At 41.2% G+C, this 144,179-nt stretch overlaps 1 protein-coding gene and 1 non-coding gene across 2 annotated transcripts; both read left to right on the plus strand.

Annotated features, from left to right (window-relative positions):
- Positions 1-14,995: 14,995 nt before the first annotated feature.
- SLC35F2 (solute carrier family 35 member F2) lies at positions 14,996-98,276 on the plus strand. The gene is made up of 8 exons (XM_017668123.3): positions 14,996-15,310; positions 84,223-84,398; positions 86,407-86,534; positions 90,041-90,200; positions 91,469-91,625; positions 92,161-92,213; positions 93,379-93,533; positions 97,254-98,276. Exons 1-8 carry the CDS (start codon positions 15,240-15,242, stop codon positions 97,437-97,439), a joined length of 1,086 nt encoding a protein of 361 aa, XP_017523612.2. The 5' UTR covers positions 14,996-15,239; the 3' UTR covers positions 97,440-98,276.
- Positions 76,811-76,957, plus strand: LOC118972773 (U4 spliceosomal RNA). Its single transcript, XR_005061852.1, has one exon. It is a non-coding gene; the product is annotated as a U4 spliceosomal RNA (small nuclear RNA).
- Positions 98,277-144,179: the final 45,903 nt, after the last annotated feature.

Genomic DNA, 144,179 nt, shown 5'->3' on the forward strand with positions numbered 1-144,179 from the left:
CTCTTCAGAAGGCATTGAACTCTTCCTGGCCTGTTCCTGCTGACCCTTCTGACCTGCTCTCTTACCACATGTCTGTGGCCTCTGTGAGATAGCCACAGCTCGTGTGTTTGCAGTTCCTCTTCTTTTTGCCTGTAATGTCCTCTCCATCTCCTTGTTTGTCTACCAAACTACCTCTCTGAAGCTGCCCATGTCACCTTCTCAGTAAAACCATTCCTGATCTCATTTCACCCTCTCAATGCTGTCTCTTATCTCCCTGCATCAAGAGCCTCCTCCTTTCTACTTCCATGGCACCATCTCTTTAACTCTTTCTGGAGTTTAACTCATCTGTGATTAAGAACCAGATCCTGTAGTCAGCAAGTCTGGGTTTCAATGTATCACTTCTTAACTGTGTGGCATGGGCAATTTATGTAACTGAGTAACAAGCCTCAGTTTCTTGTTCCATAAAATGGAGACAGTAACAGGCAGATGGTAAGCACATCATCAGCGTCATCATTGTATAAATATTGTTATTAGTGTGTTATTTTACTTTATTTTAATTGGTGATTTATATGCCTGGTTTCCTCTGTTGCCTATGAGCATCAGAACTTCCTTAGCTAATTATCATACAACATAAACTAAGCACTTTTATGTGCATGTATAATCCTCCCGATGTTCTGTCTGGGTCTAAGCTTGACTCCCAAATACATACTATTTTACCAAATAGTCTCCGGTTTTAATATCAACCCCTTCAAATTCTTCCAATAATTTTGTGGTGCCATTAAAATTTAACAATATTCTCATCCTGTACAAGTCATTTATTTCCAAATACTACCTTATTGCTTGACATAATGTACAAATGGGATCAACTCAGATTATTAGATAATCCTCACTCAACACAGCTGAGTGGGTTTGAGGATTATCTAATAAAGTGTTATTAAATAATTAGGATTTAAGTATATATTTGAATATGTTCAGCTTTGTCCATGTGACCACATGATTCTAAAACAGTCAAATACATTAATTCTATTAACTTGGCCAATTTATTGGAAAAAAACTGTTAGCTAATGGACTCAGGTAGCTAGCAAGGGTGATTTATTTCTCATATACAAATATGTTTTTATTTTAGATAATTTCATCTTATCCTTCCTAGAAATTTTGTAGTTATCATTAACTTAGATGTTTGTATGCAAATCCTTTACTAGCCTTCATCTCACTTCAGAGAGCAATATACATTTACATTTGAAAACTGCAATATTTATCTCTCTTAATATATTATAATTTCTGTTGGCAGAACTCATGAAAAAGAGTTTTGGTGTCATTCTTGCCTTTTTATTATTCTTTAGTAAATTTTCAATATCCTATATTTGCTTGAATAATATTGAGAGATAAACTTCTAAAGTAGTAGTCATAATCATCATTCATGTTCATATTTCCATTTCCTGCACTGACACCTGTTAAATGTTTTGGCCTCTCTTCCTCTCTCCATCTTCTAGGTGAGGGCATTTATGGGTTAGTTCTGTTTTTCTCTATTTGCATTCTCATCCTTGGGGAATTTAGTTTAATTTCATTGTTCAATTACCACTTCCAGGTGAAAGTATCCTAGATCTCTTTTTCTAACATTGCTTTTTGCTTGGATTTTAAATGGGCCCAGACAAAACCCATTGAAAGGTTGACTGTTCCCTGAAGTAAATACAACATGCTTGAAAATCACTCATTCTCTTCCCAGACTGACTTCTGGTTTCTCTTTCTCTGTTAATAGTAGATTATTCTCTCTGTCAGTCTCAAAACCTTCAGGATAGCTTTCATCTCTTCGTCTTTCTTGCCAAGCATCACCAAGATCTCCAGCTTCTATAGACATTTCCTTGGTTCCTTCTATATTTCTATCACCACTATTCAAGAGGACCCAGTTGCTGAATGTGGTGCTGCAGTAGTTACCCTCTAAGGGCCCTTCCTACATTCAGAACCCTTTCTCTCTAATGTATTCTACACAAGCAACCGTCTTAGTACTCTACTTCCAAAAGTCTCTATAGAATGAAACCGAAAACTCCTTGACCTAAATTCAAGGCCCTTGACAGTTTGGCCCCAACCTACTTTTCTTTCCATATTTTCTGTTGCTTATGAAATCCCCTCTTTCAGCCAGACTTATTCTTTTACAGCTACACATAATGCTCCACTTTTTAAACTTGATTCCTTGCTTTCTTACGCATCACCCATCCAAAGTTCTAACCGTAATTTAAAGCTCAGAAAAAAGAGGCACTTGATTTTTTCAGAAAGTCTTCTCTGACTGAGGCTGTAGCTATCTTACCTAATTCTAAATCCCTGTAGAATTTATGGTACTTGACATTTAGTGTATCACTCTGTCAGTTAACTTTTAATGTAAAGCTTTATTTTTTCAATAAATTGCTAATTTCTTGATGTCAAGTACACATGTTATATTGACACATACATTAATGTCTCCAGCCCAAGTCCATACACATTAAACCAAAAATTGGGACATAGGGTATGTGAAAATGTGACAGTACCCATGGGGAGACACGACTGCTATTTGAATTTGGGGCACTCATGACCTGTGGAAAATCCACCCAAATTTCAAATTTTACAAGTCCTTTTTGTTGATATATTTAAGTTTGTTTTTCAACAAATGTGTTTTTCAGGACAGTAAAAGTGATGCTATTTGGCATATGTGAGTTGAAAGTTTAACCTTTAAAGTTTTTATTTTATTGGATTTAGTGAGAAAACAAGTAAATCAAATCATGAAAATCAAACATATTAACCTTAGAATATTTTTAGTTGATTTATTTTGACAAGTGTTTAAATTATTTAGTTGTTCTGAATTTATTTGATTTTAATTATTTATAGCAACACACTGTAGTACATTAGTAAATGTCTTGAAGAATGTTTTGTAAAAGTAGGCAGCATCTCAGTAATAATATCATTATATAACTTTGCCATTTAATTTTTGCTGACAAGTGGGTTGAGCCTGTGAGGATAATTACAAGAAACATTAGGGGACAGTGCATAGGCAGTTGATACAGGATGGCATGGTACTTGGCTTTTCAATTCTTTGTACTATTATAGTTTTTCAATACTTTTCAAAATTGTCAGCAGTTCAATAAGACTTTTAGCTCATTCTTGAGCTTAAAATATCATCTTTATATGCACTCAGTGCTATGTGCCCAAATTTCTCAAGTGCTTACCTACTTACTTTTTAACAGCAGCACTTTTAAGTGATGTTCCATTACATCCTAAATGTCCAAACTCTCCTTTTTATTTCTGCTTGGAATTTTTTCAAAAGCACTTTAGAATTTGAACAATAATGCAATAATCTACAATGAAGATTCTACATGGAACAAGTCTAGGTAATGAATCTAGCTTCCTTATGCATTTTTCCCCTTAATTTTTTCCCTTTGACATTTTCAGTAGAGGCTCCGTATTTATTCCTCAGTGAGAATGAGATATAAAGTAAGGAATTCACCAGTTTGTTGTCTTTGAGAGACAATCAAGAAGAATCAACACATAAATTGTTTAGCTCCTGCAGTGGGTATCACCTGCAGGAGTATCCATTTTAAGAGATGTACTGCTAATAAACATGCTGCTTAGATTTGTAATCCTAGGACTGGCAAATAACCCAGCAAGTTACAATCTAATTTATGTACTGATTCTTTTGTTTCCTGTATGTGGTAACATTATGGCTTTGCATTTGAGCTCCATTCTTCCTACCACTTGATTTCTTTCCAGTGCACCTTCCCAGTTTGCAAAGGCTGGACAGATAAAATTTAGATTTCTCAAACTCTTTGCGGCTGTGTATTTTAAACAAATTTTATTATGGACACTTTCAAGCATTTACAAAAGTAGAAAGACTAATATAATGGACCCCACATACTTATCCATCATTCAGTTCCAACAACAAGCAATATTTTGCCAATCTTGTTTCATTTATTTCCCTCTACTTTTGTTTTGTTGGAATCTTTAAAAACAAATTTAAGATATCATATCTTTCTATCTGTAAGTATTTCAGAAAACATCTTTAACTAATAAATACATTACAAAATATCAACAACAGCTAGGTTCTTGCAAGATATGGGTAGAGGTGAGGCAGAGGTTAGGCAGAGTCCACCTGTCTGTTACTTGTGCTGTCAAGCATGGGCAGTGAAGACTTTGGGCTTTTCTGCAGAGTAACCCAGTGTCCAGTTGCTCACTATTGGCAAAGAAAGTGTTAGTACACCTGCTGGGATGATTGATCTTGACCTACAAAGAGAAACAGGGTTGCTGGTACACAAAAGGACAAAAAAATAAGTTTTTAAGAATCCAGGGGACCCTTTGGTTTGCCTACTGTGTGCCAAGCCAGCGATAAAAGTTGATGGAAAACTAGCCAGCCATTGTAGGCAGGACTTCTCAGGAAATAAACAACAGCTTGTACTTATGTCACATCAACTATATGTCATATAGTGTCTAAAAATTTTACATATAGTAACTCATTTAATTTTCACAATAACTTTATGATGTAAACACTTTCATTATCTCTGTTTTACAGATAAGCATTTTGAAGAACAGAGAGGTTAACTAATTTGACTGAGGTCACCGTGTTAGTAGCAGACCTAGGCTTCAAACCCAGATAAGATAACTCCAGAGCCATGCTCTTATTAACTGCATTTTACTAGGTTTTTAGTTTGGTATCCTACCAGGTCTGTTTTCTTGCTCAGGCTTTCTCAGAAGTTTGCTTAGCCCATGCACAGGGTGCCCAGAAATGGAGAGGAGTTAATGCCCAGGGTCAGCTCTCTCCCATGAGGGACAGGAGTTGTTGGATAAATTCCCACCTCTGTCCTTTAGAGGGACACCTCTGAGTTGCATTTGATCTGTTCCTCAGAGGATTCTCAGTAGGATCAACTCCAATCGCCCACTGGTAATTAGGTCAGTCACTGACTCTCTACTGTCCTTCCTCCTTTTCTGTCTCACTCACCCCTCTTTTATTCCCCCTTTCTGAGATCACCTCTCAGAGAAATATGGGGCACTCAAGTCCTTGTCTTGGATATAATATTTATATACTTAAACCAATTTCCTTCATTTTTCCCTCTTTCTTTGTCCTTCTATTTGATAGGGTGTGTTATTGCTGGTTAACTTTCTAATTTATCCAGCTGGTTATGGAATATGAAGGCAGGACTGTGACTAACAAGAAGAGGAATAAACATTACCCAGAGATGGATGCAGTAACTTTTGAGAATTTGGATATACCCCTCTTGTGAGAGATTTGCATGCCTTCTTATTGGGAAGGATAATTGTATTATGTTAAGCAGGAGCAGGTTATTTTTGTTTTTGCCATTGTTTAGAAGTTTAAGTGTTGGCAGAAGTGTGCATGGATATTGAGTAGCCAAGGGCTGACTTATGAGGAGCATAATTCATAATTCAACCTCCATTCACAATGAGTCTGAAAAGTTACAAACTGCACCCTTGTATCGATGATTATTGTTGTGAAGTTTCCACAAATCAGATGTATTTGTTACAATGTAAAGGTGAAAGATAAAGGCCATTCTGTCTGCAACTTCTAGTATTTTCTGCCACCAAGTACAGTCTTGTGGGGGTTGGTTTTTTCCCACTGTCCAGTTTCCGGCTTTGCTGGTAGCAAGAACCAAGACATGGGGCATCTCACAGCACAGAGTGAGCTCATAGCCACTGTGGGTGGCAGCAGGAACTTCTTGAACTATTACATTGTCCACAGTATGTTCTAGAGGCAGCCTCGGATTCTCTACTTTTCTGACTGTAGCAGAGGCTGTGACTCCTCTGCTGGGCTAATTCTATGGTGCTGTTCTTTCTAGAAGTTATCCCTGGGAGCCACATTAGAGTGTTTTTCCACGTATTCCAAACAATTTTTTGTAAGCCTCAATTCCCCAATCTGTATACATGATGTTTAAAATAGTTTCTGGTTGCTGTTTTCTGCAACTGGACCCTGACTGAAAAAATTATAATGAAGTGTGCCTCTGTGCTATATCATCTCAAGGTATATTTCCAGGCTTAGCTTCTGGATCAGCAGAGCCGAGGGTCAAGACATGAATTATTCTTGCCTTACCAGGGCGATGTCACTCTGCGAGACCTGGCCTGAGAAGTTAGCTGGCTCCTTTTATGATTTTTGTTCTCTACTAAAGCAAAAGCTCTTATCAAAAATGTTAGATCTGGAGGCACATGACAGATCATCACTTTCAGCACCCTCGTTTTATTTTTTTTTGGATTGCTTTTTCTGTTCAGTTTCCTTTTTATTTTCTTTTAATAATTGGTCATAACTTGGAGTGCATATAAAAGTGTTGCTCCATTTGTTTTTACACATGTAACCACCACCCAGATCAAGATACAGCACATGTTTTAGTTTCTCAGAAGACTCCTTCAGCTCTCTCCCTGTTGACATCTCCCCACAATGTGTTAGCTTCCTAGGTCTGCCATAACAGAGCACCACCAAGTTGATAGCTTAAACTACAGACATTTATTCTTTGATAATTCTGGAGGCTAGAAGTCCAAGGTGAAGGTACTGGTAAGGTTGGGGCCTTGTGCAGGCTCTTGGGGAGAATCTGTCCTCTCTCTCCTGGCTTCTGGTAAAGTTCTTCACCCTGCAGCCTCATCCTTTCCTCGTCACATGGCATTCTCCCTCTATACCTCAATGTCTTAGCGTCCAAATTTCTCTCTTTAAGGACATTAGTCATTGGGTTCTAATCCAGTATGACCTCATCCTACTTATTACATCTTCAAAGACCCTATTTCCTAATGAGGTCACCTTCACAGGTACTGGAATTAGGACTTCAACATATCTTTTGAGGGGGATACAATTCAACCCACAATGCCGCAGTAACCACTCTTCTGATTCCTATCATAATAGATTAGTTTCACCTTCTTGAAATTCATATAAATGGAGACATATAGTAGTTCTGGCTTTTTTCACTTAGTATATGCTATGAGATTCATCTCATGTTGTTTCACATATCAATACTTTGAGGTTTTTTTTCTCCAATGCATTATAGTATTTCATTGTAGACATTTATCTATCCTACTGTTGATACACATTTAGGTGTTCTCCAGTTGGGGGTTAACTAGAATGTTTTTACCCACAGAACACTTCTGACACCAAATGTATGGATTTTCGACTCCAACAACTAATCCTCCCACTCTCTGTGCACCAACTGGGTGTCCTACAATTCAATTCAGTTCTGATACTACCTGGAGTTGGCACAGACCCCACAGGTTAACAGCAGTCTCACAAGACTGCCCTCACTGTGATGCCAATTGCAAGTCTGGGCCACCTGTACTTCTGACCAGCCAGCTTTGAAGTCAAGGAGTTTCCGTGGCCCCCTCTTCAGGTTTGATAATTTGCTAGAAGGGCTCACAGAATTCAGGAAAATAGTTTACTTACTATTGTCAGTTTATTATAAAGGATAAAATTCAGGAACAATCAAATGGAGGAGATGCATGGGACAAGGTGTGAGGGGTTGGTGGGCCCAGAGCTTTCCATGTCTTCTCTGGATGCATCAACCGTCCAGCACTTCCTCGTGTTCACCAACCTGGAAGCTCTCTGAGCATCATTGTTTAGTATTTTTATGGACATTCCACTACATAAGCATGATTAATTAAATCATTTGTTATTGGCAATTAATTAAATTCCCAGCTCCTCTTTCCTCCCTTGGAGGTCAAGGGCTGTAGCTAAAAGTTCCAACCCTCTAAACAGATGGTTTCTCTGGCAACCAGACCAATCATCCAAGAGTCATCACATTAGCATAAGCTCAGGTATGGTTAAAAGCATTTATTATGAATAACAAGATGTTCCTCTTAACCCTATCACTCAGGAAATTCCAAGGGTTTTAGCTCTGTGTTAGGAATTAGGACCAAATGTGTATTTATTGTATCACAATATCATGGGGGTACTATTCATAAAGATGCTGTGGACATCCTTGCATATGTCTTTGATGCAAATATGTATTCATTTTTTTCTTACGTATATACTTAGGAGTGGAGTTGCAGGGTTGTGAGGTATGCATATGTTCAGCTTTAGCTGGTTTACAGTTTTCTGAAGTGGTTGCACTTATTTATATTCCCACCAGCAGTGTATGATAATTCCAGTAGTTCTACATCCTCATTGATTTTTGGTATTGTCATTTAAAAAAGTTAGCAGTTCTATATGCTATTTAAGAAGTGCACAAACATCATTATTATTCAGACATATCAAAGGCAAAGAATGGAAAAAAAACCCTCAGGCTTACACTAACTCAAAGGAAGCTGGAGAAGCTTCCTAGCTGGGTGTTATTTTGTTTTTTAATCTGACAACTTTTCCTTTTCATTGGAGTTTAGTCTGTTTACATATAAAGTGATTACTGGGGTATTTGGATTTATTTATACCAAATTACTATGTGTTTTCAACTGCCTCACTTACTGGTACTTTTTTTCTCTTTCTTACCTTTTGGACTGGCTATGTTTTTCTCTTCTACTTATACTTTGGAAGTGATATACACTATGGCTATTATTTTATGGTTGCACCAGATATTATACCATGCAAACTGAACAAATATTAGTATCAGAAAACACTGACTTTAACACCAAAAGTATTATTATAGAGAAAGAATGTCATTTCAGAATAATAAAATATCCAATTCAGTAGAGGTATATAATAATTGGAACTACTACATACCTAAAAAGAAAAATTAAGAACATACAACTTATTGGCAAATTTACAAGGAGAAAGTGAAAAGGCTCTCATCCTAGTGGAATCATTTAATGCAAACTTTGTGTACATCAGAACCCATGGAAGGCTTGTTAAACTTCAGATTTCTGGGTGCATCTCCAGAGCTCCTGATTCAACTGTCTGAGGATAGAGTCTGAGAATTTCCACTTCTAACAAGTTCTCAAGTGCTGCTGCTGATTCTCGCTGAAGAACCACATTTTGAGAATCACTGGTTTAAAAATGTTTCAATGACTGATAGATGAAACAAACAAAAAAATCACTTGGAGATGGAATATTTGAAGAGTACCACTATTAAGCATGATCTAAGGGATGTATTAGAACACTAGAGAAAACATATTATTTTAAACACACATGAAACACTTATGAAAATTGACCACGTGCTAGGTCTTAAAGCTAGTTTTGGCAAATTTCAAGGTACTGGTATCTTATAGGCTATGTTATTATGCAATTAAGTTGGAAATCAGTTGCCAAAAAAATAACTAAAAAGTGTTGTGCTTGAAAATTAAGGGATTCTTAACAACTCATGGTCAAAGAAGAAATCATAATAGAAATTGGAAAATACTTAGAACTGAATGATAGTGAAACTATTATCAACTTGTGAGATGCAGCTCAAAATTAATGGGCTTAGCATACAACTTAAGATGTTAGGGAAAAAGGATAAACCCAAATAATGTAGCAAGAAGGAAGTGATATTGAATGGGACAAAGATAATGAAATAGAAAATAAGTATAAAAGGCGGTGAGATGGGCACTGAAATAAATACACTAAAGTTTGTAGAAGATGTGTGTGAAGAGATAAAAAGAATCTTTTTGGAGAGGGTTACCTAAATGCTTAATTGTGAGCCACTTTTGTTATGTCTACTATGAGAATCAAGGCCCTTACAGGGCTTTTCCTAGTACAAGGCAGAGAGTGGAACACTAAAGATGTGATGAGATAAACAAAAAGACAATTTCAGATAATTTCTGAATGAGTTTGCTAGGGTTGCTATGACAAGGTACCGAATTAGGTGGTTTAAATGGCAGAGACTGTTTGCTTGTGCTTCTGGAGGCTGTGGCAGGGGTGGCTCCTGCTGAGGCCCCTCTGCGTGGCTTGCAGATGACCATCTCCCTGTGTCCTCACGTGGGCTTCCCTCTGTAACTGGATATGTCCTATTTTCTTCTTATAAGGACACCAGTCATACTGGTAGGGCCCAACCTAATTATTAATTACCTTTGAAAGACCCTATATCCAATATAGTTATGTTCTGAGGTAGTAGGGGTTAGGACTTCAACATAAATTTTGGTGAGGCACAATTCAGCCCAAAACACTGCCTTCTGACCTTCTAAAGCTTGTGTACTTGTCCCATGCAAAAAAAAAATGTACCATATCCTAACAGCTCCAAAAGTCTTAACCCACTCAGATCAACTCTAAGTCTGAAAACGTATCACCTTAGTCAGGTATCGGTGAGACCCAGGGTATGACTCAGTCTGAAGCAAAATTCCTCTCCAGATGTGAACCTGTAAAAGCAGACAAGTTATCTGCTTTCAAAATACAATGTGGGACAGGCATAGGGCAGGTATTCTGCATTCTAAAAGGGAGAAATCAGGAAGAGGAAAGGGGTCACAGACCCCAAGCAAGTCAGAAAACTAGCAGAGCAATTTGTATTAGATTTTAAGCCTCATGAATAATCCTCTTTGGCCTGATGCCCTGTTCTTTGGGCCAACAGGGGTGTCCCTGTCTTCCTAGTTTACCTAGTGCCCCCTCAGCCCCTGGTCCATTTAAACATATGAAGTTTGGGAAGACACAGTTCAACCCATAGAATTTTCTATGATAAAGATTTATCAGTTTGATAAAGATTGGGAGACAATGGATTACTTTATGTTAAGCAAGGCTTTGAACAGGTGACACTGGACTGAGACTATGCAGAGATTATGCTCCAATAATCTGGAGGCAGATTACTGCAGGCATAGGAAATGAGACAGGCTTGGAGTTTGAGGAATAAAAAGAGGGGCACCATGTACAAGTTGAAGAGATAGGTAAGCCAGAATAAGAAGCCTACATTTTATTCCAAATATAACAGGCAGCATTGAGGGCTTGTAAGCAGTAGAATGACCTTATTTCATAGGCATTTTGGGTAATGAATTGTATACAGAGGCAAGAATAGAGTAAGAAGGTAGAGGAGTCTACTGCAGTGGTCTAGCAGAGGCTCTGGTGGTTTGGCCTGGAGCAGTGGTGGTAGAGAAAAGTGAGTTGTTTTAAGATAAATTCTGGAAAAAGAAATCGAAGATTGGCTATAGGACTGAATAGGGAGGATAAGAGAAAAGGAGGAATCAAGTATGATTCTTAGATTCTTAGCTAGAGAACTGATAGTTGGGGTGAGAGTGAATGGGAAACAAGCAGAAAATGGAGGAAACAAAGAGTTTTGTTTGGGTTGTGTTTGAGATACCTTTTGGATTTCTTCCTTGAAATGTCAAGTGAGCAGTTAGATATATGAATCTGGAGTTCAGGGGAAGCCTGACCTGGAGATGAAAATTTGGGAGTGGACATAAATAATCTCATAGAATACCATCGTCAGACAAGACTACTCTGGGACTGCGATAAAATAAGGCAAAGCAAGGCCAGTTCATAATTTTATCTTAGCAAGAACAAAGGTCGCTGTGCTACCCACAAAACACCAACACTCCTCTCTTAGTTAAAATGACTGCTACTTCGTCATCTGTTGCAGTTTTCCTCATCCTAGTCTATCCTCTGTATAGATAAGATTTACTGAGATACCAGTAAGAATTGCATCCAATCTGACAGCATTCAGTCCAGAGTGAATCCCTGCTTCCTTGCATCCTCCCTCAAATCATTCAACCAAAGCCCAAGTCCTACAATAAGTTCTTCCTAACATCCTCTTACTGAGGCAGCCAGTGATTCTCCCGTGGGGTTTGTTCTCCCTCACTACAAGGAGTAACAAATTCAGATTCTTAACTACCCATTATATATTCTTGGATGTCTTTGGCTGGAGGCCATCGACAATGTTTTGGCATTTTTCTCTCAGGACACTTGCTTGGTGGGTGTTTGGCGGAGTAAGGAGCAAGTTCCCACGTGAGCAGACCAACTACCCTGAAGTCACCAGGCTCTGAGGAAGCCCATAGTAACCCACAAAAGACCATGCAGAATTAAATGGAGAGAGACATGCTGGTCAGCCCCTAGATGTTCCAGCCCTTACACCTGCTCACCCCATTGCATGCCCCCACCTTCTAGTTTCAGACACCTCTGACTGCAACTGCATGGGAGGTCTAGAGCCAGAACTGCCTGGCCCAGATCTTCTAAACTTCTGACCCACAGAAACCACAAGAGATAATAAAATGATTGTTGTTTGAAACCACCAAGATTTGGGGTGATTCGATACATACAATAGATAACTGGAACAGGGTTGAAAATGTATATAAAGTATCTGGCACACAGTAGGTGCTCAATAAATGGTAGCTGTTTTTTGGTACTTGTAAGAAGTAAGGTTATTTATGTGCAAAATCTCTAAACCTAAATAATTTTTTTCAGGAAATTTCCTTTGACAAAACCTTCTGGACTGGTGCCTACAGATCCACTTGATATATTTTAATCCTGATGCCAAAATAATGTAGACAGATCAATAAACCTCAAGAGGGGATGAGCTCATTTTGGAGCAGTGCTAGAGCAATAGTACTACTGCTAATTTCTGAGGAGGATTTTCTGTTTGGAAAATACATAGACCTTTGTCCATGACTGTAGAATCCCTATCAGTGGTTGGCTATATTTCCTGGCCCCATTTTCCTGTGGGGGTGGTATGTCGAGCCTAACACAGTTTAAATGAGTATTAGCATGACTATTGCAGAAGTAGTATGTGTCCTTAGTAAGAGCACGAAATGAAAACATACAAGGCCACTTCTCTTTGCCACTTCTCAACACCCCCATGACTTTAATCAGTAAGTATCCTCTAGTGTTTTATTCCACATCCTTCTAGCTGATATAAATATGAGCAAGCAGAAATATATGCATATAGATGTATATGTACACAATGACAGTCAGTGGTTTTGCTAAAATGGTATACAAATATTCTGCAACTTGCTTTTTTCACTTGACACTATATTAAAGTCTCTACAAGTTAGTGTATGTACACCTGCGTTTATTTCCTCTGGCTGCTGTAACAGATTACCATCAACTTTTAGTGGCTTAAAACGAAACAAATGTTCTCTTACAGTCTTGGAAGTCAGAAGTCTGAAATCAGTTTTACTGGGCTGCAGTTAAGGCTACTGTCTTCTCGGGGCTTTAAGGTTTCTAACACTGCCCCTTTTCTTTGGCTGTGGCACCTCATCTGTCTTCAAGGCCCACCACTCCAAATTCTGCTTCCATCATGGTTCCACCTGCTCTGCTGTTGTCAGGCTCCCTGTTTCCCTCTTGTAAGGACACATGTGATTACATTACAGCCCACCAGGTAACTCAGGAAAATCTCCCATCTCAAGATACATGCTAAAGAAGGCAACATTCTTAGGTCCTAGGTATTAGGAACTGGGTATTTTTTAAAGTGGGGGAGATTGTTTAGCCTTCCACACATCTAAACCCGTCTTTTAATCTCATATCTTTATATAAAACACACACTTTTATGTAAAAGGGACTGTATCATACAAGCTAGAGTTTATTTTTTCTACGCAGTTTTCTTTTTCTTCTTTCTGCAACCCTTAACTTTAAGGTTACTTGTGTTGACATGTATCCTACACTTTTCTCCATGCTCAAAAACCACATGCATGTGGTCTAATAAAAAACAAATCTGATTTAGGTAAGGAGACACTTTATTTGCAAGGATTATTGACATGGGGGTGGTTTTTTTGCAATAGAAGGAGGGGGTAGTAAAAGAAAGGATGGCTTGATTGGATAGTGGATCAGAGAAGGTTTTACCCAGAGGCAGGCTATCCTCAGAGGGGCCTACTAAAGAGGAGTTACCTGCTGGCTGGGGCTGAGGTGAGTCAAACTTCCTAGCCTTGGAGGAAGAAGAGGAATTTAACTAGTTTGGTTATCTGGCAGTTTGTTCTGATTGGTTAGGGGAGACAACCAGTTCGGCCAATCATTTATGAGGCAAAGGATGCAAATTTGGAGGGTCTTTCTCTGGCCTTCTTCTGGTACATCTCTGTGCCCTATGAGGAAGGATATTTCTTTGTAGTATTCCACTTCTAAGAGCACAAAAGGGTGGCAGTTTTCTTAGCCATCATTATTGTCCAGGAGCACAGAGTTCAGGTAAATTTAACATTGTCAATGTGCAAAATTTAATGGTCTGTTTGTGTCACCAAAATGGGATTATACTTAACATTTGTCTCTGCATCTTTTGATTTCCAGAGATTGCTAGAGAAATCCTTCCAGGTGCTGGTGTAGGTCTTTCCCATTCTTTTTCATGTCCTCATAATGTTTCACGATGTGGCTTTAACCAAGATATCCAGTCATTTCTCTGTGGATGATCATGTTCTTAGTTTTCAGTTTTTTATCCATCTCCAACAATTAGAAATCAAAACCATTCCACTTAAACCTTGGGGTTCCCATAGTTGCTAAATCGGAGTTCCTAAAGCTACATTTCCTTTTTCAAAATCTGTTTCCTTTCTTAGATTCTTCCCACCCAACTGCAACTCGTTTGAGTTTGTTTATTTTGCTCTTCCTCACATCCTCCCTCTCCTCCCACCTGAACCAGGAAAGGAGGTGATCAGCAAAAAAAAGTTCTCAGCATCTTTTGATTTCTCTTCCCCATCTCCTTTCAGGAAGCAGGGGTCTACAAGACCCTCCGACATCCTTCTGTCAGTGGGAGTCAGGAGCTTTTCAACCCCAGTTCCTAGTCTCTCACAGGAAGGGCTAGCATGCCCAAGCATCGGAGGGCGTGGCCTTCCTGGGCATACTGGCTGGGTGCCAGGGCTTGGCACTGTCCCCTTCGTCAGCACCTCTGAAAACTGAAAGGCAAACCCAACACACCCATGAGGAATGAGACACAGTAGAAATACACGGTTCTAGGATCCTTTTAGGATTTTACATTTTGCCAGGAAAAGAAACAGAACTAAAGCACCTTCGGTTCATTCAGATGGGAAACATCTTTTATAATTTAGTCAGAGGGAGGAGACTGGGAGCTTACGGGAGGGGTCAGCTGGGCCCTTCCAGTTAGCAAAGTTCAGGTAATTGCTAAACCACTGCCTCTAAGGTTAGGGCGCGCTGGCATAACTTCTTATCACCTCACTTACTGATTTTAAATAAGGAATCATAAAAACCTGAAATGCATACTGGGTGTCGCCCGAGCTGAGGCCCGACTGCCAGGGCGTAAAACAGCAAAGTGCCCTTTCTCCTGCTCCCCCGAAGGTGCCAGGTTCTAATCTGCAAATGCATTGCCTGGCCCCAGGGGCTTGACAGTTAATGATTTGCCTCAGAAGGAGCGGGCGGAGGAGCGAGCGGGACGCGGGCGAGCGGGCTCAGGGCCGGGCCGAGCCCCCGCCGGCCGCACAGGCGCCGCCTCCCGTCTTCCGAGCCCGGCACTTCGCGGCATTCCGGGCGCCGGACCGCAGGGGCCCCCATGGAGGCAGCGGCGCCGGCGGGGGCCGTGGCCAGCCTGCTGCGCAGGGCCACCGGCAAACTCTGCACCTGGTGAGTGGGGCAGAGGCGCCCGCCGCCCGGGAGCTGCGGGGAGGTGGCGGCCGCGCGGACTCGGGGGCCGGTTCTGGTGGCGCAACCTGTGCGCCAGGCATGTTGGTCTTCACCTGGCTTTGTGCAGAGCTTCGTGCTCCTCCCTCGGCCCCCTCTTAGAGATCGTGGGACTGTGTTTATGGCGATTTGGGGGAAATTCACCCTGTTAGGAAATTCACTGTTACGTCCGTCCCCGGTGGTCTCCTAAGCCGGGAGGGAACGAAGTCCCCAGGGATGCTGGGAAAGAGGGGTGCCCACCCTCCGACTTGGCAGGTGGGGGAGCTCCTTTCTCCGGCGCCGGCGCCCGCATTCCTGATGCTGCCCGGCGGGGCAGACAGGGCTGGTGATCTTCCAGTAACCGATGAGTTCACCCAAGTGAGAAATCTGGGTTAGGATGTGTGGTGCTGCCCGGAGGTAGTCCGGAGCCTGCCTCGTTCCGGGGCCTGAGCGAGGCGACATAGCCATCTCCCAGTCCGGGGAAACCTGCTTATTGTATCACTGTGCTCTGTGGCAAATAGAAAAGTGCTCATGGGATTGGCAGCGACTCTGGGACGAGGAAAGCCTTTCTGTGTTGCTGGACAGATAATGAAGGACCTGAATAACGAAAGCCGACATTACTGAATATTCAGTGTCAAGTACTGTGTTTAGCAGTCTCTACCGATAATATCATCTAATCCTTACACTTTATGCAATGGTGCTGTTAGACCCCTTTGCAGATAGAGAAACAAAGAAGACTAAGCACGTTGCCCAAGGCTATGAGATGACCTCTAAGGGGTGGTGTTTGCAAGCCCCAGTCTAAATTACTCCTTCTGGCCACTGGCATGTCATGCATTAATTTTTTTTTTCAGAGTGAAAAAGTGAATTTCCCTTTAAAGATTGTGAAAACTATGTCCTGAGAAGTCATACTGTTTTCAAAACTAGATCAGTAATGGTGTATGCATTTGTCATGTAAATAATCATAGTTTTAAGTAGATGCCTGTGTTTAAAGGGCAAAGTTGGCCAAAAATTATCTTGTACCCTCCAGTTGTATGTGTCTTGATAAATTTAGTCAGAAGTTCTCAGCTGGGAGGCAGTGTAGTATAATGGCTAAGGGCACAGATTCTGGACTTAAATCCTTTTGGTGCCACTTACAAGCTGAGTGACTTTGAGCAAGTCACCAACTTCTCCCAGTTTTCTTATGTGTAAAATGGAGATAATAATAGTACCAACCTTGCAGGGATACTGTGAGGATTAAGTGGCTGTCTGCTCAGGACTGGGGAGACAGCCTGGACTGTGATACTATCCTTCACAGGCTAGTTGTCACCCACTACCAGCCCTCTATTCCTGGGTTCTGGGAAGACACGGCTTTGCTTCAGGAGATTCCAGCCACCCTGAGGATGGGGCAGATCAGTTTAGCAAGAGGTAACAAGGATTAGCAATGATTTTTTTTATCTCCTGATGTTCAAATGTTTTCAAAATCCTGGTATGTTTTACAATCAATGGTATCTAATAGCTTCCTAAATATGAGATTTCTTCTGTCTCAGAAGACACCTTTTTTGTACCTCCCTTATGGATTTTTATTTTCTTCCTTGTCTGATAGCTATTTATGGGTATTTTACATTCCTAATGGATGGAATCCTGAACAGCAGAAATCAAGTCTTTTTCAATTTGTATCTCCCAAAGCCCTTACTTAGCACACAAATGAATGGATGAATGAATGAATGAGGGATTCCAAAGTTCTTGAAGCTTCCTTTCCATTCTGCCACACTCCCTGAACACTTCCCTTTATTGATCTTTATTCTGAGGGTCTTGGGCTGGACACAGCTCTTTTGTTCATTAAGGTTTTCAGTCCTGTCTCTAGCAAACATCCAGACTTGGATTCTGGTTTGCAGTTTCTTGTCTGAGCCAGCTATCAGAAAATGCAGTTTACCAGATACCCAATATGCCTTCTACTCAATATTTTACACTCTCGGTGTTAAAATTCATCTCTGCATTTTGGGTTTAGCTCTGTGAATCCCCAGTTATGGCAGGGAGCCATGGGGGATGGAGAGAGGGTGATGAATGGATGTGTTATCACCATTGGATAGGTTACAGAGGGATAGTTTGCAACCACACAACTCTTTTCTGCTTCTTTTACTAAAAAGTGGCAAGAATTGCCCTTGGGCCTAAACTTGGTTCTGTTTTCATTGTGAGAGATGTATATTCTAGGTAACCCCAAGTCCTGATAAACCTGCCTGCCTAGTGGACAGATGCTTAAAAATATCAGATCAGGAGGATTCTCAAGGTGGCGCCGTGAGTAAGGTAGCAGAAATCTCCTCCCAAAATCATATATATTTTGAAAATACAGCAAATACAACTATTCCTAAGAGTGACTGGAAGATACAGTACATGAACCAGGCTATCTCCATATCATGGAAAAGTGTAGGATACAAAGCCATGACCCAGTGGGACCCGAGCACTTCCCCAACCCCAGCTCACTGGCTGAAGGAAGGGAATCAGAGTGGAAGCACAGGACTGCTAAATAACCAGCCCTGGTGGTCTGTCCTGGGGGCACAGACACACATTGCATGGTGCACTGGATATTGGAGGAGCAGAAAAGCAACGTCCAAGATTGAGACTGTGAACAGGTTCCCACAGCCAGCTGCCCTGGGACAAAAGAAAAGCAGGCACTTTACAAGTTTTAAAGGGACAAGGGTTTAACAGGTGGACAAAATTGTCCTGGCACACTCAGCTGAGCAGGCTGGGAACTTTAAAGAACTTCAGGTGCCCTAATGCCCTGGGTAGCAACGCAGCTCCAAAGCCCCTCAGGGTGATAAGCATACTGCTGTTCCTTCCCCCTCACCAGCGCTGCAACCAAACCGGCTGACCTGCCATTGCTGCAGAACAGCTGGAGAGCAGCCCTTCATACAGCAACCACACAGTTTAACACAGAGGCTTCTCCCTGCACGTGGCTAACTGGCCCAGACCCAGAGACTGCAATCCAAGTGTGGTTGACTGGCAAAGGCAGTGGAGACCAGTGCAGAGTTAGGGAGGCACAAAGGAGCTTTGTTCTCAGGGCAGAACATGTGCTCCTTGCCTACAACCCCCACCAGTGCCGTAGGCCATCCCAAGAGCCACCCGGCCCAAGGCAGCTCAGGGGATTAACCCAGAGGCTGCTCCCTGCATGAGGTTGACTGGCACAGACAGTGGAGATGGGCGTGGAGACTGGGAAGCACAAAGGGTCTTTGCTTTTGTGGCAGAACACATGCTGCTGGCCTGCAACCCCCGCCATTGCCCTAGGCCATCTCGAATGCCACCCCACCCATGGCAGTTTAAGGGATTAACCCAGAGCCTGCTCCCTGTGAGTGGTTATCCAGCACAGACAGCAGAGACAGGCAAGGCAACCAGCAAGCAGGAAGAGACTTTGTCTCCCAGCTAACACATGTGCCACTTATGGGCGATCACTCCCATCATCATGAAAAAGCAGAAAAACCTTGTTCAGTCCAAAATCCCTCAAACACCAGAGAGGGCTTGGTGAGGCTGAAATCACCAATCTTCCTGAAAAAGAATTCAAAATAAGTCATAAGCATGCTGATGGAGCTACAAATATTCAAGAGCTAAGGGATGAATTCAGGAGGGAGATAACAGAAATGAAACAATGGAAGGATTTGAGAGCAGATGGGATGAGACGGAAGAGACTGTTAATGGAATAGAAATTAGAGAACAGGAATACAGAGAAGCTGAGGCAGAGAGAGAGAAAGGATCTCTAGGAGTGAAAGAATATTAAGAGAACTGTGTGACCAATCCAAACAGAACAATATTCGCTTTATAGGGGTACAAGAAGAAGAGAGAAAAAGGGATAGAAAGTGTCTTTGAGGAAATAATTGCTGAAAACATCCCCAATCTGGGGAAGAAAATAATCTCTCAGACCATGGAAGTCCACAGATCTCCCAACACAAGGGACCAAAGGAGGACAACACCAAGACATATAAAAATTAAAATGGCAAAGATCAAAGACAAGATAGAGTATTAAAAGCAGCCAGAGAGAAAAAAAAGGTCATCTACAAAGGAAAACCCATCAGGCTATCATCAGACTTCTCAACAGAAATGTTACAGGCCAGAAGGGAATGGCATGATATATTCAATGCAATGAAACAGAAGGGCCTTGAACCAAGAATGCTGTATCCAGCAAGACTATCATTTAAATTTGAAGGAGGGATTAAACAATTCCCAGATAGGCAAAAGTTGAGGGAATTTACCTCCCACAAACCATCTCTACAATGTATCTTAAAGGGACTGCTCTAGATGGAAGTAGGCCTAAGGGTAAATAGCAGTCACCAGAGAAAATAAAACCACAGCAAAGAAAATAGACCAATCAAATACTAACCAAAGGCAAAATAAAATCAGCTATCCACAAAATCAGTCAAGGGAAACACAAAGAGAACAGAACAAAACACCAAACATATAAAGAGTAGAGGAGGAAAAAAAAGAAGGGAGAGAAATAAAGAATCATCAGACTATGTTTAAAATAGCATTAAAAGTGAGTTAAATTAGATGGTTAGATAGTAAAGAAGCCACCCTTGAACCTTTGGTAACCACGAATCCAAAGCCTGTGATGACAATAAGTACATATCAATAAATGTAAATGGACTGAATGCACCAATCAAAAGACACAGAGTAATAGAATGATAAAAAAGCAAGACCCATCTATATGCTGCCTACAAGAGACTCACTTCAAACCCAAAGACATACACAGACTAAAAGTGAAGGGATGGCAAAAGATATTTCATGCAAACAATAGGGAGAAGAAAGCAGGTATTGCAGTACTTGTACAGACAAAATAGACTTCAAAACAAAGAAAGTAACAAGAGATAAAGAAGGACATTGCATAATGATAAAGGGGTCAGTTCAACAAGAGGATATAAACATTATAAATATCTATGCACCCAACACAGGAGCACCTACATATGTGAAACAACTACTAACAATTAAAGGAGGAAATAGAATGCAATGCATTCATTTTAAGAGATTTTAACACACCATTCACTCCAAAGGACAGATACACCAGACAGAAAATTAGTAAGGACACAGAGGCACTGAACAACACACTAGAACAGATGGACCCAATGGACATCTACAGAACTCTCCATCCAAAAGCACCTGGATACACACGCTTCTCAAGAGCACAAGGAACATTTTCCAAAATAGACCACATACTAGGCCACAAAAAGAGCCTCAGTAAATTAAAAAAGATTGAAATTGTACCAACCAAGTTCTCATATCACAAAGGTATGAAACTAGAAATAAATTGTACAGAGAAAACAAAAAGGCTCACAAACACATGGAGGCTTAACAACATGCTCCTAAATAATCAGTGGGTCAAGGACCAAATTAAAACAGAGATCAAGCAATATATGGAGAGAAATGAAAACAACAGCACAACGCCCCAACTTCTGTGGAATGCCACGAAGGCAGTTCTAAGAGGAAAGTATATAGCAATCCAAGCCTGTTTAAAGAAGGAAGAAAAATCCCAAATGAATAGTTTAAATTAAGAATTACTGAAATTGGAAGAAGAACAAATGAGGCCCAAAGAGAGCAGAAGGAGGGACATAATAAATATCAGAGGAAATAAATAAAATTGGGAAGAATAAAGCAATAGAAAAAATCAATGAAACCAAGACCTGTTTTTTTTGAGACAATAAACAAAATAGATAAACCCCTAGCCAGACTTATTAAGAGAAAAAGAATCTACACACATCAACAGAATCAGAAATGAGAAAGGAAAAATCATGATGGACACCTCAGAAATACAAAGAATTATTAGACAATACTATGAGAATCTGTATGGAAATGAACTGGATAACATAGAAGAAACGGACAACTTTCTGGAAAAATAGAATCTTCCAAGACTGACCCATCAAGAAACAGAAAATCTGAACAGACCAATTACCAGCAAAGAAATTGAATTGGTAATCAAAAAACTACCCCAGAACAAAACCCTGGACCACATGGATTCACTGCTGAATTTTATCAGACATTTAGAGAAGACATAATACCCATTCTCCTTAAAGTTTTCCAAAAAATGAGAAGAGAAGAGGAGGGAATACTTCCAAACTCATTCTATGAAGCCGGGAATACTTCCAAACTCACTCTAATATAAAAACCAGGCAAAGATAACACAAAAAAAGAAAATTACAGACTAATATCCCTGAGGAAAATAGATGCAAAAATACTCAACAAAATATTAGCAAACTGAATTCAAAACTACATCAAGAGGATCATACATCACAACCAAGTGGGATTCATCCCAGGGATGCAAGGATGGTACAACATTAGAAAATTCATGAACATCATCCATGACATCAACAAAAAGGAGGACAAAACCACATGATCATCTCCAGAGATGCTGAAAAAGCATTCAACAAAATTCAACATACATTCATGATAAAAACTCTCAGCAAAATGGGTATAGAGGGCAAGTACCTCAACATAATAAAGACCATATATGATAAACCCATAGCCACATCATACTTAACAGTGAGAAGCTGAAAGCTTTTCCCCTAAGGTCGGGAACAAGACAAGGATGCTCACTTTCTCCACTTTTATTCAACATAGTACTGGAGGTCCTAGACATGGCAATCAGACAACACAAAGATATAAAAGGCATCCAGATTGGTAAGGAAGAAGTCAAACTGTCACTTTTTTCAGATAACATGGTATTGTACATTAAAAACCATAAAGAATCCAAAACTACTAGAACTAACATCTGAATTCAGCAAAGTTGCAGGATACAAAATTAATATAGAGAAATCTGTCGCATTCCCACACACTAGAGATGAACTAGCAGAAAGAGAAACCAGGAAAACAATTCCATTAACAATTGCATCAAAAGAATAAAATACCTAGGAATAAACCTAACCAAGGAAGTGAAAGACTTATACCCTATAAACTATAAGATACTCTTAAGAGAAACTAAAGAGACACTAATAAATGGAAATTCATCCCATGCTCTTGGTTAGGAAGAATTAATACTGTCAAAATGGCCATCCTGCCTAAAACAATCTACAGATTCAATGCAACCCCTTTCAAAATACTGACAGTATTCTTCAACAAACTGGAAGAAATAATTCTAAAATTCACATGGAATGACAAAAGACCCCTAATATCCAAAGCAATCTTGAGAAGGAAGAATAAAGCAGGGGAGAGATCTTGCTTCCCAACTTCAAGCTCTACTTTAAAGCCACAGTAATAAAGACAATTTGGTAGTGGTACAAGAACAGACCCATAGACCAGTGGAACAGAATAGAGTCCAGATATTAACCCAAACATATATGGCCAATTAATATACCATATAAGAGCCATGGATATACAATGGGAAAATGACAGCCTCTTCAACAACTGGTGTTGGCAAAACTGGACAGGTACAGGTAAGAGAATGAAACTGGATTAGTAACTCCATACATGAAAGTAAACTTGAAATGGATCAAAGACCTGAATGTAAGTCATGAAACCATAAAACTCTTAGAAGAAGATATATGCAAAACTCTCTTGAATGTAAACATGAACAACTTCTTCATGAATATATCTCCATGGGCAAGGGAAACAAAAGTAAAAATGAACAAGTGGGACTGTATCAAATTACAAAGCTTCTGTACAGCAAAAAGGCATCCTACAGTATGGGAGAATATATTCATAAATGACATACACGATAAGGGGTTGACATCCAAAATATACAAAGAGCTCAGGCACCTCAACAAACAGAAAGCAAATAATCTAATTAAAAAATGGGCAGAGGATCTGAACAGATATTTCTCCAAAGAAGAAATTCAGATGGCCAACAGGCACATGAAAAGATGCTCCACATTGCTTGTCATCAGAGAAATGCAAATTAAAATCACAATGAGATATCACTTCACACCAGTCAGGATAGCCACCATCGAAAAGACAAACAATAACAAGTGTTGGCAAGGATGTGGAGAAAGGAGAACCCTCCTACACTGCTGGTGGGAATGTAAACTAGTTCAACCACTGTGGAAAGCTCAATGGGTATGGAGATTCCTCAAAAAACTAAAAATAGAAATACCATTTGATCCAGGAATTCCACTTCTAGGAATATACCCTAAGAATGCAGCAGCCCAGTTTTAAAAAGACATATGCACCCCTATGTATATCACAGCACCATTTACAATAGCCAAGAAATGGAAGCAACCTAAGTGTCCATCAGTAGATGAATGGATAAAGAAGATGTTGTACATATACACAATGGAATATTATTCAGCCATAAGGAGAAAACAAATCCAAGCATTTGCAGCAACATGGATGAAGCTAGAGGGTATTATGCTCAGTGAAATCAGTCAGGCAGAGAAAGACAAGTATCAGATAATTTCACTAATCTGTGGAGTATAAGGACAAAGCAAAAACTGAAGGAGCAAAACAGCAGTCGACTCACAGAACTCAAAAATGGAGTAACAGTTACCAAAGGGAAAGGGACCAGGGAGGATGGGTGGGAAGGGGGAAAAAGGAGCATTATGATTAGCACACATAATTTAGGGGGGGCATGTGGGAAGACAAGTAGTGATTTTATAGCATCTTATTATGCCGATGGGCTGTGACTGTAATGGGGTATGTGGTTGGGAGTTGGTAATGGGGGGATTCTAGTAACCGTATTTTTGCTCATGTTAGTTTATATTAATGATACCAAAAAAATATCAAATCACTCATTCAATAAAAGTTTGTTGAGACCTACCCCCTGGCTGCAGCTTCCCTAGGATGATTGCTCTGACCTCCCTACCTGTTCAGCTACTGACTGCCTGTGGAATGGGCGAGCTATGGACTTAGTCTTCATAGGACTCTGAACCTAGCTGAATCCTTTGGCTTGGGGATTATCATGATTTTATTGCTGTTGCTATTGTATGTTAGTCTGGTTACAATGCTCCAGTTTTCTCACACACGAGCCATTGAGGAAGATGGGGAACAAGTAGTTTGTAAAGCGACATTTCAGGACAGCTGGGCTGTGGGTAAAATTGCAGCATTTCCAGAACATCTCTTCTGGCCTTAGTGCATCTCTATATTGACAGGTGTTTCCAAGGGGTGGAAAAAAATAGTCCATCTCCAAATCAGTAGGTAATTACAAGGTCAAGAAAGAACATATCTGGACCCGAGAGGTTGGGTGGGGCGTCTTCTGCAGCCCAGTCATGCGGGGGAGAGCAGAAGTGGATGACTGCTTGTAAGCAATAAATGGGTTTCTCCCAACTTTATTTCTCCCTTTGACTGATTTCGGTTATCTTTATATCTGTAGCAAAAATCTTCATTTTTCACATATTTATCCTTTTCCCATCAAATATATGGTAAGCTTTTTGAGGGAATAGATTTTATCACATTCTTTTTATAGCAAGTGCAGGGCATGTGTTCATTCATTCTTTTATTCACCAAACTGTGAGCATTTATGATGTTCTATTGTCTCTGGGCGAGAAAGATGAATAGGATTTAGCTTAGGTTCTCAGGAAAACTCTTTTTGAAAATTTGAAGTAACATTGATATACAATCTTATATAGTTTCAAGTATACAACACAGTGCTTCAATCATTACCCATATTAAATCCTCACCTCCACTAGTACAGGTACTGTCAACATAGGAACATGTTACAGAATCATTAACTGTATTTTCCATGCTTTACTATTATTCTCATGACCAACCTACATTATGACTGTGAATTTTTGTGCCCTTTTATCCCCATAATACTCCCAATCTATCACCCCAAACTGTCCTCCATGGTAACCACCAGTTACTTCTCAAGTGTCTGTGAGTCTACTGCTGTTCTGTTCAATCTGTTTTGCTTTGTATTAAGAGTCCACAAATAAGTGAAATCATATGGCATTTGTCTTTCTCTGCCTGGCTTATTTCACTGACCATAATACCCTTTGGATCAATCTGTGTTTTTGAAAATGGCAGGACTTTTTTCCTTGTTGAATTGTGCACATGTACCACATCATCTTTATCCATTCATCTGTCGATAGACACTTAGGTTGCTTCCACATCTTGGCTATGGTGAATAATGCAGCAATAAATGTAGGGGTGCATATATCTCTTTGAATCAGGATTTTTGTTTTCCTTGGGTAAATTCCTAGAAGTGGAATTACTGGGTTGAATGGTATTTCTATTTTTAGTTTTTTGAGGAACCTCTATATTGCTTTCCACAGTGGCTGCACCCATTGACATTCCCACCAACAGTGCAGGAGAGTTCCCATTTGCCCACATCCTTACCAAAACTTGCTATTCCTTGTCTTTTGGATAGTGGCCATTCTGACTGGTGTGAGGTGATATTTCATGGTTTTGGTTTACATTTCCCTGATGATTAGTAATGTGGAACATCTTTTCATGTGCCTTTTGGCCATCTGTATTTCTTCTTTGGAGAAATGTGTGTTCAGGTCCTCTGCCCATTTTCCCCCCAGATTTTTTTTTTAGTGAAATGTACAATCTTATGTTGGTATATACAATGCAGTAGTTTAACAGTTACCCACATTATCAAGTCCTCTCCTCCTCTAGTGTGGTTACTATCTATCAAAGTAGAAAGATGTTACAGAACATTGACTCTATTCTCCATGCTGTGCTACTGTCCCCATGACCAAACTATATTGTGATTGTTTCCACCAATTTTTTAATCAAGTTATTCATTTTTTGGTGTTGAGGCATATGAGCTCTTTATATATTTTGGATGTTAACCCCTTATTGTAGAAATCATTTACAAATATATTCTCCAACTGTAGGTTGCCTTTTTGTTCTGTTGATGGTGTCCTTTGCTGTACAGAAGCTTTTTAGTTTGGTGTAGTCTCACTTGTTCATTTTTTATTTTGTTTCCCTTGTCTGAGGAGATGTGTCCAAGAAACAATTGCTGATATGCCACATTCAAGTTTTTGCCTATGTTTTCTTCTAAGGGTTTTATGGTTTCATGAGTTACATTCAGTTCTTTGATCCATTTTGAGTTTACTTTTATGTATGGAGTTAACAGTAATTCAGTTTCATTCTCTTCACGTAGCTGTCCAGTTTTGCCAACACCAGTTATTGAAGAGGCTGTCTTTTCCCCATTGTATAGTAATAGCTCCTTTATCATATGATAATTGACCATATGTGCATGGGTTTATATCTGGGCTCTCTATTCTTTTTCATTGATCTATGAGCCTGTTCTTGCACCAGTACCATATTGTTTTGATTACTGTAGCTTTGTAGTACAGTTTGAAGTCTGGGACATTATTCTCCCAGCTTTGTTCTTCTTTCTCAGGATTGCTTTGGCTATTCAGGGTCTTTTGTGATTCCACATGAATTTTAGAACTATTTGTTCTAGTTCATTGAAAAATGCTGTTGAAATTTTGGTAGGGGTTGCATTGAATCTGTAATTTGTTTTGGGCAGGATGTTCATTTTGACAATATTAATTCTTTCTATCCATGAGCATGGGATAGATTTCCACTTTTTTATGTCTCCTTTAATTTCTCTCATAAGTGTTTTTTAAAGTTTTCAGATTATAGGTCTTTCACTTTGTTCATTAGGTTTATTCATAGGTATTTTATTCCTTTTGATGCAATCTTAAATGGAGCTGTTTCTCTTAATTTCTCTTTCTGCTAGTTCATCCTTAGTATATAGGAATGCAACAGGTTTCTGTGTATTAATTTCATATCCTTCAAGTTTGCAGAATCCAGTTATTCTTGCTTTATTTTGGTGGAGTCTTTAGAGTTTTCTGCAAATACTGACAGTTTTAACTTCTTTCTTAACAATTTAGGTGCCTTTTATCTCTGTGTTGTGTGATTGCTGTGACTATGACATCCAGTACTTTGTTGAATAAAAGTGTTGAGAATTGACATCCTTGTCTTGTTCCTGATCTTAGAGGAAAGGATTTCAGCTTTTTACCATTGAGTATGATGTTAGCTCTTGGTTTGTCATATATGGCCTGTATTATGTAGAGGTATGTACCCTCTATGGGCATTTTGTTGAGAGTTTTTGTCATTAATTGGTGTTGAATTTTGTAAAATGCTTCTTCAGCATCTATTGGGATGATCATGTAGATTTTTTTTTTGTAACACACTTTTTTTTGGTATCATTAATCTACAATTACATGCAGAACATTATTGTTCTGCTCCCCCCTTCACCAAGTCCCCCCCACATACCCCTTCACACTCACTATCCATCAGCATAGTAAGATGCTTTAAAACCACTACTTGTCTTCTCTGTGTTATAGAGCCTGCCCCGTACCCCACCCCCACATTATACATGCTAATTGTAATGCCCCCTTTCTTTTTCCCCACCCTTATCCCTCCCTTCCCACCCATCCTCCCCAGTCCCTTTCCCTTTGGTAACTGTTAGTCCATTCGTGGGTTCTGTGATTCTGCTGCTGTTTTGTTCCTTCAGTTTTTCTTTGCTCTTATACTCCACATATGAGTGAAATCATTTGGTACTTGTCTTTCTCTGCCTGGCTTATTTCACTGAGCATAATACCCTCTAACTCCATCCATGCTGTTGCAAATGGTAGGATTTGTTTTCTTCTTATGGCTGAATAATATTCCATTATGCATATGTACCACCTCTTTATCCATTCATCTACTGATGGACATTCAGGTTGCTTCCATTTCTCGGCTATTGTAAATAGTGCTGGGATAAACATGGGGGTGCATCTGTCATTTTGAAATTGGGCTCCTGTGTTTTTAGGATAAATTCCTAGGAGTGGAATTCCTGGGTCAAATGGTATTTCTATTTTAAGCATTTTGAGGAACCTCCATACTGCTTTCCACAATGGTTGAACTAATTTACATTCCCACCAACAGTGTAGGAGGGTTCCCCTTTCTCCACAACCTCGCCAACAGTTGTTGTTGTTTGTCTTTTGGATGGTGGCGATCCTTCCTGGTGTGAGATGATATCTCATTGTGGTTTTAATTTGCATTTCTCTGATGACAAGCTATGTGGAGCATCTTTTCATGTGTCTGTTGGCCATCTGAATTTCTTCTTTAGAGAACTGTCTTTTCAGCTCCTCTGCCCATTTTTTAATTGGATTATTTGCTTTTTGTTTGTTGAGGTGCGTGAGCTCTTTATATATTTTGGAAGTCAAGCCTTTATCGGATCTGTCATTTATGAATATATTCTCCCATACTGTAGGATGCCTTTTTGTTCTATTGATGGTGTCCTTTTCTGTACAGAAGCTTTTCAGCTTGATATAGTCCCACTTGTTCATTTTTGCAATCATGTAGTTTTTATCCTCCTTTTTGTTTATGTGATGTATGACAGTGATTGATTTACGAATATTGCACCATCCTTTTGTCCCTGGAATAAATCTCACTTGGTCTTGATGGATGATCCTGCTGATACATTTTTTAATTTGGTTTGCTAATATTTTATTGAGGATTTTTGCATATATGTTCATCAGGGATATTGGTCTATAATTTTCTTTTTTGTGGTTTCTCTGCCTGGTTTTTTGTATTAGAGTGATGCTGGCTTCATAGAATGAGTTTGGAACTATTCCCTCCTCTTCTATTTTTTGGAATGCTTTAAGAAGGATGTATATTAGTTTTTTAAATGTTTGGTAGAATTCTGCTCTCAAGCCATCTGGACCTGGATTTTTGTTTGGGGAATTTTTTGATTGCCAATTCAATTTCATTGCTGGTTATTGGTCTGTTCAAATTTTCTGTTTCTTCTTGGGTCAGTCTTGGATGTTGGTATTTCTCTAGGAACTCTAGTCCATTTCTTCTAAGTTTCTAACTAATTGGCATATAATTTCTCATAGTATTCTCTAATAATTTGTATTTCTGTGCTATCTGTTGGTACTATTCCTTCTTTGTTTCTGATTTTGTTTATTTTTTTACTGTCTCTTTTCTTCTTGCCAGGTCTTGCTAGGGGTTTATCTATTTTGTTTATTTTCTCAAAGAACTAGCTCTTGGTTTCATTAATTTTTTCTATTTCATTCTTCTCTATATTATTTATTATTTTTAACTCTGATCTTTATTACATCCCTCCTTTTAGTAACTTTGGGTTTCATTTGTTCTCCTTTTTCTAGTTTAATTGTGAATTTAGACTGGGACTGTTCTTGTTCTTTGAGGAAAGCCTATATTTCTATGTAATTTCCTCTTAGTACTGCTTTTGCAACATCCCACAAATTTTTAACTGTTGAATTTTTATTTTCATTTGTCTCCAGGTATTGCCTGACATCTGTTTTAATTTTTTCACTGATCCGTTGATTTTTTTATAAGCATTCTGTTTAACTTCCATGTGTTTGTAGGCTTTTTTGCTTTCTCTGTGTAGTTAATTCCTTGTTTCCAGGGAAGCTGCTTGATACAATTTAAATCTTTTAAAATTTATTGAGGCTCTTTTGGTGGCCTAGTATGTGACCTATTCTGGAGAATATTCTGTGTACACTTACGAAAAATGTGTATCCTGCTTTTGAGAGTGTGTTCTGCAGATATCTGTTAAGTCTGTCTGGTCTCACGTGTTATTCAGTGCCTCTGTTTCCTTATTTGTTTTCTGTCTGGTTGATCTATTGATGTGAGTGGTGTGTTAAAGTCTTCTGAAATAAATGCATTGCATTCTATTTCCCTCTTTAATTCTGTTAGTAATCATTTCACATATTTAGTTGCTCTTAGGTTGAGTGCATAGATATTTATAATGGCTATATCTTGTTGGACTGACCTGTCAGTCATTATGTAATGTCCTTCTTTGTCTCTTGTTACTTTCTTTGTTTTGAAATCTGTTTTTTCTGGTACAAGTACTGCAACTTCTGCTTTTTTCTCTGTATTGTTTGCATGAAATACCTTTTTCCATCCCTTCACTTTTAGTCTGTGTATATCATATCTTTGGGTTTGCAATGAGTCTCCTGTAGGCAGCATATAGATGGGTCTTGTTTTCTTATCCATTAGGCCACTCTTTGTCTTTTGATTGGTGCATTCAGTCCATTTACATTTAAGGTGATTATTGATAGGTAATGTACTTATTGCCATTTTATTGTTTTTTGGTTGTTTTTAAAGCTCCTCTCTGTTCCTTTCTTCCTCTTTTAAAATCCTCTCTTGTTATTTAATGGTTTTCTTTAGTGTTGTGGTTGGATTTCTCTTTTTAAATTTTTGTGTGTCTATTATAGGCTTTAGATTTGTCATTACTATAGCTTCAAAGATAGTTTCCTGACTATATAACACTCTGTATGAAGTTGTTGATCGCTCAATTTTAAACACAGTCTAAAAGTACTTTTTTCTTCTTCCTTTTCTACACTTTATGTATTAGATGTCATAATCTACACTGTTTTTGTATCTCTTGCCTGATTTTTCATATGGTAGGATTTGCTACTTTTAATTTTGTACTTGCTTGGTAATTAATTGGTTTACTATCTTTACTGTGGGTTTATTTTCACTGGTGAAAACTATTTAGCCTTAGGAGCATTTCCATCTATAGCAGTCCCTTTAACATATCCTGTAATGCTGGGTTAGTGTTTATAAATTCCCCAACCCTTCGTTTATCTGGAAATTGTTTTATTTCTGCTTCAAATTTGCTTGTCGCCTTCCTCTCCTGTGAGAACGGTGACCCCTAGTGGCTTGTGCTGGGCAGCTGTGTGCCGACAGGGCCTCTGAGTCTGGCCTGGGTGGCTGCGGATGAGGTTCCATGCAGTTGTTGTGGGTGTGGCCACTTGCTATTGTGGGGCCACACAGGAGGGGGAATGGACAGGAGGCTGTTTATTGCCGTGAGGAGCCCCAGAGCTGCACTGCCTCCCATAGGGTTAGGGCGTCCAGAGTTTCCCGGGATTCCCAGCTGCTGAGCTGACTGTGCCGGGACACTTCCGTCCAGCTGTGAGGCCCCTGTCCCTTTAAGACTTTCAAAAAGCACTCACTTTTCTTTTGTTCCAGGGGCGCCGGCTGTGGGGACCCACTCACAGATTTTACTGTTCCATTTCCCTAATATCCAGCACACCATGCACTGTGTGTCTGCGCTCCTGGTGCAGATGACTAGGCCTGGGTATTTAGCCATCCTGGCCTCCCTGTCCCTCCTTGCTCTGACTCCTCTCCTCCTGCTGGGGAGCTGGGGTGGGGGTGGCACTTGGGTCCTGCCAGGCCACAGCTTGTATCTTACCCCCTTTGTGAGGTGCTGAGTTCTCACAGATGTAGATGTAGCCAGGCTGTTGTGCTGTATCTTCTGGTCTCTCTTTTAGGAATAGTTGTATTTGTTGTATTTTCAAAAATATATATGGTTTTGGGAGATTTCCACTGCCCTACTCATGCCACCATCTTGGCTCCTCCCCCTATTTCTGCTTCAAATTTGAATGATAATCTTCATAGGTGGAGGATTCGTAGTTGAAGGTTCTTCTGTGTCAGTACATTAAATATTTAATGCCCCTCCCTTCTGACCTGGAAAGTTTCTGCTGAGAAGTCAGCTGTTAGCATGGTGGGGTTTCCCTTATAAGTAGTCTTTTCTTTTTGGCTACTTTCAATACTCTCCTTGCCCTAATTTTTGCCATTTTAATTACTATATGTCTTGTCTTCTTGGGGTTCCTTTTGTTAGGGGCCTCTGGGTTTCCATGACCTGAGTGTCTATTTCCTCCTCCAGATTGGGTAAGTTTTCAATAATTATTTCCTCAGAGACTCTCTATCCCTTTGTCTCTCTCTTCTCCATCTGGCACCCCTAGAATGCAAATATTGTTTTATTTGGATTGGTCACACAATTCTCTTATCATTCTGTCATTCCTAGAGATCTTTTTTTCTGTCTTTTCCTCAGTTTTGTGGTGTTCCTGTTTTATAATTTCCATCTCATTGTCTCCTCTCCTTCCAGCAATCTATTACTCATTCCCTCCATTGTATATTTCATTTCAGTTACTGTATTCTTCAGCTGTGAGTGGCTCTTTTTCAGCTCTTGTGTCTCTTTGTTGAAGTCCCCCTGAAATCTTTAATACTTTTCTGCAGATCAGTGAGCGTATTTATGACTTTGTCTTTGAAATCTTTATCAAGAAGATTGGCTCTCTCCATTTCATTTAGTTCTCTGTCTTATCCTGTAGTTTTGTTTGGAACACATTCCTCTGCCTCCTGTTTTTGTCAGTTTCTGTGTTTGTTCCTTTGTACTAAATGGAACCAGCTGTGCTACCTGGTATTGAGAGTAGTGGCTTTATGATGAAGGCATCCTCTGGTGCCCAGAGCACAGGACTCTTTCCTCTCTCATGCCTGATTCTCCTTTGATGTGGAGCCCCAGTTGCTGTTGGTGGGAAATGGGTTATGTTGCCTTTCTGTGTGTTGGCAGTGGTTTATCTCAGTCTACTGAGGCTGGCAGTTTGCCTTAGCCAGCCCTTTGTGATCAGAGTATTGGCTTTTACTGGGATTATTGAGGGTGGGGCTACCCTCTGCCTGCCATGCAGTGATGGCAGGCTCCTGAGTTTACAGGGTTGTTGGGGCAGTCACTCCATGAGTTGCACAATGGCAGGGTGCAGGGCTCCCAGTGGTGACAAGTTGCCTTTTTTCAGAATATGTGGGTGCTTGGCAGTGTTGGTAAGCTGCATGGTGGGAGGGTGTGCTCATGAATGGAGGCAGTGAGTCACACTGCCAGCAGTATGCAGCTGATGCAGCAAGTTGCATGGGTGCCCCTAGCCACAAGAGGTGTGCAGCACCATGCTTAGCCAACCATGGGGAGGAAGGTGCTCTCGGTGCTGGCTTCTGCAGGTGCCTCCCAGTTGGGCTAAAATAGGGTTGTGAACTCTGGGAGAGTCTCCCTCTACCTGCCAGGCAGCAAAATGCCATGATACTGGGCTGTCATGATGGTGTACAGGGAAGCACTTTAGGCCTGTGCTGCCAGTGAGGGGAATGGAGCATCTGGGCTTTTCAAGAGTGCCTGACCTCTTGGGCCAAAGGAGGGGAGGAGAGGTATTGTTCAACTGCCCTTTCTTCTGCAGAGAGCTCTGTCCAACCCTTGCTCCTCTGTCTCCCCTCCCACTGCTGGCAAGTCTTTCAAACTGCTGCCTTTGTGTTGGGTCTCATGGGACTAGCAGAGCATGCCTGTCTGCCACAGGTGGCTCTTATCTCAGCCTCCCAGAATGTTCCAACTGTCCCTGGTGTCCAGTCCCACTAATCACCAGGACCCAGTGCAATGTGGACTTGTGTTCCCAGAGCACATCTCCAGGGGCAGGTGTGAGGAGTTCCTGGGCATCGATCCTCTCCATTCCTCTTCCTCCAGCCTGTGGCCTGGGATGGGGGAAGGACTTATGTCCTGTACAGTCATGGCTCTGCCACTTTACTCTTTTCCATGTGGTCTTTTCTTCTTCCCCAGGTATAGATGGTCTGTTCTGCAGTCTTCAGTTCATTTCAGGTTTAGTTGTATTTGCTGTATTTGCTTCCTTGGTGTGTTTGTGGGAGGAGGTTTCTGCCTTGCCTTCCTACTCCAGCTTCTTGAGCCACAGTCCCAAGAAAACTCATAATCAAATTATGGTAATAAGTTATTGTGTGTGCTATAGAGGAGCTCAAAGTACAGATGGCACAGAAGAGGGCAGAGATCAAGTCCACCAGGATAAAGTAGGGTTGGGGAGCTTAAGAGAGAAGATGATCAGGAATTTGAAGCATATACTAGAGTTTTCTAGGTGGACTAGATGAGGAAGGGCAGGAGAGGTGCCAGACAGTGTTTTGGTCAAGGTGCTGCAAATAGCTTGGTGTGAGGTGGGAGTGGGCTGGAGGACTAATGAGCAGTAGCATCGATCAATCCACATGTGCAGTCCTTGTTATCGTCTAGCAAAGGGCTGGCCCTTTGGTCCATCCTTTCTGTTTGTTTTTCCTCATTTCAAAGGTTTAGGCCCAGTGATTTTTGAAGGAGTCATTTAGTAGTATTTAACTGTACAACCTTCATCTAGTCATTCAACAAATATCTATTGAATGCTAACTGTGTGCACAGCACAGTCCTAAGCTGGTATATAGCCCAGCTAAAGGTAATTGTTTTGTAGTGTTATTTAAGCAAATATATAAATTGAGGGAATTTCTGTCGCCTGTGCCAGTGGGGAATTGGGGAACTCTAGATCCCACCAGTCCCCAAAACATCTCCTCTCTTTTTCCTTTTATCTGTGAGATTAATTAATATCTGTCTCTTCTACTAGACTTTAGGAGGTGAGGAATCCTATCTAGTTTTGGTCACTATTGTATAATCTGCTAAGCATAGTACCTACCTTGCAATAGATATACAAAGAATAATGGATGATGGAATGAATAATTCCAAATAGGAATTTTATAACAGATCACATGTCTTTAAAAAAAATTCCATTTACCATTTTCCTATATGTTTATGATCCTGTCATTTTTTGTTCACCTAGTCCCACTGTTTCTCAATCTCAGCTTTATTGACATTTTGGGCCGAATAATTTTTTGTTGTGGGGGGCTGCTTTGTATACTGCAGGATGTAGCAGCATCCCTGGCCTCTACCCATGAGATGCCATTAAAGCATCCCCTTGTCCCCCACCCCTCCCAAGTTGTGACAACGAAAGTTCTCTCAGGCATTGTCACATGTCTCCTGTGGGACAATATCTCCTCTGTTGAGAAACACTGATCTAGCCTACTGTTTCTAACTGCTGAAGAGTATTCTGTGGCTTCACAGTCCTACAGTGATGGTAACCCAGGTAGTTTTCAGCTCCCAGCCTCCACAAACAATACACTGATGACCATTCTCATACGTGTTCCCTTAGGTGCTGGAGAAGAGACAATGGCCAGGCCCAGGTCCAAGTCCCTCCAAGTGACTTTAAGTAGAAGGCAGAGGATGAGCCCAGGATGGGGAATCCTTGGGCACCACAGAACCACTCCTGATTGCTCTCATTTGGTGACCCTCCATCAGGCAATTCTATGTCCTTGGATTTATCCTCAGCTCTGGAAGGAAGAGGAGGCAGTTTTTCCAGTTTGTAGCCCATTAGCCCTAAGAGTTTGGAGAGAGTGGTTGGAGGACTCATTCCTGACTGGACTGCCTGTACCTTTTTATTAACTTCCTAACACTTCAGGGAGTTGTTAAAGAGACAGGCTGTAATTGTCCCCATGCAGTGTAAGGAAGAGGTAAGGGTGGACTTTAACAGCTTTCTCCAGCACGCCCTCCACTGGGCCTCTGACAGTTCCCTGCCATAGATGTAGTCCTCTCCCTGCTCCCCAGACAAGTTCTACATAACAGCTGGGTTATTCCTGTTTATCTCTGCTCCTATCTTCAGGTTGAGCTGCAGGAAGACAAGGTGGCTGCCAGTGCTGATTCCCCATCCTGACAGCACCTTCAGAATATTTTTGGAGTCCCCCTCCCCCTCCAATCCCTATTGTTAGTATGCAGTTCAGGCCTTTATCATCCCTCACTTGGACTCTTCCATCCTACCCCAATCATCTCACTACACGGGAAGCAGAGTAATGCCAAATAAAACAAAAGGGTATCAAAAGCTGCCAATTAGATGAAAATTTACCCTATATCAGGCATCTTACATTTCATCAGTTCTTATGACATTCCTCTAAAAATAGCCTTTTAAAGCCCTTTGACTGCACAGAAGTAACTTGCCTAAGGGCACATGGCTGCTGAGAGGCAATGCTGAGATAGTTTCATTTGTCTCTAAAGGCCAGATAGGCTTTACTATTTCAGAAATCTCACTTTGCCATGTGTGGCCGCAACCTTTCAGCTTCCTCCCATCACCTGTCCTGGTGGTTTGCAAGTTGGGGGAGTTTTGGGGGTTTCCTGGAGATTCCTCAAAGTAGGGAGCATGTTGGGAAATAGGAGCTGGTGGGCTTGCTGGCCTCTGGCACCCACAAGGTCTCTTGCTTTGCCTGTTTAATAGTTGGGCTTTCATGCAAGATGTTTGAAGAAATGTTCTGCAGCTGCAAGTCTGAGACCACTGGTTACTGGATGGGCTCAGGCTGTGGCTAGGACATCTGGCTGTTGTTCCCTTCCTCCCCCTCTCCACCTTCCTTCTCCTTCCTTGCCAGAACACAATTATTTTGTGTTTAGTGGCTTTTATTGTGGTAAAATACACATAACATTGACAGTTTTAGTCATTTTTAAGTATATAATTCAGAGACTTTGACTATATTCGCAATGTTGTGCAAAGTATCACCACTCTTCATTTCTAGAACTTATCCACCATCCTCAACAGAAGCTCTGCAGCTGTTAAATGCTAACTCCACATCAGCCTCTCCCCTTGACCCTGGAAAGTAGCATCATTCTTTCAGTCTCTATCAACTTGACTGCTCTAGATCTCTCATACAGGTGGAAGCATACAATATTAGTCCTTATGAGAGCTCAAATTTCTTGACATGAATTACAGGGCCTCCTGTCACTGGCCCAACCCTCTCCTCAGGCTCATCTCCCAGAGTGTCCATCTCACATGGCACTTGAGCAACACGGACATGCCTGGTTCCCTTGTACACACCATAGTCTGTGCTGTCACACCTGTAGCTCTCTCCTCTTTTCCTATCTGACCTCTTCTCATGGCGGCCTAAAGACTCTGTAGACAGCACCAAATGAACAGTCTTCTTACCTGACTCCTTTCTGTCCCTCTTCATGCATATCTTGGGTTGGATGCCCTTCCTTTCTCTATAGCCTTCAGATACACCTGTAACTAACTCATTACATTTACCATATTGTGATGTAAAAGGTAGTTATCACTACTTTGGGAAGATGCCTTAAGACCAGAGATGGATAGTTGACCCTTGAAGGATGTGGGTTTTAACTGTGTGGCCCTACTTATACATGGACTTTTAAAACATTATTATTTACTGAGGATCATCAGAGAAAAGGAATCATTTCACACAGTTGAATTTTACAGATAACTCAGAACTCAGTCTTTTAAGCATTACAATTTACTTTTAAGCCCAATTGAATGGCACCACTAATGCAATAGATTACTCACTTCTGTTAAGTAATTTACTCATAATTTTGAGCAGCAGTTCTTCAACATTTAATTGGTTTGTACTGAAGAACTTTCTAGGGTAGGCCAAGCCATTGAACTACTTTGTGGGTTTATTTGTAACTAATCCTGGAGATCTTACCAAGGAAAAAAATGCAATAATATTTAAAAGTTCTTCATTGTGCATTTAAAACAAATATATGAGACTACTTTCCTTTTAATACTAAAAAAATCATACCACCTTTTCTTCATGATTCTGGATTATCCTTATGAACTTTAATTATTCTGCCGAGTGGCAATAATATGTTCACAGGCCATTGAAGTGAATTATTTGTCTTTTTACCCTGATTTTTTTCTCACAGTTTTCACATGTGATTTTATCTTTGTTACTGAGCATATCTGTGGAATCCAGCATTTTTTCTCAATTACAACTTAGAAAAACTGTAGAAACCAGGTAATCCAGTTTCTTAGAATTGCTTGCAGTGAAATTATAAATAGGGTTTATATCAAGGATTAAATGGTTTTCTTTTTAATTAATTAAAAAAAGTTTTAGTTCACAGATTTGGTGCAGGTTTTTTTTTTTTTTGGAAGGTTACAGGAGTCTACGTTAATTAAAGTCATTGGATAAGTGATACTGTTAGGCAGGAAAATAGATATGAGTAGGGTGGAGAGAGAATTAAGGCCAGTAAAGCCCACTAAAAGGGACTCAGAGTTACACCTAGTTAAAACTAGAAACCCAGAAAAGACTCAGAGTTAATGAGTTAATCAGTTAAAGCTCAAAAGGCCAGGAGAACTTGGCCTGGAATGTTTGAATATTCCCCAGATAAAGAAAAGCATCTGAGCACAGGCCACGTCTTCATTGTGTCAATTGATCATGCTGTTGTCAGATTTACTTTAGCCTGCTAAAAGGCCCACCTATAAACAGCAAATTAAAGACAGGAAAATTCCATCTTAAAGCTAAAATTGCATTTTAAAACCGAAGAAGTTAAGAGGTAAGATTTTTAACATACTCTTTAGCAAAGAGATGGTAACTCAGCCCACCTTGGAGGTGCTTTTTCTCTCTTTAAGTAACTGTGGATAAAATTATATTATTTTCAGAATCTCTCCCTGGTTTAGTGCATCTGCATACCAATAGGTGTTTCCAAGGGGTGGAGAGTTGTAGTCCATCTTCACATTAATAGGTATTTCAAAGGGTGGAGAGAAGTGGTCATCTACATATCAATAGGTAATTACAAGGGTGTGCTAGCAGAGAGGTTGGGTGGAGCTCTCTCCTCTAACTCTTCCTTTGACTGATTTCTGTTTCAAAGGTATTTTGCCTCGGGATTTTCCCCCAGAGTTACAGTAACTTTAAATAAAACTTTTACTCTGCTTCACTACTGTGTCTCTGCCCTTCAGTTCTTTGTTGCAGTGGGGACAAGAACTGAGGAAAATATGCAACGCCTTCCTAACAATATGTCACAAAAATTTGATTATATGTTAACAATGTGGAGATAGATTTCATAAAAACTACTGCTAAGTTCCAAACTTCTTTCTAGTCATTCCTCGAAAACCAGAATATTTTTAAGGGACATACTCAGTTTCTTCAGTCCAGCAAATCCTTACTGAGAGCTTGAGCTAGTATGGTGCTATGTGATCTAGAGATTCCTGGGAGAAGGACTGAGATAAGGCTGCCCCGAGAGTTCAGAAGAGCGTTTTCTAAGCTTGTCACAGTGATAAAAGCCAGAGGGAAAATAATAATAAAAGTCAATCTTTGTTGAGTAACACTTCTGAGAAACACACTCACTGGTCTAAATTCAGTAAGTGGACATGGAGACAAAGAGAACAGCGGAGCAAGGCTTTAATGACGGCATTGCAAGATGGGGTGTCTGGTGGGCAGGCACACCTGGAGAGTTTGGCGCCAATAATTTATCTCTTAGTACGCGAGTCCCTCCCTTGGTTCTTCATTGGCTGAGTACTACAGAGTTCACATTCTTTCCCAGACATCGCCTAAGCCAGTTATATTTTTCCTCTACATGTCTTAAATTTATTGGTAGGTTTAAAAAACTCAAACAGGTATTGCCAGGCCCTTATCAATTCCCCCACCTCCACTCAGCCTGAGTAGCTTCCACCACGTGACCTTTTGTTAGTACCTTACTGTTAAAACATTTAAACATCCTAGTGGGAACAAATCACATTTAGGTTTTATACTCTTTCCTAACAGTTCCCCCCTCTTTATTTAAGAATTTTTTATTTTATTCTCAGTAATGTATTTTAATTTACGCTTGGTCTTTTCTTAAATTTCTCTAATAGCTTTTTATTCTCTTCTTCATAGTTCAAATTTTTTTCTAATAAGATTATTTAGGGTGTAGGTCATAGGTATTTGCTTGTTTATGGCTGCCTTTATAAGCTTTTTAGTCAAGCCTCTCACACAAGGGATGATACAGCATCTTACAGCAGTTAAGTCTCACAACTATAACAAGGGATGTTAAAACAGAGGCAACTATACCTTTCTATTTTCAAAACTATTTTTCCAACTAGTCTATAAGAGGATCACTGGTGCCAGTTTTCAGCTAATTCATTAGCTAAAGTGGTGCTTTGTAATGATCTACAACTTCTATGAAAATTTTTTTTTCATTGGGTGTGGAGAGAAATGCCAGGGTAAATGGAATGGCCAATTGGACTAAACCACAAGTCTTAGTCCAGGTGGGTGGCAACAAGTAGCGCAGGTTCTCCTTTCCACAGTACTACTAAACATCTACTTGGGGGATGCATAATTTCGAGAAGTTGCTCTCTTTAGACATTTAGGACATGGGTACAAGTCAGTAGTTCTCCACAGGAGTTTTGAAACCTTCCCCTTGCCTAGAGAGGCATGAGGAGTGATTCATCTTCCCTATAGAAAAAGAGGGGATTGTCCTTGGGTCTGACTTCTTTAGTGCATGAAAGAGTAAAGACAAGCCCTTGCAAGCCTTATTTCTCCAAGCGTCCTTGTCCTGGTACAGGGCCAACATGCAGTTCATCTCAGTGGGGTCTGTCTTGGCAGAGAGGGAACAGGACCGACCACCTGCACCACCTGCACCTGTGGCCATCCAGCAGCACATGCATAACAATTGCTTTTATTCAAAGCAAGTACTGAAAATTTAACTCACTCTACCCAGACATTGGTGTCTCTATAACTTGTCTCTATTTCAAGAGTCTGTTTTAGGTTTTTTATCTCTGTTTCAGTAACTAGTCTAGGGTCATTTTGGAGAAGCTCTGGCTCAATATTTCTTTCAGGACTGGGGGTGGCCACTATGGGTGAAGTCTTGCTTTTGATTAAATTAAGACTAAACTTTCTCACAGGATTTACTCTAATGACATCTGCACCAAGTCCATCTTGAGGTTTATGTATAGTTAATAAAAGGGGTTTACACTGTCTATCTTGGCAATTGTGAGGAGGAATTCCTTTAGCTAAGTAGAGCTTTCTTTTTAAAGATTTTTTTACTGCAATGAGGGGCTGTCTACTTTTGTAGGATCTGAAAAATCAAAAGTTAGCATAAGTACAGCCATCTTAAAGGCTTAAATACCACCCCCTAACCTAGAAGGAGGAAAATTATTAGAATCTTGAAAAACAAGTTAGTCAGCCAGTGTTAAATGTAGTGACCTTTAGTTAGCTGACCTCAAATCAGTTAATCATACACACCAAGCTTATCTTGCTAGAACCACCCTAAACATTCCGAAGGTAATCTTATCTAACCAGACCCCAGGATGTGGCCCCAGCCAAAGATTTATGTGTCTATGAAAAAACACTGTGTTGTGATTGTGGAAAATGTTGCCCCCTTTGAAAATGCTATAAAACCTTCTGGCTTTGTGTGCTCAGGGTCCTTGTTGAGACCAGCTGTGTCGGGCTGATGCTTGGACCCCAGCTAGCTGGTTCCTGAATAAATTCCTCTTGCTTGTTGCATCAAGAGATGCCTTTCGTGAGTGAATTGGGGCGGCGTCCTCAGGGAGAATCCAACACTTTTGAAACTGGTAGTCCACCAAACACTGCTCCACCTTGGAAATGGGGGCCTACTTGCCTTTTTTTATTCTATTAAGATTCGTCCACTTTGAACAGTGATACTTATTATCTCCAGAAAGCTATCTTTGGTCATTTAGGTCACCACAAGAGAGAACTTGACCAGCATCAAACCTAATGGTTTGGGGCTTCATGTTTTAGTAATATTGATTACCAGTTTGACAGGATAACCAGGAGTTCCTTCCCATTCTAGGGCTTCTTGCGACTTGCCTGTGAAATACAGAGTTAGAATGGTAAAAATTAACATTTTTAGGTTCTTTTTAGTTTCAGCCTTAAGGGTTGGTTCACCACCTGGGACACCTGCCAATTCTGTTTTGTCCCCTGATCCCCCAGTCAGTTTCTTTACTCTGGTGTAATGAGTCCAACTCTTTTGAGCCGTCCTCACTGCCGTCTCTGTGATCAGGAGCACTTGGGAGGGGCCTTCCCAGCTGGGCTGGAGTCAATCTTTTCAGGATTTTACTAACACCAGGTCTCTAGGCTAGAGGCAGTGAGTGAAGAACTCAAGCGGGGGAGTCTGGGTGAGAAGTCCTTTCAGCTTGAGAGAAGATAAGTTAGAAGACATGGCCAGCACATATTCCATCTTTTTCAAGTAAACTTGATTCATATTTTAAAATTTGAGAATTTATTAGCTAGTGCCCAGCCCACTGATTAAGTAAGCATGACCCAAACCTGGTGAGGAGTACTGATGGTGAGGGTTTCTCTGAGTTAATTTGCTGCTCTCTTCTACCAGTAAGGCCATGACTGCAATGGCCTGAATGCATTCAGTCCATCCTCAAGAGACAGGGTCCAATAGTTTAGACATAAAGGCCACTGGTTGTTTCTTTCCTCCACAGGCTTGGGTCAAAACTTTACAGAGAACCTTGTTTAACAGTAACAAACTAGTGAAATGGCTTCTCTAATGATGGGAGTGCCAGGACTGGGGTGGTAACTAAGGATTGCTTTCAATTTCTCTAGAATTTGCAGTTCTGCTGGGTCCATTGGAGAGGGTCTGGCTCTCCCTCTAACAATTTGAAATACAAGCTTCGTGTCTCTCTTCTAACACTTTTTGAGCTTCTCTCAGTAATTCTTCTCTATGTTTTTCATTCTATCTATCTAAATTCTGTAATTTCTTAGATATATCTGGCCAATTTTTGGTTACAAAATTGACTTTTAAAAGATCCTGTCCTACCTGAGCTTCTGGGTCAAGTTCTGAATATTTTCTCATCTGGTCCCTGAGTCTCTGTGAAAATGCAGTTGGGGTGTCTTCCTTTTCCCATTGGACTTCAAACACCTTAGAAACATTTTGAGATCTTGGGGCTGATTCCCTAATTCCCTTTATAATTAGCCCTCGAAGATGTTGCATTTTAATTCTATCTCCTAGATTATTATTATCCCATCTAGGATCTACATTTGGGGACTTTTGTTCCACTGACTGGACACCCTGGCCCGGTGGGTGTTTCTGTTCCCAAATGGACACAGCAGCTCCCCTGATCACCCCCCCTCACCACCAAGGAGTAGGATATTCATGATGGACATCAGTTCAACTTAAGTATATATATATATATTAGGTCCCAGGAATTGGTCTAGTTGGTCCACTAGGCCAAGCGGATCTTCCAGCAATGCTTACAATTTCTCACCTCAGTACCCATGAGGGGACCATTAAAAAATTTCCCCTTGTCCTAGTGGGACCTCTCTCAATGGAAACATCTTGGGATTCCTGGTGGATTCCCCAGAAGGCAAGGGGAAACTCTAAGTCCTTCTTACATTGTTAAGTCTGGGGAGAGGAAATCCTGGGGCAAAATACCTCTAAAAACTGAAATCAAAGGGAGAAATAAAGTTTAAAATATATTTACTACTCACAAGCTGCAGTCTGGGGCCATTTCTCTCTTTCAGGCTCTAGCATCAGCCAAAAACTGGCCCTCCCCCTCACCTCTCAAGTACAGATAAGCCCTCCATGCCCAGGTAATTACCTATTGATAGAGATGAATTTCTCTCCACCCCTGAGGAAAGATGCAAATGCACTAAAGCCATACTTCTTTCCACCTCTGAACGCCTGTTGATATGAGATATGAGTGGGGTTGAAAGAGAAAAAGGACAGGAAAGTCTACTAAAAAGACTCAGAGTTAATTAATTAAAGCTCAAAAAGACAGGAGCAACTTGGCCTGGAATGTTTGAATATTCCTCAGATAAAGGAGAGGGTACCTCAGCATAGCCTGTCTTTATTATGTTAATCATACAGGCTCAGCCTCTTCTTTTCCTTTTTTTTTTTTAAACTTTACCTATATGCTATTTTTTTTCTTTCTGACCCCAAATAGTCTGCAACCCAGGCAATCAATTCAGCATGCAGGGGCAGCCATAAACAACATAGCAAAAGGCAGGAAGGATTTCATCCCAAAGATTGCATTTTAATACCCAGGAGGTCAAGAAGCAAGACCCTCAACTTACTTATTAGCAAACAGACAATAACTCTGCCCCCCTTGGAAGAAGGACAGCCAGTCCTGATAAGCTCCCAAACCAGGAAGCTGCCATCCTGGGAGGGGACTAAAAGCAGTAAATTTCTTGTGTTAAGCTAATTTTGTAGAATTACCCAGAGGACTGTTAAGAAATATAATGTCTCATCAAAGATACTTGAGACCACTTAACAAGTCTACACCTCCAGGTGCCGGCCACACTCCTAAAGAATCTTTAAAGAGGGAACCCCCAACCCCTGGGGGCGCTCCTCTCTCTGAGGACACCAGCAGCACCCTCAAAGTGCACCACCTTTTAAAACTTTCTCTCTCCAAACTCCCAGGGTGCCCTTCCCTCCTGAGGCAGCCTCACTTTCTCTCTCCAGGAGAGACAGACAAACAAAACTCTCACTCCTCCTCACCACCATGTCCCCGCCCCTCAACTGTCTGCTGCAGCTGCAGCGGGGAAAGGGTCCAAGGGAAACACACAAGGCTCTCCCAACAACAGGGCTTGTCCTGGGAGGTCTCTTGTAGTTCCTCCTCCCTAGCTTTCCCTTCTCTGGTGTTAGGGGAAATAGGGGAAGCGCCTTTGGTAACCAACAGATTCCTCAGGTGAACTGGAGGCTTTATTACCATGAAAAAATAACTCAAACCTGGCAAAGCCAGTTTTCATCTGATCTAACTTTAATCTAGACAAAACAGCAAAATCTGATCATCTTCTGTTTGTCCTTAACTCGGTACAGGAGGTGTCCCCCCAGTACCATAACCTTCACCCCAGTAGGCTATCTGGGGGGAATTCCAAGGGAGCTCATCTGGTTCCCTTTCTCTGCTTCCCTAGGCCTAGAATTTGTATTTTCCATCCTTTAGGAGGTCCCTGTGTCTGAGTTCCCTGTATACTCAACCACCCATAATGGAAGTTTCTTGCACACACCACGAGATAACGTCTCAGCCACACACACTCAATGTATGAAAAATGCCCAACCACCAAGGCAGTACTTATAGTCCAATTTTCCTACCTTGGCTCATGCACGAGGTTGCCTGGTTGCTGCAGTGCCTGCGTTTTCTCCCCTGCGTCGGTCACACTGTCTCCGCACAACAGTCTCGGGTCTCCCCTCAGCTTCCGTGCGAAGGTGAGACGCCCAGACTGAGCGGGCCACCCAGAGCCGGGCAGGACACATCTTCCCACTCTGCTTGGGCCCCCACCTCGCACAGGCAAGAGGATCCCGGACGAGCCCCCAAATTGTGAGAAGCACACTTACTGGTCTAAATTCAATAAGTGGACACGGAGACAAAGAGAACAACCGAACTAGGCTTTAATGACGGTCTTGCAAGATGGGGGTATCTGGTGGGCAGGCACACCTGGGGAGTTTGGCATCAATAATTTATCTCTTAGTATGCAAGTCCCTCCCCTGGTTCTTCATTGGCTGAGTACTACAGGGTCCACATTCTTTCCTGGGCGTCGCCTAAGTCAGTTATATCTTTCCTTTGCATTTGTCTTAATTTTATTGGTAGGTTTAAAAAACTCAAACAGGTATTGCCAGGCCCTTATCAACTCCCCCACCTCCACTCTCAGCCTGAGCAGCTTCCACCACGTGGCCTTTTGTTAATACCTTACTGTTAAAGTGTTTAAACATCCTAGTGGGAATAAATCACATTTAGGTTTTATACTCTTTCCTAACACACTTAATGCACCTAGAGCAACCTCATTATTCTAGGACCTCAGGGTGCATTAACTCATGTAGTGCTTACAAGAATTTTCTGCAATAAGTATTATAACATTATCACTCCACCCCCCATTTGACATGTATGGAAGCTGAAGCACAGAGAGGTTAAGTAATTTTCCCTGACAGGATTAGTCACACAGTAGTGTTGGGTGAGCATTGTGTATTTTCCTTGGTCCTTGTCCCTGCCACAACAAAAAATAGAAGGGCAGAGACACAACTGGGAAGCAGAGCAAAAGTTTCATTTGAAGTTATTTAAAGAGAGAAAAGATACAGGCCACCTCAGTGAGGAGAGGCACCCTGAAAGTCTGGAGAGGCACAGTTTCAGACTAAAAGGTTACACACTTTGAAAGTGTGGGTGATCCCAGAGAGAGGAGCGCCCCAAAAGGTTGGTGGCTCCCCCTTTTGAGGATTCTTTAGGAATGTGACTGAGGCCTAGGGATGCAGACCTGTTAAGTGGTTTTTGAATACTTAGAATTAACACACTCCTTTGATTTCTTCCTGCTTTGATTTCTCCCTGCTTTGATTTCTCCGGGAGTCTTGGTCTGGGAGCATATCAAACATGGCTGCCTGCCCAGCCCCCAGGGTGGGCTGAGTTATTGTCTGTTTGCCAAAGAGTAAGTTAAGAATCTTACATTTTTAACTTCCTGGGTATTAAAATACAATCTTTAAGATGGAATCCTTCCTGCTTTTTACTATGTTGTTTATGGCTGGGCCTGCATGCTAAATTTGTTGCCTAGGTTACAAACTCCTTAATTAGGGCTGGAAGGAGAGAAAAAAAAGCGTATAGATAAAGTTAAAAAATAAACTGGGCCTGCATGATTAACACAATAAAAACATGGGCTATGCTGAGGTACCCTCCTTTATCTGGGAAATATTCAAACTTTCCAGGCCAAGTTGCTACTGGCTATTTGAGCTTTAATTGATTAACTTTGGGTCTTTTTAGTGGACTTTTCTGGGCTTTTTCTCTTTCCACCCCGCTCATACCTATTTTCCTGCCTATCAGCAGTAAGGAATGCAACCAGGTTTCATCTCCTCTCCCACCAGGCATTCTGGCCTCAGAAGCTGCCCTCCTAACCACTGTGCCCCCCTGTAAGTCCAGGGATAGGAAATCCTGGGACAAAATACCTCTAAAAACCGAAATCAGTCAAAGGGAGAAATAAAGTTTAAAATCCGTTTATTGCTTACAAACTGCAGTCCAGGGCATTTTCTTTCCTGCTCCTGCAGAAGCAGTACTGGCCCTTCCCTCCCCTCTCAGGTATAGATAAGCCCTCCATTGCCCAGGTAATTACCCACTGATACAGAAATGAACTTCTCTCCACCCCTGAAGAATGATGCAAATGAACTAAAGTCATACTTCTTTCCACCTCTGAATGCCTATTGATATGCAGATGCACTAAAGCCAGGCGAGATATTCTGGAAATATTACAATTTACCCACAGGCCACTCCTCCAGAAATCTCACCTTACAATTTACTTATTTCCCCTTTTCTGAGCATTCTAATTACAATAGCAACAGCAATAAAATCTTGATAAAACTCAAGCCAAAGGATTCAGCCTATGCAGATTAAGTAAATGTACTTTACAGCACAATCTCTCACTAAGCACAAAATGTTTCTACACGTGTTCACTCGTTCCTAACAACCATGCTAGATTGCTCACAAAACTTTTACCGAACATTAGACGAAGTCAAGCCTTTCTTTAAGCATTTTTTCCTGACAACAGCAACACAGTCATGATAATTCTCAAGCCAGAGGATTCAGCTTGGTCAAAGTAACATGCAGATTAAGTCCAAAACTCATCTATTCCAGCCATCACATGGCAGCTGCAGCCAGAGGGCACGTCCAGAACACAAGTGTGAGAAACACACTCACTGGTCCAAATTCAATAAGTGGATACGGAGACAAAGAGAACAGCGGAGCGAGGCTTTAATGATGGTCTTGCAAGATGGGGTGTCTGATGGGCAGGCACACCTGTGGAATTTGGCGCCAATAATTTATCTCCTAGTATGTGAGTCCCTCCCATGGTTCTTCATTGGCTGAGTACTACAGGGTTCACATTGTTTCCCGGATGTTGCCTAAGCCAGTTATATCTTTCTTTTACATTTGTCTTAATTTTATTGGTAGGTTTAAAAAACTCAAACAGTTATTGCCAGGCCCTTATCAATTCCCCCACCTCCACTCTCAACCTGAGCAGCTTCCACCACATGACCTTTTGTTAATACCTTACTGTTAAAATGTTTAAACATCCTAGTGGGAATAAATCACATTTAGGTTTTTATACTCTTTCCTAACACAAGGACTGTAGAAGCAAATAACTGCGATTTTGGGGGCCACTTTGCTTTTAATCCAGGAATATGCAGGAGGCCAGCTTACAGGCCTTTTCACCAAGGTGCCACAAGAGCCAGCCACTGCCAGTACATGTGTTGAAATGTCCAGGGCCACGTCCATTTTATTCCTAATTGCTGCACCCATCCTTGCAATGAGTGTCCAATAAAGTGGTTGCCTTGATCCCTCTCAATCACTGGTGATGAGCCATAAGCTGCAAAGAGATGCTGCAGGCCCCTCTTGGTGGTTTCTGATCTGCACAGTGTGCAGGCACTCCTTCCAGGCTCAGCTGACTTCTTTAAAGGTCAATGGCAAGCCCCACCTATGGGCTACAGCCCACATTGTCTTTTGCCCCACGTGCAACAAACACTGATCTAGCCATTGGGCCACATTAGAGGCTGGCTTTCCTTCTAGCCAGCACACCTGGGCCAAAGTGTCTGCTGGGGATGCCAAAGGCAAATGGACAGTCACATGATATATGGTAGGCATCTGTGGCACACCACTCCATGGCCTTTGGGTGCAGTCTCTCACACACCCCACGATGGGATAGGTGGTTATTACATTCATTGGAGCTGTTCTGGCGATGCACTCCATAGCCAGCAAGGCGTGGTACACAGCAGCCAGTTGCTTCTCTGTCAAGGTGACCCAGACCTCTGTTCCTTTCCATGGTTGTAGCCAGGCTTTGGCCAGCAGCAGGAGCAGCAGCAGTGGCAGAAGCAGCAGCCTTAGGCTCGGGCCCCGGGCCGGGGTCAGCGCTGCCAGCAGTGGTGGTGGTGGTGCCTCCACAACCACACGAGTGTAGACACACCTCCCTCAGCACGAGCACCACTTCTCCCATCATTTCTAGGGGTGGCTCTCCCAAAGGTTGCACCCATTATAATAGATTTCAGGTTCAGAGGAATCCTGCCAACTGAACCAAAAACAAGTCTGGGGAGAGGAAGTCCCGGGGCAAAATACCTCTAAAAACCAAAATCCAGAATTATTACAGTATTACAATTTTACCTACATCCCTTTCTCCCCTCCCCCTGGGGCTTTTGCCTCTGCACTATTTGAATCCCAGGGGTGACAGAGAGTATGTATATATATATAATGCGTCTTTCTAGAGCACAATTTAATTTTTAGAGTCCAGTTACCTGAACGTGTTTTAATCATATAATCTCTGGCTTATGATACACTTTCATTGTTGCCCCATGAATGGCTAAATAAATATTTGTATGCAATAAGTTCCAGTAAACCCACCACCAGCTCTACAATTAGAATCGTGATGGGAATTTACATCTACATATTGGTCGTCCCCTCTTCCACCCCCTTCTTCCCCAGCCAGAGGTAATCACCATCCTGAATCCATCCTTTGCCATTCCCTTGCTCTCATTTTTATAGAGTTTTCTACCTACCTCTATGTATTTCTAAAAATAACTTTCTTATTGTAACTCGAGAGTGAGAAGGTGGGCAGAATATGTTCCCACCCTGGGCAAATAAACTTTGAAGCTGAAATCAGTCAAAGGGAGAAGTGAAGTGGGAGAATCCATTTATTGCTTACAAGCAGTCATCCACTTCTGCTCACCCCTGTCCCTCCTGACCTGGCTGCAAAAGGACCCCCCACCCACCTACCCTCTTGGCTCCAGGTGTGTGCACACTCCCTACCTGCCTTGTCATCACCTGTCGATATGGAGATGGACTCCTCTCCACCCAGTGGAAACACCTATTGATATGGAGATGCACTAAGGCCAGGCGAGAGATTCTGGAAATACTGCAATTTTACCCACACTTAGATCATTTTTTAATTTTATTAAAAGGATGTCATGCTATATATAATTTGTTGGGATTTATTTTACCCTCTATATCACATTGCTAAATTCATCCATCTTGTTGCCTGATGCTACATATTCTTTCCTGTGACTAGATCACACTTTGTTCCTTCATTCTGTTGATGGGCATTTGGATTTTTTCCAGGCTTTTTGCTATAGTAAATAGAACTTGTAGGAACATTCTTCTACATGACTTCTCTTGATCACATGTACGAGCTTCTTTTATATACACACATGCACATATACACATACACTGAGGAGAGGAATTGCTGGATTGCTGGGCATGTGGCTGTTCAGTTTCATAAAATAATGCCACACTATTTTAGTGAGAGAAGCATTGTGATACAAACATTCTTTCTAACTTCATATTATCAGGCTTTTAAATTTCTCATAGTTAAATAAATGTAAAAGTATCTTAATTTGCATATCACTGATCACTAATGAAGTTGGATCTTTGTTTATGTTTATGGGCCTATGCATTTCTCCTTCTGAGAAATGCCCATATTATCTGTGAAATAACTTGTATTACCTGCTAAAGATGCATATTTTGCACATTATTTTAACCTTAAACAGTTTGCTTTATGCACAATACAGTTTATGTGGATTTTAAAGATAGTACGTGAGAGTTGAAACAAATCGGGGCTTCCCTCAGGTTCTCCACTACAGTCCATTTACTTCTATTTGCCTGCAGTTGGTTTGACAAGTTTGAGAATAGTTGGCTAGTTAGGGCAGGGAATGAGTTTTTCTTTTGAGGCCTGTAGGGTGCTGAAAGGCTAACATGACTCACAGGAAATCTCTCTTATGTCTCTGTTTCCTTTACTGGCTGAGTCCCCAGGAACTTTCTAGATCAGTGTTAAGTCCAGGGAGAGGAAATCCCGGGGCAAAATATCTCTAAAACTAAAATCAGTCAAAGGGAGAAACAAAGTTTAAAGCCCATTTATTGCTTACAAACTGCAGTCCGGGGCCGTCTCTCTTTCCTGCTCCAGCAGAGGCAAAACCAACCCTTCCCCTCACCTCTCAGGTACAGGTAAGCCCTCTGCTGCCCAGGTGATTACTCGCTGATATGGAGATGAACCCCTCTCCACCCCTGAGGATTTGCTAATGCGCTAAAGCCAGGCGAGATATTCTGGAAATGTTACAATTTTACCCACAATCAGGCTTAGGCTCCTTTTTTCTGGTTCCTGGTTGGTGTTTGATGAATGCATTAGTTTGGTTGTTAGCAGAGAAATTCATGTCATGACTGGCATAGGTGACTTACTGCTTTACAGAATTCAAGGAGGTTAAAGTGCCAAACCCCAGAGAACAGCCAGGAACTCAAACCACACCTGGATTCTATCTGTCTGTGCTTTGCTGTCTATCTGTCTGTCACTTGATTTTATTCTAGCTGCAGAAAAATTATTATCTTTATCTGAGACTTACATTTTACAGTTTAAACCACACAAAACAGAAAAACAAAACCCTCAAGTTTTGAAAACTGTATTTTGGTTTTGATAATCCCCAAGGAGGTTTATTTCAATTTTACAGGAGTTAAAAAAAAAATAGTCCTTCAAAACTTCCTGTCAGCCTTAATGGACAGGCAGTTTTAGGATTGTAAAATGTGTGAGCCGTGTTTCTTCGCTGCCCGTTGAGAACAGTGTTAGTCTGTTTTCTTCAGTGCCTGTGCCAGACTCAGGTGGGCAGAGAGAGGGCTGTGTGTCTGTCAGGGAATCATGTATGCTCGTCATGCAGGCTCTTAAACCAGTGATGCACGCATTACTCAGGACTGATCCCATCCTTCAGCACCCCCTGTGTCAGCCCTCCTCAGTTTCTTATTCCTGGCTTTTGGAGTGTGTTCAGTTGATGTCCCTCTGAGAATTCTCACTAAGGAGTCTGGGGGGAGGCTGATCCTGGTGGTAGAGGCCAGGCCTCCACATAGTGCCCACCCTTTAGTGCTGCCTCCTCCCTCAGCTAGGCTGGAGGACTTCACTTCCTCCAAGGACTCCACATGCATCCAAGACTACATGATTTGGAAATCTTTCATGCATTCTCATTTCAGCCATTCAAAAACCAGAGGACAGAGGGAGGATATCTTATATTTTGTGTCCTTTCTCTTACCTTTATTGGAACATGCCTTATTAAAATAACTGTAGAATGGGTTGTGTTGATCAATGCCCATTGTTAGAGGTGAGGGGTAATTGATATTCATTGATCTCCCCACATGGAATCATGATCCTCAATATTATACATTTATTTTTTGCTAGTATCAGGAAGGCAGTGTGTACAATGGGAAAAAGTAGACTTACTAATTCTCTGACTTTGTGCAAGTTACTTAACTTCTCTGAACAGCTGAAATTAAATCTTTTATAGGCACAGTTGTACTCATAGTCTCTACCACACAAGAGTTTTTGTGAGATTTAAATGAAATATTTACATGAAACCAGTATAGCACCTGGCACAGTAAGCCACCTCACTTTTGTAAGGATAATACAGAAGATTTTTTCATCCCCAGTAGATGTAAGTGGTGTACTTTCAAAATGACAGTGATTATGAGCCATACAGTTTGGGTTGCTCTTAAAGTTCTACCATTTGCTGGCTGTGTGATGTTGGGCAAGTTGTTTAACATCTCTGTGCCTCAGTTTCTTCATCCATAAATACCAAGAATAATAGCTCAGGACTGTTGGGAGGATTAAATGAATTAGAACTGTGAAATTGTGAAGTTGTTAGAACAGTGCTTGGTACATAGTGTGCACTCAATCAGTGTTAAATATTATTGTTATTGCTGTTAATAATAACAATAACAGCAACAGTAATAATAGTAACAATAACAATAGTAACAATGATAATAGTAATAGAACTAAGTATTCTGTGGATGTGTATATGAGGAGGCATAAAAATATCCATGACACAGTTTCTGCTTCTGTAATCTAGTAAAGCAAATGCAAAAGACATAAAACACTACAGGCAGAATGTAAAAATGGGGAAAGAGGGTTATAACCCAAATGCCATAGGAATTATGAGGTCATCATTCTGGAACTAGACACCTTTTTCTTACTATCTTTCTTCCTCCAGTTATTTCATTTTCTTAGCAGAGTAGAGTGGAAAGAACAGAGATTTTAAACTCTTTTTTACATTTTAATTCACTGCTGCTATTGACTTGCCATATGAACATGGTTGAAAGAGTTGCAGTTTGGCAAAACTATACCTGCATTTTAGGGTTGTATGAAAATCCGGAAGTTAATATATGTAAGAGCTCAGTGCAGTGACTGGCATTTGCCTCTCTTCCTTTTGCTGTGTGAAGGGCGAGTATTAATATGTTTCCCACTTTATTGACTATCTAAGACATATTCAGGATATAATATACAAGAAGAAATCACTGGATTTATAATTTTAACTTTTCTTGGTTTGCATAAAAATAGTTAGTAGTTTCCGGCTTGATGACATGGTTTTATTTTCTCCCTGGAAAATGGTGAAAGTGTTTTTATCTTGATCAGCTTTGTCTGCAGTTATTTTATAGATTCTGTTTATTTGATGTGATCATCTTGCTACCAGGGAAATTGAGATGAATGTGAATAGTTGTAACATGATTCAAGTATTGTTTTGAAGTATCATCTGCATTATTGACTTAGTATGTCAGTTTTCTCTTGCTGTCATAACAAATGAACACAAAATTAGTGGCTTAAAACAACACAAATGTATTATCTTACAGTTTTGTAGGGCAAAAATCTGTCACAGGTCTCACTGGGCTAAAACCAAAGTGTTGGCAGGGGTGTGTTCTTTTCTGGAGGCTCTAGGGGAGAATGGATTTCGTTGCCTTTTTCAGCCTCTGGAGGCTTCCTGCATTCCTTGCATAACAGCCCCTTCTTCCAGGTTCAAATCCAGTGGCTGGGAAAGGTTCTCCATTTTAAGGGCTCATGTGATTAGATTGCACCTACCTGTGTAATGGACATCCTTGGTTCTTCTCCCCTCAAAAAAGAATTGAAAGGCAGAGACACAGCAGCGAGGCAGAATGAAAGTTTTATTTGAATATACTCCAAGGGAGGACTGTGCACAGTTAGGGTACACAGAGGCAGGATGCTTACTGTGAGGCTTCTTTTATGGAATTTTTGGCAGGGCAAAGTCCTCAATTGACAATCTTTGGCTTTGGAGGCCTGGTCTAATTGGCAAAAAGAAGACACAGTGTGTAACTCTGGGGGAAAATGTTTTCCCAGCCTGGGGCAAAATACCTTTGAAACTGAAATCAGTCAAAGGGAGAAATAAAATGGGAGAAACCTGTTTACTACTTACGAGCGGTCGTCAACTCCTGCTCACCCATGTCTCTCACGGCCTGGCTGCAAAAATGGACCCTACCCAACCTCTCCTGTCTAGATATGTCCTCCCTTCCCCTTGTAATCACCTATTAATATGGAGATGGCCTACTTCTCACACCCCTTAGAAACACCTATTGATATGGAAATGCACTAAGGCCAGGTTTGAGATTCTGGAAATATGCAATTTTACCTGTAAGTATTTGTTTCATGTATGTAGGTGCTCCTTTGTTGGGTGCATAGATATTTATAATGGTTATATCATGTTGTTGGACTGACCCCTTTATATTTAAGTAATGTCCTTTGTCTCTTGTGACTTTCTTTGTTTTGAAGTCTATTTTGTCTGATTCAAGTACTGCAACTCCTGTTTTTTCCTCCCTATTCATTGCATGAAATATCTTTTTCCTTCCCTTCACTTATAGTCTGTGTATGTCTTTGGGTTTGAAGTGAGTCTCTTGTAGGCAGCATACAGACAGGTCTTGTTTTTTTCATCCATTCATTTATTCTGTGTCTTTTCATTGGTTCATTGAGACCTTTTACATTTAGGGTGATTATCGATAGGTATGTGCTTATTGCTATTGCAGGCTTTAGATTCGTGGTTACCAAGGGTTCAAGGGTAATTCTCTTACTATCTAACAGTCTTATTTAACTCAGTATGCTATTACAAACACAACCTAAAGGTTCTGTTTCCCCTCCTTTTTCTTCCTCCTCCATTCTTTATATATTGGGTATCATATTCTGTAATCTTTATCTATCCTTTGTCTGACTTTGTGAATAGTTGATTTTATTTTGCATCTGCTTAGTAATTAATTGTTCTACTTTCTTCACTCTGGTTTTATTTCCTCTGGTGACAGCTATTAAACCTTCAGAATACTTTCATCTATTGCAGTCCCTCCAAAATACACTGTAGAGGTGATTTGTGTGAGGTAAATTCTCTCAGGTTTTGCTTCTCTGGAAATTTTTTATCCCTCCTTAAAATTTAAATGATAATCTTTCCAGTTAGAGTATTCTTTGTTTGAGGCCCTTCTGTTTCATTGCATTAAATATATCATGCCACTTTCTTCTGGCCTGTAAGGTTTCTCTTGAGAAGTCTGATGATATCCTTATGGGTTTTCCTTTGTATGTGATCTTTTTTCTCTCTCTAGCTGCTTTTAAAAGTCTGTCCTTATCCTTGATCTTTGCCATTTGAATTATTATACGTCTTGGTGTTGTCTTCTTTTAGTCACTTGTGTGGGGAGATATGTGCACCTCCATGGCCTGAGAGACTATCTCCTCCCCCATATTGGGAATGTTTTCAGCAATTACCTCCTCAAAGACACTTCCTATCCCTTTATCTCTCTCTTCTTCTTCTGATACCCCTATAATATGAATATTGTTCCATTTGTATTGGTCCCAGAATTCTCTCAATATTCTTTCATTTCAGAGCTCCTTTTATCTCTCCGTGCCTCAGCTTCTTTGTATTTCTCTTCTCTAATTTCTATTCCATTTCCCATCTCTTCTACTACATCTAATCTGCTTGTAAATCCCTTCATTTCATGTTTCATTTCAGATATGGAATTTTTCAGTCATTGAGTCTCCATCCTAAATTCATCCCCGAGTTCTTGAATATTTTTATGTACCTCCATGAGTATGTTTATGATTTTTATTTTGAAATCTCTTTCGTGAAAATTTATAAGTTGAGTTTCACTTGGATATTTTTCTGGTGTTTGTGGGATTTTGGTTTGAACCAGGTTCCTTTGATGTTTCATATTTGTATGTGGCGCCCTCTAGTGTCCAGAAGCTCTAGTCTCTGGAGCTGCTCAGCCCCTGTTTCTTGCTTCCTGGCTGCTGTGCCTGTCTCCAGTGTCAGAACAAGTGGGCCAAGCACACAGGTGTAAGCCTCTGTGGTTTGCAGTTGTTGCTGCCGGAGGCATGGCCTCTCTCTGGCTGTCCTGATGCTAGAGCAGAGACTGCCAGTTTGTGAGTTGGCAGCCCAGAAGGAAAGTGCAGCATGCTGCTTGTCACAATGCGGGGCCCCAGAGCTGTGTAGCCAGCCAGGGGGATGGAGTGCCTGAAGCTCCTGAAAGTTCCCTATCTGCTGGGCAGAGTGCACCTGGACAATTTTGTTCACCTGTCCTTTTTCCTGTGCAGCATGCTCTGTGCAATCCTTGCCCCTTTAGCAGCCCTCTTGCTGTTAGGAAGTCTCTCAGACTGCCCACCTTTCTTTTGTCCCAGAGCAGTTGGATGTGGATCCTTGTTTTCCACAAATGGCTGAAATCTCAGTCTCTCCAAGTATTCCACCTGTCTCAGCTTTCTAACTCCACTAATCACCAGAGCACCATGCAATGTAGGTTTGTGCTCCCAAAGCAGATCTGCAAGGCTAGGCATTCAGCAGTTCCATGCTTCCAGTCCCTCCCCACTCTGTTTCTCTTCCTCCCGCTGGTGAGCTGGGGTAGGGGAAAGGCTTGGTTCCTGCCAGATCGAGACTTTGATACCTTATCCTGTTTCATGAGGTCTGCTCTTTTCTCCAGGTGTATGCAGTCCGCACAGTCCTCTTTCCTGTTGCTCTTTGGGGATTAGTTGTATTAACTATATTTTCATATTATACATGATTTTGAGAGGGGTTCTCTGTCTCACCTCTCACACTGCCATTTTTAATCTGCATCCACAGCCCACCCCTGCAGAAATCTCACCTCATAATCTGCTCATTCCCCATCCTCCACAAAGGTCCCTGTGCGAGAAAACTGGAGCACTGTAGCCTACTAATAACATACAAAAGCAACAGCAATAAAATCACGATAATCCTCATGATGAGGTTTCAGCTAGGTTCAAAATCCTATTAAGTCCACAGCATGCCCATTCCACAGGAGGTCAGTAGTTGAATGGGTATGAAGTTCAGAGCAATCATTGTGTCAGCTGCAGCCAGGGGGTGGGTCTAGGACACAGGGACTGTAGAAGATAATTACCTTAAAGGCAATAAGATACATGTTTTAATGATACCAGCATAGGCAAATTTTATCCATCAGGTAGGATGAATGCAGGAGAGTGGTCCTGTGATAGGACAGTGGCAGGAATGGGATCTCATTTGGTCTAATATTACCACACCTTCATCCCCCTCTCTGTGGGGGTTACAGATGGGTCAATATATAGGGCTACAGGAGGTAAATGCACTGGCCATGAAGATAAAACAAATATTCCCTGTAAGATGCTCTGAACTCCCCAACATTTGGGGTACACTACCATGATCTGGGAGCCACTCTGCTGTTACTCCAGGAACATACAGGAGGTCAGGTTCCAGGCCTTTTCCCCAACGTGCCAGAAGGACCAGACATCACCTATCCATTTGTTGAAATGTCCGGGGCCACGTCCACTCAATAGAGTCTCCAGGGTTTAATGCAGTTGGGGCTGGAAGCCAGGATGTTTCTGGCTCTGCTGGCCAGATCCTGGCTTCAATAACTCATTTTTGGTTTGCATATTCAGTTGTACAGGAGAGGAAGCAATGTGTGTTAACATGTCAACAGTGCTCATGGCTACTTTTCAGTGCTTCTCATTCAAATACTGTAGCACTGTCCATCCCCATAGCCTATTGGTGTCCTAGTTCAGGCCAGATTTTAAAAAACTGTTGTACCTCTTTATCTTCCCTGCCCTGGTAGGGTTATATGGTGTATGAAACTTTCACTTTATTCCTAATTGCTGCACCCATTCTAGTAACATAGGTCCAGTAAAGTGGGTGCCTTAATAGCTCTCAATCATCTGCAGCCAGCCATAGGCTGCAAAGAGACACTCTAGGCCCCTTCTGGTCATTTGCTGATCTGCACAACATGCAGGAAAAGTGACCAATAGGTCAGTAGCTGTGTTCACATGAGTCTTGGCATACCGATATCCTTCTGATATGGGCAGAGGCCCAATATAGTCTGTCTGCCACCTGGCAAAGGGTTGGGGGACTTGGTGTAAGTCCCTCTTAGAGCACACCAGGCACTCCGTTGGGGCTATGCTGAGTTCTTCAAAGGTCAACAGCAAACCCCACCGTTGGTCTACAGCCCACATTGTCTTTTGCCCCAGGTGCAACAAACGCTGATGTAACCATTGGGCTACATCAGAGGCAGTCTTTCCTTCTAGCCATTGCAACTGGGCCAATGTATCTGCTTCGTCATTCCCTGGGGATGGCCAAAGGCAAATGGCCAGTCAAATGATATAGGGTAACAGTCTTAGTCTGACCAGAGGCCCATAGGTATTGCCACAACTCTTGCCCCCAAAGGGACCAGTGACCAACTGTCCAGTTGGCATGGTACCATGTTGGTAGTCACAGGGTCAAGCCCTGATAGAAGGCCCAGCTCTCATTGCAGACAACTATACATGAAGGGCCCCTGGGTGATCATGAGCCATACTGCCTGCAGCTGAGCCCATTGGCTGCTCTTTCCCTCTCCATCCTCCATCCATATTGTCTCCATCCTCCATCCATATTAGGATGGAATGCCACAGCCCTCCACTTTGGGGGCTGTGGTATAGGGGTTTTCCCTCCTGATAAGGACTCTCGACTACCAATGGCTCAAAAGCAAGTTCTTCCTGCTTTCTACTGGTATATATCACCAGCTGCAGTAAGTGTTGGAGTTCTCCACTTAGGGGGTTAATAGAGAGGGCACTAAGTTGCTGTAAATATGCACCCCATTTGGCCAGTGTTGGCATCTGTGTCATTCCACTCCATGGTCTTTGGGTCCAGTTTTGCTCCCACTTCACAATGGGATAGGTGGTTATTACTTTGTTCAGAGCTGTTCTGGTGATGGGCTCTGTAGCCAGCAAGGTGTGGTACACAGCAGCCAGTTGCTTCTCTATCAAGGTGTACCAGACCTCTGCTCCTTTCTGTAGTTTTGACCAAATCCAAAAGGTTGGCATGTCCATTCTAGCCTCTGCCAAATACCCCATGTATAACCATCTTTGGTTACATGAACATCTAGCTCACAGGGCCTTGATGAGTCTGTTACATTCAAGGCATGTACAGCCTTGACTGCTCAGTTAGCAGCAATAAATGCAGATGTACATGTCTCATCCCAGTCCCACTTGATGCCCTTTCAAACCAACTGGTATAGGGGCTTCAGAATTTGTTCCAAGTGTGGGATAAACTGTCCAGTAGTCCAAAAGACTCAAAAACTCTTTTAACACTACCACAATGGTAGGGATAGGGAAAGCCTGGGCCTTGTATTTGACTGCTTCAGGAATAATTTTATTTTCACCTGACCAGACAAACCTGAAGAACTTTACAGACAAACCAGGTCCCTGAACCTTTCTGTTCACTGCCCATCCTTTCTCCTGTAGATGTTGTAGCTGTCTAGGAACTGCCCCTTCTAAATCTGAAAGAGAATCAGACGTGAGCATATCAATGTAGTGATACAGCCACACCATTTATGGTTTCTTCCATGTAGCCACATGACAAATGGTGGGACTGTGGAAGTATCTCTGTGGAAGGACAGTGAATGTCCACTGCTGGCCTTCCCACATGAAGGCAAACTGATCCTGACTTTCCTGTGCTATGTCATTAGAGTGTAAAGCAATAGCAAGGTCTACAATATAATAATATGTTCCTAGTTCATGACTTCCTAGTGTGTCCATAAGGGCTGCTATAGAGGGGACAGCAGTATGCAAAGGGGGTGTGACTTATTAAATTCCCTGTAGTTCACAGTCATACTCCAGGAGTTGCCTGGCTTTTTCACTGGCTACGCTGAGGAATTAAAGGATTCCAGGATTATGAGTAGCTTTATGATATCTACTTTTTCCAACTCCTGTAGAGTTTCTCTTGTTTCCTTGTGCCCCCTAGGCAATTTATAGTGCTTAGCATTTGTCACCTGAATAGGTACATGCAGAGCTACAGGTGGGAGCTTAGCATGTCCCCTCAATACTGCCTTTAACATACAGACTCTTAGTCTGAACTTACCTGCAGTGGTGTGTAGCCACAGGCCCTGCAAGATATCTACCCCATAAATATATTCAGTGATGGGAGAAATGTACACAGTATACTCCTTTGGAAGTAAATGCCCTGTGCCCAATGGGATTTGGGCTTTCTTCACTCTAATTGCCTTACCCCCAGAACCATGTATTATTACAGCAGGAGTCTTGGGGAAATTCATGCTCACAGTTGCCATAAATCAGAGAACATTAAGCTCCTGTGTCCACCAGCACCAGGACACATTGTACATTCACAGGGGACCAATGAGTTGCTATTCTACATGTGGCTTCTGGTTTCCACCACATCCCTCAAAATGGGGGCCATGTCCCTCCCCTCAGTTGAACTATGACATCCAGTCATCATCCTGTGGGGGTGAGGACCCAGGTGGAGCCTGAGTACAGTCCCCCAGGAAGTCTTGCAGGAACAGTCTGGACATGGGGCTTTGCCTCTGGCTTCTGTGTTCTGGACCTCAGTGGCTGGAACTGCTGCTCTGGCTTTAATTGGTGCCACAGTTCTAACAATGTCCTATTGGGCTGCCCATTAATTCTTTCTTTCACTATCCAGGCCTTTATCAAATCAACCCTTATCTGGGTCCTTGAGACCTTCACAGGGACTTTTGCACCTCTCCTTTCAGGCACAGCCAATACTTCCTTCCATGCTCTTATTGTTTCAACCTCCCCCAGATCTGCTAAAGTACGACTTATCTCACTTATGGGTTGCCCTATGTGGGGGCAAGAATAGTCACTAGGGACCCAAAGAGAGATGTGGGAGCTGTATGGAACACCAGATTTCTCATTCCTACAGTGAACAACTCATTGGGGCCTGGGGGGTCCATATTATAGATGGTATTTTTCATGCCCAGCTCCCGTACCACCTGCTCTAGCTATGCATCTATTTTGCAGCTAGTGGGTAAGTATGGTAAATCACCCTGATTAGGCCCAACTGCCCTGATGGCTGCTGTCAGTCAATCCAGAAGCACCTGATTCCCTGAGGTATGATGGGCACTTTGCAACTGCTGCCAGAGAGAAGGGTGAATCATCAGGGAAGCCAGTCTACTCACTTCCGAACCCGACATAACAAATGTTTTCCACCCGCATATCCAAAATGTGCAGAAGCCATGTAGGCAGAGCTTCCAATGGCTCTGCCTCAACTGGATGCTCATGTCTACCAGCTTATCCGGGTATAGGGTGGAGCATGGAATGCTCCACAACCTGGGGAGGGGGCAGTTTCTCTCCCTAGGGAGCCCACAGTCGTTGCATTTTTCTTTTTTAATTACACCCAGGTGGGCCTTTAATACAGGAGAGGCTGGTACCTTGGGCGGTGGCCTTGGCATCAGATCAGCACCCAGCCACATGCTCCCATCCTCTCCTGACATATCCTTTACCATCTCCGGGGCTGAAGGCATTGCTCTTTCCTCCCCCTCACCCACGACCTCCTGAAATGGAGCTCTGCTGCCTTCCCAGCAGCATGAACCATCTTCTCAATAACCATCTCTCTCTCTTAAGGGAATCCCATTGGTCATGGCCCAGCTCCTCCAAGAGATGCTGAAGTGCTTCTCTTTCCTGCTGAAGTCTCTTTCTCCTTGATAACGTTTTCCACTATTTCAAGGAAAAGACATCCTATAGTGCCTGCTGTTATGTGGCCACTCAGCCCTAAGCAGTCTTCTGTGCGGTGAAGGGCTAATTCTTCTCTTCCCGTGTCACCACCCTTCCCCAATTCTTGTGAAGGTCCCACCCCTCTAGGAAGTGCTTTACCCTAGACCAGTTTCCCACTAGAGGCTCCCCAATTGGAAGCCCCACAAATAGGGAGTTCCTGAGTGAAGCTGCACCCTCTACCACTGCAGCCACTGGGGCCTCTCCACCTTCCCTGGAGGCAGCCCACCCAAGGATCTCACCCATGTGGACAGATTTCAGGTTCAGAGGTCCTGCTGACTACTGCCAGGGAATTCCCAGGGCAAAATACCTTTGAAACTGAAATCAGTCCAAGGAGGAAATAAAGTTAAGAAAACAGTTTATTTCTCACAAGCAGCCGTCCCTCTTCTCTCTCAACCCAGCTGCAGAAGAGAGAGCTCCGCCCAACCTCTCTGGTCAAGTCCTTGCTTGCCTATGTAATTACCAATTGATATGGAGATGGACTATTTCTTTCCACCCCTTGGAAACACCTTTTAGTATGAAGATGCACTAAAGTCAGGTGAGAGATTATGGAAATATTGCAATTTTACTTACACTTACATTCAGTTGGGGCCCATCCTAATAGTTTCTTTACTGTTTTTCTTCACTGCTGTATTGTGAATTCCAGGAACTCAGATACTCTGTCTATTATTTCTCTATATTCCCTGAGCCTGGCACATATGAAGAACCTACCAGATACTAAGAAGTATAGTGCTGAATTGAACTGGGTGCCCTTAAAATGATGGTCATAAAGGTCACTGGGTTGTTAAAGTTGCCTGCCAGGTTGGACTATGTTCACTAAGTGGGCAAAGAAAATTCCTACCTGTTGGTCTCTAGGTAGAAGTCTTGGAGTGGTGTACTACTTCAAAGGCTACCCCATTTCTGGGAAAACAAGACACAGGTATGAACTTGATTTAATTATCCCTGAGATAGCAGCACCTCCACATGGACTGCAGTGTTCTAGGTGCGTTCTCTCCAGTCCATGGATGCAGTTACCTGCAAATACTTCAAGTGGCTACTCTCTGTAGCCCCACACTTCTCTCTGTCTTTGCAGAGGATGTGTGTGTGTGTATGTGTTTTAGGGTTCAGTAACCAATCAGGATGTTGAGTGCTGGCCTCTTCAACTAGCATATTTTTCTGCTTAACTCTAATTTTCTAGAAGATCTGAGGTTAGTAGCTTTCTCTCTTACTGGTATAGGATGATATTGTGATGATTGAAGTTGCTACATATTGTAGAAGGTTGTATACTTCAGTGTGTGGACAATAATTATTAAACTGATTGGAGTGTGTTAGGATATATTTACATGCACAATTCCAAGTAAAATGTAAAATAATTCTAATTCAACAATAATTGATTTAATTCTATAATAACAGAGTCTGCAGTTATTATGGCAGATATTATCTTTTATAAAATATATGTGGAATATAATTTGAAGTCATATTCAGTGATCAGATAAAAGGTCAGGTGTTCATAGAAAGAGATGGCATTAGATTTATTCAACCCATATTTTTGCAGCTTTATCCATTTTCATCAAATACATGGTTAGAGAATAAAAAGAAGGGATGGATTCTGTATTTTGAAATTATAAGAGAATCATGTAGAAGGGAACATAGTGGGCTAGCCAACAGTGTGTGTTGGGGAGGAGTTTGTATTTTGTAACTGATCTGCCACTTTTGACTATCAATAAGGCAACCCATTACACCTCTCTCAGCCTCAGTTTCTCCATGTGTAACCACACAGCTTTGTCAGATGGATCAACAAATGTGATAGGGTATAGAAAAGTTTTTGTAAATTTCAAGGTACTATACATAAAGTGGGGTATTCTGATGGGGCCATTCACATGAATGTAATAAATAAATAATACTTGATGGATGCCCTATTGGTAAGTCAAGGAAGCTTTAAGTCAGAAGTTTGGAAACCTTGAATTGTCACTAGAGACCTACAGATATAAGGAGGTTGGAGCAGAAACAGAAGAGGGAAGGAGAGCTGTGAATCCAGTTGGCACGGAATTCAAAAGGAGGAGTCAAGCAGCCTTGACTGAAGTCATTCTTGATGTTTTCTTCTGGTCCCTTCACTTTCTCAGTTCTTTTAAGAAGGAACATAGATTTAAAAAAATAGGTTTCTGGTTAGAAAACTTGATATGAACAAAATGGATAAAGAAGCAAGCTACCAAAAAGTGTCCTATGATCCCACCCAAACTTTGTTAGTCTTGAGGTTCAGTCAGGGAATCTGAGCCATCATCACTTCAATCATGGACTTCTTACCACTTCCACTAGTAATTTTTGGCTCTAGGCCCTCTCTCATTCTGCAGAGTCAGAACAGAACAGAATAGAATGGTTCCAGGACCTAGCAGAAAGGCCCCGAAGTTGAAGTTCATTTGCGTTGAAAATATCCAGAGTTACAGTTAAAGTGACTGCATGTAATCCCATGAGTTGCTTGCTGCCTCTAGACCTGTACTAAGACCAGTACAGGTCTTTTGTACTTCTGTGGTGTTGTTATGGAATACTGCAAAATTGTATTGCAGAAGGTTGCGTACTTCAGTAGTGTGGACGATATTCAGAAAGGTCTTGTTCTCTAGTGGCATTTTTACACATGTCCACTTCTAGTCTAAGAAATTCAAGATGACATATTGTGACGATTGGTAGAGAAAAAATGTTTTGCTAATTTCAGAAGTGTCCTGTTCATTATTCTGTATAATAATCATAAATATAAGAAAATATAATGGTTGTTATAAGCTATGGGGCAAGTTTTGGCAAAGCTTGCCTCAGTACTTCATAAAATATTGGATTGTGGATTTGGCAAAACTTTAGGAACATGCTTCTAGCATTGAAGGTAAGAAGGCTGACATCTGCACGTCTGCATTTCTGTTCCTTGGTAGAATTTTCCAGTTCCATATGTCTGGAGCATCGTGGCCCATTCTTGGGGTGAACCAGGCTCTAGGTAAAGTGACTCTTGCTGTTCATACTAAAATTTGTACTAGAAAATAAATGTACGAGTTTATAAAGAGAATTGTCAGTGTTGACTTTGACAGCTGGTCACAGTAAGAACATTCCAACAGAAAAATCTACTTAGGAAATAAATGATCTGAAGCTGCTTGGTGAATCTAGCACGAGGACCAAAGATGTGACATGTCCCCCTACTTCACGGCACCATTTCTTCTGCTCTTGGTGTCTGCCTTCCAAGCAGGGAAGATGGATTTGCTAGTGGATCAGGGGACTCCTGTATAGGACTGGGAAACTGTAATAACTCGACAAGTTTCCTTTTTCTAGAATTTTTATTGCCTGGAAGAGTAGACCACTGGCACTCTGTCTCATTGCAATATTCACTGAGACTTATTTTACATTTTCATTTTAAAGTCGAATGCTTTCGGGTGGTATTTCGGTCGACACATTTCCCAGTTACATGGTAGAGTGGTTTCTTTTTGTCGTCCATGTGGTTGCTCTTGTGCGGATGGGCTAATAGAAGCTTCAGAAACTTCTCTTTCTATGGAGGCATTTTCTTTTTTATCTCTGCAGCAATTCAGCCAGCCCATATTGATTCACAAACTGTATAAACAAAGATAAATATAACATTGTTTCTGCCTTTTAGGTACCTACAACCTACCTGGCGGCCAAATACAGTCGTTTTCCTCCACTATGAACCCTTGTCATTATTTTCCTGCGAGGAATGAGATATTTTGAAGGCCTTTGAAACTCCTCTAAATTGCATTTGTTAACTAACAAGGAATTTATTTTCTCTTTCTCTTTTAATTATTCAGACACTAAAGCTTCTGGTTAGCAACAGAAAATGAGTGTTACCATGTTTGGTTGGTGTAATTATAGCTGAAAGCAAATAAATGTGATGTTTTGGTTTGTCTGAACAGCCTTATCATGGGTAAATATAGGATTTCTGTTAATATCTTTTTTTTGATATCATTAATCTACAATTACTTGAGGAACATTATGTTTACTAGACTCCCCCCTTCACCAAGTCTCCCCCCACATACCCCATTAGTCACTGTCCATCAGAGTATTAAGATGCTGCAGAGTCACTACTTGTCTTCACTGTGTTGCACAGCTCTCCCCATGACACCCCACATTATACATGCTAATCGTTTAAGGTCCCTTTTCTTCTTCCCCCCCCTTGTCCATCCCTTCCCACCCATCCTCCCCAGTCCCTTTTCCTTTGGTAACTGTTAGTCCTTTCTTGGGTTCTGTGATTCTGCTGCCGCTTTGTTCCTTCAGTTTTTTTCCTTTGTTTTATATTCCGCATATGAATGAAATCATTTGGTACTTGTCTTTCTCCACCTGGCTTATTGCACTGAGCATAATACCCTCTAACTCCATCCATGTTGTTGCAAATGGTAGGATTTGTTTTCTTCTTATGGCTGAATAATATTCCATTGTGTATATGTACCACATCTTCTTTATCCATTCACCTACTGATGGACACTTAGGTGGCTTCCATTTCTTGGTGACTATAAATAGTGCTGTGATACACATAGGGCTACATATGTCTTTTTCAAATTGGGCTGCTAAATTCCTAGAAGTGGAATTCCTGGGTCAAATGGTATTTCTATTTTGAGATTTTTGAGGAACCTCCATACTGCTTTCCATAATGGTTGAACTAATTTACATTCCCACCAGCAGTGTAGGAGGGTTCCCCTTTCTCCACAACCTCGCCAACATTTGTTGTTGTTTGTCTTTTGGATGGTGGCGATTCTTCCTGGTGTGAAGCAATATCTTATTGTGGTTTTAATTTGCATTTTTCTGATAACTAGCAATGTGGAGCATCTTTTTGTGTCTCTGTTGGCCATCTGATTTTCTTCTTTGGAGAACTGTCTGTTCAGCTCCTCTGCCCATTTTTTAATTGGATTATTTGCTTTTTGTTTGTTGAGGTGCGTGAGCTCTTTATATATTTGGATGTCAAGCCTTTATCGGATCTGTCATTTACAAATATATTCTCCCATACTGTAGAGTACCTTTTTGTTCTATTGATGGTATCCTTTACTTTTCAGCTTGATGTAGTCCCACTTGTTCATTTTTGCTTTTGTTTTCCTTGCCGGGAGAGATATGTTCATGAAGAAGTCACTCATGTTTATGTCCAAGAGATTTTTGCCTATGTTTTTTTCCAAGAGTTTTATGGTTTCATGACTCACATTTCAGGCCTTTGATCCATTTCAAATTTACTTTTGTGTATGGGGTTATACAGTGATCCAGTTTCATTCTCTTACATGTAGCTGTCCAGTTTTGCCAGCACCATCTGTTGAAGAGACTGTCATTTCCCCATTGTATGTCCATGGCTCCTTTATCAAATATTAATTGACCATATATGTTTGGATTAATGTCTGGAGTCTCTAATCTGTTCCACTGGTCTGTGGCTCTGTTCTTGTTGAAGTAGAGCTTGAAGTTGGGGAGTGAGATCCCCCCCACTTTATTCTTCTTTCTCAAGATTGCTTTGGCTATTCGGGGTCTTTGGTGTTTCCATATGAATTTTTGAACTATTTGTTCCAGTTCGTTGAAGAATGTTGTTGGTAATTTGATAGAGATGGCATCAAATCTGTATATTGCTTTGGGCAGGATGGCTATTTTGACAATATTAATTCTTCCTAGCCAAGAGCATGGGATGAGTTCCCATTTGTGAGTGTCCTCTTTAATTTCTCTTAAGAGTGTCTTGTAGTTTTCAGGGTATAGGTCTTTCACTTCTTTGGTTAGGTTTATTCCTAGGTATTTTATTCTTTTTGATGCAATTGTGAATGGAATTGTTTTCCTGATTTCTCTTTCTATTGGTTCATTGTTAGTGTATAGGAAAACCACAGATTTCTGTGTGTTAATTTTGTATCCTGAAACTTTGCTGTATTCCAATATCAGTTCTAGTGATATTGGAGTGGAGTCTTTAGGGTTTTTTATGTACAATATCATGTCATCTGCAAATAGTGACAGTTTAACTTCTTCTTTACCCATCTGGATTCCTTGTATTTCTTTGTTTTGCCTAATTGCTGTGGCTAGGACCTTCAGTACTATGTTAAATAACAGTGGGGAGAGTGGGCATCCCTGTCTAGTTCCCAATCTCAGAGGAAAAGCTTTCAGCTTCTTGCAGTTAAATATAATGTTGGCTGTGGGTTTATCATATATGGTCTTCATTATGTTGAGATACTTGCCCTCTATACCCATTTTTCTGAGAGTTTTTATCATGAAAGAATGTTGAATTTTGTTGAATGCTTTTTCAGCGTCTATGGAGATGATTGTGTGGTTTTTGTCCTTCTTTTTGTTTATGTGGTGGATGATGTTGATGGATTTTCGAATGTTGTACCATCCTTGCATCCCTGAGTTGAATCCCACTTAATTATGGTATATGATCTTCTTGATGTACTTTTGAATTCAGCTTGCTTATATTTTGTTGAGTATTTTTGCATCTACGTTCATCAGGGATATTGGTCTGTAATTTTCTTTTTTGGTGGAGTCTTTGCCTGGTTTTGGTATTAGGGTGATGCTGGCTTCATAGAATGAGTTTGGGAGTATTCCCTCTTCTTCTATTTTTTGGAACACTTTAAGGAGAATGGGTATTATGTCTTCTCTGTGTGTCTGATAAAATTCTGAGGTAAATCCGTCCGGCCCCGGGGTTTTGTTCTTGGGTAGTTTTTTGATTACCGCTTCAATTTTGTTGGTGGTAATTGGTCTGTTTAGATTTTCTGTTTCTTCCTTGCTCAGTCTTGGAAGGTTGTATTTCTCTAGGAAGTTGTCCATTTCTTCTAGGTTTTCCAGCTTGTTAGCATATAGTTTTTGTAGTATTCTCTAATAATTCTTTGTATTTCTGTGGGGTCCATTGTAATTTTTCCTTTTTCATTTTTGATTCTGTTGATGTGTGTAGATTCTCTTTTTCTTTTTATAAGTCTGGCTAGGGTCTTATCTATTTTGTTTATTTTCTCAAAGAACCAGCTTTTGGTTTCATTGATTTTTTCTATTGTTTTATTCTTCTCAATTTTATTTATGTCTTCTCTGATCTTTATTATGTCCCTCCTTCTGCTGACTTTAGGCCTCATTTGTTCTTCTTTTTCCAATTTTGAGAAGTGTATCTTTAGACTATTCATTTGGTATTCTTCTACCTTCTTTAAATATGCCTGGATTGCTGTATACTTTCCTCTTAATACTGCTTTTGCTGTATCCCACAGAAGTTGGGGCTTTGTGTTGTTGTTATTTGTTTCCATATATTGCTTGATCTCTATTTTAATTTGGTCATTGATCCGTTGATTATTTAGGAGCATGTTGTTAAGCTTCCATGTGTTTGTGAGCCTTTTTGCTCTCTTTGTACAATTTATTTCTGGTTTATACCTTTGTGGTCCGAGAAGTTGGTTGGTAGAATTTCAGTCTTTTTGAGTTTACTGAGGCTCTTATTGTGGCCTAGTATGTGGTCTATTCTGGAGAATGTTCCATGTGCACTTGAGAAGAATGTGTATCCTGTTGCTTTTGAGGGTAGAGTTCTATAGATGTCTATTAGGTCCATCTGTTGTAGTGTGTTGTTCAGTGCTTCTGTGTCCTTACTTATTTTCTGTCTGGTGGATCTGTCCTTTGGAGTGAGTGGTTTGTTGAAGTCTACTAAAATAAATGCATTACATTCTATTTTCTCCTTTAATTCTGTTAGTATTTGTTTCACATATGTTGGTGCTCCTGTATTGGGTGCATGTATATTTATAATGGTTATACCCTCTTGTTGGTTTGACTGCTTAATCATTATATAATGTCCTTCTTTATCTCTTGTGACTTTCTTTGTTTTGAAATCTATTTTATCTGATAGTAACAGTACAACACCTGCTTTTTTCTCCTTGCTGTTTGCATGAAATATATTTTTCCATCCCTTGACTTTTAGTCTGTGCATGTCTTTGGGTTTGAGGTGAGTCTCTTGTAAGCAGCATATAGATGGGTCTTGCTTTTTTATCCATTCTATTACTCTGTGTCTTTTGAATGATGCATTCAGTCCATTTACATTTAGGGTGATTATTGAAAGATATGTACTTATTGCCATTGCAGGCTTTAGGTTTGTGGTTACCAAAGGTTCAAGGTTAGCTTCTTTACTATCTTACTGTCTAACTTAACTAACTTATTGAGCTATTATAAACACAGTCTGATGATTCTTTACTTCTCTCCCTTCTTATTTCTCCTTCTCCATTCTTTCTTTGCTTGGTGTTTTTTTTCTTTTTTACTTTTTTTTTTGTATGTGTGCTCTTTTGTGTTTCCCTTGACTACTTTTGTGGGTAGTTGATTTTGTTTTTTGATTTTAGTTAGTATTTGATTGCTCCACTTTCTTTGCTGTGATTTTTTTTCTCTGGTGACATCTGTTTAGCCTTAGCAGTGCATCCATCTAGAGCAGTCCCTCTAAAATGCCCTGTAGAGGTGATTTGTGGGGGACAAATTCCCTCAACTTTTGCTTGTCTGGGAATTGTTTAATCCCTCCTTCATATTTAAATGATAATTGTGCTGGATACAGTATCCTTGGTTCAAGGTCCTTTTGTTTCATTGCATTAAATATATCATGCCATTCTCTTCTGGCCTGTAAGGTTTCTTTTGAGAAGTCTGATGATAACCTGATGGGTTTTCCTTTGTAGGTGACCTTTTTTCTCTCTCTGACTGCCTTTCATACTCTGTCCTTGTCCCTGATCTTTGCCATTTTAATTATTATGTGTCTTGGTGTTTTCCTCCTTGGGTCCCTTCTGTTGGGGGTTCTGTGTATTTCCATGGTCTGAACAATTATTTCCTCCCACAGTTTGGGGAACTTTTCAGCAATTATTTCTTCAAAGACACCTTCTATCCCTTTTTCTCTCTCTTCTTCTTCTGGTACCCCTATAATGTGGATATTGTTCCATTTCGTTGGTCACATAGTTCTCTTAATATTCTTTCATTTTTGGAGATCCTTTTGTCTCTCTTTGGGTCAGGTTTTCTGCATTCCTGTTCTCTGATTTCTATTCCATTAATGGCCTCTTGCATCTCATCCATTCTGCTTTTAAGTCCTTCCAGAGATTGTTTTATTTCTGTAGTCTCCCTCCTTAGCTCTTACATATTTATCTGCAGGTCCATCAGCATGGTTATGACCTTTATTTTGAATTCTTTTTCAGGAAGATTGGTTAAATCTATCTCCTCAGATTCCCTCTCAGTGGAGGATGTCTGTGTTAGTCTGCTCTGTGTCAAATTCTTCTGCCTTTTCATGGCAATAGAGGTAGTCATAAGCAGTTGGCACATGTGTTAGCTGGGAGAACCAAGACTCTTTCCACTTGCTCCTGGTCTTCCTTTCCTGGGAGAATGGCAACCCCTAGCAACTTGTGCTGGGCAGCAGCACACATATGTGGTCTGTGATTCTTGCCCAGGTCGCTGTGGAGCTCCACGCAGTTCCTGTGGGTGTGGCCAGCCTCAGGCTGCTGTTCTGCTATGGCAGGGCCTCACCAGAGGGGGAACGGGTGGGAGGCTGTTTATTGCCGTGAGAGACCTCCAAGCTGCACTGTCACCCAGGGGTTAGGGCTCTCAGAGTTCCCTGGGATTCCCAGCTGCTGGGCTGACTGTGCCAAGATGTTTCCATCCAGCTGTGAGGCCCCTGTCCCTTTAAGACTTTCAAAAAGCACTCGCTTTTCTTTTGTCCCAGGGGCACAGCTGTGGGGACCCACTCACAGGTCTTACTGTTCCATTTCCCTAGTATCCAGCACCCCACGCACTGTGTGTCTGCACTCCTGGTGCAGATGGCTATGGCTGGGTATTTAGCAGTCCTGGGCTCCCTCTCCCTCCCCACTCCGACTCCTCTCCTCCTGCCAGGAGCTGGGGTGAGGGGCGCTTGGGTCCCACTGGGCTGCTGCTTGTATCTTACCCCCTTCGCGAGGCGCTGGGTTCTCGCAGGTGTAGATGTAGCCTGGCTGTTGTCCTATATCTTCTGGTCTCTCTTTTAGGAATAGTTGTATTTGTTGTATTTTCAAAAATAAGTATGTTTTTGGGAAGAGATTTCCTCTGTCCTACTCATGCCACCATCTTGGCTCCTCCCTTAATATCTTTTTTAAAAAAATCTTTATTATGTAAATGTTCAAGTAAAAGTAGAGACTATTACTTACTGTGATGTACCACCATCCAGTTTCAGTAATTACCAACTTGCCTTATTTATTTATACTTCTCCACTTCATCCCTCCTGGATTATTTTAATTTAAGTCTCAGGCATCATGTAGTTTCATGCAGAAGTTTTTCAATATAAATATCTAAAAGAAAAGAATTTTAAAAACATTGTCATAGTAACATTTTTCCACCTAAAGATTGACGATAATTCCTGAATATCAAGTATCTAGTCCATGTTCAAATTACCCCAATTATCACATAATCTTAAAAATTATTAAAATCAAGATGTACATAAGGCTCATACATTTCAGAGGGTTATTATATCGTCTCCTCTGTAGGCCTCCTCATCCTCTTGCTTTTTTTTTCTTGCAGTTTATTTTAAAAGAAAGAATTCATTTGTCACGTATTTTCCACATTCTCTGTTTTGCTTACTGTATCTTTCTGGCAGGTTTCCAGTTATTGTTTTTAGGGGTATAAAATAACATAAGTAGGATTATTAAGGAAATCATTTTTAGTTATATATATATATATATATATATATATTATATATATATATATATATATATACCTATATAGTTATATAGGTATTAAACTATTAAAAACATTGTGGTATATATTAATATGTATCATTTAAAAAAGCTATTAAGTAACAATATCTCATAATAGGTCTTTACCATGATTTTGCAGTAGTGATGTATGTAAATGATATTCTGAAATTTCAGCCACAATTGTCATATGACATTAAAATTCAAATTCTTTGTCAGTGAAGTCATAGGTACTGCTAGTATTACTATAGTTAATTGCCTACGTTCATAATTGAAGGACTATTAAACTTTAGTTACATGTTACTGAAATCAGGATGTATTTTTTTCACATCCAATTTCATAGATTCCCTAGAATATTGTCGTGTACCTGGTCAATGGACATGTATTAAAAACCTTGTAGCCCTATCTTTTTTGGCAAGACTATTTCATATACACAGTGAACTGCCATCAGGATGTGCATAATGTTTGTGTGCCCTTTTTGTTAAACTGTTTTAGGAGTTATTGAGGTTTATTGACTAAATTTCATTATTTTATTAGGGGTTGTAAAATGATATTCTGTTTCTGTCATTCCATTTTTATTTGTTATCCACATATTTCTACAAACTCCCTGTCATCAACTCATTACCCTGGGGTGTCATTTCTACAGGAAGGGCACGAAAATGCTTGCTTTATTCACAGGATTAAATAATTAATGGGTCATCCTCCAAAGATGACCAATGAGTTTTATTTTTTTTTTAATGTAAGTATTGCTATTAACCCATGGATTTAAACATGTTGGAGGTATTTCAACCCATTGCAGTTATTCTTATGGGTTACCAGAATATCTTTTTGTCCCGATTCCACTAGCTTTTGATAGGTTTCTTGTCATTTTTTTGTGACAAAGCAGTCCAGGCTGATTTTGTACATTTTTTGCCTCAGGTTGGAAATCAGCTATTCGCCATCATCCTCATGCTTTGTGGTAGGCATAGTACTTAGTTGCCATATTCTAGGCACTGGGAGTTTTCATGTTTGTTGCTTGGTTGTTGTTACAGGGCTTTTAAGTGGGCAGAGATAGGAAATACGTATTTAAAAAAATAAAATGCCTATGAGTTCGAACTTTCAATAAAGTTTGGGACTCTCAGGTTTTTAACTTAACCCCTTTAATCTTTCATCTTCATCTTCTTTTTCCTGTGCCCAAAATGAATATATCAATGAAATTTATTTGCTTTATTCCACAGTAAACACACATAGTATCAAAATAATATCAACACTACTGCCAAGCAGTTCAAGATATTTTACAGTTCTTATTGTTCCTGTGGTATACTTTAGTAGGAATGTATTGTCAAATTAGTGTGTTTTAGAGTCACTTGAAATAATCCTCTCCATTTGGTTTTGTTACCAGTTTAAAAGATCTTTAAGTTCATTTAAAATTTTGTTTTTTATTTTAGATGTGGTTTTTTAAATCTAATTTTTGTTTTATAATTATGTAAAATATTTACATGGCTCTTAAGACAAATCTAGAAAACAAGGTATATTTAGACATGCATTGTTTACTTTTGTGACCTGTAGATTACTTTAAAAACAGTTTTTGTTTTATCTTTCCATTTAAAATATTAACAAATATAAGTCAGTGTTAGCATTCCATACCCTTTTTCTCCACATTTGCTTCTTTTCTAAGGATATCCTGCAGTCATTTTATCAGTGTATAGAAATATTTGCCTTGCTATTTATGGCTCTGTGTTTATTCAGCTAGTCCCCTATTGTTAGACACTCAGTTTTTTTCTTTAGTCTTTTATAAATAGTCCTGCCATGAATAGTGTGTATATGGGTCTTTTATGTTTTTACCAGAGTATCTTTGGAATATATTCCTGGAAGTAATATTGATAGAAATTGCCTCCTTACCCCCACCCCTGCCCCAGTAAGGATTGTACCATTTTGCATTTTTACCAGCAATAGTCAGAAGTACCGTTGAGCTCTTTGAAATGTCAAAAAGAGCTCCTGAACAGCCCATGGATTTCTAGCTGAGAGACCTCAGAATTGGAAGCACTGCTCAAAGCCTTCCTACTTAGTGTGGTCCATGGACCGGCAGCCCTGGCATCCCCTAAGAGCTGGTTTGAAATGCAAAATCTCAGGCTTCCCTCCAAACCTGCAGAATCAGCACATGCAATTTGGCAATTGTTCAGGCGATTTGTAACACATTAAGTTTTGAGAAGCACTGGTTTAGAGCTGTGCTCTTCAATACCGTAGCCATGAGCCACATGTGGCTATTTAAATTAAAATGAATTACAGCGAAATAAAGTGAAAAATACAGGTCTTCATTCACGCCACTAGCTGCATTCCAAGTGCTCAAGAGCCACCTGTCCAGCATTTCCATCACTGCAGAAACTTCTGTTGCATGATGCTGGGCCAGGCTACACTGTTCAGTATGGTAGCCTCTGGCGTTATAATATGGCTACTTCCATTTAAGTTGAAGTTACATAATATTAAAAATTCAGTTCTTCATTAACATTAGTCCTATTTCAAGTGCTGAATTGCTGCCTGTGGCTAGAGGCTACTGTATTGGATGGTGCATATACATAACAAGTATTTCCATCAACTCAGGAAGTTCTGTTGGGCAGCTCTGGTTTCCAAGAGGCTGGGTGAGCCAGAGGAAGGACGGAAGGAAAATAAATTCACTGAATGCCTAAGGTAGTAGATAATTTTACACAGGTTACATCCATTGATCCTTAAACCCATACATGTAGTATTACACCCATTATAAAACAAAAGAAACAGTTTTTGAGAGCAGCTAACTAACTTACTCAACTTTGTAACACAAATAAGGGGTGGAGTTAGGTCCTCTGACTCAGAGTCCAGGGTTCTTTCCACCGTGTTCACTGAGAATACTCCATTCTCAAAGTCCATGTCTGGGTGCAGTCTCTGTTAGCCTTTTACAAAATAAAACATGATACAAATCATTGTTTTCACTTGCCTGCACCTGTTTATTTTCTCTTTCATGTTTCAAATTTAAGTCTAGACCTCAGTTTTATCTAATCCCTGAGCTCATATTCATTCCACTCTAACATTCCTTGAGTTTACTTCTAAGTGTCTCCTATCTATAATATTTGCCTACCTTGCATTTTAACATTATGACATCTTAGTAATTCACTGTGGCATCTATTCCTTAATTTAAAAACATTTAACGTTTTATTTACTAGAATAAATAGGACATAACCCAGTGGGGAAAAGAAACACACATTTCCTTCCTTTTCTTGCTTGCCTTCTTTTAAGGTAATAATATATATTACTACATATTCTATTCTTTGCAGTTTGGCTTTCTTAGCCACTTTGAGTTTTGACTATGCCTTCATTACATCAGAATGTGGGTTCTTCCAAACTGCTAGCTGTATATGCTTATTAGAATTAGATAATACATTAATGGCTAAATTTTTCAACCATAGAAATGTAGATACAGAAGGAATATATAACAGGTCATCTAGGCTGCTTCTCACTGTATGAAGAAAAACTGCATTTATTTTCTGGCTTGCTTCTAATAGTAATAGAATAGCTCTAGTAATAGATACTGGATAATCTCTGTGCTAAATGTGAGGATTTTGTCTAAATGAATTTTTCTTGTCAAATTTGTAATAGGATTTTTATAGAAGTGCTGGGAGTTATTATCTTGTACTAGGTATTTATAGGTGACAGATGTGATGGATTTTTAAATTTCCCCAATGAAGCTATGCTCCACAGAAGTCTTCTATCTCTAATAGTAAATCCTGCCTTTAGCCGACAATATGTAACCTAGCAGCCCAGATTTATTGAGACATAAAGTGAAGAAAAATGTGTGATTTGCATGCAAACAATGCATTTTATGAGTCATTTGGAACTCTTTATTTCTTTAAATAAAGGGGAGAGAATAATTCAGTCATTTGCCATCTTCACTGCATATTAGACTTAGTTAGGGGGCTTTTAAAATGGACTGATACTTGGACCCTAACTCTTAAGAATCTGATTCAACTGATTTGGGCTGGGATCAGTAATTTTTTAAATCCCCCAATGAATTTGTAAATATACAGCTAAGTAGAGAGGACTGCTGGTCTCACTGGATATCGCAAATGAATAAGGTCTAAAGAAATGAATCAGTCCTGTCATTGTGTCTCATGTACATATTATGTAAAACTACTGTCTGAATTAGGCAAAAACTCATTTTACGGCCTTTCCTTCATTCCTGTGTCTTCTGGAAATTGTTCACCTTTCTGGTCTGGGATTGAGTGTCTTATCCTCTGTGAACCTTCTCCAGGCAGTCTTGACCCTTGCTTCTCCTTGGCCACATACCCAACGCAGTTTTGACACTTTCCCATTTTACTGGGGTTCCATATTGTGAGGTCTGTCTCCTTTACTAGATAGAAAGTTCCTTAGCATGTTCAACAATGTCAAATGTCCTTTAAACAGTTATGCGTACCAGGCACTTTGTTGGTCAGAGAGGATACAATGTCCCTGTCCTCTTGGAGTAGAGAGGAAGAACAAGCAGTGTGGTAAGTACTAGGATCATGGAACATCGTATTTTTTTAGGGTACACAGCACGAGCCCCTTGAACTGATCTGGGTACAATAGGGTCTGAGACTGGGAAATACATGGGTCTTTTAAATTCTAAATCCCTTTTGCTTGTCACATACTAGGCACCCAACAAACTCCAGTGAATATATGACTGAAGAGCTTACTGACTGAATATGCATAAAAGAAGATAGAGTTTCATTAGAAAGTGTGTACATGAGTATGTTTCAGAAAAGAAGCAATGTTAAGATATGTACTTCAGGTTTTCTGGAAAAAAGATAGGGGAAATAAAATGCCTTAAAAACCTTTCCTTCTTTCAATCCTTAAATTCATACAGTATATCCAAATAGCTGCACAATGGCAATATAATAGCCAATGAGGTTTATCTGAGGCACAATTATTGCTAATTGAAAACTTTTCCCAAATAGTAATGTGGTCAGAAGTGACCTTACTCAGTCTATGTTCCCCCTGTTTCTGACCCCTACCCCAGTAACCATAACTCTTGTTTGCTCTGCTTTCTGGCAGCCTGGCCTCCACAGCGGGAAGCCACCTTGGGAAACAAGTCTCTGAGTTGGACCATATCCTGCCATTGAAGTTTGCTTCAGTGCAGGTTCCGTTACAAAACCTGGGACCGGATATAGCCCATGGTTAGGTACACGGGCCTCCGGCAGCTGCCCTTAGAGAAGAGCAGGTTTTGTCACGGTGGGGGGAGTCCCTGTGTTCTGCTCAGAGTGTATAGGGACTCGGACCTTGTGGGGAGATGCAGATGCTGCATAGGAGGCCCTAAGTAACAGAAATCGCTTTGAGGCCCTTGGCGTCTCTCGCTGCAAGTCTGCCGTTCTCTCCTTTCTCCCTTCGTTCAACCTCCGCCCTGCTTCGGCTTGTCTCCCTCTTGCTCTCTGGCTCTTCCTTTATAGAGGAGGTCATTATGATTTGGAGCCAAGAGAAGTGCTTTCCTGTAACTTTAAATCTCCATACTCAACTTGTGACTTTTTTTTTTTAGAAAATGGTTATACTTTATAGTTGTTGGAGGACAGCTTGCTTAACTTTACTATTTTAGAATACAAATGTGAGCTTACTAGAGGAATGTTGTCAATTTGTGAACAGGGCTTAGTGCTTCCACACTTCTTATTCTCACTCCAAATTTTTAATTGCTCTTGAGTCCATTATGGGATGTGAAAAATGTTCTGAATTTGATTAGGTTATTACTACTTGATTAGCTACTGATGCCCTGTACTTTGGCCATCCAGTGTCCTCCTGACGAACAGAGAAGCAGTGTTAATATTGGTATATTGCAAAGAAATCAGGTTAGACTCCTTTTTTGCTGACAGCAAGGTGAGGTGCAAAAATCTTTTGACAAAGAGGTTTTCTAATAAAAGTGCGTTTGTAAAATCGCGGTGAGGGTGAAGAGCAGAATGTGGGGAAAGGAGAGTGAGAAGGAAGAGATGGAAGGTAAGAAGATACCTACTGTGTGGGATGCCCCTCTTATTATCCCAAGACCTTGTGCTCTAGGGAGCGCAGCAAGTGTTTAATGGTCAGAAAATTTGGGCATTGACTCTGCTTCTCTGTGATCTTAGGAAAAACTTTTCTCTCTCCTGGACCACAGTCTCTTCAACTTACAGAAGTGGGCATTAGTACCAAAGTTGTGTCATTCTGAGACTTTCTCCCAGGGAAGAAAGAAGTTTCCTTTTAGCAGATTTGAACCCCCTCATCTAGTCATTTAATAGCTCGAGCACTGATGTCCTCAGCCTTTTACTATCTACATGATTGTGGGTGAATTATGGAGCCACATGGAGTCTCATCTGGAGCAGGACAGCAGTAATACTTTCCTTGGGCTTGCAGTGAGGATTGTGTTGAGCATGTGGGCCAGAATGATACCAGCTGAACAATGACACACAGGAAAATTGGAACCATTTCCTTGGCCAGGCACCCCACCCTACATGATTCCTGAAGGAAGTATGTGCCTGGGGACAAGACACAGAACAAATGCCCATTTCACTCTCTGGCTCTGGCCCCCGGCTCCTGTAGACTCCTGGGGCACCGTACAAGACCCAGTGGTGAACTTGTTTTGTCTAGGATAGGGTAGCCTAATCCAGAAGCAGTGCCTCCTTCAGGAAGAAGGGAGCACAAGAGGAAGAGGGAGCAATCGCTGGATACAGTTTGCTTCCTCAGCCTGGGCTGGGCAGTGCATCCCTAGAAAGAAGACCACCTCTGGGAGCGAGCCCTTTCCCCTCTGCTCACCTGGATGAAAACTTCCCTCAATAGCCTAAGGAAATGTCTTTGTACCTGGCTAGCTCTGATAACATTCCTCTCTCTTGAAAAGTGGAGATTTCTTCAGTTCCTTCCTTTGGAGAGTAACAGAGTAAACTACACGATGTCATATGCCCATTTAAAGAGCAATCCAGCCAAACAAGTAACATTGAAAATGTTTATGCCTTGAGACCAACAATTCAACTCTTAGATAAATTTCCAGAGCAAATGATTCCTTTAAACTTTATGACACAAACAGAAAGGTTTGTAGGGCACTCTGAGTTCACTGCTTCTAGTTCACTGCTATGGGTAGTGTCCATCAGGCCATCCTGAGTGCTGAGGAGATTATGCCTTAGCACATGAGGAACTCATTTGCACCAGTTTGCTAAAACTAGAAAAACTCTTAGGTATGTACATCAGGAGATACGCAAGAATGTTTGTAGAGGCATTGCTCATAAGAGAAAAAAAAATTGAAATACAACCTAAGTATCAGCAGGGATGGATAAATAAAGTGATACATTCATGTACTGGAGTGTTACACAGAAATGGAAGGGAATGAACTGAAACTAATGTATCAGTATGGATGACTCTCGTGATTTTGATCAAAATAGCAGGTTGCAAAAGTATACATACAGTATGATGCTATTTATATAAAATTTAAAACAAACATTGTTATTTATTTCTTAGGAATATTTAAATATTATTAAACATATAGAAATGCATGGAATGATAAACACTGAGTTCTGGAAAGTGGTTGCTTTGGGAGGCTGAGATTGCAGAGAACACAATGGGGATTTGTTAATACTGCCAATATTTTGTTTCTTAAGCTGCCTAGCAGATAGATGAACACACATTGGTTGTATAATATACTTTGTTATATTTTAAATATCCTATAAGAAGTTTTAGAAATTAAGAATTAAAGCTGTGAGAGAGTAGCCCAACGTGAGGCTGGAGAGCTGGGCAGGGGTCAGACGGGCCGTTGCCTGGTAGGCCATTTTAGAGTTTGGCTTTCATCTGAGGGCAGAGGGGAGCCGCCAGGAGGCTTCAGGCTTGGGAATGATCCCATCCCAGCAGACTGACATTCAGAATGCAGAGTCCTGGGCAGTGCAGAAATTGGATTTGTGGGGATTGGAGAGGGTGGAGCAGGAAGAGCAGTTAGAAGAAATTTGCTGCAGTCCAAACTGTGGGGCGCTTCCTCCTCGAAATGCCACCTTCTGTTGCTTCCAGAGTGTTCTTCCTCCCTTTTCTCTTCCTTTCTGCCCATCTCTGATTCCTCTTCCAGGCCTTTAAGTGTTTCTTTTTTCCCTTCTTTTCTTTTCAGTGTTTAGGTGTGTTTTAGTAATCTCCGTTACATCCCAGTTTCAGTTGCCACCTTTATGCTCATCATTCCCATATTTATTTCTCCAACCCAGTCCTTTTTCCCAGTTCCAAACTGCCTACTGGATATTTCTGCTTGACTGTCTTATAATTAAAATCCTGCATGTCCCAAATGGAGTTATTTTCCTTTCCAAATGTGCCTTTTCCTCCTACCTTTGGGATCTTGATTAACCATATTGCTATCTAAGTGTCTGATCCACAAAACCTGGTTTTCTTCTGACTCCTGTGTTTCTGTCAACCTACGTCTTTAACTGGTTTCCATGTTAGGAATTAAGGGTAAGGTTTTGGTGCTAATGTGCGGTGACATTGGTGCCATGACGTATTTAGGAACCTAGGAATGCTCAGTTCTTGCCTTGCTGATCACTTCAGCCCTCTGTTTGGAAGGTTTCAATTATCTCACCCCCAGCAAGATAAGATATCAACTATAGAGCATTGCAGACATAAGGCCTCGATCGCTCTGGCTTCTGTTCACTTTTCCGTCCTCACCTGTTGCTGTTCTTCTCTCCTGCACTCCTCTGTGCTGCAGCTCTACCTGCCCACTGAAACCCGGTGTGTGCCATGTTGCTGTAGGGCACTGTGCCTTGGCATATGCTAGTCCTTCTGCTTGGAATGCCTTTCCCTACTGTGGCTGTCTCGTAAACTCTGTAAGTTTTTTAGTTGGCCCATTTTTGCACCTATTTACTAGTTCACCTGCCTCCCTGCCCCCAGCAGTCTCTGAGTGTCCTAGGAACAGAGTGCCTATTCAGGTTGTATCTTCATAGCCTCGCACATGGTAGATGCTCTTAAAGTATATCTAGGTTTGTCTCACCCAGCGAACTTCCCCTTTCTCTGGGATTGTTTGAGGTTAGTTGGAAATTATTGAAACAAACATTCCAGAGGAACAAATGCATTGCAAACTCTAAGAACAGACATTCTGTGTCTTCCAAAGTTTTGGTATTTTCTACTTTGCTTACAGCAACTCTGGAAGGAAGTATTTATATAGAGAACATTTTAAACAAAAGTTGCAATGTTATCAATCCTGGTCCCTAACCCTTTCAGGAATTGCCCATTTTCACCATCTCTTTTTAATTTATTTTTTCTTAATCTTCAAATTTTCACTCATATTGTCTCCTGCTCATCTCCCAAACATGTTTAAGTTTCCTTGACCCTTTAATAAGATAATACCATCACCACTACTGCTTAAAAACCTGTCCTCAGTACTGCTTATTCTTCAAACTCTTCCCCTTTCTTAGTCTCCTTTTCATAATTAAAAAACAAAAAAAGATCTTTGTCCATTTACATTCACTCAACAAATATTTAATGAATGACAAAAAGCCAGGCACTGAATATGTAATGGAGAGCAAAAGAGGTATGGTCTAACTTTCTGAAGTTCAGTTTCAACCTTGTACTTGTTATCCATTGCTATGCAACTGATCACCACAAATTTATTGGCTTAAAACAACACACTTTTATTTCTCACAGTCTTTATGGATCAGGCATCTGGGCATGCCTGGCGTAGCTCTGACCTCTGAGCCAGGGTCTCTTACAAGGCTGCAGTCATGGGGTCAGCCAGGTCGGAGTTTCACCTGAAGCCTCACTGAGGAGCCATGTGCTCCCAAGCGCGTGCTAATGCCGGCGGGTTCACGTTCTGGCGGACTCTCACACTGAGGGCCTCAGTTTCTTGATGGTTCTTGGCCAGAGGCAGCTTCAGTTCCTTGCCACCCAGGCCTCTCTTTATGGCAGCCTGTCTCATCAGAGCCAGCAAGGAAGAGAACTAATAGAGTTGATTAGCAAGGTGGTAGTTATAACCTTATGTAATGGATTCATGGAAATGATATCCCATTGCTTTTATTGTATTTTAATGGTTACAAGCGAGTCACAGATCCTGTCTGCACTCAGGAGGAGGAGATTACAGGGCAAAAACACCAGGAAGCAGGGACTCACTGGGGGCCGTTTTAGAGTCTGCCTGTGCAAACCTCTTTTGCTTTTCCCTTTGATGTTCCAGCCACCTCAATTGCTGCTGCTCGCAAATTGAACTCCCTCCCCTCCCCTCTCCCAAACCCACTTTTCTCCTTTGTTCCCCATCCAGCTTCATATCCATCTGATCTTCTGGTCTAGTGTCTTGCTAATGGGTTTCAGCTCTGAACAAGTTCACTGTGGACCAAAAACATGAATTCCCATAATGGCAGGTCAATCACTAGAATCCCGTCCACTCAGAGCGAGTCTGCATGCAGCAAGCTGGTCTCTGCCTCTGGGACCCTCTGCCCCACAGCCGCCTCAGTCTCTGTCCTCGGTGCAGCCACCACCCCAGTCTCATCCCTGTTCTCCTGCAACCATGTCACCGTGTCGCCCAGAGCACTGGGCAGAGCTCTTTATAATGTATTGCCCACACGTGTGTAGTGAGCTAGCCAGCCAGGGCCAGGTAAGAATCCTGGCCACAGGAACTTTCACTTTATCCACATCTAGAAACCCAGGGATCATTTTTAATACCTCCTCCTCAGGTTTAATGGGTCACTAGTCCTATGAGTTCTACCACTGTGACATCTTTCCTATCATTCTCTACTTTCTATTCGTACTGACAGTAGACTGTCAGTGAATGTCAGGCTCTAGTTCAGATCTCACTTTAGCTGGGATCATTATATTAACCTTTTAATTGGTTTTTCAGCCTAGTTTTCCTTCTCTTCAATCCACGTTCTACCAACCACCAGAGTTATTTTCCTAAATCCATGTTCAGAAACCTAGCTATCTCTGGCATAAAGGTCTAACTCCTCAGTGTGCCGTTCAAATCTTTTTATGATCAGGCTTCAACTTACTCATAGGTGCTTCCTGCCCATCACTCTCAGCTGTTGCTCTTATGCCCCAGGCCCTCTAGGCCACTACATGTTTCCTGAACCCACCCCTGCATGTTTGTGATTTTGGTTATATAGTTAGTTCTTACTGGATTTCCGTATCACTGCCTCTAGAAATCCTTTTATCCTTCCAAACTGTGGGTTAAATGTAAGTTCCTATGGCCAGGATCCTCACATGACCCTAAACTTCTTGATGGTGTAATTGGCCTACTGCTGGGCTACTGCTTCCACACCCGTAGGCAATAAGCTATTACTGACTGAGTCACTATGTAAAGAGCTCTGCCCAGTGCTCTGGGCGGATGCAGAGACAGGGGTGGATTACAGACCTGTAGGCTGCTAAATGCAGTATGAGAATAAAGCTGGTTATAAATCCTTTTATCCCAAGAATGTTCTGTTGTCATATCTCAGTCTCACTGGATCCATCGTGAACTTGCCCGGGGCTGAACCCTCAGGCAAGACAGAAACCTAACTGGAAAAATCACCTGTCCTGTGAAACCCTTCTCAATTTCCCCCTGCCTGCTACTCCCTCATCCAGAATTAATCACTAGCCATGTGTGCTCCCTGACCCCTTTGCGTGCACCACTGTTGTAAGACTGACGTTTTGCAGTTTGCTGTCTGCTGTTTTGTAGCTGGTTGTTAAGATGCCTCTCATTTCAAATGCCAAGGGGGAGTCTGGGTCTTATTGTTCTACAGATCCAAAGTGCCAGACTCTCGAGCAGTGATTCACAAGCTCAGCTGCACATTAGAATCACCTGGGGAGCTGGCCCATCACCGATTCCTGGGACCCACCCCCAGAGATGGGGATATCATTGGTCTTGATGGATGTTGGCATTTTTTTTAATTTGAACATGGAGGTAACATTGAAAGCCGCTGCTTCTAGTTGAGGATATCAAGTCTCGGGGAGACTGAAAGGATGAGACAATAATACACAGAAAGAATTTAAAAACTAGAGTTAAAGCTGAGTTTTAAACAATCATGCAAAACACACTTCAAGTAGTATATGACATAATTAAGTAATAAAAATGATTACTAAATGGGTGGTCATTAAAGTAGGGAAATATGTATTTTTGTGGAAATGGGGGGAATCAGAAATATAAAAAAGCATAAAAATGTGGTCTTTTAAAATGCAACATTTAAATTTTTGTGCACATGAAGTAAGCAATAAAATGAAATGACCACCTGGAATAATTAGCATTTCCCTTTGTGTTTTGCACTAAACTGTGTGTGTGTGCATGTGGGGTGCATGCATGTGTGAAGCATAACTTAGTTGCATGTTATTCTGATTTCCTCCTTTATTTTCTAGGAATATTTTGAAAACCATTGCCCTGGGTCAGATGTTGTCCTTGTGTATATGTGGGACAGCCATCACCAGCCAGTATTTGGCAGAAAGATACAAAGTGAACACCCCCATGCTTCAGAGCTTTATCAACTATTGCTTGCTATTTCTAATTTATACAATGATGCTGGCGTTTCAGTCAGGTATGTCAAATGTGGAAGTTACTTTTCAACACACTATCTTCATAAAATTCTTGTGCTTCTGACACATTAAAAAAATTAAACATGGGGCAAACCAAAACCAAGAAACTGTTGTTGTTTTTATAAAAGTTGTTAGGAAAAAAAGGATGAGACCTTTGAAGTCTATGAAAGTACTGGCTAGAGATTTATGTGTAAGTCTCTGAAGTCATTGATTTTAATCATTGATTAAAATAAGTAGCACCAAACTATAACTGTACAATTTGTAGAAAAAACAAAATGTAAATGCCATTACAAGTTAGGTTTTATTTTCTTCCCCCATAAGTGATAAATTTAAGAGCCAATATTGAAAACCACTTAAAAAGTCTAGAGCCTCACTCTCCAGAATATATATTTCTAGCTAAATGTAGCATTGATTGCATGTCAACAGGTCTATAGTGTGAGAAACAAAGAGAAGGAATTGGCAAAGAATTAATTTCTTTGTCCCTGGCGGATTAAGTCATTTTAGAATCATTACAGAATTACAATAAAATTCTGTATGAAACAAAATTTTCCTACATAAAAATGGGAAAACTAAGTTCTGACTAACATTGTGCTAGGAGTCATTTTAATTGCTTACCGCATTTTGGTTATGTGTTAACTCATGAAGCCTCCTAACAAATCAAGTGAGTATTATTACCATCCGCACTCTACAGATGAGGAAACTGAGGCATGTAGTACTTAGATAACTTGCTGTAAATCATAGGTAGTAACTGGTAGAGCCAGATTCCAACCTTGGCAGCCTTCTCCACGGCTAATGCTCTCACTCCCACTCCGTATTCAGGGCTGTTCATTATGATAACAAAACATCCTGCCCACAAGAGAAGAGCATGGTATTTTAAAACCAATTAAATGACATTGAATTCAGGAACGAGAAGACAGTGGATATAACCTGAGCAATTGGGAGGGCACAATACATACATTTTTATTGTATTTAGGGCACATAATAAAATCACTGCTGCAGTGTTTGCTAATCCTCTTTTATATGAACCTTATGCATCAGTGGTATTCCCATGAGTCAGAATAAATAACTTATTTTTGAAAGAAAATGGAAACCACCTGTGAGAGAGAGGACACTATTTTAGGGGGAAGCACCAAGTTTGGCAAGAACTTAACGAGTTGGAAATAGAACTGGTACATAGCCCTGGACAATAGCCCCAGACTTTACTCCTTTCTGTAAACATTGGCTTTTAGGAAGTCAGTGTAATTCACAAATACGTCAGTGGGGTCCCCCTGAAGGATGGTTGTCTTCTAGGCCATCTCATGTTGAGGAACACTAACTCTTGTTTTCAGGATGTTCCTGCTAATTAGATTTTAATAGTAATTATTTGACTAGGATTTTCACCACCTTTATTTGCTTGTTGGTTACCTTCCCATAAAGCCTTCTCATATCTGTGCCAACTCTGTGTCTCCTGTCTACTAGATTCTCCAAGGAAGTGAATCATAGTTAACTTGAGTAAATAGAATTTGGAGAATAAATGGTGCCATTTGGTTTTCTTCCAGATTTATCACTGACTTAATTTTCTCTTGAAAGCACATTTTTTCCAAAAGAATGATCACATGCAGAGTTTCCTTTGAAGAAGTCCACAAATGGAGATTGAATAGCCAGTGAATCCATAAGGAAACATTTCATTTCCTAGGATAATCTGTAGCTTGTCAGGAATGGCAACATCCAAACCTATGCCTGGATGTTATATATCTGTCACAAAGGGAAAGGGAACTTAACCACTTTTCTCCTGCGTACTAGTATTTTCATGGAACACCTGGTCTATGATGACACTTCAGGTAGGGTCTCATATTAGAAAAAAAATCTGACTCTGCTGAGCTGTTGCAGGAGTTGGTTGTGAGTAATGGAAATTAGGAGGTCACATTCTAAATACACGGTAAATCCTTGTTTTGACTCTTTAATCTCCAAATTAACATGCATGGTACCATTTTCAAGGAACATGTACTGACCCAGATTTCTTCCAACCAGGTAGTGATAATCTTTTCTACATCTTGAAAAGAAAATGGTGGAAGTATATCCTGCTTGGATTAGCAGATGTGGAAGCTAATTACCTGATTGTGAGAGCATACCAGTACACAACTCTAACCAGTGTCCAGGTACGAAGGAGTCTTCTTACCAGTTTGGATTTTACAGCTTAAAGGGAAGAACCTGAACTCATATAAGCTAACTTACTTTTGTTGAAAACCTGTTCACTTGAAGAAAACCTAAACACAGTTGGATGCAATCTGTGGAGCATACGTGCTAATGAGTAAGGTTTTCTGGAGTCAGTGAAAATGTATACAAGTTCAGTTTGTAAACTGCTAATGCTATAGCAGAAAATAACAGTTGCTACCAAAATAAGCATAAATATTTAGTTGGCAATTGATGGAGTGATGTTGACAAGAGTTCTGTGTTATGTTTGCTCAAACACGGTGTTTAAAGTGGATGTGCCTTTGTGCCATAGAAAAATTGGAGATTTGCAAGTAAGTAGATATTCAAGACAAAGGAACCATTAGAAGGGACTTTTAATTAGATGTCTTGGGGTAGAGACGGTAGCTAATGGTAGACCTGTTCCTTTTTTTAGGTTTATTCTTGCTGGATTGAAAGAAAAATGTTTCTACACAGCAATACCTTTTAACTTGGAGTTTTGAAAGACTGATTCCATTCCCTAGGTTGGCAAACCAGGGGATGTATCATAGTCCCCACTCTAACCACTGCTAAAGACAAAGTGATTTATAAACGGAGGTGAAAGTGAGATAGACTCTAGTGCCAAGTTTAGAGGTCACAGTTTAATGGATTTATGACTTTTTGGTGCAATCACTCCTCTGACTATATAAAACAGATGTTCTTATTGACCTGCAATTTTAGGAATATGGAAAAATTGAAGTGAAATTAATTAGGTGTATTTCACTTGGAAAACATGAGGCTTGATGAAAACTTGGTATTTTTCTGGTGTGAATATACATTAAATGCTGTTATTACCAGAATGCATTTTATTACTTTTTTTTTTCTGTAACATTGTGCTAAGCTTTGCCCTCAGCAGTCCTCTTGGTTTTTGACTGGCATGGGTTAAAAAGCTGATACAGGAAATGTTTGTTATTGCAAACATCATAGGGAGCATATGAAAAACCCAGAATTTCCTAAAAATTAAAACCAGAAGTTACCTAATGGAGAAAGCTCATCACAATTAGGACTAAGTGTACTTCTAGCAATGGGTAATAAGGGTATGAGTATGTAGATTATGGTATTTTTCTAGTTAGGTCTATCCTCATAATCTCACATACAATTTAATTACTTAGTTACAATTTCCAGAAGCTTTGATCTCTGACTAATGATAATTGGAAGTTTTGAATTGGACAGAGTCTAACACAGCTAAACAAAATACTTACAGTTGCATTTTTGTGACTAATGTTAATGCTTTATACTATAGAAGATAATTTCTTTCATCCTAGCCTCTTAGGAAAACCCAAACATATGGTTGTCAAAGTGATGTACTTCTGGTACACAGCAAGGAGTGTATCATAAAACAGCATTTAACAACCAAATGTCCCTGGCAGCAGTGGGACTTGTTGTGACTGTGATCCTTCAAGCTGTTTCTCTGCTTGAGTGAATCTCTGGCCCGGATAATCTGAAAGGGTAGACATTTGGATTAGGCCGTATTTGAACCTCCTTACTAAGGATTCCCTTGAAGATTCTGTACTTACAAAGAGTATTGTAGTGGTTTATATGGAGTTGACGATGTGGCCATTGGGATCCCGTGGCCTAGGTCTCTGCTCCTGTCTCCTAGTACATTACTGCCACGCCTATGCATTCCCCGCCCACAGCCGGCTTCCTCTCTCTGATGCTGCTCTCTTCTTTCTAGAATGCAACCCTTTGGAAGCCCCCTCCTCCATTCTCTAAGGCCTAAGTCAATTTCATTCTCTTCTCTACACTCCCTTGTTTCTCTAATAAAGTCTAAGTCATTTGTATACCCATGCCACCCCCTCACCCCAGGGTCTTACCTTGCCAACTGTGACTGCAAAATGATTTTTAAGATTGAATTAAAGAGGGAGATCTTGGAACTGAAAGCATCAAAGACAAGACACCCATCACCTAGAATACATTTTGAAAAGGAGATGACAGATATCAGAGAAGTTGTGGAATTTTCAAGTAGCAAGGGACATCTTGCTATCTGACCTGATCTCTTCATTTCAGTTTGTGACCCAGAGAGTGACAGGCAAGAGATCACACAGCTGATCAGTGGCAGGACCGGGGCCTGAGGCCCCTGGAACTCTTGACATGGGCGGCTTCCTTCTGTGACCACTCAGTGCCCACCAAGAACTTTAAAAACAGTGCAAATTTAATTTTAATTTTAAGACAGAACTTGAGGATAGGGCATCACCTGTGAGTTTTTAGAGTGACTTCGTCTACTATTTTTGTTTACAGGAATGTAGTTCAGACTTTGTTAAGTCATCTGGCTGGGCTCTGTTCCTGACTTCTGGGACAGGCTGTTACCATTTGCATCATTTAATTGTTTGTTATTTAGTCAGGCCCAATAAAGCACTTAGGAGATTAGAGTTCTATAGCTGGAGTAAATAACAAGGCAAGTTGCCCATTCCCACACATGGCACGATGGGCTCCCGCGATGACACTGGAGAGGCGATCGGGCAACGACCGCGGACAGGATCAGACAGGCTGCTGGAGATGCAGGCTCCTGCCTCATCCCAGACTAAACCGATACAGACAGCATCAGGGACAAGGTGACAAAAAGAGCAGGGTGAGCCATAAAACAGCAGTTTCAAGAATATGATTAGCATAAGGGATATATGTTATCCTTCAAGGCACTTTACAAAATTTATGAATGTAAGAATCGAAACATGAAACCTCAGTGTTTCCTTTATCTTACAGATGATTTTGGATTTGCTATAACTTTGGCTTTCTTAATCCCCTGCCTTTCAGACTGGCAGTAGTATCAGGGTATACCAAGTGTTTTCTGGACCCGAGATCAAAAGGTGATGCAGGAGCACATGATGAAGATGAGCGAGGCACTGGGCACTGTCAGGGCGATGGTGCCTGTTTGCCGTCTCAGGATAACCTGTACTTCTTTGTTGTTTTTAGTCCAATTGCAATTAAATATCCGGCTTGTGGTTATTTATGTCTGGCTGGCCTTTTGCATGCTCCTGAGAGCGGGGTTTGTTTGTCTTGCTCTCATCAGTACTCCAGCTCCCCTCGTAGTGTCTCCCACGTGTGACATGCTTAAATGTTTGCTGCCCGAGTGAGTGGGTCCGTGGAGGAAGGAAAGCTGGCCCACCGGCCTTAGGATAAACACGGATGGGGCGTAGAGGTAAATTACACAGACTGTTGGGAAGAATTCCTGGGTTCAGCAATTTTTTGGCTAGCCTGCTTTTAACAGTGTGATTCTGGGCAACTCATTCAGCCTCTCTGTATGTCTTTGTTCTCCTCATGTAGATTGGGGGTTGCAGTTCCAATCTCATAGAGCTGTTGTGAGAATTAAATGAGTTAATCTGGGTCAAACATTTAGGACAGGGCTGGCTCAATAAGTGCTGACTCCTAGTATTACTTAATATTCATCTTTTAACTAATGAGAGATGTTTGTAAGCTGTTTGCTTCTCTTTCCATGCAGCTTTTGGACTGCTTTGGGATTCCTGTGTTGATGGCTCTCTCGTGGTTTATTCTTTACTCAAGATACAGAGTGATCCACTTCGTTGCTGTGGCTGTCTGTCTGTTGGGCGTAGGAACTATGGTTGGTGCAGACATATTAGCAGGGAGGGAAGACAGTTCAGGTGAGATGGTGTTACCAATCACAGAAAAAAATGGTTTGTTATGCTTTAGTGTTTCTTTTGCAAAGGTAGATGGTAAAAGACAGAAAACATGTCCTGGCTAACTATTTTTTAAGTTTTATTTTCAGATTTACTTGCTTTTGGTACTGTAACTGCTTTCACAGAGCAATCTTTATTTTCCTATCTGTCCACAGTCCCCGCTCCTTTTTCTCACACTAAATAGTTTTGTTTTGTCTCATGAGAGAAATGTTTCTATATATATTTGCAATAGCCCTTTTTGCCCCATACATTTGGATTAGTTATGAGGAAACCTACTGTAGATTTTGTTTTTCTTTGAAAAGTGAACTCTATATTTATTGCATGATTGACCTCTTTTTCAGTCACTCTGTAGATGAGAATATTTTGATGTTCTTTGGGTCAAAGTTCAGATAATTGATGATATGAAACCTAAATAAGGTCTAAGAATTCACCCAACCTACAAATGACTTTAGTGTAGAGAAAGAGAGAAAATTACCTAGTCTACCTAGCTTCCTTCTCTCTAGCTTTCAATTCATTCCATTAATTCCTCATATCATAGAATCATTCTCTGAGGCCCTGCAGTATGGTACTTGCCACCACCCTCCAACCTTTTAGTCTTCTGAGGAGTCAAAATATGAGAAAACACAGCAGAATTGTGCCAGAAAGTGAGAAGAGTAAGAGTCTTTAAACTTCTGGAAGCCAGGGCTTCTCTTTCCATAAAATCTTATCGAAAAAAGCTATTCAGCCATAAGAAGAAAACAAATCCTACCATTTACAACAACATGTATGGAGCTGGAGGGTATTATGCTCAGTAAAATAAGCCAGGTGGAGAAAGACAAGTACCAAATGATTTCACTCATATGTGGAGTATAAGAACAAAGCAAAAACTGAAGGAACAAAACAGCAGCAGAATCACAGAACCCAAGAATGGACTAATAGTTACCAAAGGGAAAGGGAGGATGGGTGGAAAGGGAGGGACAAGGGGGGAAAAGGGGCATTATGATTAGCACACATAATGTGGGGGGGGGCACGGGAAGGGCTGTACAACACAGAGAAGTCAAGTAGTGATGCTATAGCATCTTACTACACTGATGGACAGTAACTGTAATGGGGCATGGGGTGGGGACTTGATGGGAGAAGTCTAGTAACCATAATGTTGCTCATGTGATTGTAGATTAATGATACCAAAAAAAAAAGCTAGAGAGTTCCCCCTGCTGATGATGTGTCCCCCTGGGTGGCCTGCCCTCCTGTAGGTGGTGATGTTCTGACTGGCGATGTCTTGGTCCTTCTCGGGGCTTCCCTCTATGCTGTCTCCAATGTGTGTGAAGAATACATCGTGAAGAAGCTGAGCAGACAGGAGTTTTTAGGAATGGTGGGCTTATTTGGAACAATTATCAGCGGCATACAGCTGTAAGATTCTAAAATTTTCCTTTGAAAAAGAATAAGCAAATACATATGATTACATTCCAACTACTAATATCTATTGTTGATCTGGCCTATTCTCATTTGAAGTCAGTATTTTGCTAAATATCTGTTACAGGATTATTGAGACATCAGAATGATGCCTCATTTTCTTACACATGTGATGCTTAGGATTCCAGTTTATAATGTGGCAACGGCATTACTAGTAAAAATGTTCTTGTTTAATATTTCCAGGAAAGTTTAACATCCTATTCAAAAGGAAAACATAAAACATAATATCAGCTTTTCCTCCTATAGCAACTCCTGTTGAAGAGTGTTTCTAAGAGGGTCAAACCTATATTTATGGACTCCTTTGGTTTTATTCTTTGTCATTTGTATTAATGTTTGTCATATTTTTATACTATAAGAAAAATCCAAACATCAATGTGATTCCTCATCTTAGCTGGAGTATAGCAACTAAAATGCTTACAAAATGGTGAAAATTAGTAGGTGGATTTCTGAGACCTCTTGTTTTAAATTTTAGATTGATTGTGGAATATAAGGATATTGCCAGCATTCACTGGGATTGGAAAATTGGTATGTACATAAATAATTCTTTTTGGTCAGTAACCTTTCCTCTGACAGAAGCACACATCAATAAATACACACTTTATTAAAAGTATTTGGGCATTTTTGTAAAATCACGGAGCAGGTCAGTATGAGAGGAACTACTGTAGTTTACACTGAGTTTTCTCTGAGGGCTTAATGAACCTGCATAGAAGTTAATTCTTAATCTTTACCTTCGGGAATAGCCCTGTTTTTGTTAGGAGTTCTTAACAAGTATGACCTTTGGTCACACTAGATGTCAATTAGATCTGCATCTCAAGTCCCCAAATTTCTCGTGAAGGTTGCCTGTTTCATGTAATTTGTGAAACATTAACTTGAATAATCTGATGGTGTGTAACTATGTTCCACCTTCCATTGCTACTCTCAACTGCACAAATAAGTAACCAGAAAAACAGTGGTGGACAATTAGGGAAGACTTGAACCTTATTTAACGGGTGGAAAGAAGTTATACAGTACATAAAATGTCACTAAAGTTCATATCATGCTTGGATAATTTAATTCAGTTTAATAACTTATATTGCCGAAGTGTATATGTGTGTGTTTATTGGGTATGGAGGTGAGATTGCAAGAGGGACAGCAAAAAAGAGATATTGCTAAATATCTGTCCCAAAGAGGATGGTTATATTGTGCTGTCTGGGAGCACTGAATTTAATAAGATGAACAAAAGATAGTGGACCCAACAACTGCCTTTGATGCTCTAAAACTACTTTATTCTGAATCTAATTACACAAGTCATGTTGAACCAATTAACCAGATAAAAGCAAACAAAAAATAATGAGTGATTTTTCTTGATAGGATTCTGCCTTTATTGACCTTCTATCACAGGCACCACTCTGCCCTGGGAGGTGGATAGTGTGGGGTGATAAGAGCTGCTAACTCACTGACACCATCAGCAAGGTTTAATGGCTTTGACCATCATAAATCTAAACTGTTGGATTTTTGAAGTCTACACACATCTTGCTATTGTTTTTTTCCTGAGAAATTTGTATGTCTCCTTTGCAATGTTGACTGTTAACAAGGGTATTTGTAGATAGTATGTGAAAGGATCATGGAATTTTGTATGGCAGCCAAGCCTTCCAAGTACCTCTGCCTTCTGATTTCTTCCTGTAATAGTAGATATTCCATTTTTTCACAGCTCTCCTGTTTGTGGCGTTTGCCCTTTGTATGTTTTGTCTGTACAGCTTCATGCCACTGGTGATTAAAGTCACTAGTGCCACTTCTGTCAACCTGGGCATCCTGACAGCTGACCTCTATAGTCTTTTCTTTGGACTCTTTCTGTTTGGCTATAAGGTAAGCAAATAGATCATATTCAAATAAGACTTGCTTGGTCCCAAAGAAGTAACAGGTTTCTTCAAGATTTTAGGTCCAAAAATAAAACCTCATCTTCTTGGTAAGAAATTCTTTGGGCAGTCCTCATTCCAGGCAAATCGTGTCTTATTATTATGAGTGTTGACTTCACAGATCCCTGGAAGGGTCTTGGGTACCCTCAGTGGTCTTGGGACCACACTTTGGGAACTGCTGCCTTAGAAATCTATCTGTCCTTAGTTGACCTTGCTGTCACAGTCATTTGAACAAATAGTTGAAGGTTGGTTGTTGCTTGGTACTTTTAATTTCAGTTGGGGATAACAACTATATTTCTGTGTCCTTGTAAAATTTTGTATCCTCGCATAAATTGCATGGCACAGATTCACATTATTCCCAGGAATTGGCCATTAACTCACAATGCCTAGTTAGTGCAGTCTCAGAAATTTCTTCTTAAGAAGCATAAACCATTTTGCCTTGCAAGGTTATATGTGACAGGAACCAGCTGTTATCTTTGCAAAACTTGCTTTTTAAGGTATTCCTGAACTAAGACTGAAGCAGTATTTATAGATTTTTGGTAGCATCATTAAAAAATAACAAATATCAAAGTTAATAAGAGAAGTGATCCTGAGAGGCCTAGATTTTTGTTTTCTCTGAAAACAATTGCTAATGGCTACAAAGTTGCTCTTTATTTTGTTCTGCAGTGCTGTGCTCGCATTTCACATGGCCACCACTAGGGGATGATGGTGTTTCTATTCTGAAGTTGAAGGCCAGTTGATAGCTACAAAGTATCCAAAGAAAAGTCTGAGGGCTCAGCAATTTAACATACCGTCTCACTCAACTGTGGATTTTTTTTTTAAAACCAAACATAATGATTTAGCTTTAGTAGTTTAACTTCTACTTTTCCCTTGTAAGTAAAATAATGTCCAAGGAGGAAGTAAGGTTAAAGAAATAAAAGCTTTGAAGTAAAAGTACACTTGTCACTACCTATTATAAACTCCCTTGAGATTATTTTCAAGTGCTCTTAACTTTAATAGGAAAGTCTTATATGTGTCATTTTTTTTGCCCTATGACTTTAAACTGTTATTCTCAAAATTGGAGCATGCAAATTGTAAATCCCTTTCTTTTGCTTTATGTTTCTTTGTCCCTGCATGTCTGGTAGCTCACTGTTAATTCAGATTAGATTTTATTGTTTTTGGTCAAAGGCCATTTCAAGATTTACAGAGCTAAGAGCAGGTCTGCTTAAGATTATCAGAGTAAATTACAGAGGTGGACAACCATTCAGAGCTTAAAGAAGGTACCTAGCATTTTAGACACACAGTTTTTAAAAACAGAATTATAAGCCCAGGATACCATCAATTTAAAAAAATTATAGTATCTAAAATAAGTTTGGCTCTGATTTTTTGAAATAGACAGTTGAACAAGAGGTTTAAAATTTTCTGCACCCATTGGTGACAGACTCTGCCTCCTCTGAAATTGATCTTAAGTAAATCTTTCTGAACAGAGTAGCCACAAGAAGCTCCCTGTGTAGATCCAAATACAAAGCATAGAATTTTAAAAAAGAAAAAACGGTAAGAGCTTCTAATTCAGGAGACTTACCTCACTCCCACACGGTCTCTCCCTTTTAATAAAGGGCCTCCATTTAATGTCCTGCCTTCTTAAAAGGGAAAAGATTCTTTTTCTCCTAGCCATTTAAATCCACCATACCAAACAGGACATGTTCTGAACATGTTACACAGGTAACAATGGACATTTTATAGGAAAACATGATTAACTTTAAAAGTTTAGGGTACTCAACGTGGAGAATACAGTTAGTGATCCTGTAACGTCTTACTATGTTGATAGATAGTAACTGCACTGGAGGGGGTGAGGATTTAATGATATGGGTGACTGCTGAACCTCTGTGTTACATATTTGAAACCAACATAGGATTTTATATCAACAATATTTTAATAAAAAAAAGGTTTAGGGTACTTTAACTTCCCCTAAGACTTTCTGAATATTTTTTTTCAACAGTAAATAAATAAATTTCAACATTTATTAAATACCAGCTGTGTGTTGGGGACCATGCTAAGTATTGGATCCAAGAATTAAAGCCGGTAGTAGGAAATTAGTTCACTGCTCAGCTGTACATTAGTGGTGGCTTTGCATCATTACTGAATCCAGGGAAGGCTTTCCTGTCTTGGGGAGGGCTGTGGCTATTCCATTCCTTAAGAAGTTCTAAGGGTTTTAGGTTAAGAAGAAATTGAGCATCTGTAAAAACAATTAACATTTTGAAGCCAATAGAGACTCACAGAAGCCCACAGCTGGAGATGACCAGCAATCTTCTTAATACTCATTTCAAAAACTTTTGTTTTTCTTTCTACCTTTGCGGCTATATCTAGCGTTTTCTTCTCTCTCTCTCTCTCTCTCTCTCTCTCTCTCTCGATACCTCTCTTCTGCTACAACCCATTTTGTTTCTTATTGTTTTTCTCTGGATCTCCACAATAGAACACTTTTTTTTTTCCAGACATACTATGAAATCTAAGCTAACTTAAAAATATTAATTTTTTTGCATGAATAAAATAGCATATCCCTTGCCCTATTTTTAATTTTAAAAGTCAGGTTAGCAGGGCCATTCATAAATTGAGCTTGCTTATTTCAAGAAAACAAAAAAAGATTCTGGGTATTTAATAACACATTAATTATGCTCTACAATTCCCTTAATTTTTACTGTATCTTTCTTGGTCAGGCTTTAGCTGTTCTTTTCCTTGATTTATTTTTTGTGCTGTTAAATATTAATTTCCTTAATACTTGACCTTTTGTGTGGATCCTCCATTCAGAAAAGAGAAAATATATAGAGTATTTAATATTATTTATTTAAACTTTGGGGTATCTCAGAATGCCTTTTCAAGTAAAAATATACAGTGAATTAGTGCTTGGTCTTCATTGCATTTTGCACTGGGTGGTTGTTCTTAGTTCTAAAAAAGGGCAGGTTGGGTAAGATCACCAGGGACTCCATCCATCCTTGCTGTGTCTCTGTCAGAATGGGTTTTGCTGTAATGGGTCCTCTGAGAGCAGAGAGGACAGGCGATCCCTCCTGCAGGCCTCCTGCCCTTCGTACTGCACCTTGCACCAGCCACCTCTTCGGGCTTCAGACTTTTCTGAGAATTGAGTCTTTCCAGCTCTGAATTTGCTGGATCCACTGTAAATTTTACTATGCAACTCTTGTTTACAGAGACAAGATAATTTATTAAATTTTAACAAAATGAATTTTATTGGAATAGCATACATGAGAGGTTGTTAAGAAGTTATCACAAGGGGACATCCAAATTTTATCTTAGGTCCTGTGTTCCTAGGTTTCATAACCGGTACTGTAAGCTGTGCCTCAGGTCTGAATTGGGCTCTCTCCTGGTGCTCATGCTGACCTTTTATTCTCTCTACTAAGTGGCACTAGTTGCAAGGTGGGGGTGCTGCTGGACTATCAAAGGGAAAAGTTCCATTCCTTAGAGATCCAGGGATCCAGTTGGCTGCTGTGCTGGGAGATGCTGTCAGAGCTCATGCATTCACCAGTATATACCCATGGGAGGGTTCGGGTGTCACCACCTCCTTAGGTAACTTGCAAAAAAAAAGATTATGAGAAGGTGACCCTCAAAGCAAAGTAGGTAAAGGGCAGCAGCAAAGATGGTCTGTGAGGGCCCGCAGTTCACAGCCGCTCTCTCCTCCTAGTTCTCGTGGCTCTACATCATGTCCTTTGCCGTCATCATGGTGGGGTTTGTGCTGTACTGCTCCACGCCAACACGCACGGTGGAGCCCCCCGAAAGCAGCGTGCCGCCGGCCACCAGCCATGGGATCGACAACCCGGGACTGAAGCTGGAGGAGAACGCCCAGGAAACCCATTCTGTGTCCTTGTAGCTGGAGAAGGAGGCTCACATGGACACCTGGGGGGCTAGGAGAGGGCCCCAGGGTAAAGCCGAGCCTGTTGGCTGCCGAGGGGACACTGGGAAAGCTGGCCGACTGAGAACGAACACTCCATGGCATTGCACTGGTTCCAGTGGTTAGATTTTACAAAGGAATCCAAAATAATATTTCAAAAGTAGAAATACCAGGATATAGAAAAAGCCAAGACTAGGACTGTGTGTATTTGAGGATCAATACCTGTTAGTGTCAGGGAGACATGGTGTGGGCCCCGCACTGGAGCCTCAGAGGCACAAGTCGGGGAGGCAGGGCAGGTGCCTAGAGGTGCACCAGCCGCTGAGAGCAGGCTGTTCAGGCTGGTGGCCAGAAGTCAGGGCATTCCAGGCTGGTTTGGGAGTGGGCATCCTCAGTTGGAGGCTTCCGGGTTTTGTCCTGCTGCAGCAGGCGTTGTCAACAAGCCTCGTGGCCTACAGGTCACAGATGAGGTCTGATGACTGATTCATCTGGTGGAAAAATGGGTGGGAGAGCACTTAAGTAATTCCGAGTTACACGTGTGAGTCCTTCAGGAGTCCTGTGCAGTGCAGTAAACCTGGGAGCCCTCTCAGTGTCAAAGGAGGGTACAATGCTCCTTTGACCAAATATTTGTTATGTGTCATGAGATTTTTATGATACTTCTTTAGTACAGGTGTTAACATGTAGCATCATTATGAATCCAACTAACAGCATGCCACTTTAAAAATACCACTTTACAAAAACTCTGTAAACTTTTTTTTATAAGTATATGATAAAGAATTTGAGGGTAAGTGTTCATATCATTAAAAGGTTTTGATTTCATGGAAATGCATTCATTGTGTGTTTCTTCGACTGATCAGTTCTCCTTGTGGATTTTAAGTGACAGTATATTCAAGATTTCCTCACATCCAACTTTTCAATCATGTCTTCTGTATTACTGTCAGGTAAACCTGTCTGCTTGGGGCTATGTTGGATGATGGAGGGGAATTCAGAGCAAGCTCACAGATCTTTTGTTAGAGCAAACATTTAAAAATTCTGTATTATCTTAAAGGGTTTTGATTTTTACTTTTTGAGGGAAATAAACTTTCATTCTCTGCAACCAATTAAATCTAACGTTTGGTTTTCACTCCCTACATTAACAACTGTTGATGGGTGAAAAAAGGTTATGTTGCAATGTTTGGCCTTTGGGGAAGACTTCAGTTTGATTAACACACTAATTATTTCTTTAATATCTCGTCTAAGAATAAACCTATATATAGGGGTAGTGGTGAGGTAGAGAATCTCAGGCGACAATGTCCCATATGTCTGTCAGTTCCGAGCTCAAACATCTTGTCTTCTAGGAGGCCTTTCTCGGGCTGTCCAGACTGGGTCCCCCTCCTCCAGCTCCCAGTGCCCTGTTCCTACCTCTCCTTGTAGCACTTAGGAGATGCTTGGCATTTACCTGTCTCTCCTCTCCACAGGTTGAGCTCTTCCAGGTCAGCAACGGTTTGGTCTATCTTTCTAGTCCTCTGGTCATGCCACATGTTGGATGTTTATGAAATGGATTTGTCTTTGGTCCCAGTTCAGAACTCTTAAGGGCAGATGGACCTAACGTAAGGCTTCATGCAGACACATATAGATAGAATGTTCTTCTACCTGCTCCGCTCTCCCCACCCATCCCCCTGTGCCCTAGGGCCTCCCCGTGCTGGCTCCCTCTAGAGAGGGGCAAAGGACTTCCAATCTGGGCATCCTGGTTAAAAGTCAGAATTCAGTGTTACAGAAAAAGCAATTCTATGAATGAACCTCAGCAATTAATACCACTAGGCCATGCATCCTGGTTTAAATACATTTGTGACAACTGAGTGTTTAATCTGCCTTGTTAATAAAAATTCCACTGAAAATGTGTTTTCAAACATCTGGCTTACACAAGCTTTTGCAACACAACACATTCTTAGGTTAAGAACCTCCTGTAAATTTTTTTCAGCCTATTAGAACAATACTGGTTTTCAATATTTTTTGTAGATATCATGACATTAAAAAAAAAAGCCTGCTGAATGATGTAATAGAGTAGCTGGATTGTTCTCTAATATTGTATGTAGGTAATAAATCACGCATTTGGACTGTGGTAACAGTAAGAAGGGAGAGCTTTGCTGGTGCCACTTTCACTATTTGCATTTTGAAGCTAAGTTCTCTTTTGTGGACAGGTACTTAACATTCTCCCTTTTCTGATACCAGCGCCTCACAGAGAATTGGCATGTATTATCGGCGGCGTTTCCAGCAGGTGGCGCTTTAATAAGTACAACAAAGATCTGTGACCATCATTTTAAATTAGAACCTCCCAGGTGCCCTGTTAAATCAAAGTGTTTTGTTTTAAAAAAGGGTGTTATGATGTCTGCCCTCAACAGGGATGGCCTTTGATTAACAGATGAAGAATGGAGGACTTAGAAACATCAGAACGTCCTTCGCAGGCCGCACGCAGTTTGGGAGCAGAAGAAAAAGCAGAATCCAGGCTTCCTTCCGGTTTAGTCAGCAACCTGAAGCCCCCACTGCTGCTCAAAACTGAATTCTGAGGGCACCGTGGTTCCTGTGGAACTGTTGAGCCAGCAGATGGGGACACACCTCTAGTGAGAGGAATTGGGACGGTCTCATGTGAAACTGGCTAGTGCAGGGTTCTTTGCAGTCCTGGAGCTTTCAAGAAGCTGTCTGCATTCATCTCTGTGAGGTCTTATGGCTGGCTAGCCACAGTCGTCTTTTCTACCATTATTATGGGGATGTGTCATTTTCATCCCCACCACTTAGTATCTAGACATATCCTTAGCCCTCAAAAGATAGCAATAAATCAAGGAAATTCAGCAAACAGCCACTTAGCTGATTAGAAGGCAAGAGATTTATGAGGAAATTAGATAATGCTGAACATGCAGTTCTCTAATAGGCTTATAAACGGTGTTTTGATAAGTCTGGCAATACATACATAGTATGTCAAGGGGATTAAAGTCTCTTCAAAACAGACATTTTCCCTGTAGGATTTAATGTCCCTAAGTTTCTTCTCTCAAAGTTTTCAGCATGCACTGCATTCTTTGGTTTGAATGTGGCTCTCTTATAGCAATCTTAAAGTACAGGTGCTTTAGGGGAAGGAGATTTAGATTGAAAGGGGGAGAAAAGCAATACCAGTAAAAAAAAAAAAATGCCATTGAGCAATCATTTGGCTTCAGCTGACCGTAACAAGCATTCAGATGGTGCCATATAATGATCACGTGATCAGTAACTGTATTTTTGGCCCTGCCATTGGGGAGGCCAGATTCTACATGCAAGGTGTGAGGTAGCGACTAGCTGGAGTTTCAGGCAGAGTCCCTCCCACCTTTCCTGACCTTGGATGTTATTTTTTGTCTGCTGACTGTGCTTTGCCACTTTCCAGATTCCTATTCTGACTGGTCTTATGATCCCATGTGGGACCTATCCACGTTGGTCTTCATGCAAATCTAGTTCAGTGCATGCACCTTTCACGGGGGCACACAAACACACACGCCTCCATCACCACCATCGCCACTCTCACCAACCCACCCTCCTCACGCTGACTCTGGCATCTTATTTCTCTAGAATTGCTGAAGTTGATAAGATGGACTGTGGCAGCTTCTGGGATGCTGCACACCTGGAGGCTTTCCTGCAGCATTGCATTTCCCTGCCCCATCTGTTGCCTTGACTGTATATGGTACCTTTACGTGGACACAATTGGTGTGCAGTATTGAGTCTCTACTGTCAATTTGGAGGTTTAGACAGGAGGAGGAGGAGGGCCGGGGCTTGGTCCCTGACCTGCTAAGTAGAGGGTGAGACATGTCAGCGCAGGGGGATTTGGCTCAGTTGAGAGCCAGCCTTGGTTGGTGAGTTCTCTATCCTGAGAACTCTTCAGTCATGATGCAAGAACATGGCTCAAGGCCACATCTCGTAGTGGGGAGCAGAGAAGGAGGACTCCCGGCCCAGCAGAGACACTGTCCGGGAGATCTGTGTGTACAGAGCAGGGCCCTCTCTGCTTGCCTGGAGCTCAGCGACCACCTACTGATCCCTTAGGAAGGAGGTTGGCTAGGTCCCGGGAGGACAACAAGACCCCCGAGACGAGGGTGCAGGGGGCAGGGAGAAGAAACTGGGAGGGGGGAGTGCCAGGCTCCCAGTACCAGGAAAGCTCAAGAAAGATAACTGGGGGCACTGAAGGCAGCAACTTTATGTGGCCTCCTGCAGGCCTGGGCCCTCGGAATGTGCCTCAACCTGCTCGAACGGGCTTCTCTCCAGCCGGCTGTCCCAGCACTGCTCTCAGCTGGCCTCAGAAGCTGAACCGAAGCACATTGTGGTTTCTGTCCCCTTCGCTTCCTCTGTTGTCTGCTCTCACCTTTCAGTTTCCTCTTCTGATTGTCATGTTTCATTAATGGCTCTCTTCTAGTGTCGCTCAGATGAAAATGTCTGAAGTTTACTGGATTTATGCCCCATCCTTCACATTCAATGGGGCACAGATGTCAGTTCTTTGGTGACATCTCTCATGTCTGTCTTTTCTCTCCCTCTCTCTCTCTTTCCCCCTCACTTTAGCTCAAACCTTTTTACCAGTTCCATAGCCTTCTTAAGAGATCAGTGATCCTCATTTTCAGTATCTTGAGTCTCTGTCGACACTTTCAAAAAAAATTCTCTACATATTCCTAAGATTCTTGCAATCCTGCACATTCCTGCCAGAGGAATCCTTCTAAAACATCCCCAGTTGACTCAGATACCTTCAAGCCCAAGCTGAGCCTGACCATTTTTGCCTTCCATCTATAATCACCTGTTTCTGCTGGCTCACAAAAACCCTCATCTATGTGACATGTTTCATGGATTCTGCCCCTGCAAACTTTCCAGGAAATTCTCGGTACAACACCTTTTCCCATTTTTGTCTTTGTGGGTCTGACTCTTACTTCATTCTTCAAGCTTTAGTTCAAGCCCATCTCTCTCCCTTGGTGACGGAGACCCCAGCCTTATGTCCCTCTTCAGAGACCTCAGTGTGGACTCTCTGGCCTGCCCTGTTCACACACGCCAGTCATCCCCTCACAGAAACATACTATGTTGCTTTCCTCAGAATGTACATGACAGTTAAATATGCAAGTTCAACAATACTCTGACAAGTTCAAAAGGGTGCAGAGAAAGCAAAGAAATTAAAAGTAGCTACAACTACATCTTACTTCTTACACATGTAATTTGGTGGTTTTCAGCATATTGTAAGTACTGTGCATACATTTTTTCCCTCCCTTCCATAGCTTAAGAGGTCAGTGATCCTCATTTTCAGTATTTTGAAAATATCTTGTCTACATTATATTTATCCCCCTTCATAGCTTAAGACCAGTGATCAGGCTATAGATGTTCCACTTTTGTGATTCCATTTCTTGAAAAATGGAGTTTCCCTTTTGTTCTATTACATTACATTTATAGAAGTTACACTTACCATTGGGCCCTCATTCATACCACATTTTATGTGATTCAATGGTCAAGATGAGATAAATGGTTGCATAAGTACTGATTGCTCTGTGGTGATAATGCTGGAATGAAACTTAGCTGGCGTCAGCATCATTCATCTGTTTACTCAAAAATATGTTTATTGAGCATCAGAGGCAGGCACTGTCCTAGGTTGTGGCATCACAGAGCTTTCAAAGGTTGGTTTGTGGCATTAATTTTATGAAAATATTGATTTTGAGGTCTACCTCCTGCCTTGTATTATTAATTTATCTAATTAACAATCCATGTAAATATATTACCCTCCTAATGAAATGATAAAATCCGTGTGGACAGATCTTATCCTATTTTGTGGTACACTGAAACCTTAATGGGATGAGAAATTTCACCAACACACTTTTAAACATTCAGCATAGCACCAAACAAAGCCTTAAGAATAGCAGGGACTCAGTAATACTGCATTTGTATTTGTTGAGTCTGTTTTTCTCATGTTCTATCTAATTTTAAACTTGTGAGCCACTGTTTTAGGTTTTGGTAAGTAGTAATAATTCTATGATGCAAGAAACCAAAAGATGATTAACTATTCAGGATGATGCCCAGTGTTGCTACTCATTAACTGCACAGTAATCTCTCCCAGGATGTCCCATTCTTGGCATCAGCTAAAAATGGGACATATTAAAGAATTTTAAAAGATGCTTGAGGATATGCTACTCGAGTTGGGAGAAAGGAAAGCCTAGATCAGTAGGTTATATTTCCTATGTTTACAACATATGTTATTGAGAAATGACAAGCAAATTAATGGAAAGGAATTAGAGGACATTATGATCACTCCAGTGTTAACATGAACATTGGTAAATGACTATATTTGGATGCCAGAATCTGCATATCTGAATAGATAATTAGCACTTTCATAGACTGTGCAAGTGATTGCATGGGAGGAAAGAAACTGGTTCTTATCAATGAAAATCTGGGTGATCTTGGGCAATTTCTTTGCCATTTTCCACTCTAACAGCTCTCATTGATCTAGGAGTAGCATGTGTCTGACAGTGTGTTAATTTTTTTTAAAAAAAGATATGTATTATTTATTTAAACTTCACAATATCCTAAGAAGGTAGATTCTATTTATATCCCCATTTAACTAATGAGAAAACTGAGGCTTGTATTGATTGGGATGGACTAGGCTATGCTGCTTTAACAAATGACACCAAAGATAGCATGGGCTTAATAGAACAAAGACTTAATTTTTGCCCATACTGCATGTCTGTTATGGGTCTGCTTCAAGCTATCCTCATTCCAGGACATACGCCAGTGGAGCAGCCAGAGCAAAGGAAAGAGGGAAATGCAGAAAATTCCTCCCTGGTTTTTAAAGTCAGCTCAGTAAGTGACGCATATTGCTTTCTCTTCATTTCATTGGCCAAAGCAAGTCACATGGCCACATCAAAATTAAAAAGGATGTAGAAATGCAATTCTACTACATGATTGATGGGCATAAGCCTGGAGGTGGATGTATACATCCCTGTCAGAAGACCCAAAAACCTAAGCATATTTATGAAATTTCGACCCCATTTGTTTGACTCTTACCAACCTCTTTCACTCTTGGCTGCCGTATTAGGTTGCTATGGTGAAACAGTGATACTGGTATTACCTATCATTGTTGAAATAGTGCGGGAAGAAAATGAAAAGGGCAACCAAATAGCAAGGTATTGTTTTTAACTTTTATAATAAAATAATTATTATTTAGATGCATGGAGGTCTTATTAGAACTAAGAGAATGGTGAGCTTTAAGCATTGACACCTTGTTGCATCCTGACTAGTAGTACTCAAAAACCACTTGATGGCAGTTGATTTGGTAGCACCCAAACCTACCACAGAGTGTTTTTAGTCCCTGGGAAATTGAAAATAAGTTTTGGCTGCTTCCTAGACACAGGACTGCTACCCAGGGAACTATCGTAAATGCCAGCCAGAATCAGGCACGTGTTGTTACACTAAACCCCTTGAGAGATGGAGTTCTTTAGCTGTGAAAATGAAAAACAAAAACAAGCAACAAAAACCCCTGGGTGACCTGGAGTTCACAAATAGTGTGTGGCCTGTAGGGCCTGACTGGAGATCTCTTTTGGAGGAAACCAGAACCTTTGTGATCACAAAGCAGCCAGGCACCATGATGATGAGAATAGCTGGGTGCAATCCTGCTCTTCCCTTGCTGAGCGGACCCTTGGCGAGTGATTTAATGTGTGTGTCTCAGTTTCCTCATCTGAAAATGTGAGAATTAAGTGAAAGAATGCGTGTCAGGTGCTGAGCGCTAGAGGGCACTGCCTCTGCGGCAGTGTCGGGGGCCGGTGTCCTGTGAAGGCGCAACGCTGCAGTCACCCTCTCTCCACACACAAGTTCATAATCTCACTACCTCTCTTGTTATCTTGAGACACCCAACTGCTTCTGCTGTTGACAGCGAAGGAGAAAGGTCCAAAAATACAGGAAGCACAAAGTGACTTGTCATTATTAATGTCACAGCTATAAACTACTCCATAATATGGGGGCACAATTATATCACATTTATTTTGCTAACGAATTTCTCTAGAACTCCTAGTCCTTGTTTAGTAAGTCTTAATTTAGTGAGAATTTCTCTTTTTAGGGGCTCTCCACTTTCCCTCCATTATCTGAAAACTCAAGGGGGCTTCAGCAATTCAGAACGGCTGAGGGGTGCTTTTGTCCAGCTTTGTAGGTAGGAGGAGCGGCTTCTGATTCGTCAGCCTCTGTTGTTTGTCCTCTGCGACACGTGCTACGACCACCGAGAAGCCAGGCCCTGAGAGGCTGAGAAAGGCTGCATTCCTTTCTGGGTGAGGCCTGCACTGACCTGATGCGCACAAACGCGATGAGCATCGTTGTGGTTCTCTAGGGAACCAGCCGAGCCTGGTGAGACTTGGACAGGCGTGTTGCACCCCTAATACTTAGCATTTGAATTTATTCGCAGTCATCTCTTAAGGTGTCAGCTTGGTTCATGTACTTAAATAGGTGCCCAGAATTACTGACTTCCTTTCCTGCTCAAGGGTCTACACTTTTAGGGGTGAAGCAGTTTTTAGATTTCCAATCTTCAAAACACAGAATATTTCCCCAGCCAGACCATCAATCCTGTAAAGGGATGCAACCCTTCGTTCTTCAGAGGTGGTAAAGGTAACTCACCTTCTTAGGGGAGATTCCCTGAGAGTCCAAAGCACTGACACCAGATTCTGGGGCTGTGAATCTGAGCTGCGCTATTCCCTTTTGAAGAGAAGCTGCCCTTGGTGAATCTAAGGCAGGTGTTTGCTAACTTCCTGGCTGAAAAAGAGGGAACCCCTCCTTCCCCACTCTATCCCTCACAAATATGTTATCTGGAAAATCATTCCACTACATTAAATTTAAGATGATTTACATTTAAGAATAAACTATCAAGCTTGAAAAAGCTATTTATCTTCAGAAGCCTAACACCTGCCAGGAATCTATGATGGGATTAATAACAATTGGTGCTTTATTGCCATAGCAATAAAATTTGTTGCCAACAGTATTATTTCAGTTTGGGCCCAATGGAGTAATTAGTTTATGGTTTTCTCATAGCAATAAAATTCATTTCAAGAGTGCAACTGTTTTGTTTTATTACCTTCCTATTTCATACGTAGCTTTACACCCTCTATCTCTTGGTGTAGGCAGCTAACTTATGCCTCCTGGTCACTCTGCAGACTTTCTTATGGGCTTTGACTCTTGCCTGCAGTCTTCCCGCACAAATTCCCTGTCACCTGGATTAACTATGTCCGCGTGGATGATCACCGCTGGAACCTCACAATTCATGTCCGTTGTGCCTGTTGCCTTGATTTCTCCTGAGCATGTTCTGTGTTCCATCACTCAGTGGTGCTCTGCCATGTGTCTTAAATCCCCACATTCTATGTCCTGAGCACAGTTTACATCCTCAAATCCAGCACACCTGTTTTTTAAGCTCTCCTGAACTCTTATTCTTCATTACTTTAGTTTTGCCTTGGAATGCTCTTTCTCCTCCCTATCCTGCCTGGGTCACTTGGATTTCTTCCATTCTCACCTACACTCTTTATTTCTTTGCATCCATATCCTGCCTAGCAAAACCCCAATGCTGGACCATGACACGATGTATTTATTATATTTTTTATGACTTCCTGAATAGAGAGACACAGATTTGTCTCAACCTAATGTTCCTAGCCCATAATCTGAGCAGTCCTCAGTATCTGGTCTAACTCAGGAAATATGTGCTGGAGAATCCAGGGTGGAGAGTCGGGGTTTGTCTTCTATCCAGTCAAGGGAGAAACACGACACTGGATAAGGTATTAGCAGCCTTGTAGTAGAAGCGTCCCTATGACAGCACTGTCCTGTGGGTCTTCGGTTTCGCTAGGGGTTTCTGATGGTTCATTCCTCACTTTTCTACCCCAACAGTTCCAGTACCAACTTCTTCAGGGAAAGGGGAATGCACAGGTTTTGAAGTTCGGTGCTGCAGCAGCATTTCTGGTTCTCCCTCGATAGGTCCCTGGATCTTGGCCAAGATACTGAGCAGAGTCCCCAGGGAGCTCTGGAGATAATGCTAGGGCCATTATACATTATACCTGCTGTTTGGCTAAGGGACACCAAAGTTGATAGGGGACACTGCTTATTCTGTGTTTCTACTCTAAATTGTCCTAATGGTAGGTCCTTTACAGTGTGACGCTCATGCACTCCAGCTACCCTGTCTTCTGCCAAGTTATCATTGACTATTGCCAATTCCATGAACTTCAAAATCAAGATTTTTTTGCCAATTGACCCTCAGTTTAGTTTTTGGTTTTGGAGAAGCCCAAAGCCCTTCAAGTCCATTTTCAATGATCTCCATAGTGACAGGCAATTGGAAGATATGACCAGATGCAGAGTATCCTTAGATGCCTCCTACCAATAAGATAAATGATTCACCTATCAAATGGATAATCCTTACTGCATACATAACCAGCAAGCTGCAATCCTCCATTCAGAATGTCCCATTGGCCTTCTGTTATTCGCTACCTTCTGCAGGTCAAGGACGTTTGCCTGTGAACACCAGATCTCAGGCACAGCTCTTCTGGTTGGCATATATACCAGGTCTCCCCCATTACTTACATACTGCCCTACTGTGCTACAAGGTGGGGGACTTCTACCTGGGGCCCTTTGAGATAGTGGAGTTGTCAGTCCAATGGCCTTCTATTAATAGGGATGTTTATTGCAGCTTTAATCATAATAGGAAACAATTAGAAATAATAAACAGAAAATCATCTGCCAATAGGAGAAAGGATTAGTAAATTTTGGTATATTTGCAAATGTAATACTACTCAGAAATAAAAAGGCATGTACTTCTAATATGTATAATAAATAAATCTCAAAAATGTTATACAAAGTTAAAGAACTCATTGTATTGTATGATTCTATTTATATGTAGTTCAAAACCAGGCAAAACTAGTTTTTGGGAATAGAAATACAATGGTGGTTGTCTCAGGGCAGCACCAAGTCACTGGAAAGGTGGATGAAGGAACTTCCTAGGGCGGTGGGAATATTCTATATCTTGCCTGGACGTCAGGTTACATGGGTGTCCAAGAGTTTTTTATGCTCATTGACTCCTTTTATTCAAAAGTCCCTCATCTTGCCTTGTTCTTTCTTCTGTGTGACCTACCCAGATTCCTCCTTCTGCCTTCCAGCTGTGACCTGTCTTGGTACTTCTCAGGATGGGAAACCACGGTGGGTTGTGTAGAATGTATTGCACAAAAGGCTGACGTGCCAGCTCCATCTGGACAGCATACCGTCCAGAGGGATGGCCGTGGGGTGACCTTCCAACCTTAGGACTCCCCCAGAGGGTTAGGAGCCTGCCACCAAACCAGGAAGGACAGCTGGGTCTGCTGTCTGTGAGAGAACTTGGCACTCTGAATAGCAACCTCCTCAAAGACTCCTTGATTGATTGGAAACAAACTAATAGAGGTACAAATTTTAAAAATTATAATTTCAAATAGGTAAAAGCCCTGAAGGTCAGTATACTGTGTCCACATCCTGCCACCTGACACCGTGCCCCTACCAAAGTTCTTAATCCTTGGGACCTGTGAATCCTTGGAACCTGTGAATATGTTATCTTACATAGAAAAATGAACTGGATTATTGGGTGAGTCCAGTGTGATTGTAAGCATCCCTACAAGTGAAAGAGGGAGGCGGGAGAGTCAGAGAAGGATGATAATTGAAACAGAATGATGTGGCATAATGAAGACTGGGGAGGCCATCTCTGGTTGAAGATGGAAAGAAAGTGCACAGCCTCTAGAAACTAGAAAAGACAATAAAGCAGAGTCTTCCCCAGATCCTCTACAAAGGAGCATAGCCCTGCCCACACCTTAGTTTTAGCCTAATGAGAAACATTTCAGACTTCTGATCTCCAGAAGTAAGATAATATATTTGTGTTGTTTTAAGTGACTAAGTTTGTGGCAGTTTGTTACACAACAGTAGAAAATGAATACATTAACCATTTGTGGTTAACATACACTTGCAGGTAGGTATCAAATGGAGTAGGCATCCTAGAAGGCTGGGAGGCAGGCATCCTGGATTCTAATTGCATCAAGTAGTTGAGTGACTATGGATGACTATTGTGTTGAAGGTGGAAGGCCCCAGATCCTCTTCGGTTAAATGTGGATGATGGCAGCCTCATCTTTCAATTATTTATCTGAAATACTTGTTGATCACTACCCTGAGCCCAGGGAAGTATCAGTATCCACTTCATAAATTTCTATGAGGATTAAAGAATGGTGCCTGACACTTGGTAAGCATTCAAAAAAATTAACTCCCTTCTTTACCCATGCCTGTGGATAATGTGGGGGAATTTCTTAGAAACTTGGAGGGCAACTGTATGGTGGTTCCATGTTTTAGGCTTTAAAGATAGATCTGGCTTTGAATCTCACATAGCTTTGTGATTTGGGCTAAGTTACTTAACTTTTATGAGCCTCAGGAATCTCACCTCCAGGATTGCTTAGCATTGTGCCTAACACATAGTAAACACATCAAATGGTAGCAAGTACTTGCTGGAAGGACATTATCTGACTTTAGTGGTGTCCTTCAAGATTAAAAGAATACATAGTACATAGTAGATGCACAATATGTTTTTGCTGAGTATATATAATTTCAGAAAATAATCTCTCTTGGGTGGTTTCTAATCTTGGGGCTCATTTGATCTTTTTAAAAATTGTTTTCCACCCTATGTACACAAATTATTATTATTAAACTGAAGAGATAAAGCATTAATAAAAATTCACCCAAATCCTACCAACTGGAGATAATCACCATCAATAATTTGGAGAATACCTTTCCAGACTTTTATGCATATACACATATGAATAAAATTTGAACTCATAAACACACACAAATATACGTGTATGGAACTATATAGTACATGCATTTTGTATTTTTCTGTTTTTCATTCAACAAGATACTTTTCCAAGGCAGAGAATGTTGACCTTCCCGTATTAACAGTTGAATAGCCTTTCCTTGAACATTTAACCTAAGGCCTGGTAAAGCAGAACTGGACACTAGGTGGCGGTGTTGAAACAAAAATTTCGGAAAATAAATAGCTTTACACAGGAACAAGAGGCACCTGGGATTTTGCTCAGCTGAATCCTGTCATTGACATTCTGTTAATTAATAAATGGTGAAAGGACATTTATCTGATTAAGACTGCTTTACTTTGGAGGCTCCATATTCCCCCAGCTTGGGCTGCAAACATCTGCTCCTAAAATCTGTAAGACTGCATTCAGTTTTGTTTTATTGTCTGCCTGTGAAGGTGAAAATCTATGCTTTATCAAAGGAATAAACTACTTGCCATCTCTTTCACTCTCTGTCCCTAGCTCCATGTCATCAGACACAGCAGACAACTCTGACATTCTTACTGCCCGACCCCACCAATCCTGAAAAGCAAGCCTGGTTCTTGTCCCATATCCACTGTAGCAGAAAAAATCCTTTCCCAGGCAATTAGCAAACTGGGGCCCCTGTCTGACCCAGCGTACTCTGGGTGTTCCTCACTCTGAGATTCCAAGTCCCAGAGACCTTGACTCCAGTGTCCTGGGAACTGGTGCTTCCCATAGCAACTGTGTCCACTAAGAGATAGCAGGTTGACCCAGACCTTCAGAAGCTTAGCCTCCTTTGGGTCACTTTGTTTTTCGTAATCTGCACTTCTGATCCCAACACACACTCTCCCTTATCAAATGCATACACGCACACACCTGCTGGTATTTGTGTAGTATGCTTTCCTAGGGACAGTGCAAGATGCAAATCTCCACCTCAGCTAGTAACTAAGGTTGTCATGTTGGTTATATCTCCTGCCCTATCTCTCCCTCTTGGTTTTGTTAAATATGAGTTATAATAGCTGGCCCTATTCTGGATATTAAATATGTAGACAATATATGTGCTTAGGGCCCTCTCAGTTACATCCATGAAAAATGAGAAAAAGTATTCTGAATTTGATCATTTCTGTTTTTAAAAATTGCTGTCATGGGAGAAATCAGAGCCTTTATGATTCTTTTTGCATCTATTCTATGAGTTCACTTTATCTTGCACTACACTGACTTTTCAAACCATGGTAGACCTCCTACAAGCTTAGTGCCATCAAAATATTCTGCGATTCAGGACATGAGGGCATTTTCAGAGTCAGATCTCAGCCATGTCACATTCACTGACAGTAAGCCCATGGGTCTATTATAGCACTGAGTCATGGACACAATTTCATCTTACAGGAAGTGGTATAAGGGGAAGAGAAGTGGCTTTGTTCACACAGATTCTATGAGAAGCTACAAGTGACACTTGCTCTAGAAACTGACCCTTCTGGTTTTGGCTGGAGAAGGTATCTGTGTTAATTTCAGAGCCTGCATAGGGGAAGCTTGAAGAGAGAGTTTGGGAAAGGCCATTATTGAAGATTTAAGGCGATCTAGCTCTCCTCAGAGTCACCAGCAACTAAAAAGAATTTAGTGACCAAATGAAACTTGTTAATGTGATAACATTCGAGTCAATTTAATTCAATTAAATATATTTCAATTAAATTAACAGAATCGAGGGCCTATTGTAGTTAGGGTGTGTGAAATATGAAGTGAGTGTCACATATTTGGTCTCAATCAATATATGATAAAGGAGCCATAAACATACAGTGGGGAAAAGACAGCCTCTTAAATAACTGGTGTTGGGAAAACATGCAAGAGAATGAAACTGGATTACTGTCTAACTTATAAACAAAACTCAAAATGGATCAAAGACCTAAATGTAAGACATGAAACCATAAAACTCTTAGAAGAAAACACAGGCAACAATCTGTTAAATATAAGCATGAACAATTTTTTCCTGTCCAATTTCATTGGACAAAGGGACCAAAATAAAAAATGAACAAGTGGGACTATATTAAACTAAAAAGCTTCTGTACAGCTAAGTACACCATACCAGAACAAAAAGGCAACCTACAGTATGGGAGAATATTTGTAAATGATTCATTCAATAAGGGGTTAACAACAAAAATATGTAAAGGAGTTCATATACCTTAACACCAAAGAAACAAATAGCCCAATTAAAAAATGGGTGGAGGACTAAACAGACATTTTCCAAAGGAGAAATACAGATGGCCAATGGGCACATGAAAAGATGTTCCACTTCACTAATCATCATGGAAATGCAAATCAAAACCACAATGAGATATCACCTCACAGCAGCCAGAACAGCCACTGTTCAAAAAAACAAGAAGGAACAAGTGTTGGCAAGGATGTGGAGAAATGGGAACCCTCTTACCCTTTTGGTGAGAATGTAAATTGGTGCAGCCCCTGTGGAAAGCAGTATGGAGGGTCCTCAACAAGCTAAAAAAGAAATACCATACAACTCAGTAATTCCTCTTTTAGGAATTTAAAAATCCCTAATTTGAAAAGATATAGGCACTCCTGTGTTTATTGCCACATTTATTTACAATAGCCAAGTTATGGAAGCAGCCAAAGTGTCCATCAAAAGATGAATGGATAAAGATGGGCACATATACACAGTGGAATACTATTCAGCCGTAAAAAAACAAATCTTGCCATTTGTGACAACATGGATAGACCTAGAGGGTATTATGTTAAGTGAAATGAGCCAGGTGGAGAAATACAAATACCAAGTGATTTCACTTGTTTGTGGAATCTAAAAACAAATCAAAACAAAATGAACAAAATAGCAGTAAACTTGTACACATTGAGAAGTGACTGGTGGTTACCATGAGGAGGTGTTATGGTGGGTGGGTGGGTAGAGAGGGTAAGGAGGATAAAAAGGCACAAAATTCTCCATCATAATATAAGTTGGTCACAGGGATGGAAGTGTGGATAGAGAACACAGCCAGTGATTCTGTAACATCTGTACTATGTTGACAAATAGTAACTGCAGTAGTGGGGGTGAGGATTAATAATATGAGTAACTGTTGAACTACTGTATTGTATACTTGAAACCAGTATAAGCTTGTATACCAAAGACACTTCAATTAAAAAATTTGAACTAAGTGTGACTTCATCTCTGCCTTGAGGAGGTATGATCTAGAAGAGACAAATGTATATATAACATTCTCATTCTCTGCTGTCCAATAAACCCAGGGATTTTGTGTATCTTAGTCATCGCCCTTTATCCTTTACCTGGAACATAGTAGGAGCTCATTACTGTTTTTGGATGAATAAATATATAATCCATGCAAGACAGAATGTGACAACTGCTATCAAAGCGCTGAAGAGCGATGCTGGAGCACCAAAGGAAAAAGGGAGAATGCAGAGGGAAGGAGGCTTCTGAGCAGAGCCTTGAGGGATGGGTAGAATTTTTCTGGGAATGGGAGGGCGACAGGGATTGATCTCCTCCTGTTTCAGCAGGGAACTGAAGAGTACAGGCAAGAAAGTAGAAAGAAACTTATAAACAAAACAAAGCATGACAGGCTTTCTGTGGAAGGTACTCCTATAAGCATTTTGTAAGCATTAACTCATTTAATCTCACAACAACCCTATGAACTATGTGCTATAATTACCTCATCTAACAGATGAAGAAACAGTAATGTCCAAAATGACAGAGTCAGCATTCAAACCCAGGCAATCAGTCTTCAGAGATTGTATTCTTAACCACTTACACAGCAGGGGCAGATTGTTTTTCTGTCTGTACCCAGGGTCTTGGAATGTGACTTTGTATTTCATCAGGAACTGAAGTTCACTTCTCCACCTGTTGAGTCTGGACTGGCTTTGTGACTTGCTTTGGTCAGTTGCATGCAGCAGAAACAACACTGATCCATTCTAAGTCTAGACCCATATGCTTCTGCTCTCACTGTGGAACCTGGTCTGCAGCCATGGGAGTAAGCCCCAGCTAGCCTGCTGGTCGATGAGACATGTGGCCCAGTTACTGCTTTGTGCTAACTGACAATAGCCACTTCCTACAACCTCCCAGCTAAGTCTAGTCCACAAAAGCACGAGCTAAATAAATTCTGGTTGTTTTAAGCCCCTAAGATTTGGGATGGTTTGTTAAGCAACAAAAGCTTAATTGATACATGACTACATTACACTGCTTCTAAATTACTTTATACTAATTTTATTCAACACATTTCATAGATGATTTTGCATGTTACCTCAAGTTACTACATGATATGGGGTAATAGAGCAGAGATTACAGTAAGTTAATTTCCCCAAGAACAAATTGCTAATAGATGGTGAAAGGAAAGGAGCAACACACAACAGCAATTCACCAGAGAGTTCCGCTTTATTAGGGAAAGGTGCTGGGTTATATAGGATGGGGCATAGGGTGATTGTGGTGTTACTTCTACGGGGCTGGTGGCTGTTGGCTAGGTGCTGGGATTGGGAGGGGGGCGAGAGGTGATTGGGCTTCAGGTGGCACCAGCGGGAACCGAGGACCCCGAAAAGAAGCCGGAAGTTCGCCATCTTACTGGTGGGGACCCTTCATTCCCCCCTTTCTCCTCTATGGGTTTGTGGACGTTGCTTTCTCTCTGACTGCTTCCTGCTGAACAGGGGCGGAGAAGGGAGTGAGGGTTTGAGGATTGGGAGGAAAGGGTTGATAGGACTCCCCACAGTAAGGATGAGTAGATGTGGACTTCTTCAGGTTGGAAATCAATGAAGGTTCCCTGTAACCATAGGTTGAGGACCAGTTGATTCCAATGATGCCAAGAGGATATGGGTGTCAGGAGCCAGGCGTCTGTGGTCATTGTTTCCAGGAACAGTTTCCAGCGGAGAGAGGGGTCCATCTCAGCATGTGGTGAGGAGGTCATGTGAGGGTGAGGGGTCTTCCGTGGCCAGAAGCTGGTAGTTCCTGAGTAAAAGCTGGTTGAAAGCTTGATTAGAGATTTTTCCGACTTGGGATTTGATGAACTTTATTATACAGGGTAAGAAGAGACAGACGAGAAGAATGACTATTATGGGGCCTGCAATGGGCCAGAGCCAGGTGAGGAGGGGGTTTGTTAGTATTGAAGAGAATGGGTTGGAATTGGAAGCAGAGTGGAGGCTGGAGGCAAGGTCAGTGAGTTTGGTGATGTCAGTTTCTACAATGCCGGATTCATTGATGTAATAGCAGCACTCTTCCTGGAGGAAGACGCAGGTGCCGCCCTTCTTGGCTGTAAGCAGATCTAGGGCCCACCGGTTTTGAAGGGTGACTTTAGCTAGCGAAGTGACCTGTCTTTGGAGAGAGGCTAGGGAATCGGCAGTGGATGTCAGGGCTCCCTCAAGTTTGGCGTCGAGATCTCTAACTGCCCATAGAGAGTGACCCAAGGCTCCTCCCGAAAACCCCACCCCAATGGCTGAGGTGATTAAAGAGATACCGACCATGATGGGAAGGAAAGCAGCCCTTTTTGTGCGCTAGTGCAAGGGAGGTTGGAGCTCAAGGAATTCTGCCATGCTGTAAAGTGTAAGCTGTGGGATTAGGGTGACGAGAATGCAGGGTGTATCGGAGTTGAGAGGTAGTGAGTTGAAAAGGCTGCCATTACACCAAAAGAAGTGTCCCGGTTGTGTAAAAGTCTTAGAGCCGGAGGTAGGGGTGTAGATAGAGAGGCAGTGAAGTGCACTGGAGGGGGGTGGAGTTGGGCCTACACAGTGGTGGATGGTGAGATTATCTGGGTATTCTGGTTCCCACAGGGGTATGTCTGCCAGGGGACGGAGGGGTTGTCCTTCTGCATGGAAGGAGTAGTTGGAAATATTGAGGGGCACGGTGGCCAGCAGTGGGCGCTGTAGTGATGCGCACAAGAAACAATTGGCGGTGTTGAGGGTGTGGTTGAGAAAGATGGTGGTGTCTTGAATGAGCTGTAACCAAGAGTAGGAGGAATAAGAAGATGAAGAGGCGCCGTCAAGAGTTTGGATAATGACTTTTTCGGAATGTCTGATATCTGATGCAACTTGAGAGATCTGGGAGCGAGAGGGAACATACTCTCGAGAGATATGAAGGGTACCATGGGGGGTCGAGGACCCCTTGTAGTAAACTGAGGCTGTTACTCCAGCAGCCCATCGAGAGTCCGAGGGATCTGGGATTAATAAGGAGAATGAGCCGTTGGGATATTTCATGAAACGGTTGGAGGAGTAATACTGTGGGTACTGGAAGTCACCCATGTAGTGAATGGTGCAAGACCAGTAGGGGCATCCCCCGTAGGTGTCTTGCCATCACCTGCAATAGGCTTGTCTTTGGTCATAGAGGAAGCAGAGGTAGGGAGAATAAAGGTAGCTGTAAATGAATACTTCAGTGGAGGGAGGAAAGTGGAGGTACAAAGGCTCAGAGCAGCCTTTCAGAGGGCAGTCTGATGTGGCAATGAGGGCAGTAACTTTTGTTTGATGCTGTGTGTAAGTCTGCTTGACTTTGAATCGCCATACAAAGGAGGGTGGGGCGGCAGGGAAGACAATAGGAATGAGGGAAAAAAGCGAGAGAGCAGTAAAGGAGGAAAAAGTCATGATTCAGGTATGGATGGCAAAGAGGGTGCACGGGAGATGCGGAGCTTCAAGGGATCAGAGGGATGAGGCGTGGTAGAGTAGACAGCGTCTTGGGCTGTATCCGAAGGACTCTGGATTGTGACTGATGGGTCTTGGGTGTCCAGAGAAGGTGAGTCTTGGGTATTTGGTTTCAATCTGGAGATATGAATCTAAGGGGTGACAGAGTTATCAGGCAGTGAGAGCTTGGCGGCCGAGGGAGTGCAGAGAATAACTGGGTGTGGACCTTCCCATTTCGGGGTGAGAGAGGGCTGATCCTCTGGTGGCTTATAAAACACTAGTTGGCTGGGCTGTAAGACAGGAGGATTTTGGGAGGCGGATGGATCAGGAAGGAGCCAATCTTGATATTTCCACAATTCAGTGCGGAGGAGAGAGAGTAGTGGAAGGGCTATATTGGGAGGAATTGGTCCTTTGTGGGAAGGGAGCCCCGGGGGTAGAATCGGGCGGCCATACATGATCTCAAAGGGTGACAAGAAGGAAGGTTTCTTTGGGAGGGCTCGAATGCGGAGTAGAGCTAAGGGAAGTAAGCGAACCCAGTCAAGGTGTAGTTCTAGAGATAGTTTGGTCAGGATGTCTTTTAGAGTCCTATTGGCTCTTTCTACTTTTCCTGAAGCTTGTGGTCGATAAGGACAATGTAAATGCCAGGGGAGCGAGAGCGACTTGGAGAGGTTCTGGATAATTTGGGCAGTGAACTCAGGGCCGTTATCTGATTGGAGGGAAGTGGGCATCCCGAACCTAGGAAAGATCTGGGTGAGGAGGATAGAGGCAACTACGGATGCTCGTTTGTTAGTGGTGGGGAAAGCTTCGACCCATCCTGAAAATTTATCTACTAGCACGAGTAGGTATCTGGTACGTCGTACAGGGGGCATGTTAGTGAAGTCTATTTGCCAATCTGCAGCGGGGACATTACCCCGTGCTTGATGAGCTGGGAAGGGTCGGGCTTTGAGGGGGGTATTAGGGTTAGTGCGTTGGCAGATGGTGCACTTGCAGGTGATTTGGTTAAGTAGGGTTTTGTCTTCAGGAGAAAGAGGAAAAAAAGATTGTAAAAAATGGATTAAGGATTGGGGGCTGGGATGGAACAGGTCATGTAAGAGGCGGAAGAGAGACTCTTTGTCCTGAGAGCAGAGGGCGTCTTGTGATAAGGCTAAAACTGCAAGGGCAGACGGATTGTTGTCTGGTGCGTTTTCTGATAGGGCAACTGACCGGGCTACTCTGTCGGCCTTGTTGTTACCTCTTGCAATGGGGGAGTCTCTTTTTGATGTGATTTGCAGTGGACTATGCCTAGTCGGTGTGGGAGTTGTGAAACCTCTAAAAGTTTAGTAATTAAGGCTGAATTAGTTATGGAATTCCCTTTTGTGGTGAGGAGGCCTCGTTCTTTCCATACTGCCGCGTGGGACAAGAGAATGTGGAATACGTACTTGGAGTCAGTGTACAATGTGAGAGACGTGTCCCGAGCCAGAGTGCAAGCTCTGGTGGCTGCAATGAGTTCAGCCTGCTGATTGGTTGTACCAGGGGGTAGGGCTCGTGCTTCAATGACATCTTCGAGGGAGACTACTGCATATCCTGAGTAGTGGATGCCCTCATGTTTAAAGGAAGACCCATCAGTAAACCAGATGAGGTCGGAGTGTGAGAGGGCTCCTTCGGAGATCGTGGAGTGGCACAGAAGGAAGTTGTGAAGGGCTTCCAGGCAATCATGCGAGGGAGTATGAGGAGAGTAGGGCAGAGGAAGAAGAGTGGCCAGATTTAGGGGCGGGCAGGGGAGGAAAGAAATGTTTGGATTTTGAAGGAAAGAGGACAGTAAGGTGAGGAGTCTGGAGGGGGGGAGAGTCTGTAAACTTTTGTAGGTTAAGAGATCTTTTAGGTGATGTGGAGACAGAATGGTAAGGGGCGCTCCGAATGTTAGTTTATGAGCTTCTTTCTGCAAGAGCTGTCCAGCGGCTAATGCCCGTAGGCAGGGGGCCCATCCCCGAACTGTGGGGTCTAATTGCTTGGAGAGATAAGCTACTGGGGCAAAGGATGGGCCATAATATTGGCCTAGGACTCCTAGAGTTTGACTGGACCTCTCATGAATGTATAATGAGAAGGGTTTTGACAAATCAGGGAGATGGAGAGCTGGAGCTTTTACAAGGGCTTGACGGAGCTTAATGAAGGAGTGTCGGGGTGAGGATGATAATGGTTCTTCAGGGGGGCCCTTGCTGAGGTCGTATAGGGGTCTTGCCAACAGGGAGAAGTTAGGGATCCACGCTCTAAAATACCCAGCCAAGCCTAGAAAGGAAAGGATTTCTGTCTTGGTTTTGGGAACGGGCAGGTCAGAGAGGAGTCGTTTTCTGTCTAAGGTAATGGACTTTCTTTGCTGAGACAGAAGGTATCCAAGGTAAGTGACAGAAGGGGAAGAGATTTGAGCTTTGACAGGGGATACTCGGTAACCTCTGGAAGCTAGAAGGTTAAGTAGAGACGCAGTGTCAAGTTGAGACTGTTCCCACGAGGGACTGCAGAGCAGAAGATCATCTACATATTGTAATAAACTGGACTCGGGGTGATCATGGTGAAACTGTTTGAGGTCTTGAGCTAGGACTTGTCCAAAAATATGGGGACTATCTCGGAAGCCTTGTGGTAAAACTGTCCAAGTAAGCTGTACAGAATGTCTGGTGTATGGGTCCGTCCAGGTGAAGGCAAAAAAATCTTGGGAGGAGGGGTCTAGAGGAATAGAAAAAAATGCGTCCTTGAGATCTAGGACTGAGAAGTGGGATGCAGAAGCAGGGATCTGCGATAAAAGGGTGTATGGATTTGGAACTAAGGGATGGATAGGGACAACGGCTATGTTGATGAGGCGAAGGTCTTGGACAAGGTGGAAAGATCCGTTGTTTTTTTTCACAGCTAATATGGGGGTATTAAATGGGGAGTGAGTGGGTCTGAGGTAGTTTTTGTTTAAGAGATCTTGAATGATGGGTTGGAGGCCTATGAGGGCTGAAGTGGTTAGGGGGTATTGGGCCTGACAGATATACTGAGAGGGGTCACGTAATTTGATAGAGGCAGGGGGACATAGGGCCATGGAGGGGCTTGTAATGTCCCAAACTTTGGGATTTACAGGGTGTATAAGGGCAGAACTGGAGCTTTCATTGGGTAGAGGGGGGTTGTCGGCTATGAGGGCCATCAGAAAGGGAGTACTGGGGGCTGTGGGATTGGATATAGTTATGGAAACGTGGAGGAGGGAAAGGATGTCCCGTCCTAGTAAAGGGATGGGACACTGGGGCATAACTAGGAAGGAGTGGGAGAAAGGTATGGGACTGTCTAGGATTGTGCATAAAAGGGGGGCGGTTTTTAATGGGAAAATCTGTTTACCTCCTACCCCGACTATAGGAGTAATGGCTGGTGTGGTAGGGCCCCGGTATTCTCGCAAGACTGAGAAGGTGGCTCCTGTATCTAGGAGGAAGGAGATGGGGCGACCGTCTACTGTTAAAGTAACTCTGGGCTCCTGTTTGGTGATGGAAATGGTCAGGCGAGAAACCCCCGGGCTCCGTCAATCTTCTTCTGCCAGCCCCACTAGGGTGGGCTTAGGATGGGGGTTGTTCGTCTAGCCTCCCCTTCGGGTGGTTGGGCAATCAGACCCTCAGTGGCCCTTTTTGTGGCATCTGGGGCATGGGGTGGTAGGAGATCTGGGGGAGGGGCACGCCCTTGACTAATGTCCCTCTTTTCCGCACTTGAAACAAGCTCCTGGGGGGGGGCTTGTCTGTAGAAGGGCGCCCAGGTTGTGGTTTTATCAGCTGGGCCAACATCTGGAAATTGGCCTGATCAGCTTTTTGTTTACGGCGTTCTTTCTCCTCCTCCCGGTTATGGAAGACTTTAAAGGCCACTGTTAGGATCTCAGTCTGTGGGGTAGCGGGGCCCTGTTCTAACTTTTTGAGTTTAGCTTTAATGTCGGGGTAGCTTTGAGCTAGGAAGTATGTCATAAGGACCTGTCTTCCTTCAGGTGTTTCTGGGTCCAGGCTGGTATACTGTAATAGGGCTTGAGTGAGTCTATCTAAGAACTCGGAGGGGGTTTCGTCTCTCTTTTGAATTATGTCTTGGAGCTTTTGAAAATTGACTACTTTACGAGCTGCCTTTTTTAGACCTGCTATTAAGCAGGAGGCAAAAATATCTCGAGAGTGGAGACCCACAGCGGTGTTATAATCCCAGTGTGGGTCTTGTTCGGGGACAGCAGTGGGACCAGGGGGACAGGTGGGGTCAGTCCTGTTGGTTTCGGTAGCATGCATTTGGGCGAAGTCCCAAGCTCGTCTACGCTCCTCAGGGAGGAGAGTATTGGCCAGGAGCATGAAAATGTCATGATGCGTGAGGCTGTAAGACTGGAGGGTCCATTGAAACTCCCTGATGTAGGTCGTGGGATCAGTGGAAAAGGAACCTAGGCATTTCTCTAGTTGGGCTAAATCTCTTAAGGAGAAAGGTACGTGAACGTGCAAGATGCCTTCGGATCCTGCTACGTCCAGGAGCGGGGCGATAATTTTGGGAGGCCCTCGGGACCGAGTCTGAGGGGGACTGAAGGGTTCTGGCTCAGTCTCTGCAGGGGAAACAGGTAATGGGGGCAAAGCCGCGATAATTTTGGGAGGCTCTCGGGACCGAATCTGAGGGGGCAAAGACGGACGAGGCTCTTGGAACTTAGTTAGAGGGGGGCTGAAAGGCTCAGGCTCGATTTGCGGGAGGGAGGAAGGTGAGGGGGATGGAGGAGGAGGTGGTGAGGTGCAGGAGGAGATGGTGGAGGAGGGGGAAGGGAGAGGATGGGAGGCTTCTGCGGGGGTGGAGGCGGCGGCGGCGATAGAGGAAGGGGGAGGGGCTGTTGTAGGAGAAGAAGGGGAAGGGAGAGGATGGGAAGCTTCTGCCCTGGGGACAGCGGCGGCGGAGGGTGGAGGGGTTGTAGGAGGGGGAGGGGCTGAAGGGGGAAGTCTGTATGGCGGAGGCTCGTCGGCCGGGTCAAAGGTAATTGAAGAGGGACTGGGAGTGTGTGGAGGGGAGGGAGATGGCTTGCAGGCTAGGAGAACTTGGGGCGGGGAGCAGGTGGTGCAGAGGCTGGGATTTTGAGCTAGGAGGCGAAAAGCTTCGATATAGGGAATCTCCTTCCATTTTTTCAGGCGCTGGCAGTAGTTAAAGAGATTGCGAGTGATGTTAGGATCAAGAGTTCCCCCTGCGGGCCATTGGTTGTTATTGTCTAGGGGGTATGTCGGCCAATCTTGGGAGCAATATTTACGGAGAAGTTTTGGTTTTATATCAGGCGTCAGGGAGAGGGTAGCTAGATGCTTAAGCAGGCATTCAAGAGGTGAACTTTCAGGGAGGGATGAGGAGGCTCCCCTGGCTAAAGGACAGAGAAGGAGACAAACAGGGGAAGACAAACGGAGATCCTTGGACTGGAGGCAGACCACAAGGAGACAAAATGGCTAAAGGACAGAGAAGGAGACAAACAGGGGAAGACGAACGGGGATCCTCGGACTGGAGGCAGACCACAAGGAGACAAAGGGCATCTCCGATGATCCTTGGTGGTCTGCGGAAACTCGTATACGAGTCGGAATTTCTTGGGAAGTGTGGGTCGTCACCCAGACTTCCCTAAGAAGGCAGAGTGCCGGAGTCACGAGGTACCTAGCGCTAGGCGTTTTCGGTAGACCGAACAGGTTTCGGTGGGCGGAACAGAAGGAGGAGGGGGCGGGAAAGGGAGCGTTCCCATCCGCAAAGGAGTCACGTCATTTATGGCTGTTGGAGGGGGAGGGGGCTGAGAGTCTGCTGCAGCTGTGAAGGCCTGAGGTGGGGGTTTATGGCTTTTGGAGGAGGGGCCTGAGGGTCCGCCGCAGCTGTGAAGGCCTGAGGCGGGGAGCGTTCCCTCCTCGTCCCCGAGCGCCAGGGCCTTGCCGGACGATCACCGTCAATGGCACTGCGATAGCTCAGGGAAGAGTGGCCCACCCCGGGGAAATTTTGCTTAAAATGTTTCAGCTGAGGCGGGGGTTTATGGCTTTTGGAGGAGGGGCCTGAGGGTCCGCCGCAGCCGTGAAGGCCTGAGGCGGGGAGCGTTCCCTCCTCGTCCCCGAGCGTCAGGGCCTTGCCGGATGATCACGGTCAATGGCACTGCGATAGCTCAGGGAAGAGTGGCCCACCCCGGGGGGGGGGGTACTTACCTAAAGGCCAGAGAGGAGTGGTGAGTGTGATGAGCCAGCGCCGGAAAAAGAGGACGAGGGCAAGCTGCTGCTGGTGTTGGGGGAAGACGGGGCCCAGTTGGGGTGTCCCGTCTCCCGGGTTTCGGCACCAATGAAAGGAAAGGAGCGACACACCACAGCAATTCACCGGAGAGTTCCGCTTTATTAGGGAAAGGTGCTGGGTTATATAGGATGGGGCATAGGGTGATTGTGGTGTTACTTCTACGGGGCTGGTGGCTGTTGGCTAGGTGCTGGGATTGGGAGGGGGGCGAGAGGTGATTGGGCTTCAGGTAGCGCCGGCGGGAACCGAGGACCCCGAAAAGAAGCCAGAAGTTCGCCATCTTACTGGTGGGGACCCTTCAGATGGTAGAAACTGGGTTAAAATGTATAAAATATACAGTTTCAAAAATCAAAGGTCAAATAAGACTCAACCATTGCTTCTAAGGAACAGAAGCTACTTCTGGTTCTAGACAAGATAGTGAACTAGCAGGGCTGCTGGCTCTTTCTTCTGATGTAATGACAGAGATGCCACAGAAATGAGGGCTTTGAAGTACTAAATCAAAATCCATGAGAAACCATAGGAAGTAGCTGTGATCTTTGACCTGGCATGGGAAGGAAAACTTTCAGAGGGTAAAGGAAGTCCAGGTGTCAGTGGGATGGACTGGGGAAGCTTTGAGTTATGCTCTTTTATCTGTTGACCATGTAGATCACTGTGGGTTCTATTGTAATTTGGAACAGAGATGTAGCAGCTTCTGCCCAGACCTATTGACTGTCAAGAGTAAGTGGGGTAACTTCAGGGTGACTGGCTGGGGTGAGGGGCAGATAAGAATGATGCAGTCAGGCAATTGCACCTTCCCTACCCTCTCCTATCTCCTAAAGGGAAAAAAAACCCCTCAAAACAAAACACTGTTTTTCTCTCCTACTACATTCACTCTTCACTTCTCACACTACCACAAGATAAAGGGCTCAGTCCTACAGAGTGCCCCTGACTCCTTCCCTTGAGACCCTGTAAGTCTGGGAAGAGGAAATCTCAGGGCAAAATACCTCTAAAAACCACAATCAGTCAAAGGGAGAAATAAAGTTCAAAACTCATTTATTGCTCACAAACTGCAGTCCAGCGCTATCTCTTTCCCCTGCTCTGGAAGAAGCCAGCAAGCAAGCCCCTCCCCTTAACCTCTCAGTTTCAGACATGCCCTCGGTTGCCCAGGTAATTACCCATTGACATGGAGATGAACTTCTCTCCACCACTGAGGATATGCAAATGCACTAAAGCCAGGGGAGATATTCTGGAAATGTTACAATTTTACCCACAGGCCACCCCTCCAGTAATCTCACTTTACAATCTACTCATTCCCCTTCTTCCACAATGGTCCCTGTGCAAGAAAACTGGAGCATTGTGACCAGACTAATGACATAACAATAGCAACAGCAATAAAATCATGACAGTCCTCAAGCCGGGATTCAACTAGGTTGAAAGTCTTATGCAGATTAAGTCCATAGCTCGTCCATTCCATAGGCACAGGCAGTAGCTGAGGGTTCACAGCAATCATCATGTGGCAGCTACAGCCAGGGGGCACGTTCAGGCCACAGGGACTGTAGGAGAAAATAACCTTAAAGGCAATAAGATACATGTTTTAATGACACCAGCATAGGCAAATCTTGTCCATCAGGTAGGATACATGCAAGAGAGTGGTCCTGTGATAAAACAGTGGCAGTAATGGGATGTCGTCCTGGTCTAGTATACCAGACTTTCACCCCCCTCCCTGTGGGAGTTAAAGATGGGTCAATATATAGGGCTACAGGAGGTACATGCACTGGCCATAAAGATAAAACAAAAGTTCCCCACAAGATGCTCTTACCTCCTGGATGTTTTGGGTACACTACCATGACCTTTGTGCATCATTCAGCTATGATTCCAGTAATACACAGGAGGCCAGCTTACAGGCCTTTCTGCCAAGGTGCCAGGAGAGCCAGCTATCACTGGTCCATGTGTCGAAGTGTTCAGAGCCATGTCCATTCAACAGTGTCTCCAGGGTTTAATGCAGTAGGGGCAGGCAGCAGGATGTTGCTCTGCTGGCCATATCCTCTTTGGTTTGCACATACAGTTGTATAGGAGAAGCAGCAATGTGTGTGAGCATATCCACAGGGGTCAAAGCTCCTTTATGTGGCTTCTCATTCAATAGTTCAATACTACTTTTTAACATAGTAAAAGAGGTCCTGGCCAATGTTAAAACAAAACAAAACAAAACAAAACAAAAGCCATGAAAAGTATAAGACCTGAAAAAGAAAGATAAAAATCAATCTATTCAACATGGAAATATATTGGAACTAAAAAATATTTGAAAAAATTGTTCAATACAAGATCAACTTAAAAAACCAAAATGGGAGTTGGCAGAAAAAGATGGTGGTGTAAGAAGTGAGGCAGAAACCTCTACTCAAAACCACATATAACACAAAAATACAGCAAATATAACTAACCGTGAGAGACCAAAGATGGCAACAGTCTGCCTACATCTGGGGGGAAAAAAGAAGACCTCACAGAAAAGAGTAAAGTATCAAAGCTGTGATCTGGCAAGACCCAAGCCTTACCCCACCCCAGCTCACAGGTGGGAGGAAAAGAAATGGAGCAGAGAGGGAGTAGAAGCTCAGGACTGCTGAACACCCACCCCTGGAGATCTGCTCTGGGAGCACGAACCCACATTATATGGTGCTCTGGAGATTAGAGGTGTTGGGAAGCAAAGACAGATGGAATACTCATAGAGACTGAGATTCCAGCTGCTTGTGGAGAACAGGTGCCCATGGCTGGCTGTGCTCAGGACAAAAGAAAGGTGGGCACCTTGAGAGACTTCCTCACAGTGAGAGGGGTGCCAAAGGGGCAAGAATTACACAGAGCTTGTTGCTCAGAAGAAAGGACAGGTGGAGAAAGCCATCATGGGACACTCAACTCAGCAGGTTGGGAAGTTTCAGGAGCTTCAGGCACTCCATCTTCCTGGCTGGCAGCACAGTGCAAAGGCCACCCACAGTGATATGCAGCCTGTTACTCCTTCCTCCTGGTCAGCACTAGTTCGCAAACCTGCTGCCCCTGCCATTGCAGCAGGCCAGCCAGAGGGTGGCCTTGCCTATGGCAGCTACAGGGGTGTAATGCAGAGGCTCCTCCCTGTGTGCTAAGTCCATTGGCCCTGGCAGTGCAGGCAGGCACTGCAGCTGGGAAGCAGGAAAGAGCTTTTTCCTCCTGGCGGCACCAGTGCTGCAAGCCTGCGACTCCTGCCATTGCTCCACGTGCTGAGCAGCTCCAGAGGGTAGAGCTTCTGGGCAATAGAAGGTACTGCCCACACCAAGTTATTATTCCATATTATTCATTACAAATATGAAATGGCAAAAGAACCTGGTACAAACCAAAAATCCCACAAACACCAGAAAGAGGGCCAAGTGAAACTGAAATCACCAATCTTCATCATAAAGATTTCAAAATAAAAATAAATATGCTTATGGAGCATCAGAAAAATGGTCAAGACCTCAGGGATAACTTCAAGAAAGAGATAGAAACCTTGAAAAATACAGTTTACAAAATGAAACATAAAATGGAAGGATTTAAAAGCAGATTAGATCAGGTAGAGGAGATGGTAAATTAAATGGAAATTAGAGAAAAGGAATACAGAAAATCTGAGTCACAGAGAGGAAAGTGGATATCTAGGAATGAAAGAATAATAAGAGAACTGTGTGACCAATCCAAATGGAGCAATATTTGCATTATAGATGTGCCAGAAGAAGAATAGAGAGAAAAAGGCATAGAAAGTCTCTTTAAGGAAATAATTGCTGAAAAATTCCCCAATATGGGGAAGAATATAAGTCTCTCTGGGCATGGAAGTGCACAGATCTCCCAACACAAGGAAGCCAAGGAAGACAATGCCAAGACATATAATTATTAAAATGGCAAAGATCAAGGACAAGCAAAGAGAATTAAAGTGGCTAGAGAGAGAAAAAAGGTCACATACAAAGGGAAACCCATCAGGCTATCATGAAACTTTTCAGCAGAAACCTTACAGGCCAGAGGGAGTGGCATGATATATTTAATGCAATGAAACAGAAGGGCCTCAAACCACGAATACTCTAACTGGAAAGATTATTATTTAAATTTGAAGGAGGGATTTCTAGGTAAGCAAAAATTGAGAGAATTTACCTTCTACAAACCATCTCTACAGTGTATTTTGGAAGGTCTGCTATAGATGGAGGAGCTCCTAAGGCTAAACAGCTGTCACCAGAGAAAATAAAACCACAGTAAAGGAAGTAGACCAACTAATTACTAAGCAAATACAAAATTAAATCAACTCCCCTCAAAAGTCAGTCAAAGGATACACAAAGAGTAGAGAACATGATACCTAATATATAAGAATAGAGGCAGAAGAAAAGGGAGGGAAAAAAAAGAACCTTTGGATTGTGTTTGAAATAGTGTACTAAATGAGTTAGGTCAGACTGTTAGATAGTAAATAAGCTATCCTTGAACCTTTGGTAACCATGAATCTAAAGCCTGCAGTGGCAATCAGTACATATCTATCGATAAACACCCTAAATGTAAATGGCCTGAATGCACCAATCAAAAGACATAGAGTTACAGAATGGATAAGAAAATAATATCCATCTATATGCTGCCTAGAAGAGATTCACTTCAAACCCAAAGACATAGCACAGATTAAAAGTGAAGGGATGGAAAAGATATTTCATGCAAATAATAGGGAGAAAAAAGCAGGAGTTGCAGTACTTGTATCAGACAAAATGCACTTCCAAACAAAGAAAGTCACAAGAAATAAAGAAGGACATTTCATAATGATAAAGGGGTCAGTCCAACAAGAGGACATAACCATTATAAATATCTATGCACCCAACACAGGAGCACCTACATATGTCAAACAAATACTAAAAGAATTAAAGGGGGAAATAGAATACAAGCATTCATTTTAGGAGACTTCAACATTCCGCTCACTCCAAAGGACAGATCAACCAAACAGAAAATAAGGAAGCAGACAGAAACACTGAACAACACATTAGAACAGATGAACCTAACAGACATCTACAGAACTCTACACCCAAAAGCAGCAGGATACACATTCTTCTCAAGTGCACATGGAACAATTTCCAGAATAGACCACATATTAGGCCACAAAAAGAGCCTCAGTAAATTCAAAAGGATTGAAATTGTACCAACCAGCTTCTCAGACCACAAAGGTATGAAACTAGAAATAAATTATGCAAAGAAAACAAAAAACCCCACAAACACATGGAGGCTTAACAGCATGCTCTTAAATAATCAATGGATCAATGACAAATAAAAACAGATACCAAGCTATAATTAGAGATGAATGAAAAGAACAACTCAACACCCCAAAATCTGTGGGACACAGTGAAGGCAGTTCTAAGAGGAAAGTATATTACAATACAGGCCTACCTCAGAAAAGAAGAACAATCCCAAATGAAGAGTCATAAATTCACAATTAATGAAACTAGAAAAAGAACAAATGAGGCCCAAAGTCAGTAGAAGGAAGGACATAATAAGGATCATAGCAGAAATAAATGAAATTTAGAGGAATAAAACAATAGAATCAATGAAAGCAGGAGCTGGTTCTTTGAGAAAATAAACAAAATATATAAACCCCTAGCCAGACATTTCAAGAAAAAAAGAGAGTCTACACATATAAACAGAATCAGAAATGAGAAAGGAAAAATCATTATGGACACTACAGAAATACAAAGAATTATTAGAGAATACTATGAAAAGTTATATACCTAACATATTGGATAATGTAGACTCAATGGACAGCTTTCTAGAAAAATACAACCTTTCAAGACTGATACAGGGTGAAACAGAAAATCTGAATAGATCAATTAGCAGCAATGAAATTGAACTGGTAATCAAAAAAACTACCTAAGAACAAAATCCCTGGACCAGATAGCTTCACAGCTGAATTTGATCAAGCATATAGAGAAGACCTATTACCCATCCTCCCTAATGTTTTCCACAAAGTAGAAGAGGAGAGAATATTTCCAAACTCATTCTATGAGGTTAGCATCACTCTAATACCAAAACCAGGCAAAGCAACATAGACAAAAAAAACACAAAATTACAAACCAATATCCCTGACAAACATAGATGCAACAATCCTCAATAAAATATTAGCAAACTAAATTAAAAAATACATCAAAGTGATCATCCATCATGATCAAGTAGGATTTATTCTGGGGATGAAAGTGTGGTACAATATTTGAAAATCCATCAACATCATCCACCACATCAACAAAAAAGGACAAAAAAAACATGATCATCTCCATAATGCTAAAAAAGCATTTGACAAACACTTCTGGGCTCTCTACTCTGTTCCATTGATCTATGGTCTGTTCTTGTGCCAGTACCAAATTGTGTTGATTACTGTGGCTTTGTAGTAGAGCTTGAAGTTAGGGAGCATAATTCCCCCCATCCACCCACTTTATTCTTCCTTCTCAGGATTGCTTTGGTTATTTGGGGTCTTTTGTGGTTCCATATGAATTTTAGAACTATTTGCTCTGGTTCGTTGAAGAATGCTGTTGGTATTTTGATAGGGATTGCATTGAATTTGTAGATTGCTTTAGGAAGGATGGTCATTTTGACAATGTTAATTCTTCCTATCCATGAGCACAGGATATTTCCATTTATTAGTATCTTCTTTAATTTCTCTCATAAGTTTTCCTGATTTCTCTTTCTGCTAGTTCCTCATTATTTTATAAGAATGCAACATATTTCTGTGTATTAATTTTATATCCTGCAACTTTGTTGAATTCACATATTAGATCTAGTAGTTTTGGAGTGGAGTCTTTAGGGTTTTTTATGTACAATATCATGTCATCTGCAAACAGGGACAGTTTAACTTCTTCCTTGCCAATCTGGATACTTTTTATTTCTTTGTGTTATCTGATTGCCATGGCTAGGGCCTCCAGAACTATTTTGAATAAAAGTAGGGAGAGTGGGTATCCTTTTGTTCCCAATCTTAGAGGAAAAGCTTTCAGCTTCTTGCTGTTAAGTATGATGTTGGCTGTGGGTTTGTCATATATGGCCTTTATTATGTTGAGGTACTTGCTCTCTTTACCCATTTTGTTGAGAGTTTTTATTATGAATGGGTGTTGAAATAGAAGCTTTGAACTAGATATTCATGCAGAAGTAGATATATTTTAAAAAGGTGTCAAAGTGATTGAAGTATGAGACAGATTGAAATTATATTAAAAGTATATAAACACACATCACAAATTCCATAAGGATATATGACCAGTTCAGAGCATTATATAAAATACACTGTAGTTAGTGATTCTGGGGCTGTGAGAAATGAAGGGAAAGAGTAAAGGGATAAAACAAAGTGAGAGAAGTGTTTTGTATGGACTGATAACGATAATGTGTCAAGAATAAGGATTATGCTTAATTTAACTCTTCATTTACGGTGAAACCAATCCAAACTAAACCAAGCCTCAAAGAGACATCCCTGCAAATCCACAGGGACAAGGCTCATGTTACGCTGGGCAAGTGAAGGTTCCATAAATGGATCGTTAGAAATTGCATGGCATTCTGAGAAGCGGTATGACTGTTATGCTGAGCATATAAGTACTCTGTAGAAACATACTAACAATTTGTTAAGGTCTCTGTGCTTTAACTGAAATGGCAGGTGTGGTACCATGACATTTTGCTTTCTCCCGAGACCTGATCATAAGAAAGTAATTGGATTTTCTCACATGGGATCTGGTTAGCAAAATGTAGGGGTTTTCCACCATCATGTAGTAACTGTCACTCCACAGGATTTAAAAAATGGGAAACAACTGTTAGTGACCTTGAGTCACAAAGATTAGTAGTTAGAATATTTCTGCCTGGTGGAATATCTCACACAAATATCACCTCTTGTTGATGGATTTCAAATCAGGGCCCCTTTGCATGATGGTGTTTAGAATGTGCTTAGTTCTAAAGAGGGTTGAGTTTCAATTGGCTTAATTCATTTGGCGAAAATAATGAGCTCTAGGCAGTGTGGTCAAAATAAAGGTATCCAAGGGAGCTGTCTTTCTTTGACTCATAAATATTTTTAGAAGGAGCATATTAAATTGTCATCTTTTCCAGTTCTCCATCTGATGCTTGACACTGCTTAGCAAGATTCCATTAACTACTCATTTAATTATGATCAAACCTTGTCTGGAAGGCTCATTAAGCCAGCAACAGGGTCTGTATTATATTTTTTATACACTAATATATTCATTAACGCAACAAATATTTATTGAACACCAGCTATGTGCTAAGCACTAGGCATCAAGTTTAAACAAGACACAATCGTTCTACTCTGTAGGTCTTATTGTCTGGTTAGAGAGCATTAATAATAAAGAAGAGTATGTCACTGAGCAGTAAGTATATGAAGAAAATAAAATAGGGTGATCTAATAAAGGATGATGGGGCAGGTACTGGGAGGGCTGGAGTGGGATGGAAGGACCTCTCAGAAGAGATAGCATTTAAACTAAGATATGAATAACAAAGAGTCAGTCATAAGACGTTTTTGGGGAAAAGCATCAAGAATGAGGCAGTGGACAGCATCGAAAAGACTAGGAACAACAAATGCTGGCAAGGATGCGGAGAAAGGGGACCCTCCTACACTGCTGGTGGGAATGTAAGCTAGTTCAACCATTGTGGAAAGCAGTATGGAGGTGCCTCAAAAAGCTAAAAATAGAAATACCATTTGACCCAAGAATTTCACTACTAGGAATTTACCCAAAGAATACAAGTTCTCAGATTCAAAAAGACATATGCACCCCTATGTTTATTGCAGCACTATTTACAATAGCCAAGAAATGGAAACAACCTAAGTATCTGTCAGTAGATGAATGGATAAAGAAGTGGTACATATACATAATGGAATACTATTCAGCCATTAAAAGAAACAAATTCTACCATTTGCAACAACATGGATGGAGCTGGAAGATATTATGCTCAGTGAAATAAACCAGGTGAAGAAAGACAAGTACCAAATGATTTCCCTCATTTGTGGAGCATAAGAACAAAGGAAAACTGAAGGAACAAAACAGCAGCAGAATCACAGACTCCAAGAAGGGACTAGTGGTTACTAAATGGGAGGGGTGGGGAGGCAGGGAGAAGGGGATTCAGGGGTATTATGATTGACCCACATGGTGTGGGAAGGATCATGGGGAAGACAGTGCAGCACAGAGAAGTCAAATAGTGACTGTGGCATTTTATTACACTGATGGACAGTGACTGCAATAGGGCATGCGGGGGACTCGATAGTATCAGTGAATGTAGTAACCACATTGTTTTTCATGTGAAACCTTCATAACAGTGTACATCAACAATGTCTTAAAAAAAAAAAAAAAGAATGAGGGAGTGCCTGGTACAGAACTAGAAAATGGCCAGAACAAGGAAATCTGTTGTATTGGAGGAAGCAGAACTTCTTTCAAAGATCTTGACTTGAGGGGCATGTATTTGCTAGTGATTTGCTTTTTCTATTTTGTGAATCATGTCATTTCCTCATATTATTTATTTATTTACTAATTCATTTTAGTTACCTTCTAAAAGTTAGATATCTTTTCTTCTTCTTACATTTTCAGGCATTCCTGGCGTAACCTAGAAATTGATTCCTTGTTGATTTTATGTGCTGAAAACATTTTCTAACCTGTCACTATATCACTTGGTGGTGTTGGTGAGCTTTTCACCTCAGGTTTTGAGTCCTGAGTTTAAAAAATCATTCACTGAGTTTATGTTTTCTTTTTTTACCTTAACTAATAGTGTGAAGTGTGGGTCCATGTTAAGTTTTTCTCCATTACCTTAACTAATAGTGTGAAGTGTGGGTCCATGTTAAGTTTTTCTCCATATCAGGAGTCCTTTTTCGACACTGTCACTCCCTCTTCTTTGGTGATGCTCCTTCTGGCTGGGATGCTTGTTGCTGCCTGCATGTTTCAGAGACAAGGGGTTCACGCTTATATTGCTCATGCCAATATGTCACTGCAGACATTTTCCTCTCCCCCATTCCATGATAACACCTCTTTTCTTCCACAGTGAGAACTCTTGCTTCCTCAAACATAATCACACTTACTCAGTCTTACAATAAGTAGAAGAATTGGGATTGTTGCATCCATGCCACTATGAAAAACAAACTAAAAAAAGTGTTCAGGCTTTATTTGCCATGCTATCTGTCTGTCTGTCTCATTCATTTGAAATACAATTGAGTCCACCTGTTTCTGTTTATACTCAGTTTTGGGTCTTCCCATTCTTGTTGATTTATTGTTTGATTATGTGGAATATTTACATGCTCCCAAAAGTCAAGACTATTCTCAGAGAAGCATCACTTCCCTCCTTTTCTATTTCTTCTTACTTCTTCCCATTTCTTGTATGTAATCAATTTCATTTTTTGGTTATCCCTCTGTGTTTTTTTTTTTGTAAAAATAAATAGATACATGTATGTTTCTTGTCTCCCCCTTTTAACACAAAATCTAGGATACTATGCATACTGTTTAGTATTTGGTTCATTTCAATTAACAATAAATCTTGGAAATCACTCCTTCTCAGTTCTGCTGTTTATTTAATGCTATATTATCCTATGCATTATATTTACTGCATTTCTTTACTATTTTAAAACCTATTTTTTGGTATTTAAGAAAGTTTGCATTAGCTGTAGTAATTATCTTTTTTTAATGAAATATAATTGACATATAACTTTATATTTAAGTTTCAGATGTACAACATGATTTGATATTTGTATATATTGTGAAATAATCACCACAGTAAGTCTAGTTAACATCTATTACCACACATAATTACACATATTTTTCTTGTGATAAGAACTTTTAAGATTTACTCTCTTGACAACTCTCAAATGTACAATACAGTATTATTAACCATAGTCATCATGCTGTACATTAGATCCACAGGACCTATTTATTTTATAACCAGAAGTTTGTACCTTTTGATCCCTTTTGCCCATTTCGCTCGCTCCCCACCTGCCATCTCAGGCAACCACCAATCTGTTCTTTGTATGTTTTTATACACAGCTAACTCCTTTTTAGACTCCTGGACCCTATTCCGATTCATGCACGCGTGTGTGCATGTGTGTGTTGGGGGAGAGGTGTGGGGGCTCTTCCCAATCACACCACCAAGCAATTCCCAAATAGCAGCAGGGTGTTTGTGATCTCAATTATGATGCTGTCTGCAGACAGCATCAGATTCCCCAAGGGCCCTGGCCTACATGACTGCCCTCTACCTCCAACTCAGACGCCAGTCGCAAGCCCCAGGCAGTTATCTGTTGCTTTTGACCAACCAGCTACAGATTGGAGGTTCCAAGGACCTGCCCCTTAGGTTGGATTAATTTCCTAGAGTGGCTCACAGAACTCAGGAAAACGCTTAGGTTTACCAGTTTAGTAAAGGACCATTAAAGATGCAAGTCAACAGCCAGATGAAGAGATAACACTGGGCAAGGTCCCAAATAAAGAAGTTTCTACCCTCGTGGAAGGGACTGGCTCAGTGACATATGGAAGCTTTCTGGTTCCCCAAGCACAGAAGCTTTCTCATTCAGAGAAAGGATGCAACCTCCAGCCTCCACCCTTGGGAGGGGTCCTGGCCTGTATGACTGCCCTCTACTTCATTTACATGACAAGACACCCGCTTCACCTCACCTGAAGTGTTTTCAGGAATTGTAGATGAAGACCAAACACACCTGGGAAATATATATTTCATCATGTATTTCTTATAACTTATTATATCTCACTGTTTCTATGCATTCATTTTGTTGGTTTTAGGTTCCACATGTAAGTGAGATCATATACTTTTGTCTTTCTCTGACTTATTTCCTTTAGCATAAGGAACTCAAGGTCCATCCATGCTGTTGCAAATAGTAAGATTTCTTTCTTTTTTATGGCAGAATAGTATTTCATTGTATATACATATATATTACATTTTCTTTATCCATTCATGCATTGATGGATGCTTAGGTTGCTTATGGGTCTTGGCTATTGTAAATAATGCTGCAATGAACATGTGGTTGCCTATAATGATTATCTTTGTTTTAAAACCTTTTCTAGTATTCCTGGTTTCTCTTTTTAAGATGAATACTATACTTTCAGTTTAAAATGCTATCCTTTTTTCCTCAGAGTCAATCATTTTTATATTTTGTCCTTTATATCTTCTCCCCCCATTATTTTAGTTGCTTTGTTTCTATTTTGTTCACATACTATCCTACTTATTTCTCAATCTTTGCTTTATTCTTAGTTCTACAATATAATATATTATATGCTCATCATCAGTCTTTTGCTGAAATTTTCTTAGTTCTTCCTTGGTTGAATGAAGCTTATGCCGAAGTTTCTCCAGAAGCATTTATGTGTACTTGAAGGGTGGCCCAACTCTGTATAAAAATCCTTGGTTCTGCCACAGTCTTCCTATCTAAACTGTTAATTGATTCCTTCAGTCTCCCACATACTAGAGATTTGCTAGGACCATCCTGATTATAAATATTCTGTTCCATTATCAGACCTGTGTGAGATCACTAATTATACTTCCATGTTCAACATATGGTCACTCAACTGCTAAGTCTAGTGTTTTACACAAGAATTAGTGATGATGAAGTTTCATGTCAAAGTGTTTGGCTTTGAGTGAGGTGAGAGAAACACTACTAGAATGTCCAGATCCCATCACACATAAACCTTGTGTAGAAGCCTAATTTAGATAGGGTTCTCAGAATATAAATAGATAAAACACTTAACTGGGGAGTGCCTCTGGGGTGAGGCTACTGTGAAAAGAAGAAGCTTTCATGATTTAAAAAAATGTTCCAGGGTTTCCTTCCCTTGTGACAGCTGACGTTATATTCCTAGCCCCTTTCCAGAACTTACTCAAACAAAAGGTCACGCATCTGCAGTCTCTTCAAAGCCTTTGAGATTTCATGGAGGCTAGAGTGTCAGGGATGAAAGGGATCTGAAAAGTGATCTAATATACTTTTTATTCCTTTAACAGGTGAGGAAACTGGCTGTGTTAAGTCTGAGGTAGAAGTGGAAGTATTTGAAACTTAAATATGAAATGTCAGGCTTTTTAAAAATGTTTTGAAAAATACTTTTGGTGCAGAAATGAACAAAGTTATAAAATGTTTTTAACTTTTAGATTCAGATTTTTTAAAAAATTCTTTAAAAAATGCCAATAAGTTGAAGTCCTTATATTACCTTCTCAATCTTATTTTGCTTCTTTCCTAGAGGAAACCATGATCATGAATTTGGCATATATTCAGTTCACACTTTTACAATTGTACTCAGATATTGTATTAAATATTTATTAATTGTTAACTTATAAAAATGGTAACATAGTATATATCATTCTGAAATTTGTTTTTTTAAAATGTTGGTGGCACAGAGAAGACAAGTAGTGACTCTACAGCATTTTACTATGCTGATGGACAGTGACCGCAATCGGGCATGGGGGTGGACTTGATAATGGGGGTAAGTGCTGTAACCACAACGCTGCTCATGTGAAACCTTCATAAGATTGTATATCAGTGACACCTTAATAAAAATAAAAATAAAAAAATAAAATTTTAAATCCATTATAATCAACAGAAAAGTAATTACTGATGTATTTTCTAATAATACTTAATTCAGTAATATTTTAAATATCGTAGCCTTGAATTGGTGTTTTATTTCTCAACAAAACAATCATTTCAACTAAAAGGTAAAAAAAAAAATTTGGTGGCAAACAGTGCTTCAGTGAACCTCTTTGTGCATACCTCTGTTTATGAATGTGTTTCATATCTATCATCTATTTACCTATTCATTATCTACCTATCATTATCTACATATGTGGAAATGGAATTAATTGCTGTGTCTTAGTGCATTTTCAGCTTTACTATATAATTTCTGATTCCTTCCCAAAGTGGAGTTCTTTGTTTTCCCATCTTCACTAATACTTCTTATAGTTAAACTTTAAAATTTTTATGTTTCTTCTTGGGGTGAAAGGATATCTTATAGTTTTATTATGTATTTCTTATTAACAGTGAGCACTTTTCATGTATTTCTTGGCCATTAAGTTTTCCTGTTTTTTTGTGAATTACCTAAATTGCCTATTCATATCCTGTGCCCATTTTTCTATTGGGCTATAAGTCTTTTATTATTGGTTGACAGGACATTTTATATTTTTACAGATATTTTATGTTTTTATATAGTCAAAAGTAACAATCTTTTCATTTTTAGCAAAGTTGACCTATAACTTGATACCAAATGAAAACAATACCAAGTAAACCCCAATAATTTTAGGGTCTCCCATGCTATTGGTGAATGAGTCATATGGCAAAAGAGGAATAATTAGAAGTGGTCAGTCAGTATCAGGTGTCAGAACACTCTTGACTTTTGGATGGAATTTTGGATGAAGAATCAAGTCTACTGGTGGCTCTGTTCCTAATGGTGTGACTTCAGTAGAGGAGCCATGTGTGGCAGAATAAGAATTGGATATGACACCAGAGGCCTGGCTTCCAGCTTTACCACTAATTCCCTTTGAGCCTCAGTTTCCTGATATGTTTAAAAAAGAATGATGCTGCTTCATAGGGCTACTATTCAAACTGAGTAGGGGTGAAAATGCTTTGTAAAATGAGAGATAAAGTATTGTTATTACTAACTTCTGTGGGCCCCAGGTTTTGTATTTGTAGAATAAGAAAGGTAGAACTTGGTATTGAAAGCCCTTTTCAACTCTACAATAGCCTATGATTCTGTCACTGGGGATAAAAGCAGGTCCTCTAAATCAGATGGGTAACAGGGGGCCTTTCACAATTTGAGACTCTAAATAAGGCCACCTTCCAAAACAGGAAGTATTTCAAGGCAAATAAAATAAGACAACATTCCTTTCTTCCCTTTGTTGCTTCCTCCATTTCCTCCTTCTTCCTTTTCATACTTTCTCTCTTACTCTCTTCTTTGTTCCTTTTTCCTTTCTTCCATTCCCCAAATTTGCTATAGTTTCTGGAACACTTATTCCCATTCTTCCTGGCCAACTTCTACTTATTCTTCAGGTAGTCTTTGTTTTTTTGGGACTCCTCCTCTTGGAGGCTTTTTCCAATCTGTCAGATTTTGGGTGGGATGCCTTTCCCGTGTGTTTCCACAGTGCAGTCACAGCCCCCATCATTGTACTTATCACACTTATTTTAATTGTCTGCAACCGTTATCAGAATGTAAGCTTGAGGGCATGGAAGGCTCATGTCTTGATCACTGCTCTATCCCCAGATCCCATTCTAGTACCTGGAACATAAAAGGAACTTAACTCCTGTTGAACGAATGAATAAACAAATCTAGAAGCACTATGTTAGGCAGCATGGGTATAAAGACATTAATAAAGGTAAAACCTTAGCTCTGAAGGAATTAGAAGTTTTATAGGGAGGACAGACGTGCAACCAAGTAACTGTAATGCTGTGTTATAAGAACAAGGAACAGAAATCTGTTCAAAGTACAGATACATACAGAAGAAAGTTTTAGTGGATCAAAGAAAGCTGTACAAGAGGTAGGTGAACTGGATCTTGAAAATGAGCAAGAATGATAAAAGTGAAGGGCATGCCAGACAAGCAGTGGCATATTTATTCAATATAATTTACTCTACAGACATCTATTGAACCCCTTACTAGGTGCCAAGCACTGTTGCAGCTGCCGAGGGTATGGCAGGCACAAAGGCAAACAGATCCTCTCCTGCCCCTCTCTCACCTCCACCCCAGAGGTCCCTCTCCCAACCCTGCAGAGATTATCTTTTGTCTGGCTATGTCTCTGCAGATCTTCTGAAAATGTGGGTATTTAATGCATATGAAGTCCTCTAGAGCAGTTGGCATGCCTTCCCTAACCTAAGAGAACATGAGTCCTGGCTGTTTTTGTGCCAAGGAGGACGTGAGGGTTTGTGTTTCTCAGTGTTTTGATCAAAGGCACACAGCTGTTACATGAGAACGCCTTGGAAATGTAATCTGAGTTCCCCAAGGCACCTCACCATCTGCTCAAGCCACAAGTTGACTGACAACTATTTTCGGCCGAACACCCCTTGGATGGGGCAAATATTAACACAGGCATTGGCCAAGGGAAATAACAAGGTAAGAAAAAATAAAAATGAAAGAAAGGCTAGAAGAAGTCTCATAAATCAACAAATACAATTATTTAGAGCTTTTACAGAAAAGATACACAGGGGTGAACGATAAATCATTTGCTTCATAACAAACCTTGATTTTCCATTTCCAGCATTTGGACCCATTTACAGAGTGCTAGAAAGGAAATGCTCCTTATTGTCTAATTGAGTTCTACTGATTGACCAAAGTCAACTTGGTGTTTAAAACAGGCCCTCTTCTCCAGCTGATTGGCTGGAGGGGCTGGCAAAAGGTTTAGAATGAAAGAGAGAGAGAATGAACATGTTTTACTGTTAAAAAACATTTATCTACATTTAAAATTTTTGTTGGCTTTAACTTTTTAAGTTATATATGCAATAGGGTAAAAAACCAAAAGCGGCACAAAGTAGCACCAAAGTCCTGCACCTGATCCAATTCTCCTCCCCCTGGAGGCACCATCTTTATGCTTTCACTGACTCATTAATGTTTACTTACATATTTTTAAATAATGTTTGTATTTTTCCTTGAGTTTTCAGTTTTAAGGGTTATATTGACTTCTTACTGTGGTAGAAAGAACTTCTCTTTACTCCTCTTCCCTGTATGTCCTAGTGGAGTTACATTTAACTATATTTAGCCCAGCATTCATTGTTTATAGTAGGGTTGTGGAAATGCTATTCATACCGAGCCGTGCAATAAACTGTGATTACTTTTCATTTGTTCATGTGGGTAAAATTTGTTTGCTTTTGTAATACTTATGACTTATTCAACCCCAAATTGCTGATTCTCTAAAACATGATGCAACTGTTCAGAAATTGGGTTTCCTAGTGGTTTGCATTTTCTGGAGGCATCTCTCAGGATCTCAGCTATCTGGCCTATTCCGATGTGGGTGGACTGCCCTTGATTCTGGCTACACAGAGGTCACTTTGAGATGTCCATTCATGGTTTTCTTGGCATCCCCTTGCATTCTCCCGTTTTTTGGATCCTACGTCTTCTTTCATAGATAGCCCTCTCATTTGGGACTGAATTTATGAGAGGTGAATTGTTTGACACTGAGCATATCTTTATTTTACCTTTTCACTTGATAGACAGTTGCCTGGGGGTAGAATTCTCAGTTGGGTATAGTTTTTCCTCAGAATTGTGAAGTAATTTCTCAATTGCCTTCTAGTTTCCATCTAATTTCTTACTCTTTGCATGTTTTCTTCCTCCTGTATAAATTCTGTTTCCTTTAAGTTGCTTTCCTTGTGTTTATTTTGGGCTCTAGCTTCCACATATTCCAACATTTAAGTATGTAGGACTAAAACCTGGTAAGATTCTGAGCACATGAGTGAGGCTCGCTGATTGTGCTCTTCTCTGTAAGATGACCTTTTAGGGCTTTTTCACTGGGGGAATTCCAGTGTTAGTATCTTTTCCCCTGGGGCTTAGATTCCTCAGAGAAGGCTCCTCCCATCTCCTGCCCAGCTTCATGTGAAGGTTTAGCTTCCACTCTTCTGGAACCTGAGTAGAGGAAGAGGGTTTGGTGGGAGATGGGCTCACCATACAGATGTACAATCATTGAAATTTCCCTTTTCATTAGGATACTTCTGCCTTGAACCATGCCTGGGTGTTCCCAGTCCAGGGACTCTCTCCAGGGAATAAACTGTGGTCTTCTGCCTAGGTGGGGGTTGGGCAGTTGTTGGCTGTGCCAAGGATGGCAGGAGGGGAACATCTTAGGACCTAACAATTTCTTGAGATGCTCTCAACTAGCTCTCTTTGTACCCCACTTTTCATTCCCACTGCCACCAATCTGTAGAGTATAAATCAGATTGGCTCTTGGCTTTCCCTACTGCCAGTTTAGGACTCAGTTTTCTTAGCTTTGCTAAATTGGTTACACCTATCCTTTTGCTTTACAGCTGCCAAAAATTATTTGCTGCCTCTTCTCTTTGATTCTCCTCATCCGTATGGCTTTATGCCTTTAAAAAATATCTCTCTAGTGTCATTTCAGTAGGGCTTGGAGAGGGAGCAAAATTAGATACATATGTTCAATCTGCTCTCTTTAATCCAGAAGCTCAGAACACTTTTAAATTGAGGGTAAAGAGATGCCATTCCTATTACAGAATCTTGAACATTAATTTAAGTCAGGAAAATAGCAACCAGATAGCCTAAGGGTTCAGAGCTTAGATCCCAGAATTAAATCTGAAATTGAACCATGTATCCAACACTTGCTGGGTTTTTGACCTTTTGACATTTAACTGACCTCCTCCAGCCTCAGTGTTTTTCATCTGTATAATACAGATCATAATATAGTTGATTTACGAGATTAAAGTTCATATGATAGGCTTTTTACATTGTGTAAATTCTAGAATATAGTAAGTGTTCAATAAGTTGAGGTAACTTGGGTGTCTGTGAAAGGCCAGGCAGCAAAAAGAAACCACGGTGAACGACTTCATGACCTCTGGCTGTGTGCCATTGCCCCCTGTAATACACCAGGAACCTTGCTAGGCACTGGGTACATAATGAACAACAGAACACTTACAAAGTTAGTCTCTGAGGAGTTGAGAGTCTTGTGGGGAAGAAAACAATAAATAAGCACATGTAAATATATAAGTAAAGTTTGTGGTAAGTACTACAAAGGGAAAGAACGGAATGCTATGAAAGAATTATTTTGGATTGGTTTGTTGGGAAAAGCCCTTGATGACTGAGATTAGTGCTTATGCCAAATCCAGACTAATGTCAAAGTGGATCAATAAAATGCACATGCCTCTTAGCTATTCATGGTAAATTAGTATTACCCAGTAACATACAGGTCAGTGGGATTAGAGATGTGATCTTGCTGTCAAGTCATTTAACCTCTGTTGGCCTTAATTTCCTTGTTTATTAAATAGAGAATAAACAAAATAATCTCTCAATTCACAGTTTCTATAATTCCATGCAAATTTAGGACAGTAGGAATATAAATAGGTTAAATATAAAGAGAACAGACTTTTTCCATTTAGTCCTTATTATAGTTCTATTACTGAATTTTATTTTCTTTTAGGTAAAACATAAAAATTGTTCAGAAGTAAATAAAGCAAGAAGTGAAAGCCCTTTGTCTTCCAACTAACCCCTCTGTGGGTTAACAATAACAATATATAACAAATATACTTTACACCTGTCTTATTCCTGAAGAGAGAAAAAGCTATCCATTTGATTAAAAAGCTTGTGTGGAGATAGTTCTAGCTAGTTAACTGTACTTTGCTGCCACCAAATTGCCTGTGAAGATTTTTATTCTGCAAGTAGTTTTAAAAAATATGACAGCCAGACTATATTTCAATTTCTGATAACAATGTAATATATTCACAAAAGGAAGTGCTGGCCTATCAGCAAGATCTTCTTTTCTGTAATGAGTTCAGGCATAGGCTTCATGAAAAAGAAAAATTTCTGTAACATCTCTTGGTAATTACTAAAGTTGAAGATTTATCAGCCTTAGAAAAGTGATGGTAGATTGAATATTCTGTCTTTTCTCCCTTGTCTAACATTTTTCTCCTTTATCTTAGTTCTATTTCGGTTTTATTACTTTCTAGGAATTATAAGAAGATCAGTAGGAGATATATACAGACATATACATACAGATATCCGTTTTGGATTCTACCATAATCAAATTATATCAGGATTCTTAATTCTTTGAGAAATTCAGGTAGAATTTCATTATGTAATATTGTGATGAAACTTTCAGGGACTGAGGATACTCCGTGAATGATGTAGCCTGGATCAATGCCTGGTTGCTATGGAGTTACCATCAAAGTTTGTGAATTCTTATTCATACCAAGCATAGCCTATGGACCGGATACATAACATTTATGACTATTTTTCAAATATTTGTTGATGCTATAGAATTTAATATAATATTAGTTCATTTAAAGCTGTTAAAATATTTTTTCAGTGTGTATTTTGTTGATAAACATTTTCTAATATTTAGGAATCATTTATCTACTGAAATGAGCCCTGATCTGGAATATATTTCTTTGAATAATCATAAGTATTGCTTTCATGTACAGAAGGTAAGACTCTATCTGGGGTTGACCAGTTAACTAGTTGCATAGCTCATTTAAAATTCCTTGTTTGAAAAATGGAGATAACACAAACTAAACCTGTATCCTCAGGATTCATGTGAGTTTCAAGCTCTTTGAAGAAGCTACATACCTTGAAATTATCAGATGTCATTATGATGACAGTTATCAGTTTGTCCATATGATGAAAGAATTGAAGAAATGATTCACTTACAATCCTGCTTCAGGGAGTCAGTTTCAAATTTCTTGAATTTTAAGATCATATAAGTTTAGTTTTTGTTGTTTACTTCAGTAATAATTTATTTAAGAAATAGAAGCACAATTTCTAAATTGGTGTGACAGAATGAGTATACGTAGAAATCTCCACCTTCTTTTCTACATACATAGGGATGACAGAGAAAATATTAAATAATACATAATAACATTAAAGAAAATTTGAAAAATGGCTAAGAACAAATATGGAGAGAGAAATGACAGAGATAAGCAGGGCCTGAAGGCACTCAATTCTCAGGAAGCTGGGACTGGAAACAGGACAAAGACTTCAAAGCCTTTATGAGATCAAAAGCTACACATGCCCCAGTCCTGATGAGAATAGAGTTCAAGTTTTCTTCTTCAACGTGGGGGACAAGGGCTATATTCTTTCCTCTGTGCCCTGTGTCCTGTGTTTAAAGACAGAGAAATAAATTCATCTACTTATCAGAGCCTAGTTGTCCATGCCTGGCAGCTGAAACAGGTTTCTGTGTGAGACTGGACTTTGATCTTGCACAATACACAGCAGCTATAATTGGGCTACCTGAACGGGTGGGTGGGAATCCCAAGGCAAGACTGCAGTATGTGTTTCTTTTGAGGCTAGACAACTGGGTGAGGCAAGAGTAAGGTAACTAACTCTACCCTACATGCAGGCCTGACATAGGAGAAGCTCTGTACCGGAGACAACCTCACAAACAAAAAGAACATGAGGGCATTTGGCATCATGAGAAATAGTCCATAGAATCCATAAATAAGG

The sequence above is a fragment of the Manis javanica genome, chromosome 6 (genome assembly GCF_040802235.1).
Source record: "Manis javanica isolate MJ-LG chromosome 6, MJ_LKY, whole genome shotgun sequence".
Classification (NCBI taxonomy): Eukaryota; Metazoa; Chordata; class Mammalia; order Pholidota; family Manidae; genus Manis; species Manis javanica.

Excerpts from the sequence above, each read along its gene's own strand:
- SLC35F2 (XM_017668123.3), top strand. The coding sequence starts at position 15,240 with ATGGAGGCAGCGGCGCCGGCGGGGGCCGTGGCCAGCCTGCTGCGCAGG. Across the intron at positions 15,311-84,222 it reads ACCGGCAAACTCTGCACCTG|GAATATTTTGAAAACCATTG; the intron begins GTGAGTGGGGCA and ends TTTATTTTCTAG. Across the intron at positions 91,626-92,160 it reads ATTATCAGCGGCATACAGCT|ATTGATTGTGGAATATAAGG; the intron begins GTAAGATTCTAA and ends TTTAAATTTTAG.